At 44.5% G+C, this 144,179-nt stretch overlaps 1 protein-coding gene across 1 annotated transcript; it reads left to right on the top strand.

Moving 5' to 3' along the window:
• The first annotated feature begins 43,914 nt into the window (after positions 1 to 43,914).
• On the top strand, positions 43,915 to 95,965 carry LOC116896029 (chondroitin sulfate proteoglycan 4-like). Its single transcript, XM_032897035.1, is given in 10 exon segments — positions 43,915 to 43,969; positions 44,209 to 44,372; positions 44,783 to 48,346; positions 49,833 to 50,303; positions 54,327 to 54,500; positions 69,218 to 69,416; positions 73,006 to 73,137; positions 78,216 to 78,385; positions 91,767 to 91,947; positions 93,091 to 95,965. Coding segments are annotated over 10 exon segments (7,161 nt in total). The 3' UTR covers positions 95,142 to 95,965.
• The last annotated feature ends 48,214 nt before the right edge of the window (positions 95,966 to 144,179 follow it).

Genomic DNA, 144,179 nt, shown 5'->3' with positions numbered 1-144,179 from the left:
AAAAAAAAAATGGTAAAACCTTATCTGCCGGTCGTACACACCTTGACTTGGTTTTTAATTCGTTTCAAAAGAACAAATGAATAAAAAAAAGTTTCAATCAGGTCTTTAAAGCCCTGTGCCTAGAGCCAGGTGTCTAGATTAGCTGGAGGAGCTGCTTAGAAGCTGGCTAAGCGTCTACACGGGCTGATCTTAAAGGTGCTAACAGCTTCTCAGATTCTTTGGTACGAGAGTTGATAGCTGTTTCTCTTAGAAAAATCCCTGACTGATTAATTGACTCAACAGGTGACAAGGTACATCTCTTAAAATCATAGCTAAAAAGGTAAAAATGGTGTTTGATGTATATATTAAGATATGTGTAGCCACTTCAATTTTGTTTCTCATTGGTTTTAAATGTATAAATATGCTCTGCTTGCCTTGGTTGTGGACTATTGGCTTTCAAGTTATTGGATATGGTTAAAAAGGTATAATATTGGCAACAGAAAGTTGGCTTAAAACTGTAATTTAGATGAAGTAATTCTAGATACATGTGACATTGGGCCACCCTAGTGAAACAGGTCTGAATTGAGGTAACATTTTTATGGAATTCTTATGCTAGAAACCAGGCTTCTAAAAGAATTTAAGACATTGTCTAGGAAGGTATTGGAAACCGCGCCATTGTGCGTTCAAATGTAGAATTGATAGTCAAATTTTACAACATAATAGATAGACTTGGGGTGCCTTAGAGACTAGATTGTTGGGGGTTGAGTTTTGCTTTCCAAAGGTGTGGCTTGCCCTGTAGTTATCTGTATTCTAATGCTAATTTCCACTGCCCGGAGAACAGCTGCCTAGTCACTACTAAGAGCTCAGGTGACCTTGTGGTGGTGGTCTGCTGTTACAAGGAGAATTTAAGATTGTGATTAAGGATTGCCAGTGTTACATTGACTAACTCAAATTTATTTATAATTGAGGAAAAATCAAACAGGTAGAGATTGTATTGGATAGAGATTGTTACAAGATTTATAAAGGATTGATGAGGTTTTAGAACTTATGAGAACATTACAGCTTGTTTGCTTACTCCAACTGCCATTTCAAGATAGATTTAGAGGATTGTTTTTATGCAGTTTGTTTACATCCTGGCGATTGTGAGTTTTTATTTTGTGAGCTTGCTTATAATTTTAGAGAGCCCATAGAGTGATATCATTAAAAGTGGCTAATAGCCTTATATTATGTAATTTTGTTGCTTCTTCAATGTAAGAAGCTAGAACTTTGAATCTTTCAGTGTATATGGAAATTTTTACTACAAACATTTGCTCTCAGAATGAGCTTTAATATTCAGGGAGTAGCTGTTACACTACTCCAAAAAAGAATATTTGAAGCTAATGTTAAGCTTCTAAGGATATGTTAATTGGCTAAGTACCTCACCTTACCAGAGGACTTAGGTCTTTGTTATGAACATTGGAGATAAAACTTCAGCTGTGTTAATACAGAATTGTAGGCTAGAGTCATGGAAGTATTTTAAAAAGAAACCTGGTGAAACATACCTTAGTCCAAACAGCAATTTAATTGGTTATTACAAAATACTGATATTTGGCCTGTTACATATATGAATTTCAGGCAAAATTGATAACTTTTACTCCTTGCATGCTTTTTATTTACTGTAAATTTGTGCATGCAACCCATAGTAAATCTTGCTTCCACTGTTTTTTTATATGTTAAAAAATCAAGCTTTCACTTCATATACTGATAGTCATTGTGTGGTTTGTGGTTTACAATTGATTTCAATCACTTAATGCTTTATTGGAGACAGGTTTTCTACTTGAAATCAGTGAGTGATTTCAGTGTGAATTGTCTGACAACTCACTGTCCTTTCAGTGCTCTGGCTCAGAGAACTAAACAAAACCATAGACCCAGCTCTTTGAAAATGATAATGGAGTTGATAACACACCCTCACGAAAAGAGGAAGACTCCATTTGCTTACTTTCAACGCCCAGCCTCACCCTGCCAACTCAGATTTCTAAATAAGGCTAAATCTGGACCTTGTTTACAGGATTTGACATTTCTAATTAATGCTTATGTTTAGGTAAATAAAGTTTGTGAGGTGCTGGAGAGATGGCTTAGTGGTTAAGAGCACTAAATACTGTTCCTTTATAGGACATTTAAGAACTCAAACTGGATTGCCTAGACTCCTTGGCTGGGGAGGACAGATACCAGACAGATTAGGCCTTACATGGGAAGAATTGGTGAAAAAATCTCATTCTTTGTATATCCAAGACAATAATGCTGGAAACAATAATTTGGTATACAAGTCAAATTATGGATACAGGTGCTCAGTGTCCTCAATTTAATCCTCGAGGACTTATCTTAATAAACAATATTTTAACAATTTTAATAAATAGAAGGGGGAGCTATCCCTGAATGCTAATAATGCTCCTTTTATTTCAATTTTAAAATTTGGATGCCAAAGTTTGTGGCACCCTACAACTAGGCATACTCCTGCCTAGGTGAAATGGAGAGATCCACGTGTTGACATGATCCTGTCCAGATATTTTATATGGGGAAGAGGGAATGTTTGTGTTTTTTCTACAGGATGCTGCAGGAGTGTGCCAGCTGCCTGGGTGGTTGCTGAGACTTGCTGATCCTGGTTGCATGAAGATTCAGCTCTCGTGGTTCGGGTCCCTGGAGTCATTCCTCTGCCCTGAGGGGAGGGCGGAAGATCCCCCCTTCACCTTTTGTCATCGCGGAAGTCTTGCCGTTGCTGCAGTCAGTGTTACCGCTGCGTGTGTTCCCGTCCCACTGTGGCCTACGCTCAGACTCTGTACACTGCTGCTTGCTGATTCCAGCTGTTACCCCTGTCCCTTCATTTCCCTGGTGACTCTTGCTGCCTTGACTGGTAACTGGTGTTGCCATTTTGCAGACTGTAGCTTCACAGAAAGCCACCTGTGTAGGGCTGCAATGACTGGAGAACTCTGTCCTGGTCATACAGATCTCAGAGATTGGTTCCATTGTCTGCTGGTTGTTCCAGAGAAAAATGACTGATCCTGAACTGTCCTAGAAAAGACCTTGACACTTTCGCTGCTATTGTAGCAGCCATTACTGCTGCAGACATTGTGTCTACAGTGTCTGAGTTATCCTCCCCTATTGTTAGACAATTACAATGGGTGAACTTTTCTGAGAAGTTATTTTTAACAATTGGAAATTCTAAATTTCATTATAGGATGTATTTGACCATGGCCCTTGGTGGCAACAGCTGAGGAGGACCAAATGAGGTGCCCACTACTTATCGGGAGTGGCTCTTTGATGCAGCTATGCTGTGGATCAGTATTCATACCATGGTTGGTTTGCAAACTCAGATCTCAACAGTAATGTGACAAGGCCGTTATTCACTCAATCACTTGTGGCCATTGTACAAAGGGCCTCCACTGAAATTTGGTTATCTTGCTCAGGACTTACTCTGTATCTGAGTTCCCTGCTCCTGCACCCCAAGGACCTGTGGGTCCATTTGCACTGGGAGGAGAGGGTCTCTCTCTGTATTCTGAGTTCTCTGCTCTTGCACCCCATGGATCTGTGGGTCCATTTGCACTGGGATTGAGAGAGACTCAGCGATTTCCTTTGATCAGCCCCTGCACATCGCCGAGGTTTCCTCATTTAAATGGGGGTGATCATGACTGCTATAAAATTATATATATTAAAAGGGTGAGATGTAGAGGGTCAAAAGCAATAATATTCGCCACCACTAGATGGGCTGGCTTCCCTGCGCCCACGTGGAAGGCCAGGTCAGTCAAGATGGCGCTTAGCCTCATCACAAGCCCGGCTCCCTATGGGAGATTAACTGTGTCATGTGCAAGAGTGCCTTCATGCCAGGTCTTTGCCCATTTCCAAGGCATGATGAGGTCATGAGTAAGCAACCAATCAGGTGTGGGTGCGTACAGGGGATAAATAGGGTGCGCCTGGCGGCGCAAGCGGGGCTTCCACCATGAGAGAGGAATAGACAGGAATAAAGTCACTCATAGTAAGAATTTCTATGTCTCGCGTGCTTCTTGCCGGCGGGAAGTCGTGCGTGGGACAAGTCTTTATTTGGTAAAGGATAATACTGGGAATTAGACGTTTTCCAATTTTACTCCAAAATACTTTATAGTTTCTGAGTGGCTACCTCAGACGTCCAGTGGTAACCTTTGGCCCCTGAAATTCTTTTCATAATATTTACTTTAAAATGGTTATTTAAAACCTCCCAAGATTCAGTTTAGGGAGAAAAGCCACAAAACCGTATTTATTTTATTTTCAAGGAAAACTCAGGCAAAGAGAAGACAAAGTTGCTCTAATCACCCCACACACTTGTGACACAGAAGAGACTTGGACCGCACGTGCCTTCCAGGTACACCTTGTCCACCCTCCACTGGGCAGGAGGGCCCCAGACCACACATGGCTTCCTCTAGGACATATTCATCATCCTCAGCTGGGCTTCCTTAGTCCTTGAAGGGTATAGGATTTTTCAGAGTAGTGTGAGGTTTTCAGTATTCAAAACCCAAACCCAAACCCAAACCCAGGTTAAAAAAGGTGACATAGACTTCTAGAACATCACACTTCTATGATTTCTTTCTATCTTAATTTTTCTTCCTTTTTATGTTTCTCTGCTTGGTTTCATTTGCCTCTTTTTTTAAAAGAATTATTTATCTTATTTATACTATACATTGTCTCTGTTTTCAGACACACCAGAAGAGGGTATCAGATGTCATTACAGATGGTTATGAGCCACCATGTGGTTGCTGGGATTTGAACTCAGGACCTCTGGAAGAGCAGTCAGTGCTCTTAACCACTAAGCCATCTCCCTAGCCCTTCCTTTGCCTCTTAATGTTGGAGTGTCCATAGCTCAGTTCCTGTATGCTTTCTTGATCTACACGAACAAATGCACTCGTCTCTTCTAGTCCTGTCTGTTTAAATGTCACATCCATGTGACTCAATACCTGATGGACTCCTTTCCTAAGACATCAAACACACCCCTTTCAGACTCAAGTATCTAGCTGCTTATATGACATCAACTCTTGGAATTCTAATAGACATCTCCAAATTGCTATGCCCCAAACTGAATTTCTGATTACCCCTACTCAACCAGGCTTAGGTAAGAAAACAAAAAGGACACTCTATGTTGCAATATGAGAAGCTTCGTGGGCACCAGAAGGGATAGAGATGCAAAGGAGAAATGCAGTGTTCAGATAGAAGAGATCAGGGAGAAGAGGTGATGGCTGCCTGATAGTCAAGAGCCGTGCACGCTTTCACGATGAACCTCATCAATGTCCACTGTGGACAGTGCCATGTTTTGGGTCTGAAGCTGCTGGATTAGTGTTGAAATGACCAGAAATGGGATGCCTTTGCTGAAACCTTCTTGGAGTGAGAAAAAAGAAAATGAGGCGAGGAGAGAGGGAACATAGGTGAGAGGAAAAGTTAACTCTTAAAGACGTGTGTAAGGAATATTGCCTATGGCTTCTCACTCTTGTAACCACCTTCTCTGGTCTCCTATCCTCAAATGTGTTGGACAGTTTACTTCATCTGGTTGGTTCAGTTCTACACATAGTGGACAGGACTGAGCTCCAGGGCTTCCATATATATATAAATAGTTTTAGAGAGGCAGAGGAGACCAGAGCGAGAAGGAAGCAGCTGAGAGAACATGGCGGCAGATGTTAAGATTCCTCTCTGCACATATTACAAGTTGTTATGGCTATTCTTAAGAGATGGATGTGTACGGGACTTTGTGTTGTCTAGATGGGCAAATTAATCTTCTCTAGGTGGGCAGTTTATATCCTTATCAATTGGTTGTAAATTTATTGTGTGGATGTATTGTGGATTGAAATTTTAACATGTAAATCTGATTGTTGGGTTACAGTTTGTTGAGTCTTGATTTTACCAGGTGTCTGGAACCAGAGAGCTCTCCACTAGCAGAGAGCCGCCAGGAGAGATACTAATCTGACATGAATTAATGCTAGTTTCAGCTCCAACGGGCTAGTTCCAATGGTCTGTTGGAGCCGGAACTAGTGACAGACAGAGTACTGGCTGGACCCAGTTCTGCCGCTTTTTAATTTTTACTGCATCAGTAGAGTTTTCTGTTCTGCTCTCCCCTGAGTTCTACAGTGGCTACTACATAACTCTGGTCTCTGTGTGGTCTTAAAGGTGTTCATGTGTATGCCTCATACACCTAGGAGGGAAGAGCTGAAGCGGTTGGCCTATGGCTCATGTTCTCTCTCTATTATGAGTTTGTTCACAAGGGACAGAAGAGAAGGCAGTTGACTTGATTGACTTTCATTGTTGGCACGGTAACTGGACCTCTGCTTCCCTGATCACTTCTATCTGGACACTGCATGGAAACATGGCTGGTTAGGGAACGTTTGGTGAGATACACCACTCTTTTGGATGTAAACCAGTGACGTAACAAAGCTCCTACACTACCTGATAAGCTGATTGCCTTTGATTTTTCTAGGAAAAGTTTATCCAGGCTAAGACAAAGTACATGTCCAGTGTCAGAGAAATAGCAGGAGCCTAAAAATGTCTCAGACCTCCCTTACCTTTGCCCATGCTTTCTGAACACTTGTGTCTCTGAATCATAAATAAAACCTGAAGTTGCGTGAATCTGATTTGAATATATAATCTTTTTATTAGTCCGCTCTCTTGTTAAATCATAAGCTGACTTTATACAAGTTAGCTTTCTGACTTCCCTAGGTCTGGGATTGTCTCTTCCACATAGGACAGATGCTTAAGATGCCAAAAAATAAGACAAGGCAGATTGATAATTTTTAAAGAATTCAGAAGACAAAAAGCTGATGGAAAAATACAAGAAAGAAATACATGCAGAGAGAAATGGTGTCCATTTGAATACTTTGACTTTCAGATCCACTCCCTCTACCTTGAATATAATGCATATTGATTATGAATATGGTTTATCTGAACATTAAATTCAACATTCCTTCATATAGAATCAACAGCCCCCCTAAGATGGTCTAAAGCTGTACCATTTAAATTCAATGATAAAGTTCACAGACACACTCTGAATAAGTCAAAACTGTTTTGGTTTGTGGGAGGCCATCTTGGCTCTTCTCAGCCTTCGTCACATTCATTATTTGTAGCTCAAATTGAGTCCCACTGAGGAAAAGGGTAGTCTATATGTTCTCCTGATGAATAAAGAGACCTGTTTTGACATGGAACCTTAATTTAAGTTTGTTCCACTGTGGTTAGAAATGTAAGTTTGGCAGAACGTAGTCTCGTCTTCACAGAATGCAAAGCCTGTGGTTGCAGGTGAAAGTGGTGGGTTCTAGGGTTACCTAAGGTTGAGGTGTGCCTCAAAGTATCTCCTTGTTCCAAATCACCATTGGCACTTGTACCCTTTTACATGGAAAGGTACCCCAACATAAGCACTCGGGCATCTGTCAATATTCAAGGGTAATCTAAAGCCCATGAGCACAGTTACCCATTGGTAGATAAAATGGCCTCCCATTGAAGATGGAAGACACAAGGTCCAAGATCCACCCAATGCTGTGGGCTATTCCCCAGAGAAGACTGCTTGCATATGGGTTTAAGCCAACAGAGAGTCTTTATTAGCTGGCCGGCAACTGCACTGGTGTTTGTGATCTCAGTGTAGTCCTAAGACCTTCTCAGGGTGAGCTTTTAAGCACAAAAGCCATGATCTGGGTTGACATACTTCAATTAACAAGAACAGCCAAGAGCAGAACTACAGAAGCCACAGAGCAAGGCTGGTCCATTTAAAGACTTTCCCAGAACTATGATGACTTTGATGGATTAGGCTTTCGTTTTAGTTTTGGCAGGTGATGCTGTCTACGTGCTGAGTTTTACAGCCTGGTACTTTCATCATGGAGTCAGTTGTGCTAAGGTCTTGGGGCCTTCTAAGTCCAGGACCTTGTTATACAAGGGAAGGTGAGGCATGCACACCAGAACTATTTCTTTGAAGCTGGATACTTGTCCCCTGGCAGATACTCCTCATCAAATGGTTAAGGGTTTCACCTATGGGCATTTAATCTGTATATCCCAAAGAATACACAGAGTTCCTATGTCATCGGAGAAGACCCTGAGCAGAGGACAAGAAAATGAGATAATTGATGTGGACATAATGCAGGACTTTTCCCTGTAGTCCGAGAGAACCTGAAGAGGGGAGAAAGAATATGGGTCAGGGCATCAGCAGTGTCTTCATCCAGTGGCTCATGCCATGATCTAGAACCAGAGAGTCCAAGAACAAGAAAGAGGTCAGCGCAAGTTGATTTGGGAAGGGGATGAGGAACAGGACGTGAGCAAAGGTTGGGAGGATGCTCTGTGGATGGAGAGGTCTGGGGTGCAGACTCAGTGCTGGAAGCTGTGGATGTGAGGACCTCAGAGACAGAAGGAAAATGCAGAGAGCATGTTTCGAGAAGGGATCCCCATCCTCCCTGGCCTGGTTGGCCTTTCTGAACCTTAAAGAATTCAGTTAGGATGCTGGAAAAATGGTACTGTGCATAATCTAAGACTAGGTCACCCTCGTAATCTCATCGTGACAAAGTTGTTTCTTTTATCGGCCCCGTGATTCATCGGTCCGTATTAGCTCGGTTGGTGTCTTGCTATTTTGGTGCATCCGTGTGGGCAGAGCACAGGTTTTTCCACACAAGGAGCTGGGCCCAGGCACAACGGCAAAGTTGGGCTGTACTCCATGTCATACTTATTTTTTCCTCACCTAGTTTTTATTTTAAACCTTCAGGATGACTTGGGCCCTTTAAATGTTTTTTTTTTTCCTATCTTGAGTGTTTCTTGTTGCTGTTGTTTGTTTGTTTTTTTTTTGTCAGCACGATTGTATTTCACTTAATGCCCGTTTTAAAATTCTATCCAAGAGGTGACCCAGCGCTTAGATCACTGGCAGCTCTTTCAGAGGCCCCAGGTTCTATTCCTAGCATCCACGCGGTGACTCAGGTCTACACCTCCAGTCCCAGGAGATCTGATTCTCTCTTCTGGCCTCAGTGGGCATTACATGAATGTGGTGCACAAATAAAGACACTGGGGAAATACTCAAAATTTGTTCATCTTCTACTGAAAAAAAAAACAAAAAACAAAAAAAAAAAAAACAAGAAAAGCACAAATGCCCAAGTTTGGAAATGGAGGTTACTCTCATACACCCCCATTTCAACCTTGTAAGAGGCTTCCCAACTGTCTGGCTTTCTTATCACCCACGACCTACTAGGCAGGTTCTTTTCTCAGGCTCATGTTGAAACCTTGAAGAGTTTTATACAGAGGATTCACATTTCCACCTTCTTCTGAACCACTGAGGGTTTGAGCAACATTAGATCAAATACCCTCATGATCCGATTGACCTGAGTGGCAACCACCACTTTCAGGCAGTCCTGAGAACCTCAGGGTGTCAGTCGGGGCTGATGCAGCTATTCGGATACCAGACGGTATCTATCTGAATAGACATCATCCAAAATATCCCATCATTTGCTGATCGTGAAAAAGAATCGAGTAGAGACTTCAGTGACAAAGAAGATGGATTAGAACCATCCCAGGCAAGCAAGTCACTGGATAAAGCGAGATAGCAATAATCCCAGAGGAGGTGAGAATCTGGTTTCCAAGCGTCCTCACTCCATGCTCTTCGAAACTCCCAAATGTCAACCAAAGGCAGCCTATCCTTGTCCCCAATTGCCTAGACTTTAGCTTTATTTTGCGAAGACTTTAAATAAGCGATTATCAATATTTCCAAAAGAACTAAAAGGAATAAAGTCTAAGAAATTATAAATGTATGAGAAGAACCTCTCACTCAGGGCTGGAGAGATGGCTCAGTGGTTAAGAACACTGACTACTCTTCCAGAGGTCCTGAGTTCAATTCCCAGCAACCACATGGTGGCTCACAACCATCTGTAATGAGATCTGATGCCCTCTTCTGGTGGGTCTGAAGAGACCTACAGTGTACTCATATAAATAAATTGTTTTTTAAAAGAGTCTCTCACTAAATAGTGAATATCAACGATGAAGCAGAAATGGTGGGAGACTGAAATGTAAACTCTCAAGTCCAGAAACCCAGTGACAAACCTGAGAGGCACTAGAAAGGGCTCAGCAGATCTGTGGAGCATAACCAGTTAACTGGAAGAGCAGCTTCTGTAGATGTTGACGTCCTATAAAATTAAAAGGGAGCCCAAAAGCTATGTCTCCAGCTTATATGGGAGTAGGGAAGTTGGTTTTGAGACAGAAAATTCTGCACCCGGTAGGCATTTTGATCACCTAAAAATGATCACATCTGTCAGGAAGAGAAAGGGGACAGTTTCGTGTTTGGCTCTCGGAAGGAGAAATGTCACCATTGTGTAAACTGGAGCAGACAGATAGCTGCAAGTCCTACACGCTTTACCTTTCAGCGTTTTTATCCTAGATTTCAGTTTTCATTGCTCTCATAGCCCCAATGTTCATAAATATGAAAATATTTCTCTGAGTCCCACAGCCTGATTGGCTTCTATTGGAGTTCTGACCACACCAGGCTGCCTCAGAATGTACAAATAATTGGACAGCTTTGAATCCTGCTTTGCCCAGGCAGATTCCAGTTTACATCTGGTACAGCTCAACCAGGCTTTCTTATTATTCACAGTATTTCCTTTCACTCTCAAAGGTATCTTGTGAGATGCTTGGTCATGTCCAGTGTCCTAATGGCTCCAGTTGATAGTGTCTAAGGTCAAAGGAATGAAGGAAGGAAGACACCGGAGCCTGGATCGTGAGTGCATGACCTGTCAGAGTGAGTCATAGTTCCATAGGAGAGTCATTTGCACAATCGATATTTCAAGCATTATGAGATAGTTGTGCCATTTTGTATCTAATAAGTCCCGCGGTGGAGAAAACCTAAACCCCAGGAAATTTTAGGAGGAGGTAGATAAGCTTCAGACAAAGAGAATAAATAGCAAGGAAAATAGTACAGAATAGCAAAGAAATGAATCAGCCCTGAATCACAGGCAAAAATAAAATAAAATGTTGCCCTTGGTCCAGCTCAAGGATATGAACCAGAGGGGAAAAACGAAAGGCATGGCCCTGAAGCGCTTGGCAGTTGGGAAAGCCCAGAGGACAGTACTTGTATTTTCCCCAGGAAATGCCTTGATGTGTGAGGTGGTGTCGGATTCTTTGTAGTGTGTGAGCTCAGCCCTGCTGCTGAGATTAGAAGCAGGGGCAGAACTCTGGTCCTCGGCGTGGGATGCTGAGACGTTCCAGAGGCCCTCCTACCCGAGACCTTCCTTCCAGAACCTAGAAAAGGCTTACTGGTGGGGACCACATCTCTGAGAGGCTTTGATTAACGTCGTTTGCCTCTTAGCACCTCAATAGCTAACATAGGTTTGTACTTTGTGTTCATAAAATTTAGTTGTTTATATATAACACCAAGTCATCTTTTTTCCCAATGTTTTTAGACCTTGTTCTGTAGTTGAGGCTTGCCTTGAATAATTTCTGGTTCTCCTACCTTATTTTCCCAAGTGTTGGGGTTACAGGCACGGCCCAGCAACCGTAATATTTTAAAGTGTAGAAACCGACTCACTCAATCTTTCAAAATGGAATTAATGTACTAAGGTCATTTTTGAGCATTGTTTCTAAGGAATCAGGATGATGCATCCAGGGTTTTTGTTGAGTGTCTGTTCCCCCACTTGTCTAAAACTGGAGGCAGGAAGAACATCGGAGACAATTCAGAAAGAAATAAAACATCCACCCTCCACCTGCCACTCCCTCATTCTTGGTGGGAGACCCAACACCCTTAGATACTCATTTTGAAAAAAAAGTAAGATGATAGAGAAGTCTGAGCCTCAATTTGTAATGACCTATCGGTACCTCTTTTTTATTTTATTAAGCCACGAATTTATTTATTTATCTATTTGTTTATTTATGCTCTGTCCACATGTACATCTGCATACCAGAAGAGGGCATCAGATCCCATTATAGATGATTATGAGCCACCATGTGGTTGCTGGGATTTGAACTCAGGACCTCTGGGAGAGCAGTCAGTGCTCTTAACCACTGAGCCATCTTTCTAGTCCCCTAGATCATTGGTCTTAAAGAACTCTAAAGATGCCAGGTGACACCCCACAGCAGAAAGCTATCCAACCTTCTGTGTTGATGGAAAACACAGGTCATGGAGTCACTTGGACGCAAGTTGGTCACAGTGGGGACAATCTTGATAGAGATAAGAAAAAAACAAGGTCCCAAAGCCTTCTCTAGGGACATATTCCTAATAACTTACCCTGGAAAAGTTCACCGCCTCCTAATAACATTATTGTTTAGAGATGAATCTTTTCTATGTGGGTCTTAGGGGAGTATGCAAGATCCAAACTATAGCAAGAACTTGATAAAGAAAGTAGAAAAACGAATGACGTCTGAGGTCTTGTCTGTTGACTTAAAGGTGAGGGAAGGGGCGTGTGGACTTGCAGATGATGTCTTTCACAGGGGTCACATGTCAGACATCCTGCATATCAGATGTTTACACTGTAGTTCATAACAGTAGCAAAATCTTAGTAATGAAGCGGCAATGAACGTAATTTTGTGGTTGGGGTCACCACAACATGAGAAATTGCATTAAGGGTTCACAGCATTAGGAAGGTTGAGAACTACAGTCTTAGATCACGTGACAATGTAGACTATGTAGATATGATGTAATGGAATTTCCAAATATGGTAGCAATCACTTCCTTCCCTCTGTGTGTGCACATCAAGAGAGGTGTCTCTTTTCTTTCCTCCTTGAACCTGGGATGCCACTGTTACATGGTTTGAAAAATAGAATCAGGAAAAATGATACTTAGCCAATTCTAGGTCTAGCCCTAAGGAGGTTTTCTCCTGTGTAGATACACGGATGGATGGGTTCCCGCTGCTCTGGGTGTCCACTTTACTGCCTGACTGCAGAACTACTCAGCCGCTTTACGCACTGGAATCTCGCTGCCCCTACTTGGCTAAACCAGGAGTCGGACGGCTGTGTTGGGAGTGCCACTCTCAGAACACGTCTCTTTTTCAATGAGTAAGCTTTCCAGGCACTCAATGGTGGGCTGGTGTATTGTGAAATAATCTTGTGGGTTGGACAGAGGACAAAGGACTACATTTGATGATTCAAGACACAGTAATGGCCACCTCACTGTACAGTCAAATTTCCAGGCAGGTAACCAGAGCCTCTTCAGGGAAAGCCAGGTGGACGGAATAGTTACTACGTCATTACGCTGTGCTAGCTCTGTTCGATGTCCAGCTCTTGGCGGTGACTGAAAAAGTGCTGGAAGTATGCTGAGCTTTTAGCGCAGCCAGTGTGTAGTTTAGTAAGCAATTAACATGTTCCAACGAACAAAGCAACATCCTGGTTACAGCTCATGTTTGGAGACTAGTGTGAGTCCTCACTTTTTTTTAAAAAAACATGAAGTCTGTGTGGACTCTAGCACCTAATTGATTAAAAGAGAATGGTACCAACCACAGCTCCAACAAACGAAGCTGAGAGATAGATGATCAGCAGCTCCCACTCCGAGATTGAAAGGAAACTCGGTAATTAGTTTAAAGCCACCTAGGATCTAATTGCCCCCCCCCAATAATTAATGTAGATTTCTCCTTCTACTTAGCTGGGGCTTTGGTGAGGCTGTTTGGTGACTTACCATAGAATGGATGGGCAGCTAGCAGATGAACTTACTGTCCCCTCAGCTGTGTGGCTGACTGTGTTCAACACTGATTCATGGCTCAAGGCTTTCTTCTCCTTCCTCTCTGGTGGTTGTTGTTGTTGTTGTTGTTGTTGTTGTTGTTGTTGCTGTTGTTGTTGTTGTGTGGCTTTTGTTGTTTTGCCTTCTTGCCTTTGGCAGTTATACATTGGATTACTTAGGCTATACCAGCTCAATGACTTAACGTGTTTGGCTGATTATATACTACATGCTATGTACTATTAATACTTGTGCACATGCATGCACACGCACACACACACACACACACACACACACATACACACAGAGCAGGGGCTCTAGGAGCTTCTGGAGGCAGAAGGAAGTTTATATTTACACACCTCTTTAAACAAGATGACAGAGCTTCCGATGTTGATAAAGACGAGGAGGAAAGGATAAAAGCCAGGTACAGAAAGATGGGGTTAGTGCGGAATGAGGTTAGTGTCCCTTTAAAGAGAGGGATAGGAGGATGCCCCAAGGAGAGCTAGGCTGAGCAAAGCCCTTAAGAGAAGAGAGTGAATCGTGAGGATGAGGACAGAGCAGAGGACTGTGATGGCCAGGGCCACAGGGTTGGTGAGCTGGGTAGGTTTGCACAAAGCCCAGAGGTGGATGTTGCTAAAGCAGGGGAGAGAGCAGTGGATGCTGAGTCTTTAAATTGCAAGCAGAGTCCGAGATGAGATTGGTACCCAATGGGGTGACAGCGAGGGGTGGGAGGCTTTGCAGGTCTTTGTGAAGATTTTGGTGGCCCAAATCAGTAATGGGGCATCGGCTAGTCTCAGTGGATCTCAACCTGTGTGTTGCAACCCCGATGGGGGCTGCATATCAGAATCCTGCATATCCAATATTCACATCACGATTCATAACAGTAGCAAAAGTCTAAGCTAGCAACATGGTCACCACAACATGAGAGACTGAATTGTAGGGTGGCAACATTAGGAAGGTGGGGACCATTGTGCTAGTGGCTTGGGCCTGGGCAGAAGGATGAGGAGAGGGTCTTCCCAAGCTCCATCACCCCTGCGTCCTCCCCCACCCACGGTCCTCCCAGAAGCCCCAGTCCCTAGTCACTATTGCCTCTGGTCAACTGTGCTGAGATGTCTTCACAACACTCCAAATTCGTCCTGCCCCAAAGCACCATTCCCCAGCTTATTCCTTTCCAACAACCTCTGTTGTTATTGTTGTTGTTGTTGTTGTTGTTGTTGTTGTTGAACACCTTAGACTGTAGTGAAGGCTTCCCCTACTCTTGATGCAAACTAAGTGAGAGCCACTGGTTATACTCCCATTGCTAACTGAATCCACACTTCCTTTCAGCCTCACTCCTATGTACTCCCCACTTCTCTCTTCTGGACAATCCCACAAACACTAGTACTTTTCATGGTTAAGGGACAGACAGACACCCAAGAAGAGTCAGAGGCCACACCAGCCAGACAGGCAGTTAGCTGATTGTAAGAGGACACCCTGGGCAGATAGGCAAACCCTAAGCTATTGACAGCTTTGGACCCCAGTCCCTTGACCATACCAGGGAAGGGCGGGTGCTCTTGCCACTGTCAAATGCTGAGCTACTGAGGGGAGGGTGACATACAGCCCTGGCTGTGTACCCCAGCCCTTTCTGAGTTTCTTAGCCAGCAGTGTAAGAGACCCATGGCCGTATCCTAGAGACGCCAGCCCAGAGGGGCCACCTTCTGGATTTGACTGCTTCAGATCTTGACTCTTAGCTCTAATTTTCTTCCTGCCTGTCTTTCAAGGGAGTTGCTTAATTCTTTCCAAGCAAGTTCCCTGAAACATAAGGACAGCCAAGATAAAGCAGTTTGCACAGAGCCAGCATCAGATGGAGAGTCATTAATACTCAGTGTCATCTTCTTTCTCTTGTGATATTCCTCAGTTGCATGGCTTGATACAGATCCACTGTGATAGTGTGTGTGTATGATAGTGTGTGTGTGTGTGTGTGTGTGTGTGTGTGTGTGTGTGTGTGTTAGAAGCGATCTAAGAAGAAATGGATGTGAAACGAACCACGGAGCTCATGTGAGTACCAAAGCCTGAGTAGACTGAGGTAGACAGAAGCCAAGGGGAGGAAATTCCATTTGGGCCAATGACGCTTTCTTTCTTTTGTTTTTCCTAGCTCTCGGGTATATTCTCCATTGACAATCGCACTTGGAATTCACCAGAGATCAAGTTTTAAGTGCATCAAATACTCTGGCAAATTACAAGAACCCTGTCTGAGCCTCCCTCTGCAGAGCCCTCTGAAGTAGTTGAGGATTTCAAGTCTCCCTGCCCTCTTCGGCCACCTCTGGCCAGAAGTTGAATCTTTGTTGGACAAACAATGCTTGTGCAAGAGGCTAAGGTCACATATCAGTTTTGTTTTGTTTTTAGAAGAGCTACAAACATCTAAATAAAGCAGCAAGCTTCCTCCACAGAACCCAAACAGCTTAGGTTTCTGGTTTTAAGTCAGAAGATTCCTCTTATGCAATTTGTTCTCGTTGTCTCTTCTGTCAAAATACACAGAGCCTCTTCTAACACAACAGCCTTCTATTTCATTTGGCTGGATGAAGTCAGCTTTGTACAAGGAAATTGAGAGCTTGTCAACTGAATTTTGCCTAATCCCACTTGAACGTAAGGAGACTAAACCACCATTTTTGTTTCTTTTCTTAGAAGTGAGCTCTAAATTCAGTTTCATTTCATAGCACACACAGGGCACGGGACTCCTGCAAGGATGACACTGTCAAGTAGCAGATTTTCATCAAACCTAAGAGCGCCCCCAAGTGGCATAACTTGTTAAGATCCAGCGCCCCACGGCAGTTCCTTGAGAAACCGTTCATTCCTTTTCAGAATGGTTATTTTTTGATCGCGTGTACATGCATGTGTTTGTGTATGGGTGCCAGCCAGAGGCCAGAGGCATCGGATACCTCTGGAGCTGGAGTTAACAGATGTTTGTGATCCACTGACATGGATGCTGGGAACCGGACTCAGCTCCCTTGCAAGAACAGTTAGGGCTTTTAACTGCTGGGTCGTATTTCCACCCTTTAGAGTCTTGATTCCTAGGAACTGGAGAAATTATTTTGAAACAGGCTACCAGTTAGGTCTCTCACCACCACCACCACCACCACCACTACCACCACTACCACCACCGTCACCATCATCACCATCATCATCACCACCACCACCACCATCACCATCATCACCATCATCATCGTCGTCATCATTTTGTTTGCTGGAGATTAAACCCATGGCCTTATGAAATGCTAAGCATCTTCTCTACTATCAAGCTCCAGCTACAGCCCATATGGTATTTTTTTTTTTTTTAAGATGGCTCTGTGAATTCTTCAGCATGAGCTTTTAGCTTCTGGAATGCTTGAGACATTTCTCGCTCCTCCGTGCCACAGAGATGGAAACTTAGATTCAAGCGCTGACGTTAGGAGAGGCCTCCATGATATGATGTCCTCTAAAGGGGTGCGTTGGGACGGATGTATTCACAGCTGTTGTGGGATGCAGGCAGCCCAGAGGCTGCAGCGTGGAGAAACCTGCATGCTTATTGGATGATTTCCCATGGGGAGGGGCAGGCTGATTTAAAGCAAATGTCTCCTGCTGACTTAACACGTAAGCAAAGGGAGTAAGCTTGAGAAAATGGGGAAAGGATTTGAACGAGAATCGCCACACTCGTGCCTTGGCTCTACAACACGCGTGATCGTAAGAAGGCACACTAACCTGTGCTTGTCCAGATGTTAACCAGTCCTGAACGCCTTGATTTGCTCTGTAGTGTCAATGATGGAGTTACTGGTGAGTGAATGTGGCATGCGAGCTGTCCTTTCTCAAGGCTGACTTTTGTCCAAGGGAGAATTGTCTGAGAGCTGGAGAAAACAAAAGAGACCATCGTTGGCCCAAATAGAATTTCCTCCCCTTGGCTTCAACCTACCTCAGCCTACCCAGGCAGCTCAAGTTGATATAAAACCAACCACCAGACCTCCATTCTCCAGTGGACTGGGAGGGAAGTCAGTGGTGAGGTGGTGCCGGGTATCTCTAAGGAGAACAAGGAAGTTGCCACTGTGCTGACTAAAACTGTACAGTTAGCCACACTGATATGGTAGACAGCATGGAAGGCCTATGCTTCATGTTTTTGCAAATGTGAGTTGTGGGGGACGGGGGAGGACAGCACCGAGAAAGGGTGAGACATTCTTAATAACTCTTGCACAGGAAAACAAGCGGACATATTCAGCTGCACTATTCACACTGACCACTAGAGGGCAGGCTCGCACAGTACTCCCAGTCTGGAATCCCAGATGCAGAGTTCATTGCAGAGTATCAGGACTCCTGCAGGAAAAATGTCCTAATATCTCAGTCCAGATATCATTCTTGTGACGAAGGCCTTGTCACACACATTGCAGAGTATTTAGCAATGTATCTGACTACTAAAAGCCAGCAGTCGTGACAGCAATCTTCAATTGCTAATTATCCTCTGGGGAGGAGAAATTGCCCTTGACTGACAATCATTTGCGTATCATTTTTCAGACTTGTGTATCCGTTACTCCGTTGGTATAAGGCTCAAACATCTCTTTTCTCGAGACTCTTGTTTAGCCAAGAGTCAGTGGGCAAAACTTTAAAAAGACACAAGTCTCCAGTAATTTCCCCGATACGGAGGCTCTGATTAGGGCTGTCAAATATGATAAGGGGTCACATCCTGTCGCCTCTCACTATCTGCTCTCTGTGTCCTCCAGAGTCTTCATCCGAGAGTTCAGACACAGGAAGCAAGGCGTTTTGTAAACGGGCTTTATGCTAGGGGTCTTGGTCACTTGGACTTCTGCATTGGCCACTGTGTTGAGGGATGTACACAATTAAAATGAGGAAAGGACCGGGAAGAGGGTATTGGATAAGCATCGAGTCTGTGGTGTAAGAATTGCAGGCCACCAAGTGAATTAAACACAAGCTCCCCCCCCGCAACACACACACACACACACACACACACACACACACACACACACACACACACACACACACACAGTTTCTCAGTGTAGCCCTGCTAGTCCTAGAGTTCATTCTGTGGGGCCAGGCTCTCCTGGAACGCCAAGATCTGCCTGTGTGTGGCAGCTGGAATAGAGGCATTCACCACCACCACCACCAGGCATTGAAACGTCTTGTTTCGTGAGGGAGTTTGGTAGTTTGCAGACAAGGTTGTGGGGTCGACTTCCAAATACTCTACCTTGGGAAAAAGATGGGTGCCACTGTGGATGAATAATATCACAGTTTGTTGCTACTTTAGCAACAGTCAATGCCATGTTGTCTGTGAGTCAAAATTAATTAATTAATTAATTAATTAAAAATGTATGTAGCAGAGATTATGTCTGGCAGTATGTGTTACCACAGAAACAGAAGAAAAAAGAGAAAGTAGCTAGGTGTGTACCCTGAGTCTCCTCACTGCACGTCAAAACAAATTTGGTGAAAACATCAGTTCATGGTCCTTCAATACACCATAAAACACACCGAAACTACAGTGTGCAGAAACTTCGTGACCGTTATGTATAATATTATCTCATTCGAGTAGTGATTAATAACTCATTAAAGTCACGGAAGTATGACTGATTACATTAAATCCCTAATAGCAATCTAAATCTCAACGGCTAATTCCTCGACACTTATTTCTAATCATTATTAACAACACTTCAATCTATTCAAAGCAATTCGATTTCAAAAACATAGGTCACAGCAGTCAGGAGAGAAAACCAACATCCTGAAGAGTCAGAAACACGTGATCGGCACTGCCTGTCCTTGTGTTTAACACCGAGGCGGATTTAGAGAGATGCACAAAAGTATTAGCTTCGGAGTCTTTAAGGACTTCGCACGATGTGTATGTACGCAGTACAGTGTTTAAACGGAACCCAGAACGTCTACCCTTGCTTATTTGCATAAAACACCACTCACAAAGTTAAATACGCCTCAGTAGTTGTCTCGAGGCCCTGTATGTTGTTTTTAAACCCAAGAACTCTAGTTTTGATTGCATGGTGGATGACTGATAAAAAAAAAGTCATCTAAAAAGCAAGCATTTATTTTGAACCGGGCATAGTGTGCAAAGAGAATTCTTAGAGACTAAAAGCAGATATTCCGACTACTGAAATAAGGAGATAAGTGTCACTCCTTCGAAGACACTGGTACTTAACTGGATTTATTACGCGTCTGTTTCCAGTCAAGCATCTCCACACAGAACTTCACTCTTGTTATTTTAAAACACCAGGCCAAACGTCCATCATTAAAAAAGAAGCAACAGCCTTACTGTTATGACCAATTTCTATGTTCCGAGCTTGTTTCTGTCATGGCAGATGCCCTGGCATGAACAGCCCAGGGGAGAGAGGGTTTACTTTGGTTATTATTTGGTTTGCAATCCCAGGTTGTAGTCCGTCATCATCTGGGAAGCCAGGGCACTAACTCAAGCAAGGAATCACATCCCATTTCATGCCAGGGAGGAGGGAAATAAAGACCTAAGGGCCTACTTGCTTACCTGTTTGTTTGGCAACCCAGGCAATCCCTCCATTGAGACTCCCTTCTCAGACGATGTCAAGTCGACAGCTGAAATTAACCAGCATTGACAGCATTTCCACCTCAAGCCAAGGAGAAGAAAGGTGCTGGCCAGTCTGAGCTCCAAGGTGATGACCAGAGATGGGTCAGAGGACACGGACTCCGCAGAAGAGACTGACCGACTACAGACCCTGGAGTTGGAGGCAAGCCACTACCTCCCCAAGAAGGGGTAAGGGTTTCAAGGTGGGGTAGCTGCCCGAGTACAACAAAGGCAGGCGATAGGAATGGACATGCGCTGTTGGAGTGGCAATGGGTGATCCCGAGGAGGACAGATGCAGGGGAGGAGACATGAGGAGCCCAGGCTGGAGCAGTGGAAAAGGGTCTTGGAGATAAAGGAGGTGATGGCGACGGCCAAAGTGACATGCATACTGGGTAGAACAGCATCTGGCCATCAAACAAGAAAACCTGCTATTTGCAATCGTGCGAGTGGACCTGGAAGACATCGTGTTAAGTGAAAGAGCTCGGGCATCGGAACACAAACCGTACACGGTCTCGCCTAGGAGTGGGATCTACAGACGCCGATCTTAGAGGAGAATGACGGTTACCTGTGGCTGGGTAGACTAAAGGAAAGGGAAGAAAGGAGACTGGCCAACACGCACAACGCTCTTGTTTCTCTGTCTGTCTTTGTGTTCCTTTCCCTCCTCCCTCTCTTCCTCCCTCATTTTTTCTCAGACAAGTTCTAATTCTAATACTCACTGTCCCAACCCTAAGATCTCTTTACCCTACAAGCTAACCCCACCCTTACTTGCCAAATGCCAGCTCTTTGAAGCAGTCCCTACACCTGGTCTTCCCTCCTCTTAGCTGGGCACGACATTTCAGTCTCTGGCTGAGGTAAGGATGCTGCTTCCATCTCGGGCGGCTCAGTTCTTCAAAGGGCACTGGCAGTCTTCCTCTTTCTATTGTCCCACCTCTCGTGAAACCTCTCTGCATCGCTGAGCATTCCTAACAGACTGCTTCAGTTCACTATCTGACCATCTAGTTCTCTCTCCATCAGGACTACCTCAGGGAAGGGAATGCAGCTTGGTTGTTGCTGCTTCCTGAAGGTGGCGCCAGAGACACATGGATCACAAGCAGGCGGGCGAAGGGTTGTGGAAAACCCACCCCTGGCTCTGAAATGACTGAGTGCAAACTCTGGTAGCTGGGGCTGGGGCTGGGGCTGGGGCTGGGGCTGGGGCTGGGGCTGGGGCTGGGGCTGGGGCTGGGGCTGGGGCTGGGACCCGGACTGCGGTTGGGCAGGCAGGAGTGGGGCGGGGCATGGGGGTGCTCTCTGTCTCTACCCAATTGCAGGGAGAAGGTAGGACTTAGTCTTATCTGTGGGATGTAGAAGGGGAAAGCAAAACAGGAATAAACGTTCTTTGGAAAGTAGAACTCAACAATTTCGAATCTACTCTGCATTTCTAAGAGAGCACAAAATAGTCTCTTTTTACGTTTCTTTAACCGGAAGGCAGCTTTGCGTTAGGATGCATATTCAGCAGAAATGCTTCTTTCCCTAATGAGGCCTGGTGCCGGTTGGTATTGTGTCTGAACGCCAGGCTATTCAGCAGGGGAAGGTGCTGGAGACAATGGCTGGTTTTCCCGTTACTGAGAGGGGGAGCTTTGTGACTCAGCACAGGACTTCTGTGTGGGAGCTCCATCCAAATCCCCCCACAAGTGGGTTTGTGGGGAAGATCCCACCATTCGGACTAGCTATGTGGGTTCTGGTCACGGATGGTATATGGTTCCACATTCCAGCCAGTGGCCTGGGAGAGACTCAATTCTGAGACAATGTGGACAGGAGATAGGATGTCTAGCACTGAGAATTTACCAATACGGGATGATTACCAGAGTCCCCATCTTGGCTATGACAAGAGTCATCTTTATGTGCTCGGGGCTACTGCAAGGGCTCTGTAAAAGGTGCAAGTGACGTCATTGTGGAATGTCAGAACTGGCAGGGACCCTGGGGACCACCTCCTTTTATGGCCTTGGGAATGCCAGAGGCAGTTTGACCTCCATACTGCCATAAAACCTTAGGATAGCAACATATTTTGCATTCCTTCGGTGGGAAGCTATTCCCTGCCGGCAGGCTGCACAAGAGGAAGAGATAATCAGGTGAGGTACTAAGGCTTCTGCAGTCAAATTCCTGGAGTGTATAACATACCATCAGTTTCCTCCCTCTCTCCCTCTCTCTCTCCCTCTCTCCCCTCCCTCCCTCTCTCTCTCTCTCTCTCTCTCCCTCTCTCCCTCTCTCCTCTCCCTCTCTCCCCCCCTCTCCCTCTCTCCACTCTCCCTCTCCCTCTCCGTCTCCCTCTCCCTCTCCTCCCTCTCCCTCTCCCTCTTCCTCCCTCTCCCTCTCCCTCTCTCCCTCTCCCTCCCTCTCCCTCTCCCTCTCCCTCTCCCTCTCCCTCTCCCTCTCCAGATGATCTCTGACCTCCTTCTCCTCCTTTGTCGTTACATGCTGGTTTTCTGGGAAAACTTAAAGCTCACAACCCTGTGCCCTGGGTAAGCTGAAACTGAAGTTCACGGTGCCCCTAAATGAAATGGATGTGATCTCTGAATTCTAAGTGTCGGGAAGGGGACTAGCTGTTCTTAACTCAAGGATCGTCCTGTAGGGGTTAAAAACAGTGAAGTACACTTGCAGCCCTTGTGGAGGACCCAAGCTTGGTTCCCAACACCCTGCAGCTTCAGGAGATCTAAGAGCCTCTTCTGACCTTTGTGGCTACCTGCACGCATGTGGTATATACACATACTAAAAAAATAAAATAAATCTTTTAAAAAATAAAAAAGACTGTCCTGTTGCCAGAAAAGGCTGAAATAATAATTTGATGTATTTTAATTTTCTCTTTATGAGCAGCCCTTCAGTAGCCAATCAAGCAGGTAGTTGTCTTGTGAATCTCATTCTGACCGAGGTTTACACCTTTTAGGTTATAAAAGCTGTGGGGGTTCTGTCTATGTTCTTCCTCCTTGAATCCCTTTGAGAGCCAAGGGACAAAGCCAGAGCAGAAGCAGAGGGACCAAAACAGATTTCTTTTCAAATCAAAAGAGATCACGATGAAGTGGGGAGAATGTCTACGACAGGACAGAGAACTTTGTCATCATTAACACCTCACCACCATCACCATCACTGTCGTCATTGTCACCATCACCACCATCATTGTTACTGTCGTCGTCATAATCATCACCATCACCATCATCATTATCACGGGTGTGGTGAAACATGATTAAAGCTGACCTGGAGGAAGGTGACCAGGACATTCCTGTTAGACTAAAAGGGACCTAGCCATGGCTGAAAGACCCACCTATGGGCTGAGCTCAGGCCCATAAATGCTTGTCTCTATCAGAGAGACAGGCTCCTGCCTGTGTGCCCGGGGCAGAGCACTGTTTCTTCTGCCAGCATCTAGAGAAGACTTCCAGGAAACCATCTTTATGTGGTGGTGAGGAAAGGGTCCTGGAGCCTGGGAGAAACAATTTCCACACAAATAATATAAACTGGGGGTCAGCGCCTACATAGGACTTAGCTTTCAGTGTGGTTCTGTTTCAAGCAAGGCGAGGTAATATTTTTAAATATGTAAATTCCCAGATCTTTCCACACTTGGGCACTCCATTTTCCTCTTGGTATTTAAATGTATTTAAAGTATAGCTTTTTACTTTTTATGTATGCGTGTTCGTGTGCTCATGAGTGTGTGTGTGTGCTCGTGCATATGTGTACGGGCATGTGTGCGCACGTGTGCAAATGTATTTGCAACCCTGAGTGCCATCTTTATAAATGACATCCACTTCTTTGAGTTGGGGGTCTTTCACTGGCCTGAAGTTTACGAATTAGATGAAACTGGCTGACCAGCAAGGATCCTCCTGCCTCTGCCTCTTCCTGGGTTTCAAGCCCATACCACCATGCCTAGGAATTTTTTGTGAATTCTGGGGATTAAGTTCGGGTCCTACCTAATGCTTATGAGGTGATTGCTTTCTGACAGCTCTGATTAGCTTTAAATATCAATTCGACACAGTCTATTGACTAGTCTAGAGTCTTCTAAGAGCCTTCATTGAGGAATTGCCTAGGTTGGACTGGCTTGTGGGCATGTCTGCAAGGGAATTAATTGATGTAGATGATCCCAGCTCATTGTAGGTGGGGCTGTTCCCTGGGCTGATGGTCCTGTGTTATCCAAGAAGGCTCGCTGAGAGTGAGCCTGAGAATGAGCCACCAAGCAGTACTCCATGTTTTTGAGGGACTTCCTTGGCTGTGATGGAGATGATGTTATATGGCACAGCAAGCGAGCCTGCCTTCAGGCTCCTGCTGTGGGTTCCTGCCTGGGCTTCTTCCCTGACGTACCGTAACATGTAAGATGACACAAACCCTTGCTTCCCTTCAGTTGCTTTGGTTAGACTGTTTTGGCCACAGTTTTACGATGGCAATAGAAAGGAAACCACAGAACACTAACTGAGCTTTCTCTCCAGCCTTTGAACGCTATTATTTACACAGGCGATATCTCGATTGGCTTAAAGTGGCCAGGAAGGATTAACTGTCAAAACACTGCTTGTTGCTGGCTAGCTCTATGTCAACCTGACACAAGCTAGAGTCATCTGAGACTGGGGAGCCTCGACTGAGAAAATGCATCCCTAAGATTCATCTGTAAGGCGTTTTCTTAATTAGTAATTGATGGGGGGAGTGGTCAACCCATATGGGTGGGGCCACCACTGGGCTGGTGGTCCTGGGTTCTATAAGAAAGCAGGCTGAGCAAACCATGAGGAGCAATGCCCCTCAGTGGCCTCTGCATCAGCTCCGGCCTCAGGTTCCTGCCCTGTGTGAGTTCCTGCCCTCCCTGCTTTTGATGATGGACTGTCACAGGAAAATGTGAGCAAAATAAACCTTTTCCTCATGTAGTTGCTTCGGTCACGGTATTACCTCATAGCAATAGTTACTATCTTAACTGAGACGCCATGTGTCAAGCATAGCATTTGGATATTTCATTTAACCTTACAACATCATCATGTTTCAGGCGGCAAAGCTGATTCTTGAAGGTTGAGCAACTTGCTTTGATGAATCGTGTTGCTTGGGTTTAAATCTCTCGTCAGCTGGATAATCAGAGTTTAAAGTGCACGTGTAAGAGATCACTTCCCTCAATAATGAGAGGATTGCCTTGCTCTGCAACTGCTTCCTCCAAGGATATATGTCTGAGGAGGGGACACTTTTAGAAACTCACAAGACTCATAATGCCAAGGCCGTATAAACATCAAACAACCAATGTGTTGAGGTTTGGTCTTTTTCTAGCTATTGTAATGCTAAGTGTGGCCCCCAAGACTTGGAGTCCGAATGTATCCCTGTGACCCTGCCCCTTAGTTATTTCTGATTGGTAAATAAAGATGCCAACATTTATTGGGCAGAAGAGACATAGATGGGGGTAGGTCTCCTGGGCTTGGGGTTGGAGAGGAACCATGAGGAGAGAGAAGAAAGGATAGGAGGAGGAGGAAGAAGCTGCTGTGTGTGACCTTGTGGGCTGGCCAACTGGAGTTCAGATGAAACACGGTAAGTGATAACTTGGGGTTATCAATAGGAAAGTAGATTCTAATAGCACAGAGGATACATGGCTGTCCCCAGCTCTTGTGTTGTTTAAGTCTTTTTGCAAATATAGAGATGTATGTGTCTTTCACCCGGGAATGGTCTAAGGTCGGGTAGCAACCTTGGGTCGGGGTTAAATATTTATCAGAACCCACTGTGAGAAGGGCAGTCTTTGGTGGAGATCCAGTGGGGTAGCTCTCCTGAGCCATCATCCCTCCTGGGTGAAGGCTTTCTTTTTGTCGGTGCCACTGCTGGGCCAACCCTTCTCCTTGAGGGGACTTGATCCCTCATTGGTTTACTTACTGGCTTGGATGGAATCCTGTCTTTAGTCTCTCATGGGTTACTCTATCTGGGGTGAATAAAAATAGGCTTCCGAGGACACATATCACAGCATGGCCAGAGAGCGTCCCAGCTGTGTTGTCATTCCTTCTGGTAGCCATCATCTGGAGAGAGCTCCCAGACCCTTTGGACTTAGGAGAGAAGGGAGTTGCATAAACTTAGGCTGCTGGGCAACAGAATGACCTCTGGCTTTCCAAGCTCCCTTGTCTACCATTCAACAGGCCTCAGCTTCCACAGTAAATGCTGTGGTATCTGTTAGGATAGACTGTTCTGCAAAGGGTTTTTCTTTCCATGGGTAAGGGAGAACAGAAAATATTGATATATTCCTACTTGGAAAACATTTCTTCTTTCTGCCCAAAGCAGCTATCTTGAAATGTTCTCTGTAGAGCTGGCCGGACGGAGCTCTCATTCTAGCCTGGAGCAGTCGCCAGTTGGACCGACTACATCAGAACAACCTTAATGTGGGTTGATTGCTTGAATAGACACTAAAGCAACAGACTTAAAGTCATCAAAAACAACGGTTTCTCATAAGAACTGTGGACGTTTTTAATTTCTCCTCATTTTAGAGACACCTAAGTTGGCCGGAGACTGCATTCCCTCTGGGAAGGATATAAACGGTGGATTAGAAGTCATTTTAAAACAGAGGAACAAGGGGAAATCTACAGGGAGATAACCCTCTCTTCTCTCTTCGACACCTTAACCATTTTCTGTAAATTAAAAGCTCCAAGTTTATTAGCAATTGCTTCCTTGGCTCATGTAAAGAAATTCAAGCATTTCATGTTTCCCTGTGCCCTAATTAAAAGGGCTTTATTAAATGGTGCAGCGGTCCCAATACCAGTGACAACTAATTAGAATCATAAGATGTTGAGCCTGGAGGGAATTTATTTAATCAATGCCTTTCATCTTTTAGGAGGAGGGAACAAGCTGGTATGGTATGACTTGCCACACATCTGGGACCAGAGCTACAGCTCCCACACCCCGCTTAGTTCAAGAAAATCAGCGCTACTGTGGTTGGTCGGAGGATGCTGCAGTCTACTAATGTGGTAACAGGATAAGACTTCAGTTGTACATACACTAAGCCTATAGAAGGAAAATAAAATAGCCCTCTATCCTAATGATAAGACCAAGGATGCTTGGAGACTGGCAGGGTAATCCTACGGCCCTGGTTGGGCTCCCAGGTATAGTAGTACCTGGCGAGATCTTACTACGAATGTTCAATATTTAATCATGAGTCTACGAGACTGTAGTATCCGCCTTATAGGATCTTCGATTGAGACAAGGAGACAAATAGGACTCATAAGTGACTTATCTGAGGTCACCAATGTCAGTTGGTTAGTATCCCAGCTTGCATTTGTAAAGAGGACTTTCCAGATACCAAACCATGTTCTTAGAGATGACAATTGTGTAGAAACTCTTCTGGAAGACATTGGCGACTGATAAGGCCTCTTTGGGAGGCTGTTTGTGCTTTTGGGCTGACTCAGATTCAGCATACCCAAAGAGTCTGAGCTGACCTAACCCTCTCAGCTGTGCCAGACCTCATCACACAGTATACCTCCAGTGCTTTAGTAGGACAGAGTCAGCCTGGGCTAACATCAATTTACATTCTGAATGCAACATTTGGAAAGTGTCTTGGTTAGGGCTCTATTGCTGTGAAGAGACACCATGACCATGACAACTCTTACAAAAGAAAATGTTTAATCAAGAAGAGGGTGGGGAGAGGGCTGGTTTCCAGTTCAGAGGTTTAGTATATTATTGTCATGGCTGGATGTGTGGTTGGAGGGACTGTGAGTTCTACATGCAGATCCTCAGGCGCAAGAAGGAGGAGTGAGCCACTGGGCCTAGGATGAACTCCTGAAACCTCAAAGCCCACCCCAAGGTGACACACTTCCTCTAACAAGACCACACCTACTTCAACAAGGCCATACCTCCTAATAGAGCCACTCCCTGTGAGCCCATGGGGGCCATTTTTGTTCAAACCACTACAGAAAGCTAAAGAGATTTGGTGTGATCTTAAGAGGAAAGAAACAAAGGTCTGGATTTGTCCTTGGTTTACCCTCTGCTGCAAACCGTGGGAAACCAGAGTGGTAAAAGTAGGAGGTTTTCACGGGGCCTAGAAATTGTAATTCTTTCGGACTGGATCCTCATTTAGCTGCTTATTCTGTGGATTGCCCTTTCTGGCTTGATCAGGTAACACTGACAAAGTGCACATTTATTGGGGAGAGAGGACACAAAAGAAGTGGATGTGGATGAGTATAGGAGAGGCCGGGGTAGAATTCCACTTGCTGGGGAAAGCCTGGTTAGAAGTCTACGGCTTGTCTTCAGGCTCGCAAATATATATGTCTTGCTGGCATGGTTTGGATATGAAGTATTTCCTACTATACCCCATTCCGCCCCACAAAAGATTCATGTGTTGAAGGCTTGGTCCTCAACTGGTTACACTATTGGCATTAAATCATAAGGAGTTAATGATTGATCAGTTTATAGCTAAACGGGCTCTTAGAATGTGGGGTCCCAGCGGAAGGAAGCAGGCCAGTGGGGGTGTATTTGAAGGTATATTTTATCTTCAGACTCTTCTGTGCTCTCTGGTCCATGGCTGTCGTGAAGGGAACAGCTCTCTCTACCTTGCCCCTCCACCATCATTTCCTGTTTCACCTTAGGCCTAAAGTAGGTAGAACCAGTTGAGCACGGACTGAAACTGCCGAAGCTGTGAGCCAAATCAGCCTTCCCTCCTATTCGTTGTTTTTGTCAGATGACTTGTCACAGTGACAGAAAGGCCACCAAACAGAAAGGCCACCAATACACACACAGGCACAACCCCAAGTTCCTGATGCATACGATGCTTGGCTCAAGCTGACAAGTTGTTTTTGGATATAAGTATGACTTGGAGGTAGATTTGGTTAAAAGTGGGTGCGAATGGTTTATGCAAAAACATCCCGGAAAGGATAAATGTATAGCTGGTTTCAGGGATGAATGGTGATGAATGGGGAGCTACAACCTTTTTCTACGTCTGTCTCTTTTTGTGCAATAGCTTATTAGAAAAGTCAGAACAGTTTCTCTGCCTCTCCTCCGGAGAGCTGCAGGCCCTCTTCCTTAGATGCATTCAGTGGAAAACTTCAGATTAGAAACTGACTGCCCCTGTTCGAGTCACGTGTACCCCGCCCCTGGCCCATCACATGACAGAAGGGGATTCTTAGAAGTGGATGCCAACCCCTAATTCCCACACACGGTGAGGCGGGCAGCGAGTACAGTTTCTCTAAAGGAGACCGAGGTTCCCAGGATCATGGAAGGCTGCTGGGTAGACAAAACATATTTTTTTTTAGAAGTGGAACAGTGGCCTCACTGATTTTCAGCTGCAGAAAAGGTCAAAATGTGATTCTCTGCTTAAAAAGCACTTTATTACAGAACTAAAAAAAGGAATGAACGGGAAATGAAGTCATCATTGGTTTTGCTAAGAACAAAGCAGGACTAACATTGACTATCCTGGTAGCTGGAGAACTGGCATTTTGACAACCCCTAGCGTTGCAAAATGTAGCCTGGGGAAGCTGGTTTTGGAGAGCCCTGGAATCCTCTGGTCAAACCATCTCCTTGGACTCTACTTGTATGGGAGCTTCTCCTCTCTGTAACTTATAATCATGGCTCCTGAGATAAGAAGTGATAGCGACACATAAAATCTTAGGCCTTCTTCTACCGGTAGTTGCTCCAAAACTCAAAGGTTTAACTCAGGGGTTGAGCTTCAAAAGAAACAAAACTAAGGCTCATGTTTGCAAAGAAATGAGAGGCTACCTTCTTTTCTACCGAGTTCTGCCCATCCACAAACATTACACAGAAGGCGCACTTTAGGATAAGGCTAAGAAAAACCCACTGCCTCCTGAGATGTGCGGTGGTCAGAGGGACAGGTTGTTTAAAGGCCAGCCTAGGTCCTACCCTTTTATCCCACAGCCAGTTTCCTGGAGCTCCTCCTCCACTCAGGCACACTAAGCTTCAAATCTGCAAGCAGGGGAGGGGGCCATCGACCCTCCGTCCTATTTGTCTGCTACGTGGCCTTGGAGCCCACAATCTAGGCCCCTCTAATCCCACGCAACAGCTGCAGGTCGCATAAGGGCCCCGCCCCGTCGGGACTGGCGCGGCACCGCCCCTCTCCAAACTCCGGGGCGCGCAGGCGGGCACCGGGCCGCACAGGTAGAGCTCCGCACGGGCCCCGGAGACCGCGTGGCGGGATGGGGCGGCCCGGGGCCCGCGGCCTCCTCCTGCTCGCCGCCTGCCTGGGGCTCTGCGGGCCGCTCGGGGGGCTTGGAGGTACGCGCCCCAACTTCCCTTCCCCTCCCGGGGCGGGCCGAGCCAAGTGACGCTACGCGGAGAGGGTGGGCGGCCGGTGGGAGCGCGCGCTGGGCGAGCGGGGCGTGCGGGCTGAGCAGGGCAAGTGGGACGCGCGGCCCTTTGGCCCTCCTGCGCGCTCAGGCCCCGCGTCCAGGAGCTGGGCGGAACGGAGGATGTGGCGGGGCCCTGTGCACAGGCTTCTCTGCGGCCGACCGCTTCCAACTCCTAGCCCCATCTCCTTTCCGTGAACTCTGAGACTGGAGTTTTAAGGTCAGCCACCTGACCAGCTGAACGGCCAACTCCTGCGGGCCGCCTGGCTGCATCTTTTTACTTTGGTTCTGGAGCTATTTGGTCTGCGTTGGCGGATCTTCTGTTCACCTGGGATATTTTTTGACCCCTGGTTTCTTGTCCCTTAAGCTGCACCGTAGGAGACCTTAACTTTTCTGAGCTCAAATACCCCATCCCCATTGTCTTTTGCCTCCCTCCAGATTTCTAAGCACGTGGTTCTTTAGACTTATGACTGAGCCCCACTTCCTAGGCCTTCCCAACATCAATTTAAAAAAGACTTCTAGGTGACCTTTAAAAAAAGAAACAAAACAGGAAAAGAAATTCTAAATCATAGGTACTGTGTGTGTATGGAATTTGGATGAGATTCTCAAGATTTAAATTCATTTTTGGGGTGGCCAAACCGCATGGCTGCTTGCCATGATCATTGCATGATGATGTCATTTGGCAGTTTTGGAGTAACGCTCCAAGGGCCATCTAGGTCCTTGAAGGCCTCACCTTCCACCTGTTCAGGTGCTGAGCAGCTGCTTGGAAAACCCCTGCTCCTTCTTCATCCTCTTTCATATTTCCTAGGTCCTCATCCGCAGGCCTCCAGGCCCCTTCGTGACTGGTTGCAAGGGTGGGTGTGGCCAAGGGCCGGATGCCCATTGGCTGCTGTGACTGACTGAAGAAACAGGTGTGAGTCTGAGAGAGACTCCAAAGGGCAGTGAGTGGCTTTTGGAAAAACCCAGATGGCTTCAGACAGGGAGCCAGTAATAGCATGGGGGCAAAGAGAAGTTTACGGATTAAGAGTCAGGAAGTGGAGGGAGAGCTTCAAACCCAAGGGCTATCTTCTGTTCTCAGTTACTTCTTCTGGGCTTTGGCTTTGCCTCTGTGAATTTACCATGGTAATAACATCTTCCGAAAGGCTTAACTAAAACAACTACTTAGCAGGCCGAGGACGCTCAGTAAACACTCATTTCCTTACTCCCCTACTCATTATGCCCTGTTCTACCTCTTGTATGCAGCTAACACGGGTAGGAGGCAGTACAGGGCAGATTCCTTTAGATTAGGAGTATGGCTTCTCTGTTGAAGCACACACTTTACCATGTCTGTTCTTCAGGCTGTCAGGACAGCATGACAAATACTGTAAACCCAAATCTTGAGAAATCTACGTTGTGATGCTTGGGAGAATAGTTTGTTATTCTTTTATTTTATGTGTATGGGCTGTGGGAGAAGAGGAAGCCCTGGGCTTCCCCATGTCAAGGACCACAGAGCCCTAGATTCACACAAGAATGGCAAAGTCTTCTTCTGGTCCATGTGTAGATGTTGATAATCTGATAGAAAATGTCAACCACAACACCCCTTGGTCCGAAGACTGCTCCCCTACACATTCTATTCCTGCCGTCTTCTTTTTTTTTTTTTTTTTTTTTTTCCCGGAGCTGGGGACCGAACCCAGGGCCTTGCGCTCACTAGGCAAGCGCTCTACCGCTGAGCTAAATCCCCAACCCCTCCTGCCGTCTTCTTGATCAACCTGGATACCACAAACCCTGCCTTCTTGTTTCTCTGTATATGATAACTTGGGCTCCTTGTTCAGCTCTATGCAGTAACCGTGTCTCTCCCTTCAGCTCTGTATAACAAATGTGTTGATCTTCTGTGAGCCGTAGTTTCTGTAGTAGAGAGCTCCAATGGTCTGATCCCGGCTTTCTTTCTTTGTGTCAGTCTTTCTGTCTTTTCTTCATTCCCTTCCCGCCCCAGTCAGCTTCAAGCCTCTACATGTCATCTACAGCAATGCACAGATGTGGCTGTGGTTTTTTGCCTGCATGTGTGTCTGTTTCCCACATGTGTACCTGGCGCTGGAAGAGGGCAGAAGAGGGGATTGAAGCCCCTAGAACTGGCGTTACAGACAGTCGGAAGCCATCATGTGGATGCTGGGAATTGAGCCCAGGTCCTCTAGAAGATTAGTTTGTGCTTGTAACTGCTGACCTGTCTCTCCAGCCCTGAGAATATTTTCCTGAGTTACCACATGTGTTATTTGAGTTTAGTTTCCCCCCCTTGTCTCCCTGTATAATTCAGTGTGTTTCCTTGAACAATCGAATTCTCCAAGGTGAGCTCTGCTCTTAGGGTGACAAGTCACCCTAGCAGAAGTCACCTTTGTCTGGCAATAGATATTGTCTAGTAAAAGTACCTTTAGTGCACAAGGCTCAGCTATTTCTGTTGTAAGTCATACTGTTGTTATTGGCTGGTTTCTGAAGGTAGCAGGATATACATTGCACTGGAGACATATTACCAGTGGTTTATTTTTGTTTCGTTTTCAGTAGTTCTAATTTTGACTACCTTCTTGTTGACTATTGCTTTTGCATTCTACCAAGGCTGACACGGGGCTGGTCCAAGAAGAAAAGTTTCCGGGTGACCTGTTACTTGGCAATAGTAGCTACTTAGAATGTCTTTAAGTGTATCTTTAACCCTGCGTTGTTTGGAAGAATTTTTAAAACACTTTGTATAAATTAGTCTGCTCTAAGAAAACACCCAGGTCTGAATTTGTTTTAAAGAAAGAGGTTTATTTAGCTCAGAACTTTAGTGCTGGTTCTGGTGAGGAAATCGTGGCAGTTGGCATCATGCCAGAGCCAAGGTGAAGGGAGCTAGAGGATGTCCAGGATGGAGCTAGTCTTGCATTTTATAGCACTTTTATCCAGAGTGCTAGCAAGGGTTCCCTGAGGACTACTGTAATATCTTCTGGGAGTGAAGCCTTAAGTAACCCAATAGCCTCCCATTAGTCAAGTTGCCCTTTAAAGCTACTGGCTACCTCTTTTTGGCATAGTAGAGACCAGGCTCCCAGTGCATGAATCACTGTGGTGCAGACCACATCCAAAGCAAGGCATCCTTGGTTCTTTTTTTTGAAGAATGTGTTTACTTACAGTGAGATAGCCTGCCTGTGCTGTAAGTCCATGCCAAAAGAGGAGAGGGTCCCACAGTCGGCTTTCCACATGGTGCAGTTCCCTCATTGCTTGTGCGTCAAGAGATGAATAGCCATGTCACATGCCAATGGAGACAGACGTTCAGCCAGCTCTAAACAGAAACTGAATTCTCCTTTGTTGTTTCGTTTTAAGATGACAAGTCCCTCAGAAGTCCCCATACACTCCTTTGGCTCTGCAGTCAATATCCTGGAATTCCTTTGGGGTTGGTGCCTCAAAACTGGTGCACAGATTCAAATTTTTTTATTAAGCAGCTGGTGGTTCAGAGTGCTGGTTCCTCATAGTTGAAATACCTAAAGCCCGGCCATTCGTGCATCGAAAGATAGATAAGGGTCATAGAACTCTGGGCATTAGAAGCCAGGTGCCATTCAAGAGGAGGGAGAGCTGTCAACTTCAGATCTCGGGCACTGTCACTCTAGGGAAGAAGCCTGGTTCCAGAATGGAGATGAATGTCTCAGGAGGACGCCTCAAAGACTCTCTGGGTAGCAGATACCTTAAGCAGAGCGTGACTAACTGGGCATAGGCTCTATGGCACAGCAGAGGGAGCTGGTGACTCAACCAGGGCAGGCTGAGACCCAGACTACTTCATTCACTTATTCAGCTGGGACTTTTCACATCTGAGGCTTCAGGACCAGCTGCCCCCAGAGTGCCAAACACAGGGATTTTCACTGAGAGAAGGTGGGAGTGGAGTTGGTTTTGCCTGGATAACCTGAAGACCTAGGCCAGAGAAATTGTACAGGGGCAAATATTTGAGTGAAATGGGGAGTTGGAAACCTAGAGGGTTGCGTTCTGCAAACAGCTGAAGGGTTGATCTAGATCAACCCAGGCCCTGAGGATTTCTTTTTTAGTGTATCTGAACTTGCTGCCCCTCTGCTCTCTGTCTTCCTCTGACTGCACCAGCGACATATTTATCACAGGAGCTTGGTGCTAATGTTGCCCTTCATAGTTCACCAAACATCTGGTCAACCTCTCAACCTATAGCCGTAGAGCATATTTTGGCTCCTTGATTTCCTACTGTGACTTAAACTTAACAGAGCAGGGTTTTGTGTTACTCTGAAAGGCTGCATGGGTGCTTGGGATGTTCGTGTTAAGTTATTTCTTATTCATAAGTTTCTTTTTCTTTGGATGAACTGGTTAAAGTTAGCTGTCTCTTGAATAAATAGTCCACTTGAACTTGATGTGCACAGAACATCCACACGATTTTAAAACACTAGAGCTTGTTGAGAGAGATCCGAAGGGCAAAATCTGCCTTTCCAGCTGGTTTAATGAGCTTAAGTCACACTGTGTGAGCACAAGGTGTTTTCCAGTGCAGGACTCTTCTAAGAGCTTTGTCTTAGGAGTTTGGAAGATGCTAGAGAACTTTTGTTTTCTGATTTCAGTTTTAAAGACAAATTTCGATGCCTATAATGCCCATGGAATGCATTTTAAAGAACAACCATATGTTAAAAGATAGGATATAACATTTCCCTAGATACTAAAACTCTGGAAAAGTAATTCTGATTTTTCAATGACAGCAAATAGGTCCGAAATGCTTTTTTTTTTTTTAATACACCTTTAATTAATTTATATCCTAGTTCATAGAGCCACCAGACCCAGCTCTCTAAAATACAGCACCGGTCTGTCTCCCCGCACCTGGAAGCTACTTAATGCTGCCCATTGTTTGAGACAGGGTTCAGCCTTCTTAACAGGCCGGCTGGCTAGTGTTGAGCCTTCTGCTTGGGAAGTTCCTTGGAATGACCAGCAAGCCATTCGTTTGCTCCCCACACGTGTAGGTGCGTGAACAAGTCAAAGCACGAGGTCTTCTCATCCCAGGTCTCTGTCTCAGTAAGTTTCAACCAAACTCAAAATCTGACTGTTCCTAAGGAATGGCTTTCCACTTCTCCTTCCTCCCCCTGGTGACCATATGTTTTAGCCATCTCTTGAACTCATTCACTTCTCCTCTGTTTCTTGGCGTCCCTTCGAGCCTGTGTTTCAGTGCTGTCACCTTCTGAGTTACAGTCTGACTGTGATCCTTTTCTAAGCCTCTTTTGATAGCGTCCCGACTCCCAAGGCAGTCATTTATTAAGTAGTCGTCTAACGTGTGCTGGCCATCGCTCTGTGCCTTGAGAAGTAGGCAGTGGTCTGACTTACAAAGATTTTCATCTCCAAATTTTACATTTCACTCTGGGAGGCAGGTTACTGGGCCAGATAATAATCAGTGACACAGATTTTTACCAAGTGGAGATTTATAAGCCCATTAAAGGAGCAGCCAGCCACTCCTGTTATAAAGGCCCTTTAAATGCTCAGAGACAACCCTTCCAAGGGAGAAGGCGCCCCTCCCCCTCTGTTGACCCACTCAACCTTCAGGTTGCTGCAACACTGACTATAACCCCTTCGTCCTGCACTTAGCCGGACACGACCTTCAGTGCCTGTGCTACCCCATCTCTCTCCTTCATTTTCCCCTGTCTTTCTTCCTGTGCCATCCTTTAGGTCTTGTCCAACCCCCGTCCCCCCCCCCCCCTGTCCCCACCCCTGTCCCCCGCATGTCCTTCAACCAGGCTGAGTGATCGAGCTGTTGTCTAGTTGATAGTGATCGAGGTTGTTGATTAGTAGTTGTGGGGATGTGAATGCCCCACAACGGCCCCCCCCCCAATAGACTTGCTGAATTCGGACACTTGATCCCCATGTGGAGGTGCTGTTTGGAAAGGTTGAGAAACTTTAGGAGATGAGCCTCACTCGAGGAAGTATGCTGCTGGGCGGGCCTTGGAGCTTACTAGTCTGGCCTTACTCCCTTTTCCCTCTGTATTCTGCACATGGATGCAGTGTGACCAGCTAGCTTCCTGATCCTGCCACCACAGTGTCTGTCACGAATGTATCTATCTGGAACTGTAAGAAACGCATGCACGCACGCTCCCCGCACGCTCCCCGCACGCTCCCACGCACGCTCCCACGCACGCTCCCACGCACGCTCCCACGCACGCTCCCACGCACGCTCCCACGCACGCTCCCACGCACGCTCCCACGCACGCTCCCACGCACGCTTGCACCTTTTTTCTTTTAAGTTGCTTTCCTCAGGGTATTTTATCTCCGCATCGGAAAAGTAAGAAACAGTCTTTTGCATTTGTCTTTGGATCTGCATACCAAAGAAAACCTTTGGGCTCTGCTGTGGACTGGGAAGGACACCTTTTGCTTTGATTGTCTCCCTCATTGCCTAGCTCACCCAAACCAGCTCCTTTCCTATTAACTCCATCACTTAAAGGCACTCTTTTTTTCTGGGCACATTTTTAATTCTCATAAGCAGTGAGCTGTTCAATTAAGTCTTTACCTTCTCCTGCTCCTGACAATACTTGGCACATGCTAACCACTCTATAAATAGTAAGCCAAACCCAAACCCAAATCAAACAGAAAACCAAAATCAATTCTAAGGTAAATATGGTGACTGAAAATTGGCTCATAAGAGAATTGCAGGCTGCCATAAGTATTTGTCATCTATGAGCACTGTGTTTTAGCACCTTATTACCAAACACCAGTTAGATTAAGCATTTTAGCCCTTCCATTAGCACGCAGGACAGTTTCTGTTCAACCTGATTAGATCCTGTAGTCCTGTCCTTGCCTTCCTCAGAGGTCCTCCCCTTTCCCTTCCAGGGACCGATTCCCTTGCTTTCCTGTTTGTTCTTGCTGTTATTCCAAGGCGTGTATTAGGAGCTGAAAAGATGGGGTAATTGAGGACATCAAGTGGCCTCTGGCTGTCAGACCAGGAGTGGTACACTCAACTTCCTTGTTCTTCTCTGGAGGTGACAGAATTCTGGCCAATAGCTGGGACTGGAATCGATTAGTGCCAGAGAGGTGAAGCGTGGGAACATATAAGGATATGGTTATGAATGTCATTTAGTCATCTCAGCAGTTGATCTTATGATTGAGAAAACATTTCCTGCCGTTGAACACTGAACAATTCAGCCTCCAGGCCTGCCAGAGTGGGGAGTGTGGCAGGGAGGGCATTCAGGAGCATAAAATAAACTCAGTGGCTGGGAGGCTTATGATTGCTTGCTTCATCTTAATGATATTAACTCTGTATTCTGGCATTGCGTTACTTATTAATATGCTTGCTGGCATTGATTGAGTTTTTGAGTATATTTTTGTTCAAAACTTAATGGTTGTATGTATTATAGGTACAAACAATGTGTACTGGTCACTCTACCTCCCTTTCCTTTCCTCCCTCCCTCCCAGCTTCTAGTCCTCTCTTTCTCCATTAAGAATGACCAAACAAACACACAAACAGAACAACAAAAACCTTCCACATATGAGAGAGAACATCTCTGCTTATTTCACTAACATAATGTTTCCTGACTCTACCCATTTTTGCTGTAATTAATTTTATGGCTGAATAGTAATGAATAATGTTGTATATCTAAATATTATCTGTCAATCATCTGTAGTTGATAGCTATAATTGTTATCTATCAGTTATCCACTATTTATCTGATTTCACTTATCCATTTGTCTGCTGCTGATTTTATCCTAACTACTGTAAATAATTCTGCAAAAAACATGGACGTGTATGTAACTCTCCCTTGCTTTCCTCACATCTCTAGATACTTGCTCAGAAATAGGAAGGCTGAGTCACCTGGTAGGCCTGTTTTACTGTTTCCAGGGATATCCATATCGAGCGTCCTAATTTATGTTTTGAACAGTGTACAAGGTTTCTTTACTTCTGCATACACTTAGCAGCGCTTGTTAGTGTTTTTATAATAGTCATCCTTACTGGGGTTGAGATGCTATCCTAGTTTTGAGTAGGAATTTCCCAAGTCACTAATTCACATCAAAGATTTATGTGCATCTGTTGTCCCCTTGTTCTTTTTAAATGTGTTTTTTTTTAAATGTGTTTTTTTTCCCTTGTCTTTCTTTTGAGAAGTGTCTGTTCAGATCATTAATAGGAGTTTGTTTTTTTTGCTGTTGTGCCTTTGTGTCCTCGTGTATTTGAATACCAATCCCTTGTCAGATGAGTAGTATGCAAGTGTCTTCTCTCACCCTTCCCCCCCCCCCAGACCTTGCGCTTGCTAGGCAAGTGCTCCACCACTGAGCTAAATCCCCCAACCCCTTCTCTCACCCTTTAAGTTGTCCTGCCTTGGTTGATTATTTCCTTTGCTGTTTTTATGTGCTTTTGGAATCCTTTCTATATTCGAAGTATTTCTCTCTTTATTTTCTTCTAGTAGTTTGAGATATTTTAGGTCTTACATTTGGGACTTTGATGATTCTGAGTTGATTTTTTTACAAAGGTGAGAGACAGGGGTTAGATTCCAACATTAGGCTTTCCCTTTGCTCTCTCTCCAGTGTGTGCTTTTGATGCCTTTATTGAGAATTAGTTTATTTCTGGAGTGCCTACTATGTTCTATTGGTTGTTGTTTCTGTTTGTGTGCTAGCACCATGACATGATGTTTGGTTACTGTGGCACAGTAATATACTTTGAAGTCAGGTGTCATGATGTCTTTGGTGTTTAATATAAAATACTTTTTTGAAGAATATTGTGAAAATTCACGTAAGATCACATAGACATTTTAGTAATATGAATTATTCCAATTCATGAAGGTGGAATGCCTTTCTTCTTTGTGTCTTTTTATTTCTTTCATTGATATCTTCTAATTTTTCTTTTACTTCCTTGGTTAAATTTATTTCTAGGTATTTTATTGGTTTTGTTTGTCTTTTAAAAACCCCTTTGCTTCATTGAACTTATTTCCGTTTTTAGTCTTCTTAGATATTTCTTTCCTCTGACTAATTTGGGGTTTGATTTACTCTTACCTCTCTGGGCCCTTGAGAGGTATCATTAAGTTGCAGGTTTTAGATCTTTCATTTATTTTGAAACACACTTTGTCTGCTTTGGCTGTGTCCCAGAAGTTTTCGTAGATTATTTCCATTCACACTTCTTTCAAGAGAGATTTGAATTTCTCTTTGATTTCTTTATTGACTCACGGCATGTTCAGTAGCATCTTGTTGAGTCTCTGAATTTTCATACCTTCTGAAGGTTGTTCTCGTCAATTTCTAGTTGTGTTTCCTTGGTGATATGAAAAGATACTGCTATGATTTTGACTTGGGTTGGCTGAGATTTATTTTGAACCTAATATTTGATCTATTAGGGAAGTTCTCTGTATTGAAGGAAAAAAGGCATGTTCTATAGTTGTGGGTGAAATGTTCTGGAAACGCCTGCCTGTGGTTGGTTTGAACACTTTAATAATGAGCTCACAGTCACCAATAATGTGTCAGTGACACATTTAGGAAAGACATTGGGACACTTTCCCTTGGCGGCATTTAACTAAGAACCAGTCCAGGTTTGAATTCTCTTCTTTACTCTCCTTGTGTCTTTCTTCCTCCTTTCTGCGTGCGTGAGTCTGAACCTGAGCCTTCCTGAAAGCTGTCTGGTAAATCTGTCCCTGTCCCTGTGTCTGTCCCCCTCACCCTCTCCTCAGCCCCCCTCGCCCCCGAATGTATGTCTTTCTGTTCCTGTATGTTTGTCTGTGTCTCTGTGTGTGCAAGTGTCCCTAACGAAGGGCTTTCCTCTGTGTTTATTGACTAGCACAGAAAACATCACATAGAGAAGGAAGACGGGATACTTCATAGGACTCTTCAACAGAGCTATAAGGGATTAAGTCATTGACTCTAGTTGACCCCAACTGACCCAGATAACCAACATTATTCTTTATCAGACAATATCCATATGTTGCTTTCAGCATTTGTGGTGGATGCTCACTCCGTAAGATGCCTTCAGCCTCCGTTTCTGTTTCCAGCAAAGAATTAGCATAACACACTTGCATTACTCTGGTTCATGAACATGGCAGAGTACATAATTTAAGACTAGAGCTGTGCATTAGTGTTGCCTTTAAAAGCTGTTTACATGGAAATACAAGGTAAGTAAAGTTGCTTGTTTCATTGTCTCTTAAAGGCATGTTAAACAAACAGGCTGGCTACAGTCTTAAGCTACCAACTCAGGCTGTGAGGCCCCACAAAAGTTGCCGTTTGTTAGCATGCAAGCAATCTTTTATCATAATGCTTTGCCATGCCTACTAAAGCCATTCGATTTAGAATGGTGTAATTATGAATGTTGCTTTTCTATCTACGCAATCTATCCGTTGGCGGAAGTGTGCTACTGAGGTCTCCTACTGATGTTGTATTGGGTCTCATCTTTTCCTTTAGCTCTATTAATGATTGTTTTATGGAGTTCTGTGCTTTTTACACAGCTTCATAGATACTTTTTTACAATTGTTTATAGTCTTTAAATTTTTAAAAATTGTGTGTGTCTGTGTGTGTGTGTGTGTGTGTGTGTGTGTGTGTGTGTGTGTGTCTGTGTGTGTGTGTGTGTGTGTGTGTGTGTGTGTGTGTGTGTGGTGGGTGGTGATGGTGGTGGGGAGTACCATGGTGTGCATGTGGAAGCCATGGGACGAGACTTGAAGTTGAGTCTCTCTTTCCACTGTGAAGGTCACAACATCGATCTGAACTTGGGTCACCCGGCTGGGTGGAAAATGTGTTTAACCTTCTGAGACTTCTGGCTTGTCCTTGTCTCATGGACTCTTTGGTCACTATATTCTGAGCTTACTGGTTTCTTTTTGCAGTCTTTAAAAATATTCTGTCTCACGAAGAGTATCTATTTCTGATTACTTTTGGTTTCTGTTTTTGTGGGACATGATTTCATGCTTTCATTTCCTGCCTGCGTGGGTCTTACCAGTGAAATCAGTTTCTCATATGTGCCGTATTGTTGGGTTTTATTTTTTAATCCATTCAGTCAGGCTTTATCTTTTAATGGTGGGATTTAATTTATTAGCACTCCAGGTTTTTATATGTATGTAAGGCCGTACTCTTGATAAATGTGTTAATTGTTCTATTTGTTCTGGGTATTGTTCGCTCTGTTATTTCTCTCATTCATCTTTGTGGTTCGGTGCTATTGCTCTGTTGACAGGGGCTGCTTCTGCTCCGTCTGCTGTTTGGCAACGAGACATGGTGGTACACGCCCGCAATCTGAGCACGCAGGGGGTCGAGGCAGGGTCTTGAATTCAAGGCCAGCCTGGGATACATAGTGAGACTCTGTTAAAAAATAAGTTTTCTTTTGATCTAATGAACTTTCCCTTAAATATGGCTTGGAAGTTTCTCACTTTCGGGATTTAGAATTCTCTTTGTCTTGTGACTTTGACAATTTATGGTCAGTTTGTCTATAATAAGCTGGTGTGAGCATTGTTTCTGGACACATCGGTTTGGGTCATTTGTCTCTCCTATAACCATTATGTCATTTAACTGACTTTGTATGGCTTTCTGTGTTTCTTTTCCTCCAGGCCCTTCTGGGAGGCAACCTTTGTACATTTAATGATGTCCCAAAGTTCTTGAAGGCTTTCTTCATCGTCCCCCATCTCTTTCTCCTTCAGTCTTCTTTCTTATCTGGTAGATATCTTTCGAAAGACTTGTCTTGAGTTCAGCTCTTCTTTCTCTATGATTTAGTTTGTCGTTGAGGCTTTGACTGTAATTTTTAAATGACTTGTGGAGCTCTGCATTCCCAAGATTCCTGTTTGATTCCCTTTCAGGATCTCTGTTTCTTTGCTGAATTTCTCTTTTCTTATGATTTAGATATTTTTAAATGTTTTTATCTCTTTACTAGTATGTGTTCCTTTTTACAAAATAGCAGGTTTAGTTTGAAACTGTCATACATGCCTACTGTGTATTTTCTTACATTCTTTCTTCTGTGTTCTCTCTTTCTCATGGTATCCTTCTCCCTACTTCCTTTTCCACTTGCATGCCATATGTCTATGTCTGCATTATAAACTTTGCACATAAGAGCCGACACGCAATGTTAGATTTAATTATTTCGCTTAACAGGAAGATCTCCATTCTATCCATTTTCCTACAAATAACACAGTTTTGTTCTTTATTGCTGAACCAAACTCTATTGTGTGCATATAGCCCACATTCTCTTTTGCTCAGTTTCTTACTAACATGATGTATTATTTTCCTGGTCTTACTTATTTATCTGCATTTTCTTGATTTTATTCAGCTTCCTTATTTTAAATGAATCACTTATTGGGTATTTCATTAGTGTTGTTTTATTTAGAATCTAGTGTTAGAGAATTATACATTTTCCTGGAAGTATCACGTTGCCATATTCTTTCTCTTTCTAAATGTATTTGTTCCGACGCCGGTATGTGGTATTGAATTGTTAGCCCTGGGGTAGTGCAGTGCATTGCTTCCCTGGCTGTAATAAATGATAAACTGTAGCACACAGTATGGCAGAGTTAAAGAGACCCACTGTGAGAGAGCCTGGCATGGTCCCACCTTTAGTCCCAGCCCTTGGGAGACAGAGGCAAGTGGGTCTCTGAGCTTTAGGCTAGCCTGGTCTACTGAACTACTTCCAGAACAGCCAGGGCTGCACAGGGAAGTCCTGGAGAGAGGGGAGGAGTTGGGAGAAGCACCTAAGGTAAGCTAAGCATATGGACACTGTCCTTGCATGTGCTTCATCTATCTCATACCCAGCCAACCACCACCCCAGGCAGGCTGGGTAGTGACTTGCCCTTTGCTTTTGATCTAGCTGCTGGCAGGAGCAATGCGGCCTATCTGTATAGGTCCCATGGTGTCTTGTGAAGAAAGGCTTCTGCAGCCTCTGAGGTGCTGGCCTTAATAAAAGAATAACCTGCACCTGTGGGCTCAGAGGGCTCTGGGGGGTTGTAGGAGTCAAGATACTCGCCTGCACCAATGTGGATTTCCAGTTTCACACAGCAGGGTTCTGTTTTTTATCCAAGCTGAGCCTTTGCTTCCTCAGAGGCAGCCTGCTTAGTCGAGAACTTTTGAGGTTGGCTACTCCTTGATTTTGGTATGAATCTTAGCTTCCTCTGTCCGCCTGCTGTGAGAAATGAGAGGGACCGTGACCTCTCCCAGCATATCCTTTTGTAAACCTTCAAGCTTGTCCGTCAGTACCCAGTTTCATTGTTCTCACAGTCATATCTGCCCTCTGGGCTTTGTTGCTTTACCGTTTCACAGCCCAGCGAGCGTGCACTCCGTCACCACTCTGTCACAGCCCGGTGAGCGTGCACTCCGTCACCACTCCCCCATCCCAGCTCATAACCAGTGGGACGTTGGCATCACTGCCAGGCTTTCCTGGGCCCCAAGTGTGGACAGCGACACTTTCATCTCAGTCTAGGGTGGTTCAGCATCAAATCCCTCCCAGAGTCACCGTCTTAGGCCACTGCTGGTACCAGTTAGGTTCTGCGGGAAGCTCAACCCGAGATAGAACTTAACGTACAAAAGGTTTATTAGAGGGGGCTCTGATTCAGCCCCCGGCAGATGGCAAGGGAGCAGACTTGTGTAGATGAGGAATTTGGGCTGCTGTTCAGCGTCAGTGAGAGCCTTGGCAGCTCCTTTGGAGGGTTCTAATGAAGAAGAGACCTCACAGAGATGAGATGGCTGAGAGAACGCCCAGCCTTTGTACATCGTGCTGGGCCCGTGGGACACCCTAGGAGGCAGGAGTGGCCTTTGGGGACAGCTTTCTTCAGCAGGGTCACTCTAGGAAGAGGAAGGAAACGTAAAGCAGCGTCACCATGTGGTCCATTTCCTGACTTACGCTTTTCTTCCCCATAGCATCTTTTTATGGTGAAAGCTACGTGGGGCTCAGCACGGCAGAGGTTTCCCCTGAGCTCTCGCTTCAGTTCAGATTTCAAACCAGCAAGCCACAAGGCTTACTCTTCCTTGCAGCTGGGAAGACTGACTACTGCCTAATAGAACTTCTGTCGGGAACATTACAGGTATGCTGCTAAAAACATGTCGTTAATATATGTAAACATTCAGTTTCTAGAGAACAGAAAGCAAGAACGAACTGTCTTTCACTGGAATAGAGTGTAGATGACATCCACGTATGCAGAATGGGGTTGTCCCCGGATTTCGTGTCTTAAATATTACCTGCGTTCTAACGGCCCCCTCTTAGGTCCCAGTCCATCCCGTGAGAGAACCCACTCTCCAGAAGGACATTGCATTCACCCCTCTCAATAACTAAATCGATTCTCTGAGGCCTCCGTACCTCTCGGCACTGCTGGGTTGGGGATTTAAACCTCACCATGAGTTTTATTAGGGTCAGTCCATAGCAACCCATTCCCCAAGAACACACGGGATGAACATCTTGATGGGCTTCTTTAATTATGGCTCTTGTCTCTTTCAGGTAAAAGTAAACGTGGGCATGGGGAAACAGATCCTCCTTTCTGAGCAAAGACTTCGTGTGGACGATTTGGTCTGGCATTCGGTGGGACTGCACTGTGGCAAAGATTGTGTTTCCTTGGTCATTGACAAGCATCATGAGACAACCGGCCAGCTGGCTGGGGGGATGCATAACTTCACCTTTCACCATGGAATCTATGTAGGAGGTCGTGGGGGGCTCAGTGTCCCTTACCTGGACAGAAAGACCCCCAATTTCAGAGGATGCATGGAGGATGTGGTGTTTAACCAGAGGGAGATCCTTACGTCCCTTAGGTCTTACCCTGGCTTTAAGAAGGTTAATGAGGTGTCACTGGGGTGTAGCGATGAGTTTTTTGCTGGGAAGGATGAGGCCATTAGCTTTTTCAGCTCTAGGTCCTACGTCACCTTCCCAGAATGGAAAGTGTACCACGGGGAAGGGATCCTGAGGTTTGCTGTGCAAACTGAAACCCCACAAGCTTTGCTTTTGTTTCAGTCAGGTAGAGGAAGAGATTTTGTTGCCTTAGAAATCCATGAGGGTCAACTCAAGGCTCATGTAGGAAGAGGCGGAACAAAAACTCAACTTTCGTCGTTCAGCTTGGTTAGTGACAACAAGTGGCACATTGTTCAACTCAGAGTCTCGGGGAGGCATGTGGACCTCATGGTGGATGAACACGGGGAAAGGGCGGGGCTGCCTCTGCAAAGCCAAGAGTTCGTGTCGGAAGGACCCCTGTTCGTGGGAGGCCTGGTTGACCGGATGTGGGAAACAGCACGCAGCTTAGAACTTGTGTCTGTGCCCGGGAAATCCGTTCGAGGGTTGTCTCTGAAAGGGTGCCTGCGAGCCTTGGAAGCCAATTTGGAAAAGAGAGCATTACGGGATGCTCTTGTCTCCAGAGACGTTTCTGCTGGGTGCACAAGCGGGGGTCTCCGCGGTACAGATCCTTCTGTGGCAGGGGAAGATGTGCTTCCGCCACAGCCACCCCCTTCCACTGCTGTCCCCAGTGCCAGTTCTTCTCTGAAAAATCAAAGTGGCAGGTTTTTGGTTTTGAATAAGCTGGAAGTCCAAGAAGGTGGACGGGCCTTACTGGGACAGAGGCACATAGAAGTGGGTGTGGACTTCATGTATCTGGGTATCAATTATTCTCAGATACTGTTTAATATACAGGAAATGCCAACACATGGGTTCCTTCAAATAGATGTTTGGCCTGCACAGGAAATGGAGCGGACTTTTACTCTGTCAGATCTGAGGCGTGGGAAAGTGTGGTATGTCCACGGTGGTTCGGAAGAGCCTACAGATTCTTTTACGTTTCAGGTTTCTTCTAATAGCAAGCAGGCGGTGCTGTCCCAGCTGCAGGATCCCGTTGCACATGTCTTTAACATTGTTGTCCTTCCAGTGAACGACCCCCCGTATCTCAGGCTCCCAGAAGGCCACTTGCTTCTCTTTGAGAACACCAAGCAGCGACTAGCACCTGGCCTGATGCAGGTGTCAGATCCCGACACGGATGCTCAACACCTCAGGTTTTCAGTTCTTAACACCTTCAGTTCAGAGGCTGGGTTTTTAGAAAGTGTCAAGGACCCTGGGAAAGCCATCAGTGATTTCACAGACGCGGATTTACAAGACGGCAACATTTTCTATGTGCACAGGGGTCATCGAAACTCCCGGATCGTTCTGAGAGCAACTGATGGCGAACTGGTTAGCAATACTGTAGTGTTGCGGGTCATGGCTGTCCCCTGGGACTTTGAAGTGGCTGATAGGACTGGCGTGGTGGTACCACAAGGTGGTACCATTCTTATCACCGGGAGCAACTTGTCTGTGAAGGTGAATGGCGGACAACATGAGCTGGACACTCGCTATGACATCACACATCCACCTCAGTTTGGCCAAATTCAGCATCTGGGTTCTAATGGAGAATGGAAACCAGTTAGGACCTTTTCTCAACGTTCTGTTGACCGGGGTGAGATCCGATACCACAGTTCATTCAAAGAATTGCAGCAAGAAAATGTTACGGATCACTTTAAATTTAAAGTTAGCATAGAGGGAAGAGTAAGCAAAGAGCTCCTGTTTCCTGTGACTGTGCAGTGGCTGCAACTGACAGTTCCGAAAAATATCCCTCTGGAGATTAGCAACACAAACAGGAAAGTATTGGACTCTGGTCACCTGCAGGCTGCAACAGGGAGTGTGCAAGTAGCTGAGAGGGAACTGTTTTTCAAGCTACTGATGCCACCTAAGAAAGGAAAGCTGCTACTCGGCGATGAAGTACTTAAAACCGGTTCGATGTTCAGTCAAAAGAACGTTACAGACTCTATGGTAAGCTACAAACCTCAGGGGAGGCCCCGGGAACACTCCCAGGATTCTTTTAGTTTCTCAATAGTTGTAAAACAGGTAGAATCCAAAGGTCATACCTTCAGGATAAACCTTGAAGTAGATAAGACACATATCACTGTAACAAACACTGGATTGTATGTAAAAGAGGGAGAATGGACAATAATTACAAAATCAGAACTCTTTGTTCAAACATTGGACCATCGTGTCTTCCAATATAAAGTCACCAAGAGTCCTCAGCATGGGGAATTGAAATTGGTCAGCTCCTCTACTTCTCCGGGAAGTGACAGTAGGGCCACTGGATTCACAGATGACGACATAGTGAGTGAGAGGCTGATCTATGCTCATGATGACTCTGAGACCCGGTGGGATGAATTCGTCATTCTGGCTTCTGCCACAGGCCTGGGCCGACAGGGAGGGGTCAGAAGCCCTGACTCTGAGCACGTGTCTACAGAAATCAAAGTCAGCATTTCTGTTGAGTTGAAGAATGATGAGAAGCCAGTGCGTGTGGTAGATAAAATCTTTCATGTTGTGCGGGACAGCCAGCGCTTGCTGACACTAGCAGATCTCTGTTACCACGACCCCGACGTAGATTTTGATGATGGCCAGTTGCTCTATACTAGACATGGCATACCAAATGGAGATTTGGTGAAAGCCACTGACCCGACTCAGAAGCTCTACCAGTTCAGACAAGAGGATCTACGGGAAGGGCGTGTGCTCTTCAAGCACAGTGGTCCAGACTCTGCTCGGTTCCTGCTGTTTGTGACAGATGGCGTCCATTATACGTCATCCCTTTTGGAGGTCAGCGTGTCAGAGGCCTATATCCATATAGTTAACAACACAGGGCTGCTTGTGCACAGAGGGAGGGACGGCTTTCTAACAACAGCCAACCTGAGCGTCACCACAAACCAAGACGTCAGAACGGACCATGAGTTTGAATTCCACGTCGTGCAACCCCCGAAACATGGCAGACTCCTGGTCAACAATTCTGCCTTTCACTCATTTTCCCAGCATGACCTAAAGCAGGGATATGTGACTTACAGGTACAATGGCGATGGCAACTCCGATATCTTTAACCTGACAGTGACAGCTAAAGATACCTCCCTAGATGTGAGCGTCAGTGTCCAAGTGTCCTTGGAGGATCACCAACATTACACTCCCATTCTGCACAGGGAGAGCCTTACAGTTGAAGAAGGAAAACCAGGAAAACTGAGTAGAGGAAAGTTCCAGGTAGGTGATATCCAAAGCGTTGATCGTTCTTATGGGCTTAGAGTAGTAGGGGCTTATAATCCATTTGTTTGCTTCTGAGAGCATCTTCTTTGTCTCTCTGTCTCTGTCTGTCTGTCTGTGTCTGTCTGATTTGGGTTTGGTTCTAATGTACGCATATGTGCACACACTTATGCACCTATTCACGTGTGTCTGAGATGAAAAGTTAGGAGGTTTTCAGTTTGATTCTACAAGTTTTCCGAGAGGTGGGAATAAAATCTGCACACCATTCAGCCTTATTTTAAAGCTGTGTGTGCCCACGTGTAGTGTAGTAAGAACTAGGACTTAGGGAGGGAGGTGCATATTATGATAATTAAATTAAGAGCTCTTCAATTTTATTTGTTGCTGACAGCAGCGATAGCAACGTTTCCTTTGACACGGGTTAGTCTGTGATTGGAGGAAGTAGTGGCAGACATAGAAAGGATTCCCCAAACAGTGGAGGACAGCATTGCGCAGTTTCTTGACTTCTGGATATGGCCTTGAAGTGGATGGATCAAACGGATCTTGACCAGTGGAGTAATGCCAGGGTGAGAGCAAGAGCCACAGATTTCCCTCAGGCTCTGCCTTGAAACTTCTAGTGAGCATTGTCCTGTGTATCAGTGCGACCAGGCTGCTGATGTTTAGGGGGATTTCCTGTAGGGTACAGGAGGGCAAGCTGTACTTTTTGACAGCTGCCCACACATGCAGGCTGTTCTGATTTTGCCTTAGGAACTCGAGGCAGCCTTCCGAGTGCAGCCAGTCATATCAACGATGAATCTGAGCTACAATCAGTTTGGTGAATAGTGAGTCTTCACTAAGGGAATAGAAGGCACCCGCAGTTCGTAATCCTTTTCCAAGCTTACAGAGTTAATGCCTCTCACCACAAGGGGGCGTGTTCACCCTTGTGATGAAATGAGTTGCTAATAAGGTTTGGAGATGGTCTTTGCTGAATCAATACAATGAAAGCGCATAGGAAGTGCTGAGCTAGATAGAACTAAAAAGGAAAGAGCCCGTCACTCTACAGTTATGAGAAGTTACTGAGTCAACTGTTCTTTCTTCCGCCACCTTCGATTCTTTATAATCCTCCCAGCAAGGATGAAATTCATGGCCCTGCAAATGCTAGAAGCTAGGCAAGCCTCCAGCCCTCTCCTTGTAACATTTAATTTTTTTAACCTAAATTTTTAGACTATTTAGGGTTTTAGTGCTGCGTGCAGGTACTTAATAGCTACTTAAGAGTTGTTGACTTAATTTTTAATCTTTATTTATTTTCGTGACCAGAGCTGATATTTCAAATATTGCCATGGGCCCCAGATCAGACCTGACCTTAAATGGCGTTAACAATCCTGCTTGTAACTTAAGCCACTTGTCGATATTAAGAGAAGTCATGTGCTTCGTCAATGGCTTTGATTGACTCTTGCAGTTCGTCATAGGCCTTTTTCTTGTGTCTGTGTGTTGTGTTTGTGAACACAAGGCTGGGAACGAAGAAGATATCCCTTCCAAGGCAGCGTTCATAGTCAGAACTCTACCAGTACACGGATACCCCCAAAAATCCACAGCAGAAGGCAGCATCGTGGGTGCAGATGGGAAGCCCGCTCTGAGCTTCACCCGGCAGGATATTGACGATGGCAATGTCCTTTATGTCCAGACAACTCCCGGCCAACAAAGGGATCAGTTCATCCTAGATGTGACAAAGGACTCCCAGGTTGTAAGGAGAGTGGAGATGCTTCTGGATCTCATCCCGAAGTGGATGCCTCTAGAGGTGCAGAATCTCACAGTTCAAGCAGGGGGCTCCAGAGCACTTCTGCGGGACCACCTCTGAATTCCAAGCAAGTATTTTGAGAGTCTTGACTGTGAATTTGTTCTTCTCCAACCACCAAAGCACGGTTATGTTGAAAGTTCCATGTTTCCAAGAGTAAAGCTAGTGAAATTTTCCAGGAAAGAGGTAATAAATCTCAGTTAATATGGTTGAGTATGTTGTGCCAGATGGGGGCTGGCTATCATTTAGACTCACAGGCTTTGTTGGTAATGGGATTTTAGCGTCCAACTTCCCATAAGATGCTACTGTCTGCTGTGTCCCTGTGGAGACCGTGTTAACATTGTTTAAAAACCTTCAGTGATGGAATACTTACAACTTCTGGAGAGGAGTCTATGTAGTATAAAAGCACTTCAGAATTTCTTTTCACTGACCTGAATTGAGAAATTTCCATTAGATCCTGGCTCTCTTGAGAATGCAGTGTGAGGGATTATCCCTGGAGAAAACCATCCCTCCCGTCATAGACCCTTTAAATATTTGAAAGAGGAGTTACCAGATTCCCTTGAAGCTTGTCTTTTTTGTTACATTCTCCTAGTCTTCTAATTTGCCTGTACACCTTGAATTGACTGTGCATCCTGACTGTCCACCTCTATGTGAGTGCCTATCCTTCTCACTGATCCTAGGAACACTCGGCTGACTCATCTGTAGTGAACATTTTTTCATTCATGTAGCCATTCATCCAATCACCAGGCTTTTTACAGAGGACATACTATATGCTAAACATGGGCCATGGGTGTCCAGAGTGGCTCAGCCCTGGTAATCCTCAAGCTGGATACAACTGGTCCTCTGGCATCCAGATGAGAGCAATGAAATAACTGAAGTCAACTCAAGGGTACTGTCAGGTTCTTCGCTTTGGTCTTATTGTTAGACTTTGCTGTCTTATCATGAGGAAATGAAGGATCTCCACCATTTTCTTTTAACTTTGAAAACTGGCCTGCAGATTTCCCTGGCAATATAGACTCTTTGGGTTGGAAACCACAACCTCCCGGGCTTCGCCTCTACTGCTAAAACCACATGCATCTTGCTTCATTTTGCTTTTAAGAATTTCAAATTGGGGACTGAAGAGTTGGCTCAGCAGTTAAGAGCCCTGATTACTCTTCCAGGGGACCCAGGTTCGGTTCCCAACATCCACATGGTGACTCACAACCATCTGCAAATCTAGTTAAAGGATCTGACATGACTATCAGGCGTGCAAGTGGTGCGCAGACATAAATACTGGCAAAACACCCAGATGTAAAATTAAATAAAAATTTGAAAATCCAAGTCATGGGATTCTTAATGGATTCAAATCCAGTCTCTAAAGGCTTGCTCAGTTCGGTTACTGTGTGTCACCATGGTAACCGAAGCATTTCTTTGCTTCATGAAATGCTGTGGAGGAACCAGACACTTCATCTCTAATGAGGATGCTCTCTTCTTGTCTCTCACATTGTGTTTCACAGTAGTGTTGCAGAATTGACAAATCCAATTCTAATTGGAGAGCAGGGGAGAAAATCATAAGAAACTCTTTGCAAAGGGACAATGTTTAATCTAGACTTTGATGAGTTAGATAAAGATTGCAGAGCCAGAAAAAGGCAGTGCAAGTTAAAGGAACAGCTTAGCCAAGAATGTGGAGGCCTGAGAGATAGGGCCCATCTAGGTAGCTGAGGAATGCTCCACGGGCTGGGGAGGGGCTGAGGGTCTTTGAGGCTCCATTTGGAGGGTTCTACCTCTACATCAACTGTCAAGGAGGCTGGACAGGTATCATCTGAAAGCCATGAAGGAACAGGATGCAGAGGTAGGAAATCAGGAAGCAGCTTCTCCCCGTGGCCCAGGGAAGATGACTGTTTACCCACATTATGAATGGGTCTTTGCTTTGGTCTTATGCTTTGTTCAGTCATGGCGTCCATCTCAAAGGCTGGAAAGCACAGAGTTGGCATCTGCTTGGGTGTCCGTTGAATCAAATGCCCTTTATGCCATGTACTCTGAGTCCTGCCTCAGTCGAGCCAGTGACTGGCTGGGTTCATAAGAATCTTTTTGGTTGAGATCTGAGTTTAGATACATACGTTCCCTGGGGCATGTGTGTTATCAAGCAGCTTGCTTATAGACGTGTGGCAAGGTCACATGAGCCTGTTTGCCAGGTGATTCCTCATCCTATATAATATATAATATTCCTCATTGTATATAATGTCTGTAGTCTCTAGGTTTTGAGATATTATCATTGTCACTTATAGTGACACAAATCCCATATGTCCATAGCCTCCAGTGTCTAGTGGAAAGTCCCTGCTTCATTCATTAAGTACTTAGTTTGTGAGTATCTTTTGTGAGTATCTAGATCAAGGTGATGGAGACAAGTGGTGAACCAATCAGACCATTCCCCATCTTTGTGGAGTTTTCTCCCCAGATGGGGGAAAGTGGGAGGGAGAGAGACAAGAAATGTGAAATTCATAACATGTTGAATGAAGATTAATACTATAAGAAAAAGAAATAAACCAGAAAAGCAGATATTTCACCGACCTTTGAAACACAGGAATAGATACCTTCTTTCTCAGCTTTCAGCCAACATCATGAACTGGTATGCTATTTTGGAACAAATTCCTCATTAAAGGATGTGTGATTTGGCAGAAGGGATGCATTTCTCCGGGAAAAGTGCCCTAGAAGTGAGCACTGTCCGTGTCCCTAAAGTGCTGTCCCTTCCGAGGTCTCTCATCTGCGGTCAGTCCTTCTCCTTGCTTGTTCACAAGTAGCTTTAACACAGCATATTCCAGGAGCCTGTTATCTGGAATCTTCTACCCACAGAACTCCAAAGAAACTCTCATAGCACCTGTATATGAGTGGCTGTGATTTTTCCCTTGAGGCCCTAACTGAACTTTTCAACCCTTGTCAGAAACACCCCTGTAAGATCAAAAGACTGCTGAAAGGAAGTGCGCCACAGGAATGAGCAAAGTTGAACTGCTAAAAATTTTGGCTAAATTTTGTCAAAACAAACACAGCCCTAGAGACTTGTTCTGAATTCCAGCAACTCCTTTGGGGTGTTGGGAGTTCTCACCATTGTGTTTGAGTCACAGACTCATTGAAACTAAATTCCCATCTGGTTTAAACATTCTCTGCTCTCTGGTCTGAACTGTACTCACTAGTATTTCCAGTATAGTCAAGAGGAAAGGAATTTGATCAGAATTTTGGTTACTACAAATCAAAGAGAAATTACTAAATCATCCAGTGGCTTTTTCAGAATTGAAATTAAATATATGGAATCTTAATCAGGATAAAAGAAAATATTTACAGTTGCTTTATTACCATGAAAGAGTGCTTCCATGGCAGAATAATTTGATTGTAATGTATTCTGTCCACAAGAGATGTATAGCGTTAGAGACACATAATTTACTATGAAGGTGAGGGCTCAAGATTCAGAGACCATCCTAGTTACATTTCTGTTGCTATGATAAAGTACCCTGACAAAAGTGATTTAGAGAGAAAGGGATTTATTTCAGTTTACAATCCCAGGTTATAGTCCTTCCTAGCAGGAGAGTCAAAGTGGCAGAAATGAGTGTCACATACATAATCAGGAGCAGAAATAAATAAATACATGCATGTTGCTTGCTTACTTGCCTATGTTTAGCTCTGTTTCTCAACTCTTAAATGGTCCAGGACCCCTTGTCTAGGGAATGGCGCTACCCACAGTGGGTTGGGTCTTCTACATCAATGAACTAAATTGAGACCACTCAGAGACATGCCCAGAGTCCAACCCAATGGAGACAGCCTGCCGTCGAGACTCTCCTTCAGGGTAAATCCAGGCTGTATCAAGTTAACTATCACTTACAATCAAGCAGAACTTGAGACTTTATTGTGCTGTCCCATTAGTAGGGAGGCTGGGTCATGCACACTCAGTACATGTCACTGTTAGAAACGGCATTTAAACTCGAGAACTCTGCAACCAAGCCAGCATTCTCGTTACCACACCACATTGCATTGTTTTCCTTAGATTTACTCCTCGGGGGAAGTGGTGTCTCACTTATTTCCTGGATGAGGTGTGATGCCGACCATCACAGCTCCTCTCTGATCCTCACCCAAACGTGCTTCTGTGCTTGAGGGACTCTCAAGCCAGGACTTCTTTTTAGCAGTTCCTTCACGGTTCGGGTTTGAGTTTCAGCTCCTTGGTGCTTTCGTTGGTTTCAGGTGGCGCAGGAGTCGATTGACTATGTTCATAATGGCAGTGAGGAGTTCGACAGTCTCACCATCTTGGCGAACAGCTCTGAGCTTGGGAAACAGAGTCTGCCTCAGACTCTGTTTGTGACCGTTGAGTCTGTAAATGATGAGGCTCCGGTAGTAACAGCCAATAAAGTCCTCCAGGTAAGTGCTGCCTGCTTTTGATTTCACATGAGAACTTCAGGGCAACCAAACTGGTAGTTATTTATATCATTGCTATTGTAAAACACCAAGGCATATGTATGGCCACGTACGGATGGTAGCGTCTCCTCTATGTCAAAGAATTACTAGCTATACCTGTCAATGTCCTCTTGGATACTGTTGGGAGGTAGTACTTTCTGTGTTTCCTTTTACTTCTTTTTACCACTTGTTCATTTGAATGGTTTTGTGTGTGTGTGTGTGTGTGTGTGTGTGTGTGTGTGTGTGTGTGTGTGTGTGTGTCTATGGTGTTTACACACACATTTGTGGAGGTTTGAGAACAGCTTGTGGACGCTTTCACCAGGTAGGTTTCCGGAATCTAGCTCAAGTCATCGGGCTTGGTGGCAAGTGCCTTTACCTTCTGAGCCATCTCACTGGCCTGGTTTTCTTCATTTCTCGAGCTGGTGCCACTCACAGTGTTCTTGCTAAGACATGGTCTTTTTGTGGGAGGTTAGGGAGGTGTCTGCATGTGGACAGGTCTCCCTAGGTTGGTAGCACAATGGTTAAGAGAGTAAGGTTTGCAGAAGGCATATCTGGATAAGAGTCCTGACTTCACTGTTGGATATGTGACCCTGTGTCTTAGTTGTGTAAATTGCTGTGAGCAGACACCATGGCCATGGCAGATCTAATAAAAGAAAAATTTAATTGGGGCTGGCTTACAGTTTAGAGATTTAGCCCCTTACGGTCATGGCAGGAAGCATGGTGGCCTGCAGGCTGACTTGGCGCCAGAGGTGGAGCTGAGGGTTCTACATCCTGATCTGAAGGCCGCAGGAAGTGACTGTGACCCAGCAGACCATCAGAGGTTTTGAGATCTCAAGGCTCTCCCCGAGTAATGCATTTCCTCCAACAAAGCCACACCTACTCCAACAAGTCTGTCTCCCAATACCAGCGCTCCCTGTGAACCTTTGGGGTGCATTTTTGTTCAATCTACCATATTCTACTCCCTCTCTTCATGGGCTTGTAGCCATATCATAGCGTGGCATGCATTTTGTCCAACTTCTAAAAGTCCTCGCAGTCTACAACAATATCAAACTTGTGGAAAGTTCACTCTCTTCTGAGACTCTCGAAATCTCAACTCTAATTCCCTGTAAAATCAAAATGGAAAAAGCAGACTACACACTTCCAATATCACAGGATATATATTACCATTCCAATATGGATGAAAGAGAGCACAGTGGGGAAATACTGGACCACAGCAAAACCGAAAACCATCTGGGCAAACTCCAAACCCTGCACCACCACGTCTGAGGTCAGAATGTTCTTCATATCTTCAGCTCCGTTCAGCTTTGTTGACGGCAACACACTTCTCTCTCGGACTGGTCCCCTCTCTGCTGATAGCTTTCCTCGTCACCTGTCACACACCTCTTAGTCTCCAAGGCAACCCAGGCTTCACCTTCACAGCTTTACACAGTGGCCTCTAGGCCTCCATGCAGGGACACCCCCGACACATGCCTGGCTTAGTAGCTTTCCTTAATCTTGGGGAAAGATTCCATAACCCCCTTTAGTAACCAGACTTTTGGCTACTTTGAGGGTTCCTGATGCAGTAAATTGTTAATACGCTCTAAACTCCCAGCAGGCGTACACGCCTACGTTGTACCCACACGAATGTTTGGGATTCACGAATGAAACACACACACACACACGCACACGCACACGCACGCACACACATGCATGCACACGCACACGCACATGCACACGCACACACACACACGCTTATTTTTAAAATTGGGTGGGCCCTTCTAAACCTCCCTGTGGCTAACACACCCCTCTGATATTCCTGAGTATTTCCATAATATTTCTGTGGTTTTTTTTTTTGAAGAAATCAAAATTCTCATTATACCTTTCTTCTATCCTTGACTCTAAAGCCAGAACCATTGGGCCGAAGCTTCCAAGTTTTGCTACTTGCTTGTTCTAGAACTCAATTATGTGTTCACGATCTTTCTGTTTTCAATAGTATCCTTCACTGCCTAAACCTGGCTATCCTGGAACTCTCTCTGTAGACCAGTCTCATCTCAAAATCCTCCTGCCTCTGTTTCCCCAGTGCAGGGATTAAGGATGTGTACCACCACACCAGACCTGAAAGCTATTTTTTAATTCCTTTTCACAAGTTGGAAGCTTAACTGGGTCTTGCCCTGAGGCCACCACTTCCTTTATTCCATCTAACGTCAGGCTTTTCTTTATTCTGATTATCTCCTTGAACACAGGATTTAGTTTCATTCCACTTCCTGGTGCCCCCTTTCTCCTTGAACTGTACACTGGTTTTTTCCTTGTTTATCTCGCTCCTTTTCAGTATAGATCTTTATTAGAGCGAACACCAACAACCACACAACCAAGTCAATACGAGGCTGTTTTGAAATTTCCTCTGCCAACACAAATCATCCAATACTCTTCAAATTAACCTCAAGCAAACTTTTCAGATAAGGGCAAAAGGCAGCAATGTTTTTTTTTTTCAGCCAAAATATCACAAGAATAGTCACTAGGCCACATGCTAGTATCCTTTTCCTCAGAAACCTCTTGTGCCAGACCCACAGTTCAAATAGCCCTCAGCACCACTGTCTTCCATGTTCTTACTTAGAATGGCTCATTAATCCCACTTAAAGCATCCAGCTGCCTTTCTAATCCAAAGTCCCAAAGTCCACATTCCTCCAAACAAAAGCATGGTCGGGTTTATCACAGCAACACCGAAGTCTCTGGTACCAACTTCTGTCTTAATCGGAGTTTTATTGTTGTAAAGAGACACCATGACCACAGCAACTCTTACAAAGGAAAACGTTTCATTGAGGATGGCTTATAGTTTCAGAGGTTTAGTCCACTACCATCACGGCAGGAAACATGATGGTATGCAGGTGCACATGGTGCTAGAGATGGAGTTCTACTTCAATATCAAGATGAGCTCTGCATCTTGATAGGAGGGTAGCAGGAAGAGAGAGTGAGCCACTGGGCCTGGCTTGGGCTTCTGAAACCCTACAGCCTACCCCCGAGTGATACACTTCCTCAAACAAAGCCACCCCTACTCCAACAAGGCCACACCTCCTAATAGTGCCACTCCCTATGAACCTGTGGGGGTCATTTTCATTCAAAACACAATATACCATTCTTTTAAGGCTTAGAGATCGTTTTTTGGAAGAGGGGTCAGGAAGATTGTAAGAGTCAGGGGTGATTGATAACATGAAGGAAACAGTATTTTCCAGATATCACAGGGTAGATGCACATATGAACTCGGCAATTATGACAGCTCGCATAAGACCCATTTTAACCTCTTGTAAGGCATAATGTCTAACAAACTATAGTTAGGTTCCACCCTTTAAATACCTTTTCTTCCTATTCCTTTATTCTGCCTTTCATTCTTTCCAGTGTGAACTTAGACTGGTTTTCAGAGTCCTTCTGCACTGGTCCTCTGCCCCTCCCTTTCCAAAGCTCCCTACATTCACAACTAAAGAATTCTGAGTAAATGTCTCTGGTTGTTCATGTGGCTGAATTTAAGTGCAGGTCTTGACTCTCTCCGTGTTTTGACAACTAACACAGATTAACCCATCTATAATAAATATTCCTATAAAGAACAGGAAGAGAGGAGTTTGAAGATTGCCAACACAATGATAAATATGGTAAATGCTTAGGGAGGTGGAAAAATCAGCTATTCTGACTTGATAGTTACATTGTATCCTGCAAATGTATGTAATTTAAAAACATTCGGTTTTAAAGTAAAAAACAAGACTGTAGTCATGGATTACATATTTAGCAGTATATGTATGACTTGTGTGTGTGCATGCTTTGACATATATTACTAGGTACAATTTTAATGCAGTTTCTCATTTTAAAAAGTAGTCTTGGTGTCTTGGTTAGGAAATAAACACTCAAGGGAAACGAGGATCCTGACAAGGGGCTCACTGTGAACTGTGTTGACTTCTGCTCCAAGAATCTTCACACACTCTTTCCATGTGCTTTGTGGGGAGGAATTTTGGACATCCACTGTTTTTAATTTTAAGGGTGGTGTCCTTTAGTGGCCTTGCTCATGTTAGCCAAGTACTTTAGCTTAGTTTTTAAGCAGTAAGTTTCTAGCCCAGCATGCCATGAAATGGCACAGCATATCACCATTTATGAAAGACCACTGAAGCAAACAGGAAAGGGCTTTTGTTGACAGTGGTGGCCAGATAGGTGACAGGGAGGAACAGGAAGGAAGGAATAACCATGAAATGGGAAGCAGTAAACCATGGCCTCAGTTTATGAAGCATTCCAGGACCAATTAATCCACTGTGCAGGCAGCCCAGGGGCCCACCAGGGCTAGGCTAGGTAGCCAGTTTTGCATTGTTAACAACGGCTGGAGTTTTAACATTCGTCATTATTTGTTTGGAGGCCGTGGGATCATGGAATAGGCTTTCTAGAGCTTTACTTACCTCACAGGTTGGTGGGTTATTCACCTCTGCATTCCATGAGGAAAGTGGACCTTTGGACCTTGTTAGTTTGAGTTTTCTTTGTAGTTCTTACCCCCGTGTCCCTGGAATGCTGTGCACTGGACAAGCCTCTAGACATCCTGTGTTCAGTTACATTTCCCCCTCCCCCACGCAGGCTCGTCTGTAGCGGTTCCCACAGAGGCTGCTTTGCAGAGTCATCTGAGAGGAGACCTGTTAGCTACTGAAAAAACGTGGCTGTCAATGGTAGTTAAACACTGCTATGAAAGTTTACATTTATTGTATGTTCCCTGAGTCCTGGTCCCTTCTGTAACTTCTTGTTGTCTTCATGGCCCTCCCAAGGAACTGCCGGGAACAGGAAAGCACAGTGTCCTCATAAAGGAAGAGTGACCTCGAAGCCAAATCTCTCTCCACCATTCAGAGAGAAATTGCAGAGAGGAAAGCTCTCTCCGAGGGCAGGACTTCTACATGGAGGCATGTGTGTTAGAGGAACCAAGGCCTCTCCTAAGTGGGATTGGCCTGCTGTGGCTAAGATTTCTTTGGGGAAAACAAATGAAGCAAAATCAGCAAAGGAAAGCAGCACTCGGGTGGAGCCCAGTGGAAACTGGCTCAGCTCTCGCTCCGAGTGCTTTCCCAGTGACATCAACGGAGTCGTTGGCCCAGTGAGTTGTGACAACACATGCAGAGTGACTTCTACCATTAAGCTTGTTACTTGCCAAGGTATTTTCAGGGACTGGTCAGGTAACTTCTGCCTGGTAAGAACCCAGATCCCAGACTCCCAGGAGAAAAGCAGGAGTCCATCACAGACCACATTGCACCAATAGTTTAGACATAGTGAGCCCCAGTTTTCATTTGGGGAATATTTTGAGACTGTGTAGCAAACTGGTTAATAGTCCTGGGCCAGGCTTACTAGTGGACCTCACTAAGGAGAAGAATGTTCTGTTCGTTCCTGGGAACTCTTATGAGCAAAGACAGGGATTGTGTGCATGGATGACCCATTTGTGTGCATATTAGAGGGAAGAGCCTCCCTGGCCAAGGAGTATTCTAGAACAAATATAACCAATCTGAAGTAAGCCTGGCATGAAGAACCTGGAGTGACGGGTGGGAGGAAATGGACGGTAAATATTAGCTCTATGTTGAGAGTTGATTTCTGAGCATAAGGACCCTTCAGCACGGTGCAGTTTTGTTCTTCTGGTTTCCAGAGATACTACTGGGTAGCAGCCAGTGGTTTTGAGCCATGCCCCTCCATCCCCTCACGAGTCAGGCTCAGCTATGAAGGCATCACTTACCTGATGAAATGGTTTCTCATTTAATTCTTTCCATAATTCTCGTAATCAGGGGAAGGTTACAATACATATCTGACGCAATGAGGATTGAAGTCGCTTGACAAACGACAAAGTTACTAAAAGTGGGATTTGAGCCTGGGTAGTCTGAGCTCAGTCTACACCTGATACCCGTAGCAGGAACGATCCGGAGGCTACAGGTCCTATGGTACCGAACCAATATTTCAAAAACACATTAAATGGAATATAATATGTAATACCAAATTATCTTGTGTCTAACACACACACACACACACACACACAGAGCACACACATGCACACACAAATACACACCACATGCCACAGACACACACACACATGCACACACAAATACACACCACACGTACACACCCACATGCACTGCAAGCCATGAAACTAACGAAACTAGATGTTTTTCTGTGGATGAAAACTGCCTCTCCATTATTCTTTCTGTTTCTGGAAATACCTGGCCTGTCTGTCTGTACACATGAACATGTGCATTTGTGAAGATGTGCACATGTATGTAGAATGCAGGTCAGCACTGGGTACTCTTCATCCACATCTCCACTTCTTTTGAGGCAGAGCCTTTCACTGGCCTGAAGCTCACACTTGGTGTAGCCTGGCTTCCTGGCCAAGCTAGGGAACCTATAAGCACTAGGAATTCTTTCGTCTTCCCCCTCCACTGTTGGGATTACAGACACATGCCAGACAAATGTGGGTGCTGGAGATTGTTCAGGTCCTCAAGTATATATGGCATGCATTTCACTGACTTGCCCTGGAATGTGACCTTTTATGAGTTGAGCCAAGTTCTAGAAGTTCATCTGTTACAAGGGTTGAATCCTGAACTCCCAGAAACCGATACCATAGGGTTAGGACAAAGTTGCTACCTCCTATAATAACTGCACCCTCTGCGCCAAGTACTGTCAGAATTCTTTACCACATTGAGTCGTCTGTCTGTCTTCCAGGCAAGGAAGCCTGCTTGTCCTTAGCTTTGAAGTCTCCTGATGACTGTTCAATGTCCTAGCTCTGCCAGACAAGTTAACCCTGCCTGCTCCATGCCCTTCCACATAGATTTACCCTGTCCAGCTTAAAAGTAGGCTGGGATGGTGATCAGTAAAAAAGTAGGTCTTCCTTCAAACCTGGCCATCTCACTTTACAGACTGCTGCGGTCATCCAGAGTCATGGACACGAGGAAGAAAGATAACAAACACACACACCACACACACACACACACACACACACACACACACACACACACACACATACACCCTACACATACATACACCCTACACATACATACACCCTACACATACATACACCCTACACATACATACACCCTACACATACATACACCCTACACATACATACACCCTACACATACATACACCCTACAACATACATACACCCTACACATACATACACACATACACACACAACCCTACACATACATACATACATACACACACAACCCTACACATACACACACATCTTACACATACACACACACACCTTACACATACACACACAAATACACACACCCTACACATACACACACACACCTTACACATACACACACACACCATACACATACACACACACATACCTTACACATACACCCCCTACATGTACATACACACCCCCTACACATACACACACACACAGAGAGAGACAGACATACAACAGAGAGGGAGACCCCACACATACACATACATACACACACAACCCTACACATACACACACCTTACACACACACACACACACACACACACAAATACACACACCCTACACATACACACACACACCTTACACATACACACACACACCATACACATACACACACACATACCTTACACATACACCCCCTACATGTACATACACACCCCCTACACATACATACACACACACCCTACACATCCATCCATCCATCCATCCATCCACATACACAGACACCCAGACATACAAACATACAAACATACATACATACATACATACATACATACATACATACATACATACACACACATACACACACACAGAGAGAGAGAGAGAGAGAGAGAGAGAATAAAATTGCCTAAAGGTTTTAGAACAATGTAGTCTTGTACAATGATAATATCTTTATCAATCTCAACTTAATTTTAAATAGAAAAAGAACCAAGTAGCAGCCAGGAGTTGGCCTTCTTTTCTTAGAGAGTCTGCTCCAGGCAGTTCACAGGATCTAAGATGCGCTATTATTTTCTGCCCCCAGTTATCTTTGTTTTTGAACTGTCCCTCCCTTTCCCACTGATTGGCTGATAATGATGGTAAATTAGCAGGGAACAACTAAGCCTATTGGCCATGCTGCAGGGAGTGTGGTGAATCAATTCCCCACAATGTTAAAGGGATATCGGGTCTGTCAACATGTTTCCGGAAGTTAATGTGGACAGCATATGCACTAAATTAAAACAACAGCTACATGAGTACACTGTCCAATAGCCAATGTGTGAGTAGTTCTCCCCAAATGCGGGGGTCACTTCTGACAGCGACATTTCTTCTCCTTATTTCAGAGCACTGACCACTGTCTAGTCACACGGTAGCTAATACTGCTGAAGTCTCTATTCTGTGTCTGGTACTGAGCTCCGCACGTAACACAGGCCTGCGACAAACTCTATAGGGAATTGTTTTTATTTGAAAATGAGGAGGCTATAGCACAGACGACTCTTGGCTAAGATTTCAAGAGAGACAGACAGACAGAGCCTCAGGGATATAGCAGAGTTAAGGTATGAGCTCGAGATCGCAATGGAGAAGCACTCCTGCTTTGTCCTTTACAGTTGCAGTACAGAACCCAAGGATCTGGAGGAAGTAGGAAGAGTCTGAGCTTCCCACGGAGTTAAAGATAGAGATGAAGTGAGGGGCTGTGTGTGGCTTAGAAGGAGGTTACGTCTGTAATGTGTGCGTAGGCCTAGGCTGGAGAGACTAGTGGTGGGGTGTGGGCTGTAGGTATGACTTGCCCAAATAACAAGTTAGGCAGAGACAGATTCTGGGACAGAGGCAAAATGTGACAAGGCCTTCACATTTATGTCTTTTAAAGTCACATTGATTTATTTGGGATATAGGGTAGCGGGACACACACATACACACACATACACATAGACACACACACACACACACACACACACACACACACACACACACACCACAAGTATCGATGTCAGAGGATAACGTGCGAGGAGTTGGTTTTCCCTTGCACTATGTGGGTCCCGGGGGCTCACTCACATCCTCAGACTTGGTAGCAGGTTACTTTTCCCGCCGAACCGTCTGCCTGACCCAGATTCATGCTCTCTCCAATCCACATTTCATTACAACCTTCAGGTGATCTTACATGGCCTTCTTCCTCCTACCGCCGTCTGGCCCTATAGATAGCAAGAATGTCCAGCCCAGTCTGCTTTGGAGGAGACCGTGGGAGTAGTGGGAATAGAATCTGGATGGCGTCCTGGTCTCAGGATCCAGATTCAGAGCCAGAGTCTGAGCATTCCCTTCTCTGCTTGGGGTTTCAAGTGATGCCTTTTTCCTACAGGAACAAGACAAGTCCTTAACCTGCAGGGCTTGCAGGTCCATCTCTGAGAGCATTTGGTGCCATGAGTGGGGTCATTTATTTTGACAAACCAGACTCAGAGTTAGGCAATCCCTAGTGACTCCTTTGTATTCTGCTCTGAAATCCATTCTGAAGTGTGCTTTTGAGTTTAAGTGATTTTTTTTTACACAGGCCACATCAAATTCTGGCCACAAGGGGGCGTCATTTTCCCATTTAAAAAAAAAAGCTGTAAAACAATAAACACTATAATGCTTTGCCTTGTTTTTACTTTAAGAATAGAACCAGTTACGGCTTGGCTTGGCTTTGTATGGTGTAGGGATTGAACCCAGGACCCACTGTGTGCTAGCTAAGAATTGTCCCTTGGAGGTACACCCCCGTCCCATCTCCCACTTATTTGTTTGTTTTGGGCAAGTACTTATAATCACTAGAAGGAGTTTTGCAAATGAGGTCTAGTGCAAGAGTGAGGGCTGCAAAAGTCAGTGGCAGTCTGGGAGTGCCACACAGCAGGGCAGCTAGTCTGAGCGTGCTATACAACTCCCCTGAAGCTGAAACAAAGGCCAGAGTCTTCAAATGTTGATATCACAACTTGGATGTCATTGGGTCATAACTTGACACCGTTGGATCCCAGTAGGTTTACCCATAGGTCAGCCTCTCTTCTTCTCACAAGCAGAGGTGAATTGCGATGTTCTGCACCCCATCCCCAACCCCAGGGCAAGTGTGACTTGTCCTCAGACACTTCCTTTTCAAACCTTACATCACTTTCAAATCTACCTTCAAGTTTGAGCCCATTGCTGTTCCTCTCTCCACATATTTGAAGTTACTCTGACCCAGTGCGGGGCTCTAAACTAAGCTGCTCTTAAAGCAATGGGACAGCCAACTGAACTAAATCTGATGGGATTATAAAGGAAGACCGGAGGGTGCTTTTGGTTTTAAGTGACAGGTTTCCCATTTGTTTTGGAAGGTGGCACATTCCAGAGGCGAAAGGGAAGAGCAGTGTTTAGCCTTAGAGGAACTGCAGTAGAAAATACTCTGCCTCTGATTGGAAAAAAATTGTGTCTACAAGTTACTGGAAGGGAAATGGTAGCGCCTTCTCAAGTTAGTTTTCATTCCCAAGGAAATAAAAATCAGCCACATGGAATGATTTAAAAGTGTAAAGCCTGAAACGGGTGACCACGGTACTGTTAAACAGGCCAATTTATGTATTTCATAGAAACGGTGGCTTTTCCACACGTTAAATTAAGCCTAAGTCCTCGTAATCTGAACACGCCGTTGATTTTGTATTTCCAGTAGACACTGAAAAGTTGTTGACCTTAGACTGAGAGACGGTCAGTAATTGAAATTGTTGAGAGGTAAGTGCCCCATCTCATGATGGAGGCTGTGAAATTAAGCAATATATGCAGCGTGTGATAGGAAAGAGCCTTGGTACTGTTAACGTAACTGGGGTGAGTTTAGAGTAGGGTTAAAGAGCAACATACACGATGCCTCGAGAAGATGGCCTACTGGCCAGGACACTTTCTGCTCTCACAGGCTGCAGTTTGCCTCCCAGCATCCACACTGCAGAGTTCAAAACTACCTATAACTCTAGCTTCAGTGGATCAGATTCCCTCTGCTGGCTTCGTAGGGGGCCTGCACGCATGGGTGTATGCACAGATATAGACATGCATACATAAAACCAAAGTAAATCTAACACTTTTAAAATTTACATTTGGGCTGAGTGTGAGTCTTTGGTGATGGAGTACTTGTTTAGCCCATAAAAAAAAACCTGGTTTTGCCACACAGGACCATAGCACAACAGCCAAATACTGTCTTATCCTCGGAGCCAAATCTCATGAAGAAAATGGGCAACCAAAGCTAGTATTTACTGAAGACTCACAGTATGTCAGGTTGTGCTAAGCACAACACACATAATATCCCCACTATTCCTTGTTACTGATGAGGAAATTAAAACTCTGAGAGAAAGTAAGAGATGTGGACAAGGTTTCATTGCTAGGAAATAACAAGACAGTGACTTGAACTCTGGTTGTCATTAGACAAACACAAAATCCAGTGGTTTTGAACAAAAATAATTTGAACCCAAGAATTCGAATGTTTAGTAGTGCTGTTTTTATTGGCGTGAGTTATTCTTCAAGTTAGTAAATTGCCTTAGTTACATTTGTATTGCTGTTAAGAGACAATCATGACTAAGGAAACTAACAAAAGAAAATGTTTCCCTGGGTGCTTGCTTATACTTTTAGAGGGAGAGTCCATGGCCATTATGCCTCGGAGCATGGCAGCAGGCAGGCATGTCACTGGAGCAGTAGCTAAAAGCTGACATCTAATTAGCAAGTTGGAGGCAGAGACAGCAACTCCGTCCAATGTGGGCTCTTGAAACCTCAAAGCCTCTGCTCAGTGACACACCTCCTCCAACAAAGCCACACCTCCTAATCCTTCCCAAATAGTTCTACCAACTGGAGATCAAGCATTCTAACATGTGAGTCTATGGGGCCATTCTTATTCAAACCACCACAGTAGGCTTGTAGAGTTGAACACAGATTTGTATGTCTAAGTTCTGGGGTGTGTGTGTGTGTGTGTGTGTGTGTGTGTGTGTGTGTGTGTGTGTGTGTGTGTGCGCGCGCGCGCGTGCGCGTGGGTTTATGCATGTGTGTGCACATGTTGGGATTTTTTTACGTATAATTTTATGATCATAGCTGCCAACATTCATAAAGTTAGGGGGTTGTTTACAAAAGGTTTTTCCTTGCTATCTGTCGTGGAACTTTGGATATAACATGAATGATTATTTTATTGTCTGAATATCAGGTTTGGTATGAAAACTTGAAAAACCCTGCACACCCTCTGAACTCCCACTCAAACTCTATTTCAGCAACACAGAACATGAACTGTCACTGCAAAAGTGGCCCCTTCTTCTGAAGGAAAGCTGTTCTTTTTGAGCATGCAACATATCTATTTAATGGTTTCGGAGTGATGTTTTAGATACTCTGCTAAAAAGCGTAGACCCAGATAGAGTGTTGGTGTGCTAGTAAAGACGGCACATATACTCAGGAGTGTGCGCATAGTGTCCCTGTGTTCTGTGAGAAACAACTACAGGTAGAGATATGAAAATTGAGTTAATGATAAAGCCACTTTCTTTTGGTATTAAGTGAAATATGTGTCTTTGTCACTGTGAAGAGACACAATGACCAAGGCAGTTCTTACAAACCCAAAGCATTAAACTGGAGGTGTGCTTACAGTTTCAGAGGTTTGGTCCGATATCGTCATGGAAGGGAGCATGGCAGCCGGCATGGTGCTGGAGAAGTAGTGAAAGCTATATCCTGATCTCTCTCTCTCTCTCTCTCTCTCTCTCTCTCTCTCTCTCTCTCTCTCTCTCTCTCTCTCTCGGACACACACACACACACACACACACACACACACACACAGAGGGGTGGGGTGGGGGGAGGTACACAGAGTTAGACTGGGCTGAACATGGTGAATCTTAAAGCCCACCCCCTAGTGACGCACTTCCTCCAACAAGGCCACACCTCCTAATCCTATTAAAGAGCTCTACTCCCCGGTGATTAAGCATTCCAATATATGGGAGTGGGAGCATTCACCACGTCCTGTGATTCCCTGATTTTAGAACCTCTGATAATCTGGTTCCATCCAATGAGACTCAGTATCCTAATCATTTTAGAGTCAACAGTGAACTGCTCTCTGGCGGTCCACTCCCCAGGAAGCTGTCTACCTTTCCGTGGTGGGGAATGGTTCCTTCTCACTGGGAAGGCTCCAAGTGTGCTGTCAGTCCCCTGCCTTTCCTTCCTCTGTAACTCTCATGTCTATTCCTTCAACACCTCTACCTTTAGCAGACACCCAGACCCAGACCACTTCTGGTCCTGTCCCGATGTGGCTTCAAGCCCCCTCTGTCATCTCTGTAGGGTTCTTGTAATCGCCCACTGACTGGTCTCCCTGCTTCCCCAGACCACCACGACATAAAGGCCAGGTGGGTTGGGTATGTTGCACACCAAGTCAAGACTCTACTTGGATTCTCCCCGTCTTCCAGGACAAGGTGACATTCTGAGGGTGCAAATTTGACCATTCTTATGTTTTAAGGCATCTTCTTTTCTTCTTTATCTTTCTTCCTTTCTTTCCGCCATAATGACCTCTTCGCCACTCCTCTGTCCCAAGTTTGTTTCCTGTTCCGTGCCTTCTCTTTTACCCCATGTTGCCTTCCTCAGGCAAGCCTCCTGCTGTGATAGTCTACATCCCAGAAGCCCCTGCTGTGTTTCATTGTCGTTTCCCATTATGCCAGCTCCCTCTTCCTGTGTTCTTTTGTGCTGAAGTGCAGGTTCCACTTCCTTTGTTTCATTCGCTGCCACACTGCAAATATCCACAACATTTGCTGGCCGGTGGTGGGTGAGCAATACGTTTGGTTAAATGTTGAGTTAGGAGGTTTGAGTACAGTTAAAGTCCCATAAAACCATCACCCAACTGTAGTGATGGCGTTTGTAATCCCAGTTCTTCAGAGCTGAAGATGGGCTCTCTGGACAATTAGTCTAGCCTAATCCACGTCCCAGTGAGAGATTCTGCCTAAAAATTAAACAGAGCGAACTGCGTTGAATAAAGACACCTGAGGTTTTCCTCCGGCCTCCACAGGCATGTGCACACATGTGTGTACTTGCACACACATGAACATGGCATACACATCTGTGCGTGCACACACATACACACACACACACACACACACACACACACTACACCTGAACACACATGGAATGTGGAGGAGATGGGGAAAAGCAAGAGGAGTGAGAGAGCAGGAGACACTCAGAGAGAAATGTTCAGGCAATGTAAATAGATTTTTAACAGGAAGAGGAAAGCAGCCGTGTTTCTTAGCTCCGGTTACAGATGTGAACCGTCATCAGTACAGCAAACAGCACAAGAACGGAGGCACTGGGTCCTCGTTTCCGTGTAAGGCAGGAAGAACAGAGGGAACAGCAGTGTGCAATGTGCATTCTCCCTCCTCGACTGTTTAAAAGCTGGTGACACCGTTGGCTACGTAAAGCCGTGTGTGGAAATCCTCAAGCCAACCCAAGAAAGTAGGTGCTGCATTGTCTGACATTCCGTGTGGTGACTTAGCACATGGTCAGCACACAAGATGCTCTGTAACCAGCGGCTATATAGTTAGATAGCTACTGTTGAGTAATTACTCAGTTAATACTTTTTATCTCAGTCCTGGGCACAGGCATGTACATGTGCATAGACACACACGTAGGCAAAACACCTATGTACATAAAAAGTAACTCCGTTCTCTAAAAACTCGGGGCAGTTGGTTTAGTTTATTTTTGTCTTTTCATGTGGGGTGCACGGTCCTGACTGTGCGGGTGGACTGGAATTGGTTCTCTTCTCTTTAAGGTGTGGGTGAATTCTGTCACTGAGGTGACCAGAGGGGACCTGTGTGCAGAAGATGGGGATTCTTCCCCCCAGGACTTGGTCTACTGGGTTACTCCTCCCAGCAACGGGCATCTGGCTCTCAAGTCCATTCCTGGCAGAAGCATCCAGAACTTCACTCAGGCTCAAATTGACGAGGGTCAGCTCGTGTTTGTGCACTCTGGTAAGTCACAGAGCAAAGCAGCGTCAAGTACATGTGTTCTGAGCAGCGAGTGATGTGGCCGTCAGACCTAAGAGTTGCTGACTGAAAACCATGGAATGTAGGAACTTCCCGAGGCCTGTGTTTTCTTAAAGCAACATGTTTAGGAGAGCTAATAAAAGCATTAGAGCCTGTCCGAGCCTCCCCGGAGGCTTGCTCAGAAGGGCACATAAGGTCAGACCTTCCATGAGAGCCCATTCCTCCCACTCACTGTCATACCATCTCTCTGTGACCCTCCACCCTTGCTCTGCCTATGACAATAGTCGGGCCTGTTTGTTTTCTCCCTTCCCCATGGCAGTGCAAGCCTTCTAAGGAAGGACAGAGTCTCTGGTGTCCTCAGCCCCTCAAACACTGACTGGAATATAGTTGATGCTTAGTAAATAAAACTTTCTGAGCAAATGAAGTATTTTTTACTTCAAAACACCAACTAGTTACCGGGTAGTAACATTCTAGATGTTGATGATGGATTAGTGGAAAAGCAGTTTTTGTACAAAGATTATATCCATGAATGAATGAATGAATGAATGAATGAATGAATGAATGAATGTAACCGTGTTCATGAGAGACCCTGATGTTGGTTGGAAGGCTCTTTCTGCTTCCTGCTAGTCATCAATGGATCAATACTGACAACATTGCTAGAAATCTGCTGAAATGGTGGCCAGGAACTCTGCCAGGGTAGCCTGACTGTGTTACAAGACTGGCCTTGTCAGTGGACCAGGGTGGGCAGCAGCCAGAAGAAGGCATGGGGAAGGAGTGCAACTCAGGAACGCATGACCTAAAAGCTCATTTGATCTTTCTTCCAGTTGGCTTAAACTGTCTTACTTGAGACTCCAATAAAGAAAAGAAAGGTAGGACACCTTCTAAAGTCAGACACCCTGATTATCTATAATACACCTAGCACGAGGCTCCCCAAAGTATCTGAAAACGGTTAAACATATGGATGCTCGTGTGATGGTCACAGACTGGAGCCCAGGCCCAGGGCTTAGATTTCTTTCGGCACTCTCCCAAATCTCTTCCATTCCTCAGGAGGTGCACTACACGGATTATGTCATTTCACAAGCACTCCTCAGGCCTCAGAGCCATACACAGTCATGACCCCATTTTTGAGATGAGAAAACTTACGACATAGAAAGATGCAGCCTGGCCTGACCCTTGGTCTTTCTCGGCTGAAGGGCGTGGCAGGTGGGAGGACCTGGGTTCTTATTAGCAGTGCAGAATGGAAGCAACAGCTAGCTCTCCAGGTCAGGTCGATTGTCTCGTCAGCCACCAGGTCAATATCCGCTTTTAGCAGATAGAGAAAATAACATTTAAGCAAGAAGGGAAGAAAGGTAGAGGCCAGGGTAACATGAGGACTAATCCATTATATTTCCTAAGTGGACACTGAGACCAGCTGATAACTCTCAGAGCAACTGGAGGCCAGCTGCAGACGACTGTTGCTGAAACCAGCTACATCTGCCCATCACCCACCCCAAACAAAGGCGGAGTTTAATTAATCTCATTTAGCATCTTACATTTGCAAAGTGCTCTGCTTTAATCTAATTCGCCAGTCCGTACAACAGCCTAAGTAGTTTGAAACAGCCAGGATGTGGGCAGCCAAGGTCTCCATCACTTGCCCTCCTGACGGTACCCTTGGGAAGACTCAGAGCTCTGCTGTAGAAAACCCACAGGTCACCCCATGTGTCTGCTTCCTCCCTTGTCTAACTTTGGTCTACTCAGTCAGTCAGATCTCACTGTGTGTAACACTTTATTTGTTCTGATTCATGAGATACTCCCAGAATTCCTTGTGGGAGAGGCATTTTCTCTCTAGTTCTGTGTTGCATTGAAAAGTTAAAAAATAATACAACTTTGAAAAGCTATTTCTAGGAGAGCAATCAGATGCAAACCATTTGGTCATGGGCCCTATTAGGAGTAGACACTAGGAGTAGACACTCAGCGGCTTTTTCTCCCCCTCTGTGGTTCTTTAACCTATGAATATGTTGGCTAAAAAATACTCAGCACCTGTAAACATTCTTCTGAGGAATCCGGGCTTTCTAATGAGGAAGCTAAGCTTTGCTTATCTGAGGCTTAAACAATGTCAAGCGTCAACCTGCCTGCCTGTCAATCAATCTGTGTGATTAAGGGAGTACCCGCACATAATTGCAGTCTGACCATACAGCCTTGTTTCCTTGCCTTATTTCCCCAACGGCGACAAGATACATTTTTACCTAGTACATTCTGTCAGGGCCTGTGGGCTTTTAATTTACTGCTAGATGGGTATTTTCAAAGAGTGACAGGGATGTGGCCACCAGTTTCCCTGCATAGAGATCTCACCCCTGCCTTGTGAGTCAGACTGGTAAAGTACCCTGGGGAGTTGGATCGATGCTGGTCCATTTCCATTTCTGTGATGTCCATAAGGTAATTTTCCACTTTCCTGGTATCATTAGTCTCTGACAGAGGGTGGGGGTGGGATCTCCTTGCAGATCCTTAATGAAGGCCAGGCCTTTCCCTTCCTTCCCTTCCACTCTTGGAGTGTGGGTAGCTTGAGATAGATTTTGTTTATTAATTTCCTTTATTTTTTGCAATTATAATTACGTAATTTCTCCCTACCCTTTCCTCCTTCCCAAGCCTCCCATATACCCTATACTCCCATATACTCTCTCTCAAATTCAGTGTCTCTTTTTTTCATTGTTACGGGTGTGTGTGTGTGTGTTTGTGTGTGTGTATGGATGTGTGTGTGTGTTTGTGTATCTGTGTGTGTCTGTGTGTGTGTGTCTGTGTGTGTGTGTGTGTGTATGTGTGTGTCTGTGTGTGTGTGTGTGTGTGTTATTGGAGAGCCAATCAGTGTGCTCTTCCCTGGGACAGACTATTTCTCCAGCTCTCAGGATTCCTAAGATACTTCCGTTCTTTGTGTAGGACGGAGCTGCAGTCTGCCCACCCTCTCTTCTGCATGTTTTGTTAAAAGTAGAACTTTTTTTTTAACTAGTTGCAGGATGATAAATAGTCCCCTCCCTTAAGTTCCAGTTTTCAGTATTAAGGTTTATCAACTTTTCAGAAATTATTTATGTGGTTATAGGCATCCATTACATTATTGATATGATTTATTGATAAATAATAAAACACAGGCGATGTGTATTTTTTTTTTTAATTTTCAAAACTTTCTCCGTGGTAACACCGTGCTTTACTTTAATACATCAGGGAATCTGCGTGTTAACCTTTATGGATGTGTCTCGGTTTCGTTTCTAGTCAGTAATATAATCAAGCATCACTTAAAGTCAGGGACGTGGTCTGAGAAATTATTTTATCAGCGTGCGAACAATCATGAAGCTTCCTTCCACAAACGAAGCAGGCTGGGACATCTCTGGGTGGCACGGTCTATGGAGCACAGTCTTACAGGCTGCCTGTTATGGACCCAGATGTTACGAGGCATGCAGCTCGTTAGTTCAGCGAGCTCAGTGGGTAATTAACACGTTACGGAACTGCTCTGGCTTCAGGGGACCATGGAAGGAGATAGATGAAGGTAAGTGACTTTTTCAGGACAATCAAGGTGACCAGAGTGTATGTTCTTCTGTTGAAGGAGCAACGTCAGGTGGCTTTAGTTTCCAGGTTACTGACGGTTTGAATTCCGCACCTCGACAAATCTTTAGCGTCACCGCCCGAGCTCTGATCATTAGCTTAGAAGTCAACAGAGGATTGAGCATCTTCCCAGGTAAGAGGCTCGGCAGGTCCTGTGGGGAGGGGGTAAGTGTTTTCCTTTCTAATTAGAGAGTCCACTTGTACGGCATAAAGTGGTGTCTCTCACTGTAGACTGACTCTCGAAACATTGATTAAGCCTGCCCCCTCCCCCTACAGAACTCTCAGCAGAAATTTGGCAGCAGCAAACAGCTTCGCTCTGTAACCTATCTGCACTTGCCTTGCCTCCTCCCCAGAAAAGGAAGGCGGCAGAGCAGAGGCAGAGTCATGGAAGGGACAGTTCTTACGGTCAGTGTGCATCACTCTTCTCTCCTAAGTCTTTATGAACCCCAGGTTGCCGCTTATTCATGTATTTAAGTCTATTAGGTATGTATTAGACATATATCTCCCGTAGCTCAGGCTGGCCTTGAACCCCCTGCCTGCAGATGACCTTGAATCTTCCTGCTTCTGCTTCTCCAATGCTGGCATTTTAAGCTTGTACCACTCTGCCCAGTGCGTATGGTGCTGGGAACGGAACGAGGAGTCTGTGCATGCTAGGTCAGCACCCCACCATCTGAGCCACATCCCTGTGGCTTTTATGTCCTCAAACGGCTTGAATAGAAAAATTCTCTATTCAAAAATTCCCGGGGCTTTGTCAGTGTTTTCTGTTAGTACTGGCTCTGAGTGGCTGTTTGCCAATAATCTAAACCAGGCTGATACAGGAGGAGCTGTGAGCCCTTCTGGCTAACAACCTTAGGGAAGGGGGTGTGGAGGGGGTGGGGAGATGTGTCCAATGGCAATTTAAAAAAATAAAAGGGAGAAAAAACCAAACTGAAACTTTGAGATGCAAACATAGGAAGCAAGACCGGCTCCACACGGCCTGAACGCCGGGGAAGAGCCACAGGGGAAGAGCCAGCTTGGCCCTGCACTGGATAACCTACTTCAAAGGACAGACGTTAGCCATCAAACAGGTGGGGAAAGATGGTGATTTTACTAATCATGGTCCAACCAGCCCCCGAGCCTAAAGATAGCCATGCCTGCCTCCCAGAAGTTGAATGGAAGTCTCTGAATGGGCTCGAGGTCATTGAAAGGTTTTTTTTTTTAGATTTATTTATTATATTTTATGTGTGTAAGTGTTTTGCCTGCTTGTATGTCTGTGCCTGCAGAGGTCAGAGAGCACCAGATCCCCTGGAACTGGGGTTACAGGTGGTTGTGGGTCATCGTGTGGGTGCTGGGAGCTACTGAGCCATCTCATTTAAAAAACAAACAAACAAACAAACAAACCAACCAACCAACCTTTAGTTGGTCTTAAAGTGGAAGGAGTTTTGGATCCACCGGATTAGACAGTGTACCAGTATTGCTTGTGAGCTAGGTAATATGTTCTTGGGGAATTGGCGGGCTCTGTGACTTAAAGTGGAGATACAAACTAGCAAATTAGAGGGGTGGAGAGAGCCTCCTGCTCCCATAAAGGCCTTCAAGGAAAACAACACTTTGTTTGCAACTGTTCCACAGTAACTGCTTTGCTAATTTTGTATCCTGATGTGGGTAGTGCTGAGGGTTGGAAGTAGGGCAGCCCTCTATCCCTGAGCAGTATCTGGCCTTCAAGTGTTCATTTTGAAGTTGTCAGTTGTCCTTAGCTTTTGAGTTGTGGGAAAAAACAAAAACAAAAAAAAAAAAACTCTCAAAATGCAGCAAGGGATCCATCACCTGTGTTTCTTCCATTATAAAACTTCATTTTGTCCATGCTTTGTAAATTTTCTCTCTTAGTGTGAAGCTTCCACCATTCCCCCCCAGGCAATTAGGAGGCTATTTAGTGTTTTTAAAAAAGAAATAATCAGCTGTGTCTCACTAATCAGAAAAACATGGCGGTCTATTCTTAAAACTCCAAAACTAGAGTGATTCTGACTGCTGCAAAAGATTAAGTTCCTTTCATCTAGTGCAGCAGAGTCTGGCTTAATAATTACTGACAGGCGTGTTCCAGGGAAGACAGGAGCCCTGCAACGTAGGCATGTCTGAGTTTCTGCTGGAGAGTTCACTGAGTCAGTGAAGCTGGAAAGAATACGTTAAAGTGACCAGATTTCTTTACTTCCAGAAGATTGTGTCAGACTTACAGTTTTTACAGCTTTGTGTATATTGTTGGCCATGGCCCTGCTGATGTTTCTTTTCCTCGAAAGCCTTCTATCTGCTGCAACACAGCGCCCGTGTGCCCCTGGAACTCAGCCTCACTTTCACTAACCCTCACTGGCCAGTTAGCTCAGCTGATATTCTTAGTCACCTCCAGCTTTCCCCCTGCCTTGTGTCCTGTTCCAGCTCTTGGCCAGGAGGAAGGTCTTCAAATCCCTTTCTCTTGAGTGGCGCTGATAGTCACTGAGATCTTATGACTGTGGAATCAGAAGTCCTAGAGTGTAGGTGGACCTTACCGGTCACCTGGTCTAGGGTCCTAGAGTGTAGGTGGACCTTAGCGGTCACCTGGTCCCATTCTTCTTACTTCGTAGCTTTTCCAAGCAGCAGGGCCACCAGTCTTCTGTCAGGGTTATGTAGACATGAGCATGATTCCTGTGGCTCTTGTCACATTGTGCCCTTTCCAGGGACCCACCTGATCCTTGCTCAGCATGGCTTCTTCAGCAGTCACCCGAGGGCTCTTGGTTCTAACTGCTATGCGTGAAGCTAGAAGGTGACAATTGATGCCACATTCTGTATCTTCCTTGAGAGGGCCCATCATTGTCTTGCTGTTCGATGTCCCATGAAGCGCAAGGAGGCTACCTCAGGGTGCGATGTATGGTGTCTGTTCAGTGTCTGCTATTGCAGAACTTTTATATTTTAAAATACCAGGAAAAGGTCTATCATTTCTGTGAAAGCAGAATTTGTTTTAGCACTGATGCAGGAGTAGAAAATCTATTCCTATTACAGGCTTGGCATTCGGATACTGATACTTTATATATTTATAGCATTTTATATTTTTAATCACCACCTATGTTTTTATAAAAAGTTTAAATGAAATAGTGTATGAATACACAACTTTTGTTTATGTAGTGGTGGTGCACACCTTTAATCCAAGCACTTGGGAGAAAGAGGCAGGTGGATCACTGAGTCCCAGGCCAGCCTGGTCTACACAATGAGTTCCAGGACAGCCAGGGCTACACAGAGAGACCCTGTCTCAAAACACCCCCACACCCCAAAAACCTCACAACTTTTGAACATCCCCATTGACAGGTAAAAGGATAGGAGTCGTAAGCCCTTCAGGCAATGTAGCAATTCTGACCCCAAATCTAGAACTTGTATCAAGCAGCCCCTCTCCTTTAGGTGCAGGCCGGCATCCCAGAATGTTTTTATTACAGAATGTTTCTTCCCTCAGACAGGGACAACAGGGAAGATGTGTATTCTGTCTCCTCAGCATTACACACACACACACACACACACACACACACACACACACACACACACACACACAAGCACAGCAAGTCAATGGGTTAATAGCCACACTAGTTATTTGCAATGTTACTGTTACATCCTTAAAGCTCTTTGGTTGAGGAAGCATTGTAACCAGGCATAAGTTAGTAACAACCAAAAGGAATTAAACCATTAAGAGCTTTAATTCACACTTGGTCCATACCATACCTCTTGAGCTTCCTCCGTGGTTCATCAGCCTTTGGATGTTTCTTCTTTGACTCCTTTGTACACTCAGCCCTAGCTCGATGCTTACAAAATTTGCATGGCAAGCCAAGTAATTATTAGAATACCTAGTGTGTGAATGTTTAATCTCACTTTACAGATTCCATATTTTGCCAAATTCAGTACCAGTTTTTAACATGATTACTCTAAGGACTGTACTTCTTTTTTTTTTTTTTTTTTTTTTTTTAGGACTGTATACTTCTAAATGAAATCTTTGTGTGTGTGAACCATGCAATGGATTTTTTTTTATTAACTTGAGTATTTCTTATATACATTTGAAAAAGTGTTATTCCTTTCGGTTTCCAGGCAAACATCCCCCCCTCCCCCCCCCTTCTGTATGGGTGTTCCCCTCCCCATCCTCCACCCCTTGTCGCCCTCCCCCAACAATCTAGTTCACTGGGAGTTCAGTCTTAGCAGGACCCAGGGCTTCCCCTTCCACTGGTCATGCAATGGATTTAAAGTATATTTTTATTGTACTTTTTGATTTTTCATTTTGTCTTATTGCAAATATGTATGTAGCATGAGTGTGTGTATATGTATATATGCACACACATATACACATATGTATATACACATATATAGTAGGTATTTATATATTTCATCAACATGTGTTCTGTATTTTTCTCTGTGGTTTTATTCTCCAAGAAAAAGTTTTGTAAGAGTTTTTACATGGCACTCTAGCATAGATTTTGTTTGTTTAGCCTTGGTGATGGCATGTGGGAATATACTGTGGCCTCAGGCTGTCGTTTTTTTTGCTTACCCAATTGTACTTGGCTCTTTTTCAATGAATGTTGGTCTTGAGTATTGGAGGGCATTTCCAGGAAAGTTTTGCTGTAATGCTATGGAAGCATCTCTGTAGGTCCAGAGATGAGCAGTTCATCAACAAGGAATCACTGTCCTGAATCCTGCACTTCAGGCAGGACGGAGAGGAAATCTCATCAGTAGCCCACTGTTCCTCAGGAATGGAGAGAAAGAGAAGGGTTCGTAGGATTCATTCTTCCTGTGAGCCTGAGGAGGATCTTTCAACATCCAAACCCCCAAACCCTGGCCTTCACATGACCTGTGGTACAGCCTGGGAGGCTCCTTGGATTTGTTTAGGAGCCAAGGAGCCATCACCCACCCTCCTATGAACCACAGACTCTTGTGTTCCCAGCACCACACAATCAGATTTCTCTTTACCTACCCAGGGCTGAGCCACAGAGGCCTTATTTGGCATGAACTCATTTCTCTAGGGAATCAATCAGATGTGAGGCCATCGCTGGAGAAAAAGCACTCATTTTTCCTATGGCTCAGGAGCAAATCATGCCCATGATAAGATACCCCGCTGCCCGTAGCTCCCCCAGTCGCATCCATGCACCCTCCAGGCAGTTTTCAGAAGTCTAGAAAGACTGAGGAGCCCACCCCTCTGTGCACACTGTAGTTATATTCATATTTCAATTTTAGGTTCCACAAAGCCACTTTCGTCTCATGACCTGAGAGCCGTGACCAATGACGACAAGGCAGGAAACAGAACTATAACATTTACGGTTGTCAGGTCCCCTAGGCTTGGGAGGCTGCTGAAGATGTACCCGGACAGTCACACGGAGGACGTTTCCGTTTTTACCCAATGTCTGGTGAGTCCTGACACCCATTTTGTGCCACTGAGTGGGGCTGCGAGTCTGAGCAGAGAGGACCTCTCATTTGTCTTCATCCTGCTAAACCAACAAGACAGGGGCCATGGCAACTCCTACGTCATTTAAAATGGGATTCTTTTCAGGGCACACCACGTGTGACAGATGTCAGAAAGCACCAGGCTAATTCTGAAAGCGACAAATAAAAAAATTACTTGGAGCTGGAGAGATGGCTCAGCAGTTGAGAGCACTGACTGCTCTTGCAGAGGACCCAAGTTCAAGTCTCGCCACGCTGGGTGGCTCACAACATTCTCTAACTCCAGCTCCAAGAGCTCCCTGGCTTCCTCTTTTTTGGATTCTGCATGTACCTGCACACACACGCACTGCACACACACACACACACACTCACACACACAGAGACACACACGCACGCACACACACACACACACGCTTAAAAAGAAGTAAATCCTTCTAAGGGGGTCCTTAGAAAGGAAATCCAAAGTGTATATTTATTCTAACATGACATGTACTCATTATGTAATATATCAAAATTGCGTGTATATATAATTTATATCCAGGGTATTTGTAACTTTGGTGGTTTACATATCTTCTTATTGAAATGAATAAGCACTCAAAAATGTTTTTGCCTCCCAGCCAGGAGTTGGGTGAACCAAGGCATGTCTGTTTATGCGTTACTTCATTTTCTAAAGGTGGCGTTCCCAAACACAATTCTTTAATTGTGCATTCCTTTGGTTGGTAATATGTCTTCCTCTTTCCCTCCCAGAATATTGAGTCTGACCATTTATTTGGCTATAGCTTTGTGTAACCAAAGTCGTTTTTAAATCTCTTCAAGTTTAGAGAAGATAGGAAGAGTTCTTAGCCTTTGAGCTCTTTCTGTGTGGTGTGAGGAGAGTGGGCATGGCTTTTGCTGTTCAGTCGGTTGTGTGCACTTGAGGGAGTGGATCAGGAGGCTAGCATAAGCCTGGAGTGTAGCACTGAAAAGGAGAGGTATAATGTCTGTGGTTTGCAGTTTTCTCCAGGTCACAGAACAAAAACTTAGAATGGAAACTCCATTGTGTAGGGAATTAAGATGTGCCCAGAAGCATCAACACATACCCAGGGTCAGTTTGCCTTTTGAATGCTAACAAGAATGATGTGATTTCTGTAAGAGTATGTTGGCTCTAGCCCCAGTTCTTTAAAAAAAAAAAAAAAAAAAGACTGTGGTCATTTTGACTGTTATTTCCAACAGCTTTTAATTGCAAATATGTGGCATTTTAGAGTAAGATCGATATATCCAACGTAAGTGTCACTGAATATAGTAGCTAGAACTACGTGGCTTTTGCTGCAATAACAAGAAACCCCTGAGTCCCAGCGCTTATGATGACCAGTTGCCCTTCGCACTTGTCTGATAACTGTGGGTTAGCTTGATCTGTTTGTCACATCTTCGTTCTCTAGTTACCCACTGATGGCAGCAAAGGCAGTGTGAGGGGGACCATGGGAAACTGCAGCTTGTGTTCTAGAATGTCACTTGTATTCACATACCACACGGGGTAGCTGGCTCCCAGTGTGGTGGACAAATCGAATATTTGGAACAGCGTCCTAACTGCTGTGGTGCACTAACATGCAAACTGAAAACTGGAATGTACTGGAAGCCGGGGTACATTTTTTCTGAGAAAACAAACCACCTTTAAAACAGGACACATTTGTAAATAGGAAATTAACGCGCCAAGCCAGATATCAGGTCCCAGGCCGGCAAAGTCTTGATTAAACAAAATCCAGTTACTTCCGGATTTAATGTTTTCCTTCTGCCTTTGTGAACAGATAGGAGGGACCCAGAAAGCACGTCAGCAATGTCAGGTGTGAGGCAGAGCAGGGGAGCCTTGTGTGGGGGAGCTCAGTGCTGCACAAGGGTGCTGGTCCCCATGGAAGCAAGGGCAGGCACCAGTCTGGAAACAACCTGTCCCCGCCCACAGAGCAGGGGACACAGTGATTGGCTTTTCCCTCCCGTGGTCCTTGTCTCTGCTGAGCATGTGCCTGTCATTCCAGAGATTTGGTTGAAAACTTAGAATCAAAGGACAGAAAGAAATTATCCTCTCATCTGGAAGGTTGTGTACAAAGACTGTGTATCTGGCTTTGTACTCAAGGCACACTCCTGATATAATAATCTCTTTCTCCCTAAAATCTCATCTCAGATATATTTGCAGTTCATAGACTTTCTCCGCAACAGCCATCTGGTGCCTTTGTTGTGTGGTATGTGGAGATTTTTTATAATTGCGGTATCTGAGACCTACTGGTGACTACTGGGACCGTGCAAAAGTTTCTCGGCACAACACCAGGAGATCTAGGTTGCCTCCATGACTCAGCAAATCACAAAGGTGTTGAACCTGCTTTGTCGTATTTAAAACGGGAAGAGTCATAGTAGTGATTATTGAAACCATATTTATGTATGGCATATGTGAGGCACTGTATTTAGCCTTACGTTGTGTTTTTCCTCCCCACCTGCAGATTCAGACCTAAACCACGTGTTCACATGGTTCACAGCGTACTGATAGCAGAGCCAGGACCTGAGCCCAGGGCTCTGGATTCTAGGTCAGGCTCCTGTCAAACTAGCCAATGCTTTCCCCTAAGTGGTTAGATGTGGCTAAGACAGTAATAGATGTAAAGTGTATAGCATGTGTCCAACACTTAGTCGGGGTTCGGTGAGATGGCAAGCATTCTTCTAATGGTCAGCAGAGATACAAGCTAGAAATACTATATTACTGATACATCATAGGGGTACCTAGCACACCCAAAGGCCATGTACATACAAAGTCAGGAAGCACACAGAGAAAGGCAGACTCAAAATTCTATTGGATCCAGAGTGTTGTCCAAGCAACTTTTCCAAGGGGGCTTTTGAGTAGGTGAGATTAAAGCAGACGGGTACTTGTTGCAGGAGGCCACATGATAACTTAGAGGTAGTCATGTGACCTACCCTCACCATCCAGGTGGGTCAGAGCTTCAGTGGGGTCAGTCATATAAGCTGTCCCCTAGGGGGGTGGACGCCACAGAGCAGTTGCTTAAGGTGACTACCTGTGTGGGCCACACTGAAGAGTTTCAATGAGGAGAGCTACAAACCAGCGCCAAGATGACTGAGAAAGTCCAGCTGCTATTCAAGATGGGTGGTGAGTCGACCGGATATCCTGAGGATTACAAACACTAATAAGATGGGTTTTGAGGCTGATACTGAGCTTTTTGTTCTTGGAAATGTGAAAGGTCCCTTTCTATTCCTCATATTTACAAGGAGTTCCCCAGGGGAAGGCGATTTTCTGCTACACTGGAACTGGCTGGTGTTTGCCCTAATGTGCAACAGTCATTTAATGAATGGAAATGAGGTCATCAGAGGAGAATGACATTTGCCTCACCTATGACCCACTTATTGTTTCCTTTAGAGAGTTCCTGGTATTCTCAAATACATTTCCCTCGGGGACGATGAGAGAAGAGAGTTTTTCATCCTTGGCCAGAGCCCAAGCTGGAGGAACAAAGAGGCCTGCGGACGGGCATCTCCAAGGACTTATTCTGACAGTCAGGGCAGGGGGGATGTGTGAAGAAGGGGAGCGGCTGAGAGCTGCTGCTCAGGAGTTTCAGGATTCCCAACATCTCTCTTTGTCACCTCTGGATACCTTGTCTCTCTTTCCACCTCAGCCGTCATAAAGAAAGCCAATAACGTGTGTAAAGGAGGAGGAGTCCAGAGAAACCCAGGGAAGGATAAAAACCAAAATCTGACTCTGTTCTCTCAGGGTCATAGCTTACTTTGGTGTTTTAGTGTGGAGTGCGCACACACACATACATACACATACACACACACATACGCACACACACACGCACACACATTACATTCAAGGGCTTTCTCTGACAGAGTAACTGAGAAGAATCTGTGGAGGACAGGTTTATTTTGGTTCTTGGTTTCTGAACCTTCAGTCCATTGTCAGCTGTCACTTGCTTTGAGGTTGGAGAGGCAGGAAGAACATCCTGGAAAGGCACCCAAGGATAAGAGAAATGCTTAGTTCCTAAGGTCGGGAAGCCAAGGGGGAGAAGACAGGAGGCAAAGGTTATGATATCTCCTTCAGGGCACATCGCCAGTCACCTAACTCATCCTCACCTCATCAAGGTCCTATGCCCTCCCCAATAACTCCAAAGCCAGAGAACCCAATAATTCAAACACTTAACACATGAGGTTTCAAGGGACATGTCAGGTCTGAACTATAGTGCATGCTTTTATAAAAGCAAGGCCAGAAAACAGTAAAATGTTAAATTTATATCAAGACAGAAAGGAAACATCACCCATTAATACATTGTTATGGTTGGTATATACCTTGGCCCAGGGTGTGGGACCGCTGGGGGTGTGGTCTTGTTGGAGTAGGTGTGACCTTGAGTAGGTGTGTCACTGTGGGTGTGGGCTTTAAGACCCTCAACCTAGCTGCCTGGAAGCCAGTCTTGTCCTAGCAGCCTTCAGATGAAGATGTAGAACTCTCAGCAGCTCCTGCCCCATGCCTGCCTGGATGTTGCCCTGTTCCTGCCTTGATGATAATGGACTGAACCTCTGAGCCTGTAAGCCAGCCCCAATTGAATGTTGTCCTTATAGGAGTTGTCTCAGTCATGGTGTCTGTTCACAGCAGTAAAACCCTAACTAAGACACATAGTAAATGTGCATTAATCTGAACGTATTCCAGGGATAAGAACATGGCTCTAGGGTTAAGAGCACCTGCTGTGCAAGCATGAGGACCTGAGTTCAAATCCCTAGCAGACACATAAAGGCTAGGTGTAGCTGCTTGTTCCTGTAACCCCAGCATTCAGAGGACAGAGGCTACTGGGAGTTCATTGTCAGCAAGCCTATCCCAAATGCCAAGCTTTGCTTCAGCGAGAGGTCTGAACACAATGTGAAAAGTAAAGGAGAAAGACATGGGACAGCCTACCCTGACCTCTGAACTTAGGGCTTAAAGCATATACACACTTAAGGGCACGTCTCACACACACACACACACACACACACACACACACACACACACACACACACACACTATACCATGTCCACGCATTAAACAACACTGAAAACATCCCAATCCTGGTTAGCATATATGTTCAGAAATGGACATATTTACTTGTGGTTTGAGAACAGGAAGAACGTAGCCTTTCTTCCTGCCCCTTCTACACACTACCTTCTTTCCCACGTGCAGATGGAGAGGAGATTTTGGCATAGCCTGAAGTTTATAACTTCTATCAAATGGTACCCTGGTCAGTTCCCAGTCATCTTATAACAGCTCAGATTTACCTTCAGTCAGCTTTAGAGCATTTGGGAAGTAAAAGAAATGGTGGTTACAGGTTGAGTTGGTGGAGGAGAGGACAGGGGGTTTTTCTCTTGGACTGGGGTTTGCTCAGTCCTGCAGCAGTCCCTGCCCGAGGCTGTGTGTTCAACGGAGTGGACGCTTTCCTCTGAGATTCTCCATGAAGATCCTGATTCACACTCGTGTGCTTTTATCAGGCCTCTCAATGAGATGGGGGGGTGGGAGAGAGAGAGAGAGAGAGAGCGCTCGAGCACTCAGGAAGTAATTTCAACTATGTAAAGAAAGAGTCCAGAGCTGTCTAGCCCTGCATTACTTACCAACGGCTAATTACTGGTAGTCTTTCTAGCCAAGTGACCTGCTAAGCATTCAATAGGGACATTGTAAGCTGAGTGCTCTTTCACCCTTTAATTGAGGGAATTAATTAATTTGTCCTTGGCTCTCTACCTGTGGGGTAAGGGGGTGGGGGTGAGGGGAGGCATAGAGATTAAAAGTACTGTATCATTCGCATGTAAGACATTCACTTTTCTTGCTTGTGAAGAAATAACCACTTCTTCATAAATCGGTACTTAGAAAGAAAATAGCTCGTGAAAAACCTTGACTGCATTATGCTTAATATACTTGGCAAGATAACTCTAAGGAAATGTTTGTGATGTCACTGCCCAACATTAGCTTCTTAGCCCAGAATAAGTTCACTAGGTTTTCCATGTCATGTCAGCCCACCAAGATAAGCAAGTGGCCACTTTGTTTTTCAACGTCAAATCCTAAGAGGGTTAAGCTAACCCACAGAAATGAAGGCATTCGCAGAGAAGACAACCATCAGGCTCGCATTGCATGAGAGCTCTTGCATACACTGTTACTGTCGGTTTCCAGAACCCATGAACAATATGAGCTTTAAATTCCACATAACACAGTGACGGCCTCCAAGTCAGGCTCACAGCTAATTGAGTGATTTTCATTCCCGTGCTTGTTGCGATAATTTTGAGTCATTAAAACAGCAAAGTGTTCTGGCTTTGTGGTTTATGACAGCGCAGCCTCTTTTCTCTCCCACAAAGCCAGTAATTGCATCTCAGCTATTGTACTTTTGTGGGCCAGATGCCATCCGTCCTGGATAACAGTTTCCCAGGACCATGTTTAGAAAATCTCGAAGCCATTCTGGGCTGTTAATTTTGTCCAATAACTTCTCCCAGAATCTGGGCGTACTGTTTTCATAATGTATACAGATTTTAGAGAATTATAGACACATTTCTCAAAGGCTGAAAATTAATTTGTTACAATTTAATAGAGAGTAAAATCAGCTTAATGTCTCATTAGGCATTTGTCTTTGAATCTGCAGAGTAGGGAGGGGCCAGCCTTCCTGTTATCCATGCTCCCGCCCACCCATCGTGTGCCTCTTTGGGCTCCCTGGTTCACTGGCAACCAGGGTCACTTGTCTTTGTGGACATTTTCCACTGGTGTTTTCCCTTCAGCACTTTTGTTTTTCACCACACTCCTCTGAGTTATGTGCAGGGTGTTGTTCCATGTGTGGAGATGATTGTATTGTCACATAGTCATCAATCTGTTGCCTTAACTTGACTGGCAGATCTTGGCCTAATGGCTTTGAATAGTCAAGATGTTCTGTTGTTAGAACGGTTGGCTCTTCCTATGGAAAGGCAGACAGCACTCGTTCCCATTTAATGAGAGTGGCTTGTTTCTTCTCCTTCTATTCAGTTCCCATGGCCACTGTAATACAGTGCCATAAGCAAGATGGCATTTCTGGTTAGCTTTCGTCAACCTGACACAAACTAAAAGCAAACACCTAAGGAGAGGGGAGCTCATTTGAGAGACTGCCTCGCTAACATTGGGCTATAGGCGTGTCTGTGAGGCATTTTCTTGATTGATGGCTGATGTGGGTTGGATGACCCAACCCACTGGGGCTGATGTCACCCCTGGGCAAGTGGTCTAGGCTATATGTGAGCTGAGCAAACCTTGGAAAGCAAACCAGTAAGTCCCTGACCTGAACCCCTCCTCCGACTACCGTGATATTAGACTGTGATATGGAGGTGCGAGCCAGATCATCTCTGTGTTACAACTTAAACCAAATAAACTCTGTGTTCCCCATACAACATTTGGTCAGTGTTTTATCACAACAACAAAAAACAAACTACAACAGTGACTAAGCCTTAGAAGTGTCTTCTTCACGGCTGTGCTGTCCAGAGTCTGAACTCCATCCTGCTGGACCTAAATCCTAAATCCTCTTGGAGTATATTCCCTTTCCGCCTGAAGGACCACCATCATGGCTGTAGAGAGCAACTGGACATAAGCACAGGAAAATTCCCACACTAGAGTAGAAATCCAGGCAGCGCAGGGTGTCCATGGCTACAGAATTATAGGGGACGGGCTGTATAAATAAGGCTGATTCTCCTTTGTAAGAATAAGCAGTAAAGGCATTTCTAGATGATAACACTTGGAAATATCTAGCTAGAGATTGGCAACAGAATATCACACCCAAAGAGTTATCGCTGAGCTATGGTTCATGCCCCTGAATGACTCCGTTGGTCCCTGTAGCAACTTACTAGAAGGAAAATCTCCTCAAGGACTCCAGAAGTCTCTCTATAACTATGGCTTTTTCTCACACAGAGGATTAAATTTTCATTTATGTAGAAGAGTCTCTAGGGAATCACGTCACTCTTAAGTGTGTAGATCTCTAATACATTTACTAAATGAGACCACACAAAGGGTTATAATTTGGAAAGAACAAAAGGTAGCACTGGACATCTTGATTTAGTTTTATACAAGTGCAGGAGCCTCTGAAAATAGCCAACCCTCGTGTCTGGAATTTGTGTGATCCCTTTCATGGCAGACGTTGAAGAGGCAGTTAATACCGTAGGCTTGGGAGAGTAGCCTAGACTATCTAGATGGCCCTTAAGTGCTGTCATGTGTGCCTTTTCAAGAGGGAAGCAGAAGGGGATTTACATAGACAGATGAGGAAAGCCAGCTGACCACAGAGGACGTTGAGCATTGCAGCCACAGGTTGAGGAATGCTCGTAGCCAAGCCAGCTGAAGAAGGCAAGGAAGCCATTACATCTCCATGCAGAGGTTGACTCCCCCAAGCCTGGTACATTCAAGAGCCTTCTTCATTCCTTTCGTGTGTGTGACTCTTTGATCCATAAGCCCTAATGACCCTCAGCTCTCTGGCTCTGTGTCTATGAAGCAGCCATCAGTTGGTCTCCTTGGGGCCTCCAGTCAAGGGTTGATCAAAAGGGAAAAACCAAAACTAAAATGACTTCCTTTTTGTCCTATCTCACCCTCTGCCTCCTAGTGTCTTATGAGTTTCTACATGATTTAAAAACAAAACAAAACAAAACAAAACAAAAAACCGACATCAGTGTAGAACTGGAATTCTGGCTGTCTGCTGTTGTGCGTGTGTGTGCACATGTCGATGGTATATGCCCATGCACACACATATGGAGGCCAGAGATGGATGTCAGTTGTCGTCCTCTACTGTTCACCATCGTATCCTTTGAGACGGGGTTTCTCACTCAACCTGGGCTCTCACCGATTGCATAGCCTAACTGGACAGTATCTGGGATCTGCATGCCTCTGCCCCTCCCACACTGGGGTTACGAACACCATGTCACCATTCCCAGCTTTTCATGTGGACGCTGGGGGGTCTGAACTCAGATCCACATGATGGACACTTCTAACCCACAGAGCCATCTCCTCTGCCCCATAAGTTATGATAAATGCAGGGTGTAGGATGAGTTATTCCTCAGAGTCACTGAAAATCAATACAAGTTCTGGTTAATAACTGACGACCTTGGCCAGACCAGACAATGAAGTGACATTTGTTCACTTTAGTCACACTCTGTAGCTGACTCTCCGCATTCCTGGGCTCCTGGAGTTGCAGAACACAACACAGGATATTCTTTGTAGCCTATAATCTCAATGTTCCACACTGCCACAGTGTGGATTCAGCCTCTAGATTGTGGAAATAGCTTGAACTCAGAGCTAGATATGAAACTAAGCTATTAAAATAAAGTGCTGTGTGCAATGCCTGCTGTCTGTAGAATTCTAATGAAGGTTAGGTTTTCTCTGCTGTTGTTCAATACATAGATACATAAGAAACATCCTGAGTTGCCTTATTTATATCTCTGTAAGGCTATAAGCATATATACTTAACAATTAAATGTAACACAGTTTCAACATGGATTATTTGCTCATTAAACAAGCTTATTTAAATGCTTATTTTAGATGGTAAACAATTATTTATAAAGCAATTAGAAAAGAGCTTTTCAAACATGTTCTAGAAAATATTTACCGTACGAAGCGTGGACTAGAACTCTCTGGTTTTTTAATATCATGCTGTAATTCAGTGTAAGAACTGTGTATAACCTTTCACCCAAATCAGAACCCAATGAGTAATCAATTGGTGAGAACTAGAGTGCTCTAGAAAGACCTAGAAATGCCCAGCATCTGGCATTTTGATCACAGAAATGGTAATACACTACAGGTGAAATACAGATCCACAAGTAAGATATCATTCTACATTTCAATATACAAATAGGGCTCAGAGAAGCTAACTGACTTGCACAAACAGAGCTGAAAACTAGTACTATATATGGTTGACTTTTCAAAACCCACTGCATTTCTGTTGCACCCATTTTTATATTAATATCTGTTTTCTTTCATGGTAGGAGAGCAGAAATTCAGACCGTTGGGGGCAAAGAAACTCCAGAAAAGGACTGGGAACAAAGCTCCTATATTAACCAGGCAATCTGGACTGTTCCCAGCTCCACTGTCAAGTAGCCTTGTGTATTCACTTCTTGTTCGTTTGCTATCACAAAATGCCTGACAAAAACCAAAAAGAAGGGTTCATTTGGACTTGCAGTTCGTGGGGAAACAGTCCATCATGACAGGGAAGTCATGGGGTACACAGTCAGGAAGCAGAAAGAAGGGAGCATTGGTGTCCAGAGCCCTTCCTTTTTCCAAACCCCAGCGGGTGGAATGGTGCCACCAACATTAGGGTGGCTTTCGCACTTCAGTTAACCCAATCGAGAAAATCCCTCTTAGACAAACCAAAGAGATTTATCTCCATAGTGATTCTAAAGCCCATCAAATTGCAATTGAGATTAATTGTCACATCCTAAGTGAGGAAGGGCAGAGTTCTCCAGACGTCCATCTTTCTAACCTTCCCAGCAGCCTCTCATCTGTAAGCAGTAGCACATTGCAGAGAGCCCTGGCCTTCTGAGAACCAAATCTTTCTCCTTAGCACTTGACTGGTCTTCGAGGTCATGTAGAAATCAAGGATATGAGAAGTTTGATCACAGAAATCCAAAGAATGCTTTATCTTCCCTTCAAACAAAAGCTACTTGTGAAGAGTTTTAAGAGTTGGAACCCATGCAGGAGGAAGGAGTCATTTTCTTCAGTGATGTAGCCACTGGTAAGCTGACCGTGCTCCAGTAAGCAACAGCCTTGGTGTGTTCTCTCTCTCTCTCTCTCTCTCTCTCTCTCTCTCTCTCTCTCTCTCTCTCTCTCTCTGTCTCTCTGTCTCTCTCTCTCTCTCTCTCTCTCTCTCTCTCTCTCTCTCTCTCTCTCTCTCTCTCTCTCTCTCTGTCTCTCTTTTTTCAAAATAGGAATTCTCTGGGTAGACCTGGCTGTCCTTGAACTAACAGATCAGGTACTCAAGTCAGGGCAAGAATATGGAGGCAGGAGCTGATGCATTGGTCATGATAGATGGGATGGATAAGATTGAAATATATGTCAGAGAATGAAAAAAATTTAAGCTTTGGAAGTATATACACTTCTAATGTAATATTGGATTACAGCCTTGTTAAAAGTCCAAGGAAGGACCAAGATGGGGTGATGGGGATAGAGATGGGAATTGGGAAGGTGGGGACAGACCAGTGTGTCAGCGCAGGAGATGGCCTCTTCTTGTCTTCACTGTACTAGGCCTTTGTCGATGGGTTCCTTGCTCTCATTCTGCCTGTACTGGCCATTATAAAAGGGAATGCTGTCTCCTTCCTAGAGCTCATTGAAAAATGAGATTTCCTTAATGTATTTAACTTTGTATTTTGAAATAAGTTATAAGATAATTACAAAAAGTATAAGGAGTTCACATTTTCTATCCCTCCATATTCCCAAAGTGTGAGTGTTTATGAAGACTTATGCGATCAGTTTTTCACATGCTTGTCTTTGCAATTTCTAAAATTAAGGCAATCTCATATAATCATAGTGTAATTCGGAAATGTATAATTTTATTGCTACAGTGTCAATGTGCAATTTATATGTCATATTAAACTTTCCCAAATTGTTCCAACAAGTGTCTTTAACAGGAAAGAAGAAATTATCCACCACATAGAAAATAGCGTTTAGGTGTCCACTGTCTTTAGTATCCTTTAATTTGGAACCATTCTCTGTCAATATAGTGTCTTTGTGACCTTGTCAATAGAATAATTTATGACATTTATTATGACGTGACAAGATGTGTGTGTGTGGATGTCAAAGGACAACTTGTGGGAATTAGTTTTCTTCTTCCACCTTGGGGTTAGAACTTAGGTCATTGGTCTTGGTGGCCATTTTGCCAGCTGAACTTGGCTGTCCTTAAGAGTACAGTACAGTTCTCTGTGGCCTTCCTCACTGTGAAGTCTCTGTGGAAATTCAGGTTGTGAATTCTGGGCAAGGGTTCAGACTCTGCATCCTGGGCAGGAACAGCAAGAGGGCTGCTAGGTTCTTCTCAGCTCCCTGCCCATCCACCATGATGCTCACTTTGTCCTGGGGTTGAGGCTGGCTTTTATATTGGCCACGCCATTCATTGCTACCTGGGCTTACAGTTTCTCCACTTTCCAGGCATGATCCTCTCTTGCGATGTGTGCCCCCATGTCCTGTGAGGACATGCTTTGTAACTGTTTCCATGTCCTGTTTGCCACCACACTTTAGCCCACTAGTTTTAGCAACCATTTTAGGACTCTTACCAGAATTGCTATGGCTGTTAGTTACCAAGTGATAGTTTCTCTCATTTTAGTTTTCCTGCTTCATTTATTAGTTGAGATGCCATACCATTGGCTTTTTGATGACATTTTGATGACTTCTACAGGAGGGAAAATAGCTGGACAAATATAAATTGATAGGAAATAAAACACCATCTTCCTCCCCTCCTCAACCCTAGAGTCCAGATACTCAGCTGACTGTTTATCCCCGTGTTCTTCATACAGTGGAAACAGGCAGTTATCTGAAGTTGTTCTTGGGGCCACTTGGGTTCAGGTGACCAAATGCCTAACCTTCTGTCAGCTCTTTGCTCCCTCACAATTCATCTCCCAGAATCCTAGTTTCAGTCTCTCTGCACCTTCTCTCAACACACACACACATACACACACACGCACGCACACGCACACACACACGCACACACACACACACACACACCACATAACATATAAAAAGTAGGGACTTACAAATGAAGAGGCACCTATGAGAATGGATGGCCTTCTAGGGGTCTTGACTCAGACAAAAGCAGCCATGTGTATGTATATGAATTTTTGTTTCTTTCTTTTGTCTTGATTTTGTTTTTTTTTAAATCAGATTGATAGAGAAATTTGGACACCAGCTACATGTTTGCTAATGTCAATTGGTTATTTTTAATCTTGAGGTACAATGTTTCTGAACATGAGTACTTCCTGAAGTATGTATAGATAAGATTGTATAATGTCTAAGAGTTGATCACAAATAGACTGTTGGAGAGGAAGTGGACAGCACTATCCGAGAAAAGAGACCTGTCATATGAGCCAATAATGGCTGGCATTGGCTATCAAGTCAGGAGGGTTTAGTATGCCCTTCCTATAAGAAAAGCAAGCCAGGGTGATGGCCATCTCAGAGTCACCAGGCTTCTCTTTGATGACTAGACCAGGTTTGAAATACAATCTCCTCACTCCTCATATTTTTTCATGTTTTTCCCTTTATACAAATACATGGGATAATTTGAGCACAGATATGGTAAGTCACGCAAAGAGCATGCCTCCTCCATTTAGAATGTGCGTCGACTGTTGCATCATCCCGGAAATTTGGTCCTAACCATACTTTCTTCTGTCCAGGTCAGTGAAGGGCTGATTCTTTACCAGCACCTGGATCTTGACACAGCGTGGGCCTCAGGAGACTCCTTCACATTCACAGCATCTTCCCCTCCGGCAGAGCTGGGCCCTGAGGATTTCCGGATTACTATTTCACGTGAAACCAATGAATCGGGCCGACAGAGCAGGCTGCGTGCAAATACAGGTACTGCCAACAAACCGTGGCCAGTGCTTTGTCTGTAGAAGGGAGAACAATTGGAAATCCATCTTTCCCTTTGTGTCCATGCTACACATTCATCCTCGGCAATAAGACGGACACAGACACAGCCAGTGGTAGTTACTCTGTCTTGAGCCTTGTGGCACGGAATGGCAGTTGGCTTTAAAGAGTCTCTCTATGCCTCCAATGGGAACTTTATCATGCCTGTGACTGCAAGTTGTTGATACAAATGAAAATGATGAGTAGAAAAGAATTACGAGGAGCTGGCTCTGTGTCTAGAGCAGAGAACTTCAGCCATAGGAAGTCAGGAAAGTAGCATCTTATATGTGAATGTACAGGTTTTAAAGCTTGCTTGCCTGAAATGTTGACTTAATGGCTGTTTGCATTCATTTCCCAACCGTTCTCCTCCCACTTCCTGTGTCCTTCCTCTGCCCCAGCCATTTCCTTTTTTCCCTCAGTGTAGTTCCCACCTCTGCCTTCCTGCCACATGGGTAGTCTTATCATTTCTATCCCTGTCAGGAGGCCACTTCTGTACTGTGAGGACCTCCGAATGCACATAAACACACACACACACACACACACACACACACACACACACACACACACACCCCTCAGTTCTGCAAGTAAGAGAAAACATGTGACATATGTCCTTCTGAGTTTCAACAATTTAACCTAAGAAGATCATCTCCATTTGCACTCATTTTCCCCCAACATGTCAACAATTTCTTTTCTCTTTATGCAGCGTAAGATTCCACTGTATATATGTACCACATTTTCTTTGCCATTCATCTATGAATGAACATCTAGCTTGATCTTACTTCTGTCTTCTGTGAATAATGCAGCAGTAAATATAGATGTGCAACTGTCTCTGTGGAATGCTACGAGTCCTTTGAGTGTATAGCTGACGTCTATCGTAGTTCTATTTTCAGTTTGTTTTGTTTTGTTTCTTGAGGGACCTCTGTATTGGTTTCCATAGTGATGTGATTTTGCTTAAATTTTATTTTGTATGCTAATTCAGATACTTGAGCAACCTACGTGTTTAGAATAATCCACTGAGAGGTATGTGAGAGCTTTATGACCTTCATTAAATGTCTGATTAAATGTCTCTTTGTTCTTTAACTGTTTGAATAGGAGCCTCTGTCAAGGAGGGAGATAAAGTTCTCATTGACCAATCTAAATTAGATGCTTCCAACCTCTTACTTCAGCTGCCCCAACCTCAGCGTTCTTCCCATGAAATCTGGTACCAGGTTACAGCTCTTCCTCACCATGGAACCATTATGGTTGGAGAGAGAAATATTACCACAGAAAAGCCCTACTTCTCCCAGCAAATAGTTAATGCATTTGGAGTTACATATCTTCACGATGACTCTGAATCATTGGCTGATAATTTTACCTTTGCTGTTTGGCCAAACCCGAAGAATCAGTCCACCAGCAAGCCAGAGGCCGACTTTCTGGAAGAGGTGTTCACCATCACCATCACCCCTGTGAACGATCAGCCTCCAGCATTAAAGACCAAAGGGCTTCGGCTTACAGTTCTGCAGGGCGGTAGGTTGGTTGTGGGACCTGAAATCCTCAAGGTAGAAGATATAGACAGTCCTCCAAGTGAAATCCGATATGTGGTCATCCGTCCTCCCAACAATGGCTTTTTAGCAATGGCTCACGCTCCAGACGACACTGCTCACCACTTTACACAGGCTGACGTCAACAACGCTCAGGTGTGGTTTATACAAGATGGAAGTCCATCCTCTGGAGTGTTTTATTTCAGTGTGACTGACGGTGAGCACCGGCCTCTCTATAAGCTTTTCCACCTGGATGTCACCCCCATCTCCATCACGCTTGTGAACCTCACAGACCTGCTTCTCCCACAAGGCCAGACAACTGTCCCCATCACAAATACTCATCTTTCAGCAGTGACCAATGGTGGGAGCCCCCAGATCACCTACAGAATAGCACAGCCCCTCCAAAGCGGCCACTTGCTGATTGAAAACCAGGTGGTCAACAGCTTCAGGCAAGAGGATTTGGATTCTGGAAGACTCTCTTACCACATGACCAATCTCACAGCCTCAGAAGATCAACTGAGGTTCTCACTGTTTACAACAGAGTGCAACTTGACAGAGCAGACCCTGGGCATCAGGGTACAGCCTTTGTTGTGGGTTGGGTCAAACTTGAAAGTTACCAACAGAGTGGCTCACCAGCTCAGGAGAGAGGATCTGGATGCAACCGAGCTCGCTAACAGAACTAAGAGTGACCCCACATTTGAAGTGATACAACCCCCCATCCATGGACGACTTGTTCGAAGAGCAGTCGACAGCCCTGTGGCAGAAGAGGTCACTCAGTTCACCCAGACAGACATCAACCAAGGGCAGCTGGTGCTTGAGCCACGGGCTAATCTAACAGGCACCCATACACTGAATGACTCCTTCGCCTTCTTGCTCAGTGCAGACGACGTGCAGCCAGCAACAGGCCATCTGGCCTTTACTATAGTGCCACCAGACACCTTACCTTTACAGACATTTACACCACATGTGCCTTTAGTAGTCACTGGAGAGACCCCTGTGGCCTCTGTTTTCTCTCAGAAAAAACTTAGGGCTTCTATTATAAAACAGACAGAAAATCCAGGAAATCTGACCCAGCGCAAATGGCAAGGGACAGATTTCTGGGGTCAGCTCAGTGGCAAAGAACCAAATATAGATGCCAAGGTCTCCCCCACCAGAGTCACTTGGCCATATGCTGCCACCAAAGTGGGGGTGACTCTTTCTGGGGAAGCCATGCAGCCGGAAGTGAGCCGTCACCCTCTGATGGTCATCATACCTTTGGCTGCTGTGTTCCTCCTCCTGTTAGTGACTGTGGTGGCCCTGTGTGTTTGGATGCTGGGCCGAAAGGAGGATAGGCCCAATCCTCTTATCCAGCCAAAGACGAACCTCAAATCCCCATCCCCACGCTTTAGAGCAGAGAGGAGTGGAGCCATTCCCACGGTCACGGTGACGCCCCTTATTAGAAGCTCCAGCAGCCCGGCTACCAGTATATTCCAGCCACAACCATGTGAACAGCCAGCCCCTCTGGGGGCGGGGCATATAGAGAAATGTGCTCCTTGGGAGGCGTGGGTGAACCTGGATCCTGATATGGCCAAGCTCTGTCGTCAAACCAATCCGGCTCTGAAACATAACCAGTATTGGGTATAAATGGGGAACCCTGCCTTCCACACCACCTCCACTCGTTCTCTCTCCTTCCCTCCCCCCACCTCTCTCTCCCGCTTCACCCCTTCACTCCTCTCCACTCCCCGGCCCCATGTCTCTGTCTTTCTTTGCTGTTACTGACCACTTACTGTGTAAGTGTAAGTAAGTGTAAGTAAGATCAGCACTGAGCTATAATGATGAAAGAGTGCCGATTAGATCAAGGAAGGCCGCCCATTAGGTGTTGTTACACACAGAGCTCAATCACAGCCCGATGCTGTTGGCGAGTGATGTACCTTGAACTCCCTGGCCTTCCACCATGATCCCTTCCCAGGACCTGGCATTCTCTATGAGTATGGTTCTGTTAAGAATTAAACTACACTAAGGAACTGCTGAGCCGTGGGACCCCATCGGAAGCAGTGCCATTAACGTGGGGTTTGGAGTTAAGGGAGAAAGTTTGGGTGCTTTTCATGGAAGATTCACCCTCTCGGTGAGTCAGTCAGGAGGAGGTGCCGGTTCTCTCTCCATAGAAGGTATCTTTTATTGCATCCGCGAGCTTGTTTATGTAATGTTTATGTGTCCTCCTTTTCCTCTGTGGAGTCTCCTGGGGTTGGTTTCCTTGTGCAGGAAGTGCCTTGTTCAGATGTCAGGGCAAACTGACCTCCTCTGAGGCGTCATTCAATACATTGTATTCACCCAGAAGCAATGCTTACAGAAGGATCTGTAACATCAAGGAGTATCTGAAGCCCTGAGGTATAGAGAGGCGTGTTAAAAGCTTTTTAGTTTTTGATGCCTTGGTTTGGCATCCTTTTATAATAAATTGAAATAACAACAAATTTGTATTTGAATTGTCTAACCTGAAGCACTGACCAACATTAATTTCTGTAAGTCTAAAATGAAGCTTCCAGAACTTATACCAAGATTGCCTCGGGCTGCAGAGTTCTCACCCACAAACGTTAGACTGAGGCTTGCATAAATGATTGAGATTTTTCTGTGAAAAGCAACCCAGCAAAGATTTAGGTTTGTGGGCCACACATGGTCTCTGTCATCCATTTTTCTTTTGTTGTTCTTTCCTAAAACAAAGTCTGTTTTAAGAATCTGTAAAAAAAAAAGCCATTTTTAGCTCTTGACTTTGGCCCATACATCATGTAGTCTTTGCCAGTCTTTGCTTTAGGCAATTGAAGTGTGCTGAGTTATGTCAATTAGTGAACGTAGTAGAGATTAGCATTCCAGAGCTGCCTCTGGGACTCATAATTATCAAGGATGGTAGCTCTTTTGTCCCCTCTGCTCTGCCGTCCTCAGGTTCTTTATGGTTATGAGATGGCTGCCCAAGCACCCAGCAGAGAGAACATACTCAAGGCAGAATCACACAGCACAGTGGCTGCTTGTCTGAGAGACTCATTTATTTGTATTAGTTATTCTATCATAAAGAGATTTTCTTCCCATTTCATTCTCTTCCATACCTTATTGTCTGAAGCAAGCAGCATCCTTCTGTCCTTCTACAAACCACCAGCAGAGGAAATGGGGCCTCAGGGCTGATCCCTGCTGAGGTCACCCATCCGCCTTCTGTGCATTAGAGGAGAATGAAGACGTGACTGTAGGTAAACAGTAATGGGCCTATTAAAAACTCTTCATGTATTGCAATCCGTGGGACACAAGCTTCTGCTTTTTCACACAGGTGTCTGTCACTATCTCATATTGAATGGTTTAAATTTGAGGGATTAAGGTATTACCAATCTTAGGACAAAAGTCTCGGGTTGGAGAGGCCCAACAGACAAAGCTTAGCCAGCACACCAACTGAAGACTAACCAGAGCTGGGTATGGTGGCCCATGCCTGCAATCCCAGTGCTTGGAAGGCAGAGGCAGACGGATCACTGCAGTTTTGAGGCCAGCCTAGGCAACATGGCAAATTCCAGGCCAGCTGTGATATAGAGCAATGACAGCAACGCAAAGACAGAAACAAAAACCAAACAGTAGACAGGCCAGACAGGGAGAGAGTTACTCAGCATGGCCATACTGGGAAGAACAATAAGGGGGTGGTTGACAGCCACCCAAAGTCAGTCTTCATGATTTCAACAGAGGAGGAATTGCAGCAGAGAACAAAAAGTCTGCATAAAGAAGCAGTCCTGCCTGAAGTATGGTCTGGTTGGTTCTTATCTCAGTACTGGGTCTGCAAGTTGACACTAAGACATTCTTATTGCTTGACATGAGTATCTGGTTCCCATGAGATGATTGCTTCTGCTGGGGGCTGATGTCAGGGAATGTTCTGTCTGCAGAGACCTGCTGTTCCTGGGATGCAAGGGGAGGTGCAGGGTCAAGGCATAGCCTGGAGACTTCTAGGCATCTTTGTGTGTCTGTAAAAGTTGATGGTATGATCCCCTAGGCTCTGTGCCAGTCAGAGGAAAGACTGTGTGTGTGTGTGTGTGTGTGTGTGTGTGTGTGTGTGTGTGTGTGTGTGTGAGAGAGAGAGAGAGAGAGAGAATGTGTGTGAGAGAGTGTGTGTGTGTGTGTGTGAGTGTGTGTGAGTGTGTGTGTGTGTGTGTGTGTGTGTGTGTGTGTGTGAGAGAGTGTGTGTGTGTGTGTGAGAGTGTGTGTGTGAGAGAGAGAGAGTGCGAGAGAGTGTGTGTGTGTGTGTGTGAGAGAGAGAGAGAGACAGAGACAGAGACAGAGACAGAGTGAGAGAGTGTATGGTGTGTGTGTGTGTGTGTGTGTGTGTGTGTGTGTGTGTGTGTGTGTGTGTGTCCTAGGCTCTCTTTATGTGTCTTCAGCCTTGAATTAGAGAAAGGGAAAGCATCCCTGGCATTTGGACACTGCTTGAGGGTCAGCATGCCTATGTGCAGGATTGAGCAGGGATCTGACCCACAGTCTAAGACAGAGGGCAGATGCCGAATGAAGGAGGAGGGGGTGATGGTGCTACTCCTACTCCACATTATACTACCCGAGTCCAAGGGAGAGGCCAGCACTCTTTAGCAAAAGTGGTTTCTGAGTTCCCATTTTGGGATGATGGGGCTGTGAACAGATCTGTGTGAGGGGAAAGATGCTTCCTGGGACATTTGAAAATGGTTGGAGAAAAGTGTACTTTTTGCATTTAATCAGCAGAAGCCAAATAGTCAACAAAACCCCAGACAAAGAGTCGTCTGGATCCTTTCCCAGATGTCAGTGGCTGAGACAGAAATGACCAGGTGAGCCACCATGAAGCAGCTTCTTATCTACCGGATGGAGGATCAATAGACTCATTACTAAATCTAGGCAAAAAGTATGTTCTAAAAACAGAATGGTGGGGAGGAGGGTGTGCGTGCCATATTATGTTTGAAGCACTGGCTAGTGGCATGTGTGGACACTCTTACTTAAAGGATAAATTAAAAACCAAACAAAACCTGACAGCCAAATAATTTCTGTTCATTCTTTAAGGAAATATTATACCTTCTATTAAAAGGTAGAACACACAGGAGGTGAGGGTCACAAGGTCAATGTGAGGTCAAGTGTTGGGCTGGTAAGTGTCAGTCAAGGCTCAGAGCCTGTCGCATCTGGTCCAACGTGCTTTTGGCCTCATCTCCCCCTGCTCTTTGAAGGGTCACTTCCTTCCAGGCCCAATTTTAACTGCTCCCTCTGAAATAGTGTCTCAGCCTTCAGACCAAATGGCGACAAGGTACATTAGGCTGAAAGGACAACCACTGTGTCTTACTTGGATTCTTGCCTCTTATTGCTCGTCATGGAAACTAATGTTACTAGGGCTGCTAGGGTCAGAGCCTGTCCTAACAAGTGGGGCTGTGCCACTACCCACAGTAGGTTATTTAAAGACACAAGATAATAGAAAAAAAGCAGAAAAAGGGTGTATTTAATGTGGCCACATTGGGAAAGGCAACAAGGAAATCCAGCAACACTTACCGGTTCATCTCCTACGTCCTGCCATGAGATAGAGGCTTAAACAGAAGCCAAGAGCTACTGCCTAGCATTGATGCTTCCCCCACCCCCAGAGTGTATGGGACCTGTTGTCTCTCCTGCAATTGGTCTGACGGATTGTCAGAACTATAAGGAACCTCTGATAGGGATGTTTCCTTCTGACTGGCACCAGATTCAGCCAGCGTGAGCATTGTTTAAAAGGAGGGACACAAATGTCTCCTCACAATATCTGCTTCTGCCAGGGCTGTTACACTAATGCTAAAATCACTTCTCTATTCTCCTTCTACAAGCGCTTCCCTCCAGTGTTTCCATCTCTCGCTCACAAATTGCCCCTTCCTGGCATTTCTGTTTTAGGAAGGAGGAAGAAGATTAGAGTCTTAATCCAGGGTCGGTTTGAGCTCAACATAACTCAGAATTGTTCTTAGCCCCGATCTAACCCAAGCACCCTTCAGAACAGTGGCACAAAGCAGAGGCTGAGAGCATCTGCATCCGTTAGGTGGGTTTCTCTCTCCCCTGACTGGTGAATGCCTGCTCTTTGTGGGAGAGCCAGATGTCCTTGGCTCACCGAGTCTATTGGCTGCTGCTTTGCTACAGCCATAAGCTCTTTGGAACTAGGATTGCCAGCCTGGCCAAACACAGAATCTGGTCATCAACTCGTTTTCCTGTTAGGCTCCGTACACAGACAATTCGTGTCCATATTGGAAGGAGATGCGGAGACACTTAAAGCAGTAACTCACGTTCTTGTAGGCAAGTATGCCTGCTAGAGCCCGGACAGCGTGAGATCCAGATGTCAAAGCGCATTGATTAATCAAGTAATTAATACAGAGTTTGGAAAGTTTTTTTTTTCCCTCCTTCCAGAGGCTCTGGAACAGTCTGGTTTGCAGATGGAGTCAATTAAGAGGAAACAATGTCTACCATTTGGTGCTGGCTCAAAGAAAGCATAAAATAAAATAAAAAATTGGCCAAGTCTTGTTCAGCATTGAAAATTGAAGTTCTGGGAATGGAAAATCAGTTGAAATGACCCCCCCAGGAGGGCTGTAACTGAATAATTACAACTCTGTCACGATGAGTCCAATACTTCTAAACAGGTAACTGGGAAGATGGTCTACACTGAGGGAAATAGCCGAAGGATGGCTGATTTCTGCTTAAGAACAGGATACTCTGGGATGTGCAGGGAGTGGGAGATTTTCTCCTTTTCTTCTTTGTTTCTTCCCATCTATCCCACCCCCAGCCCAGCTCAGCCTCCCACAAACACCTTTTCCTAATAAGATTCTGCAACAGATTCTGACCTTTAGGGGTCCCTCTTCAAACACCCAGATGAATGTCTTCACAGCATGGCATTAATTAGAATGGGGGTGGAAGGTGCCCTTACCCTCCGGTTCTATGAGGAGAACATGCATCCGCACAGAAATTAAAGATGAAAGGTGCCCACTGTTTCAGAAGAACCATAAGAGTTCTTAGCCTGAAGTATTTACAAAAGGAGATCACGGATTCTAAGCCCGTGTCAGCAACACCAATCAGACAGCAGTTTTTCTGTTCCCCATCTATCAATTCTATTTACCAGCCATGAAGGAGCTGAAGTTGGGATGGTCTGGGAAGGGGTGTGAGCAAGGAGAGATTTCCCTGTCTTGACTTCAGACCCAAACTGTATTGGGGTGGCACATTGGGGATCCTTCAGCTTAAAAGAAAATTTGAAAATTCAACTGGTATCCAAGCCTGGGCATTTTAAGGCTAACTTTACATTGTTAATTAAGAAACCCCGAAACTGTATTTCACACGGTATCAGCTGAGCCTGACAGAAAACAGCTTGCAGAGCTGATTGCAAGAGACAAGAAGCGAGTCTTCTGTTTCTATACCGCAGCCTGCTTTTTCCAACACAATGTTTGCATGGAGCAATTATTTCTGTTTGTCAGAGACCCGCCTATGCTTCAGGGGTGAAGACCAGCTGCTGTTGCTATATTTTAAATTCTAATTTAGTTTTGCCAAACCAATCCACCTTCAATCTCTTTCCTCTGAGATGCCCACTGTGGCTGTTCCAGTAGATGCTGCCTCATTCACCACTAGGGACTTCTACCCTTGATTCTGACACAGCGCCCGAAAGCCCCTTGCTCTGTTTGGGAATCCCTTCCTTTCTAGGCACAGCTGCCACTCAGGGATGAAAGCAAGTGCCAGCACATGGATTCCTCTGCTCCACAAGTTCTAGGCCCCTCCTCATGTTCTAGTGTCGAGACATTGCTTTCTCAAACCCACCTGTATGCAGGCAAAGTGGAGCTGCCCCACCCATAAGTTAGTCACAGACTTACGTCCTTGTTTTCCATCCTCCCTGTTGCCCTGGAGGCTGTCAAGATCTGCCTCAGACTATGGCTTGAGGGAGATGGATTTCCAAGTTGGAAGTGTCCAAGTTAGCTTCCTCCTCAAGGTTACATTGAGGGGCTCTGAGAAATTCAGATTCTCTGACCCAGACCTTCGTAAGCACGAATGTGGGTGGCATCGGGAAACAAGAAAAGTCCAAATGGGATAGTTGAGGCACACCAAATAAGAGAGTTGGTAGAGATGGGAGCAGTGTTGCAAACTGTCTTGTCAGAGAGAACAAAGGAAGACCTGCTCTCCTGAGGTAAGAAATGGTCAGCTGCTGGGGGCCTTCCTAGCTAGAAGCATCCAAGCTCAGAGAGCAGGAGTGGGAGGGAATTGGGGAACCGATACTCTCTCTCATCTTGCCCTCCTGTCTGGTCCCCTCCAATCCCCCTGCCACATACTTTCACGGACTGACTCAGTTCAGAAGTCAGGGGGTGGCTTGCTTCTGATCCAGTCCACTGCAAGCAGTCGCCCGGGGAAGGTGCCAGGTGGAGAGTGGGCAGTGTGGCTAGAGGGGCATTCAGCAGGTGTCAAGCACAAGTCAGTCAGCAGCGCTGTGGCCGAAGGGCCTCGCCCCCTTCTGACTCCAACAACTGCCTTCCTTTTACTTCTGCACACTGTGGCCTTCTCATGCCCTCCGAGTGGTACAGGCGGGAGGGACAGCTTCTGACATATAAACCTCAAGGCCTGCCTTTCACACTGTTTAGGAGAGAAAGATTTCAGCCTTTTCTCCTTCCTTCCTTGGGTTTTCTCCCAGGTCCAGAAGCCCGGCGTCCATCTCACAGTCCCTCCATCCCATTCCTGGTGGTATTGCTTTTCCATAGTAGGCTTTGGGGAGCGGCTCCTGGTGGGCACAGGAAAACCTCCCACAGGTTTTGACTCCATATGCAATGCAGGGGGGAAAAATCTCACTTTGCTTTCTGAATGAGATTCATTTTTCAGAAAAGTGATTTCTTCTCTGAGGCCACCGTTACCACGGTCAATTGAAAACGAGGTAGCTGTTCTCAGAAATCTCTTCTGAGCTTTGGCATAGAATTGGAAACCGCAGTTCGCCTTCAACCAAACCATTCGGGGAACTGGCACAGCTAATCAGGAGGGGCAGGAGAGGACTGGTTTGGGCAAGGGGTGGTAAGTCAGGAGCTGGGCTGGGGGCGGGGGATGGACAACAAAGTTCATAGTTTAGAAGAAAGGGAATCCTCTGAGGTTTCTACGTAAATAAAATGCATTTCCACCTAAGCTGCTCTGGTGGTGAAATAAACAGGGTTAGAAGAGCTGGGAGACAAGTGGGAGCATGGTGTGAAGTCTGCGCAGTGATAGGCTAGCTAGTTTAGAGCAAGACTGGACTCTCCTGCCTCAGAGCAAGTCACTGGAAACAGCCACCGCCCTCTCTGTTTTAAGGTGATGAGGTGGGAAGTCGCTCAGAGCTATGTATTCATAGGCTTTCAGAGGGAGTATTCTATTAACCATTCGGTCACCACTGCAGTTCAGCTATGAGGACTAGAATATTCCACCTCTCCCAGGGCTGGGGAAATAGCTCAATTGGTAAAGTACTTGCTGTGCAAGCTAAGTTTAATCCCCTGATCCCACATAAAACAAAAGCTACCTATGGTGACTAACTTGTAAATTCCAGCACTGGGGAGATGGGTGGATTTCTGGGGCTTTCTGGCCAGTCAGCCTAGCTTAGTGACTTCTAAGCCAGGGAAAGACATTGTTTCAAAAACAGGATGGATAGCACTGAGGAATAATACCCAAGGCTCTGGCAGGTCAACATGTATACAGCCCCGCTCCCATACATGTGTACCTAAACACATGTAAACACACACACACACACACACACACACACACACACACACACACACACACACTTCATATCAATGTAGCCTTTCCCCTATTCCTGTGAATCCCATATTCTCTACCCTAAGTTTTCTTTGTGAACCCTAATTTTACTCCTAATGAGCAGTCCATCCCAAGTGCAATGCCCGGGGCTCCTTGGCCACTGCCCTTCCCTGAGCAGCATGCCTCGGGTCCTGCAGGGCTATATGTACAGATACATTTCCCAGAGAACATAGAGAATTTAAGAACAAATTTCAGAGGGCAATTCTTCATATGAGATAAAATATTTCCCCCGTTATGTCAGTGTGATATAATTATATTAAAAAGGACACCTTGGATAGATGTGTAGCAGAAAGCACCTCACAGAGCCTTTTCTGGTTTGATATTTAAAAGAAATATGGAGTGATAGAGAACCCTTTGGGTTAGACATTTTAGCTGGAAATCTGGGCCTCTGGGGAACCAAGCATGGTCCGGGCCTCCTTTCTGGTCTACTGTAAAGTTTCCACACCATTGCTGATCTCAGGAAACTCCTGGTAGTCACATAAAAACTACCACTTTGAGCAATGCCAGGCATTCAGTAAGCACTTAATAAATGTTTTACAGGGTTTTTTTTACATTATTTTCTTATCACTGTAGCAGGACACCCCATGGAAAGAATACATTGTAAGGAAGGATTTCTTGGTGTATGGTTTCTGAAAACACTGTCTATCGTGGTAGGAAGGCATAGTGCAGCTGCTTGGTCTAGGGTGGTAGGCAGATGCTTGGAACATGGCTTATTCATGGTTTGCAGATCATCAGAGACAGCCAGGGCTGAAACCAGAAATGGACATTACCTACACAGTCCCTCTTCCAGGGACTCACTTCTGCTAGCTAAGGTTAGAGTCCCAAAGGTTCCACAACTCCCCAAACAGTCCCACCATTTGAGAACCAAGTATTCGTACAGGAGCTGATGGGGCCACTCCATATTTAACCTAACACACGTGTTCCCTTAATGATCACAAACACTCCATAGAGAGCTTGCTACTGTTTTCTGCTTGTAAGGAGGAGGTTAAGTAACTTTTCAAGGTCATATAAATAGAAAGCTTATAGAAAATTTTTCATGAGTTGCACGGATCATCTTTCTAAAAGGAAGGACACATGGACCCAGATCCAATAGGCATGACTAGAAGACAGACCATAAGTACAAGACTCTTTGGTTGAGGAGGGCCATGCTTATTCCAGAACATCTCACACCTAACGATTGATTGACACAGGGACAAAGGCTCAGCCCCCTTGCTCTATTAGAATAAAACCCTGAAGGTCCAGCTCAGCTTCCCAGTCCTTGAACAGTTGACTTTGCTGAGACTGACAGCAACCTCGCTTTTCACTCGACCTCACCCTGTGATTTTTCCTTTCATTTCCATAGTAGCAGATTCCAGGGGTCCTCTTTAGTAAATCTTCTGCCCTCTGAACTTTGGCATGGCATCTGCTATCCAGGAGACACTGCTAGAGCTATGACGTCACATCAGGCCATTTGGTTCTTTGATTCCTTAACCCCCCTGTGTTCTGTTAAAAAGTCAAGAAAGATTTAATTAGCAACATTGGAAGAGACAATTGTCGCTATTGAATGTCCCTCCCACTCTTCTTCAAAAGTGACATCCTCAGGGAATTAAGAGAAGCCTAAGGCAGGCAGCACTCATATGCTTTAGCTTGGCTCTCTTCCCAAAAATGAGCAGGTCATGGTCACGTGGCTTTCTCAGCCCAAGCACAGCTGCATCCCCTCTCACAAGTGCACTAGGAACTGATAAGAGGAACTGACTCAATGCTACTTCTCTATGAAACCTTTGCTCAAAGACCCCACCTCATGTCCCCACCTACAGTGGGCCCGTCAGGACCTGGCTCTGAACTGACAACCCACACCACTTCCCCCTGGTGGGTTTGACTGTGACTCCAGACGAGACTCTGACATTAAACAGAAGGAACACAGGGCATCTTCTGGTGGGCTTTTGTGTATATTCTGTGGTGGGGGAGTTATCACTGAGTGATTTTTGGCTCTGTAGGCTTTAAGTACTGTGTGGACTGCTAACTCTATGTTGAATTCTTGCTAACAGGGTCTGCTGTCATTGGACTTCCTGGCATTAAGCCTGGTGTACCCATAGCAACGCGGTCCACTGACAGAGGTTAGGTGGCTCAGTCTTTCACCTGCTAGTGGTGACTGATTTCAGACAGACTACACAGTGGATAGCCACTGACACATCCCGTGTCACATGTATACCTCACAGAGCTTCAGACAGCCTATCTGTTTAAGGTTGTCACTAGTGGTTTCAGTGCATGTGGACGCTTCAGAAGACAGGATGTGAGGCAGTTAGACAGTGGTTCTGTGGCTTTTGATGATCTAGACAACATGAGATATTCCCATAAGTTAGTGACCTCTTCTGTTTTAACAAGTAGTTAGACAGTTGGCCCTGGGTTTCTGTCTATATCACAATGCATGCCAAGGTAAAGATTCATCCTACATACAAAACAAAGGAGCTCTTCTAGCAAAGACTTTGTTTTCCTTATACTTCACTTCAAAATATATTCCTGGTATATTTATTTACTAAATTAAAGGAACAAAACGGAAAGGTACAGTTTTTAAATCTATAAATCTTTCTAACGTAACAGCTTGACATAGAGTCTTTCAGCCTTTAATTTTATTTTAAGGTATTAGAGCATTTTTTCTTTTGTAGCTATAGCCATAATTATTTATTATTATTTTTCTGAGACAGGGGCGTGCTCTGTGATTTTAGATATATATTAGGCTAACTTCAGTGGTTTCCTGTCTCTGCTTTCTGAAGGCTGGGTTAACAGGTATGTGTCACCACACCCAGCATGGTTAGCAAGGCATCTGTGTCAATAGTATCTATTTTAGCTTTTAAGATGTATACACAGTACTGAGGTTTGAAAATGACTGTTGTCTTGAAGATCACCTGTGCCTTCTATATCAATTCTCCACTAATTCATTTGATGTCTTAATGTTCTATTGCTATGAAGAGACCTCATTGTAAGCTTAAAATTAAAAACAACTACTTTAATAAGGGTTTTTAAATGCTTTAACCTCCCTTCTAGCCCACCACCCACAAGAGGTAGTGGAAAAGAAAGTTTACTAGGCAGAGGCGGATGTGGACCTGTTAAGAAATCATTCTTTGGGGTGATTCCAATCTTCCTTGTCAGAATATCAGCATTTAGTTCACATGAATCAGCAGCTGTAGCTCGATCCACTCACAAACAGCATTCATGAATCAGCAACAGCAGTTCAATCCAGTAGAAACTGCAAGGCTCTGCCAATCGGCCCTAATCCACAGAAGCAGCAAGAAGCCTCCAGATTATCATGAGAAGTTCTTTGGTGTGTCTCTCTCTACAAAGTCATGACAAATGATGATCATCAAAAGAAGGCAAGGTGAACCAGTGCCACAGTGTCTTCCACTGTCTGTTGTGTTATCCTTACACCCTTTCCAAACGTTGCATGTTCCCTCAAGCATTCTCTCTAGCAAAACATTACATGCCCCTTTTCCAGGCAGCTTCCAGAAAAATACCATGTGTTGGTTCTCAGCAAAACATTCTTTTATGTGTCTGTTTCAACAAAACATCTTCCCACATGTCAGCTTCAGCAAAACATCCTCTCAAAAGACAGTTTCTATAAAAAAAACATTGCATGGCACAACTGAGTCTCCAAAGAAACCAGAAATGTCTGCTTCATATCATGACCATAGCAACTCTTAATTGATGTTTGCCTAATGAGAGCATGGAAGCACACAAACATGATGTGAGAGAAGTAGCTGAGAGTTCTACATCCAAAAAAACAAAGGCAGCAGGAAGAGAGCAACACTAGGCTTGGTGTGGGCTTTTGAGACCTAAAAGCCCACCTACAGTGACATAGTTCCTTCCACAAGGCCACATGGACTCCCATGAGGCCACACCTACTCCAACATGGCCACACCTACTTCAACATGACCACACCTCCTAATCCTTCTCAAGTAGTGCCATTCCCTGTTAATTAAGCATCCAAATATAGGAGCCTATAGGGGTCATTCTTTTTTTTTTTTCAGGCACATGTATTTATTCCTTGGATGATACAAACAAGACCCCTGACAATAAGGCAAAATGTATAAATGTTAAATCCATGTTCAATTTTCTCAAAACTATTTTGGAATATTCTGTAGGCACTAGGGAACTTTAATGTTTTCAATCAGTAAGTAATAAAACCTTGTTGCTTTCCACAAACAACACCCACCATACCACCCACAGACCACAATTGTAAAACAAATTTGCAAATTTCTCATTGATATTCTTGTTAAATATAAATAGAATTAAATTCTCAGTCTAACATACACAAAACAGAGTCTGACTGTTCTTTAAACATCTGGTCATCTTCTACCTTTCCCCATCTCCTCAATTCACTCCATTTCGTCTTCACCTATCACATACATGCATTTTATCCCATCAACATCATTCTGCAGGATATAGGGGTCATTCTTATTCAAACTACATTAGGTTATTCACATTTATTTTTAATTATGATCAGTATATTAAGAATACCTTTGTGCAGCACAATTTTGGTGTACTGTACTACAATTCCTTTAGAATAAATAGAAGCAGTAGATTAAAACATATATACACTAAAGTTTCCCAACGGTGAATAGACTATCTCATGGAGAAAGTGGAAGAATTTATATTTCTAACATGAATGACTGCCTTGTTGTCTGTCAGCACTATTCCTATTACTTTGACAGGCTACAATAAACCATGCTTTTCTGAATTTGTGTTGCTTTGTGAAGGATGTTGAATGACATTTCTTCATGTAATAACAGCCATTTATTTTCAGTTTACTTACCAATTGGTTATTTGTCTTTCTTCCATTTTCTTTTTGTTTATGCTTTGCAACTGAGAAGTACAGATATATACATATTCATGAGTTTAAATTTATGATATAAATTGACAATATTCATTTCTGTAATACTGTTTGTCAGCCTCCTCATATTGGAAGATTTGGCTTTAGCTATTAAATGTTTCTGCGGAGGCAAAAATGTCGAGATGGTTTAGAAGCATGCTTGCAAGCCTTCTCTCCCTCAGTTGTATAGCACTAAAAATGAAAACGATGACCCTCAGGATGACAAGCATCTCTCATAAAAATAAGTCCCACCCAAGAGGATTAAACTTACTTTTATAATTTAATAACCAGTTAAATGTTATAGCCTGAAAAATTCAATATTGTTACAAGTAGAAATATCCCAGTATATTAATGTTCTATCTTTATGTTTTATATTAAAATACATGCATATATACATATGTACATGTGCCTATGCATACACATATACATAGATAATTGAATCTAGCTCCTATATTCTGCTTCATCAGTGTCTTTTCCTCTACTTATGTAAAATCTAAAGTGTTTTAATTATTGAGAAAGCAGGGTTCCATTCACTACTAATGTTTTTATGTATTTCTTTTTGTAAGTCATAAGTTTCATTATGAATTTTAATTTTTTATTGAAAATAATGCTATTTTCATACAGTGTATTCTGACCATGGTTTCACCTCCCTCATCTCCTCCTAGATTCTCCCTCTCTCCCCACCCTTCCAACTAAGCCTTCATTTTCTCTCTCTTAAGAAAACAAACTGGCAATAAAAAAGACAAACAAGCAAGGTTTAAAAAAAAAAAGGAAAGCATGAGAAATATTTACCCATATAGAAACACATACAAATGAACCCCATGAAAAGAAAACATTGGAAAACAAAATGTATAAGCAAAAACATACCAGTAAGTTTTTTTTAAAAAAATCCCAAACAAAGAAATATGAGACAAAAATCCCTAAAAAACACCTTTGAGTTCCTTTCATGTTGGTCATCACTGCTGTGCATAGGGCCTGCCCTTAAGTGTGGTTTGTTTGCCCAGTGAGACTCCCTTGCAGAAACTTTTTCCTTTGATAGTGTTTATTAATCAGAGATAACATTTTGGATGGGGATAGGAGTTTGTTTCTACTTCTGAACCTCAGAGCTGGAACCCCATCTGGTTAGGATGCGTACAGGCCTTATTCATGCTGCCAAGTCTCTGAGTTCACCTATGTGTACTGTCTTGTCAGAAAGACACTGCTTTTTGCTATCATTCATTCCCTTTGGCTCTTATAATCCTTCTACCTTTTCTGCATAGTTCTCTGTGCCCTGAGGGGAGGGCATTTTCCAAGTTAGAAGAAATGGAATTCTCTACCACCAAAAAACAAAACAAAACAAAAAACACAAAAAACAAAAACTAAAAACAACCAATGAGGAAGCAAGCATGCTAAATAGCTATTAGAGCTTGCTAGGATTCTGCAGAGCAACAGAACTAATAGAAAACACACATGGAAACCAATAGGGCCTATCTCATCTTTTAAAGCACCTATATAGCATTCAACAATAAGGACAGCTCAGGATTTATTCCCTAGTTCTCTACTGATATACACATCAGGAGGGTAAAGGAGTATATTATGGAAATCGGCTGCTTGATTTTGGTTTACGAAATGAAGGATCCCATAATCTACCATCTCAATCTGGAGAACACAGAAAGCCAGTCACATGATCTAGTGCAAGTTCACAAAGTTAAGAACCAGAAATACCAAAGTCCAAGGACAGAAGAAGAGAGACGTCTCAATGAGAGCTAAGTAAGTGAATTCACTTTTCCTTCCTCTTTCTGTCCTACTTGGGGCCCTCAAAGGATAGGAAGATGCCCACACAGCTTGGTGAGACAATCTTTCCTCAAGTCAACTGGAAAGCTCTTCTGCAAGCACCCTTATAGATGCATGCAGCGCGCCGGGCACTTTCCATCTCTGTGACAATATACTTGACTAAATCAATTTAAAGGAAGATCTATTGGCTTGAGGCTCAGAGGTGTCAGTATGTAACTATTGTTACTTCTGTCGCCATAGCATGTGAGACAGCCTTATGGGGAAAAAATCAGGCCAGAGAAAAGCTGCTCTATGTTTTGCAGCCGGAAAGCAGAGACACAGAAAGGGTCCGGGGAAAAGCTCTACCTTCCAAAAGTAAATAACTCAAGAGTCCTACTGCAGTGGTTTGAATAGAGATGGCCTTCATAAACTCATGTGTTTGAATGCTTGGTCACAGAGAATGGCACTACTAGAAGGTATGACCTTGTTGGGATAGATGTAGCCTTACTGGAGGAAGTGTGCTACTGTGGCTGTAGGCTTTGAGGTTTCAAATGCTCAAGCCAGGCACAGTGTCACGTTGTCTTCCTGTTGCTTGTTGATTGGATGTAGAACTCTGAGCTGCCTCTCTAGCACCTTGTCTGCCTGTGTGCTGTCATGCTTCCCGCCATAACGATAATGGACTCAACCTCTGAGCCATGAGCCAGTCCAGTTAAACATTTTCCTTTATAAGAGTTGCTGTGGTCATGGTGTCCCTTCATAGGAATAAAACCCTAACTACCTTCTTCAGCCAGGCCCCAACTCCTCTTTGGCCATTTGGCTATGAAGTTATCAAAGGATTAATCCATTGATGAAACTAGATTCTTCGTGATGCGATCACTTCCCAAAGCCCATCAGCTGATAAGCATGCCCCTGCTACGCACGCTATTTCATAGACTGCCCACAACACTGAGATACTTAGCCATCTAAGCAACCCTTAGCTTTACTAAACTGACAACATAAATTCATACAGGAATTTTATTTGAATTGTGTTAAAGTTATTAAAGTAATCTAGGGTCTAGGAATTCTGAAGCCATGTTTTTCATTTTTTTGTTTTTAATTAGGTTTATAGCACCAGTCATGTATTTGCTCCTATGGAGAAGATCTTAAATCCAATCTGAGAGTCATTGGTTACACCTTAACAGTCATGGCATTGTTTCACTAGAGGAGACATCTTGCTATGAAGGCTTGCCTTGTAGTTTGTAGGGTTCTCAGCTGTGTAGCACCCTTGATGCTTTATCTCCCCAAGCAGTCTACATAGCGCCTATGGCATTATGAAAGCTAGGCACTGGTGAAAATGCTCCTAACTCAGTTTCCACTCGCTTTCACTATATTCCACAAGCAAGCAAAGTGTGTAGTATCTTCATTAATAGGGTCTTATTACAAGAAAACCAAGAGAAATGGCAATAGCTGCTTTGTCTGGGGTGAGGAGCATCCCTGAGGCTTTCCTGACAATAGCACATAAGGAAGTACCCATAGCTAGCACTTAGAGTTCTGCTTGATAACATTAGTAGAGCATCAGCCAGCCACACAGAATTTCTCCCTTCTAAACACATGCACGCACGCACTCATGCACACACACACACACACACACACACACACACACACACTATACGTTTGTTGTTGTTGTTTTAGTTAGGGTATTACTGCTATGAACAGACACCATGACCAAGGCAACTCTTATAAGGACAACATTTAATTGGGGCTGGCTTACAGGTTAGAGGTTCAGTCCATTATCATCAAGGCAGGAATATGGCAGTATCCAGGCAGGCATGGTGCAGGAGGAGCTGAGAGTTCCACCTGTTGTTCTGCAGGCAGCTAGAAGGGTGGTTTCCAGGCAGCCATGGCAAGGGTCTTAAAGCCCATGCCCACAGTGACATAACTAATTCAACAAGGCTACACCTCCTAGTAGTGCCACTCCCTGGACCAAGCATATTCAAAGCACTGCAGTTGTTATTGTCATTTTGTTTTGTTTTTTGATACAAGGTCTCTCTACATAGCACTGGCTGTCCTGGAAACCACTATATTAGGCCAGTCTGGCTTTGAACTCACAGAGAGCCACCTGCCTCTACCTCCTGGGTGCACCACCACTCCCAACTTTAATGCATCTTTTTAAATTGTCTTATAAATGGCTTTTTATGTGTTTTTTGCTTCTGTCCTTCCTTACTCCCTCGTCTCTCTGACCTCCTACTTGCTTACCTGCTTGAATTCCTCCATCTCTAGGATCTCCTCTGTACTTTAAGATCACTTAAACTTTACCAGTCTCTCTCCCTAAAGACATCCTTCCCTCCAACAACCTCTTTCCAATTTTCTGGCTTCTGTGGGTGCTGCCAGTTAACAAGATTTGAGACAGCATCCACATTCATGTCTCTCCAGGCCTGAGTTACCTTACTCAATATATATTTCCAGCTCCATCTGTTTCCCCAAAATTTTCTCTTATTTCACAGAAGAATAAAATATGCCACCTTCTCGCTACTGATCCTATTGTGGTGGGATGGATGGAGTAGTTGACTATGGGTGAACAAGTGTCTCTGTAATAGGAGGTAGAATCATTGTGGTGGGACAAAACAATGTGAAGCATGCATGGTCACATGGTGGCTCTATTCCTAGCATTTTGAGGAACATCTCTCAGGGGAACTTGTTGCTGTTGTTTAGACAAATTGACTTGGTACCACACTGCAATCTAAATATTGTTTATACCCATAGGCAAATGCTGTTCCCATCCTTAATCAGAAAACTATCTCTAGGCAATGAACACATAGACTCATCTTTGTTCAAGATGCTCACATAAATGATAGTTGTCAGCCCTAGACATGTCATTTATGCAGCCCCCTCTAAGGGAACACCATGGAGAAGTGAGCTTAAGAATGTAGGAGCCTGAAGATGGGTTGACTAATATTCTCATAACAATTGTAGACACGACCACAGCAGCTGACGTTGCCTGCATTAGACTGGCACACCACTGGGTCTGTCAACAGCCAATCACAAACTGCAGAAGGGCTGTCAACAGCCAATTACAAATTTCAGAAGGGCTCATGGAACCCTGCTTCCTGAACGACTGGCATTGAACTGATGGATTCTGGGAGAGAGACTGCCATTGCCTTCAGTTTTGAGCCAAATAATGAGACCTCCAGGATGGGTCCAAATGTGTGGCCATTTAGACAGTTTTGTTTAAAATCTATGGATCACCAATGAAAGGAAAAAGCACAAGTGTGGGAAGGGTCTGTCAGTGCCTGCGCTGCCAGTGTGTGAATATCGGGCATAGGTCTGTGGGATTGAAAGAAAACATGTACACGGGTCACCCGTTTTCAGAGAGTGCCACCGAGGCTTTACTGAGATCTCCTTATATACCCGAGGCAAAAGCCTCGGAAAACAACAAGGCAGGTAAAAATCCCCAATCAGGAAAACAGGAAAAGTCTGTGTGGTGGAAAGTCCCGGGCCTAATCAGGGGCATAAACAACAACAAGCTGGAAGGCTAGGTGGGGAGGAAGGGTGCCATGGAAAATCCTGGCCCCAAATCAGGGGCTAAGAGCAGCTGCCAAGGGTGTAAACAACTTCTTGCTATAGCAGGCTGAAAGGCTCAGTGAGGGAGAAGGAAAACACCAAGGTAGGGCCCAACAATTCCCCCTCTTTTATTTTATTTTTTAAGTAGTGCCTGTCTTAGGATCAATCTGGGGTTTCAAAACTCTTTCCCATCTCTGAAAATCCTGCCAGCCTCAGGATTTTTGTCTTAGGCAAATATGGTCCCAGAAGGTTGTCCGTCTTTGGCTAACTGTCATACAAACTGAGCCTAATTTGGGCCGATGGATTATTCCTGGCCAATGAAAACCAAACCTGTTTGGTTTTAGCCTGAGACTGGATCTGTTGATACTTCAAAACAGCCCAAGGGCAGCTGCTAAGAGCGGGCAATCAAGATAAGCATTCATCCCCAACTGCCTTGCTGCTATTAAGGACCTTAACAGGGGTTACACACATAGAATGATAAAAGTTAGAACAAGATAGAACATGGGTTTCCTAGAGAAGTCCAATAGAGAGCAGTTTGTTGGTTGAGATCAAGAATGACCAACTGAATCTGAATATTAACGTTATTCTGCAGAGTCGATGCCATCGCGACTTCTCCAGACAACATATCCACAGTCCCAATGACAGCTGCCAATTGAGATATGGCCACACCAGCCACTGTAGCAGCAGTGGCTGAAATGGTGATGGCAGCAATGACTGTCGCAGTAATGCCAAAGTCTCTTTTATGCCTGTAAAGTACCACTGGGCATCAACCTTCATCCAGAGGTATGGGGATCACACCAGGAACTCGAACAATCCATGTAGAATCTTCCTGTTCCCAGCAACTGGTCGGTAGGTTAGGACCTGGAAGAACAATTGAGAATCTCCTCCCTTGACCTTAGTCCCATTCCAAATCAAAAGGGAAACGGGGTGCCAACACGCATGGCACAGATTTTAGAAAATTTTTTTCTCTTCTTATTGACCAATGTCTCAAATATTGAAAAGAAATATTGGATCTTTTCTGGAGCAGCAGCTACTCCCAAAAATTTAAAGCATGTTGAAAGAGTAAAAGCTTATAGTAAAATTTAAATGTCTATATAATGAATAATATACACTGAAAGATTCAAAGTCTTAGCGTCTTGTATTGAAGCAGTGACAAAAAATTTTCTTTACATAATGTAGGGCCAAAAGTGATTCCTCCAGGCAAAACTTTCTAATGGTATCACTTCATGGACTCTCCAAAATTATAAGCAAGTTCACTAAATGAAAATCCTTCACAATTGCCAGGATGTAAAGAAAGAGCATAAAAACAATCTTTTAAACCTATAATAATTGTATATGTATTTCTTGAAATAGCAGTTGGAGTGAGCAAACAGGCTGTGATGCTCTTATAAGTTCCATAGCCTCATCAACCTTTCGTAAATCCTGTAACAATCTCCACCTGTTTGATTTTTTTTCTTAATTACAAATATGTGCAAGTTAGAATCTTGAGCCTGTCTGTGATCAAACTGTAAACTGTAGCCAATGTAACACTGGCAATCTTTGACCACAATCTTTAAGTTTCCCTTGTAACAGAGCACAACCATAACTTTAGAAAGCAAAACTCAACCTCCAACAAACCATCTATTCTCCAAAATCCAGTCTCTCCAAAACACCAAGTCCATTCCTCATGCTTTAAAGTTTGACTGCAAATTCTTGGATATGAACGAACAATGGTGCAGGCTCTAATTCATCAACAAAGAGACATTGCCCTAAATTCTTTTATAAGTCTGGTTTCTAGGATAAGAATTAAATTAAAATATTATGCCAATTTAGACTTGTTTCCCTGGGTTGGTTCATGCCACGAGTTGTCTAGAATGACTCCAGTTTTAAGCCAACTTTCTGTTACCAATGTTACAAATTTTTAACCATATCCAATAACTTAAAAGTCAGTAAACTATAACCAAGACATGTAGGGCGTATTATACATTTAAAACTAATCAGAAACAAAAGTAAAGTGACTACACATATCTTTAATATTTAGATCAAACACCATTTTACTTTTTCTAACTGATTTTAAGAGAAGCACCTTGGCACCTGTTGAATCCAATAATCACAGTCAAAGATTTTTCTAAGGGAAACAGCCATCAGCTCCATTACCATAGAAGCTGTGAAGCTCCTGGTGCCTTTAGGATTGGCTAGTGTAAACATTTAGCCAGCTCCCTGGGGAGCTTGCCCAGAGGACTTAGGCTTCTAGCTACAGATGCAAGGTGCCAAAAGCCAATTGAAACTGCTTTTTATTTATTTGTTCCTTTCTTAAAAGGAGTTAAAACTACATCAAGGGGTGAATCAACCAGCATTTAAAGTTTTAACCATTTTTTTCTTTTAAACACGAAACACAAAACATTCAAGCAACGAGAAGCAAAACTCAGACATAAATTGACATACATGGACAGCTTGGTGCACCAAGGACAGACAATAGACATACAGGGAAAAAACTAGATGGTGTCCCACACCAAAGGGACCCAAATATCCTATCTAAAGGACCCAGAACCAGAAATAAGCACTTCTCCAATACCAGCAGGGAGGCAAGACGTCTCCCACCTCCTTCTGTCCCCAGGAGAGCTCCAAAAAAGCTTTCTCAACCCCATTCTCTCTCTTGTCTAGGGTGTAAACTGTCTCTAATCAGGGTCCAAAGATTAAAAGCATCTATGAGAATTAACTTTGCTTCTCTAGATTTTTAGCATAACTCTAAAAGAACACATACACAAAACATTTTAGTTCCCATTGGCTAAGACAAAACCTTTGTAGCGCTACTTACTTCTAGTTTTGCCCTGTGGTCGCCGCTTGTCCCCAATACATTCTGCTTCCTTGCTGGCCAGCCTTTTGGAACGATCCCGTCAGGTTGTCCTCTCTTTCCCGATCTTGGTGGAACCTCCAGATGTTGGCACCTGCGCCGTCAGTGTCTGAATATCGGGTGTAGGTCTGCGGGATTGAAAGAAAACACGTACACGGGTCACCCGTTTTCAAAGCGTGCCACCAAGGCTTTACTGAGATTTCCTTATATACCCGAGGCAAAAGCCATGGAAAACAACAAGGCAGGTGAAAATCCCCAACCAGGAAACATGAAAAGTCTGTGTGGTAGAAAGTCAGGGGCATAAACAACTTCTTAACAACAACAACAAGCTAGAAGGCTAGGTGGGAAAGAAGGGAGCCATGAAAAATCCTGGCCCCAAATCAGGGCTAAGAGCAGCTGCCAAGGGTGTAAACAACTTCTTGCTATAGCAGGCTAAAAGGCTCAGCGAGCTAGAAGGAAAACACCAAGGTAGGGCCCAACAAGGGTCCTGTAGGGAAGGGAGCTCTGTGAGGAGGGAGGGAAGGAAGGAGGGAGACTAAAGACAGGAGAATGGAGAGAGTAAACAGAAGGCACAAAATGTATGTGTGAGTGAAGCTGTCCAATAACACGTGTTACCAATAAAAAAGAGGAAAATTTAAAACTGACTGAAGTAGAATTGGAATTCATAAAATTTAATCATCTCGACAATAAAACATCCATTTATCTATGTTTTAAAGAAAATGAGACGCTTAGAAAAATATAATTCATGCTATTAGTAATAGTGTAAAACTAATGTTGAAACTTTGTGAAATACCTACAAATCTCTGAACTACTGCAACTCTAAACTAACTATCTATCTGTCTGTCTGTCTGTCTGTCTGTCTATCTATCTATCTATCTATCTATCCACACACACATACACTGGGTTCAATCTCCAGCATGCCTGAACTCTCAGCGCTCAGCAAATAGAGGAAGGATCAGAAATGCAAAGTCATCCTTGGCCTCACAGTGAGCTTAAAGCCAGACTGAGGTCCATGAATCCCCATCTCTAAAAATGGGCGGTGGTTTGAATGACAATGGCTCCCATTGGCTCATACAGTCATGATTGTATTGCTAATAATGTCATCTGTCTCTTCCTTTACTGCATATATGCAGTCATATTGAGTTTGCTAGGACTTCAGAAAATGTCAAAAATAACATACACATGGTGATAGAATGTTTAAATAACAATGTCTAATTATATTTACCCTTTTTTGGGAAAATATACAAATCCCTTAAGCAAGCTTATCTAAGCATGTGTTGTTTGTTTGGCAAAATTACTTTCACAAGATAAGCAGATTTATATGTATATATCTTTAAATTTTTAGGAGTATGTCAGAAATGGATGTTAGGGTTTTTACTATCTTTTGATATCTACCTAGATAATCATAGAGAGGTATTTGTTTGATTGTTTTAGTAATGTTGAAACACTTTCCATTAACTGAATAAATACTTTTTAATAACTAAGTGGGGAAACTATGTTTTTTTTCTAGTGTTCCTTGGAAAAAGCTAATTATAACTTCTATACATAGCACATATACCATTTCCCTATGGATTTTTAACTGGAATTTTTCTGTAGAAAAGTGCTATTTTTGTCAGATTTTAGGATGAAGATTATACTGGTTTTTAGATAATCCCCCAAACTCCCCCACCCATCCTGTCTTAGTTACTTTTCTATTGCTGTGACCAAGGAAACTTACAAAAGAAAGCTTTCAATTTGAGGCTCACAGCTCCAAAGGATTAGAATCCATGACACTCGAAGCAGGGAGTGTGGCAGCAGACAGATAATATGGCACTGGAGCAGAACCTGAGAGCTTGCATCTGGTCCACAAGAAGCAAGAGGCAGAGAGGTCTAATTGAGAAAGGCTTGGGCTTTTGAAACCACAAAGTCCACCTGCGGTGACACACCTCCTCCAATAAGGCCATGCCTCCTCATCCTTCCCAAACAGTTTCAGCAGCTGGGGACCTAGCATTTGACTGTATGAGCTAATGGGAGCCATTGTCATTCAAACCACCGCCCATTTTTAGAGATGGGGATTCATGGACCTCAGTCTGGCTTTAAGCTCACTGTGTGGCCAAGGATGACTTTGCATTTCTGATCCTTCCTCTATTTGCTGTGCGCTGAGATTTCAGGCATGCTGGAGATTGGACCCAGGAGTTATGCACACTAGGAAATCACTCTCTCAACTGAGCTATAGCCCAGCCCTTATTTTTCCTTTTTACAAAAACATTTAAGTATCACTTCTGATCATATCTCTAGCATACGGAGTCCTTCCTATCAGGCAATGGAGCCCTCCGTATTAGTTTTTGATGAGTGACAAACCATCCCCAATATGAGTAGCTTAACACAACAAACATTTATTAGCTCGGCCTCTATGAACCATAGAGTTGCCACTCACCAGAGATCTAACCTTTCCACCCCAACCTCAGTAGCAAGATGCGTGACTCATGAGCTCTTTCGAGATTGCTGCTAAGATGCTGACCTGGGATGTAGTCATGCAGAGACTGGAGTAAGCTAATTATTTTCCACGGTCACTCACATGGCTGAGAGGTAGAGGCCGTATTAGAGGGCTCTCCTGGTGCTGCTGGGCTGTGCTCGTAAGTCAGCTTCTCCCACTGTAATTAATTCGAGAAAAGGTAAAACTAGTGTCTGTTATGGTGTACTGTGGGAAGTCCTCCTACCACCCTAATGCTTAATCAAGGGTAAACGGACACAGTGAGGAGGTGATTGCCAAGGACATCATTACCAGGAGGGAAACCATTGGTGGGCCAGCTTGGCGGCTGACTACTATACCACCATCCCTCTCCTCTGCATCTTTGGTTCTGTCTTCTGAAGCGCTACTCTGGTACTCAGGAAAAACGAATATTGGCAGGCTATTCTAGATGGCAAGCTCATCCTACATGTAGCCTCAGCAGTGTGTTTTTCTACACCTCTGCCATCCCGGAAGGCAACTGATGTTTGTGGCTCTCTATTTGGTTTCAGTGTGAACACTCTGAAAAGATCCTCAGCTTCTGTTCAGGATTTGCTTGGAAATACTGTTTGGAAAGGGTGGACCTCTGGTGAGTAAGAACTCACTTCCTTAGAAGAATCTTTCTTGCTACAAGCCTTCCTTTTTCCATTCAACCAAGAGCTCCTCCTTACTTGTGTGCCTGAGCGTATTGTGCAATGATGTGTGTGTGTGTGTGTGTGTGTGTTCACACCTGTGCCCTTGCCATGACATGAATCTAAAGGTCAGAGGACAGTTTTGGAGGGTGGGTTCTTGTCTTCCACCGTGCACACCCTGGAGGTGGGGCTCCGTGCATCAGGCTTGGCAGCAGAGTGCTTTTACACACGAAGCTATTTTGTGAGTCCTGTATGAAGTCTTATAAGTAAGAGAGTCCTTTTCGTGACAACAAATATGGAGTCCAAATATCAGCGTTTCCAAGCTCTCTGACTCTTGTTTGCTGCAACCCTGGGGATAAGAGAGGGACGTCCTTTTCTCAGTGCCAACAGAATGTCAGTTAAAAACCACTCCATGGACTCTCTTTGTGCTCCAAACTTCTGTGCAGTCATAATTACACTTTCTCTCCTTACATCTTTCCAAATCATAGCTAGCTAACGGTTGCTCTCTCTGACCTTCAGATTTCTATTTGAAAGCCCAACCCTCCAGTGTGATGGGACTGTTGGGAGACAATTAGGGTTAGGTAAACCTGAGCAGGGGACGCTGGCTCTGGGATTCGTGTCCATAGCAGAGTGCTCTCCCTGAGGCTCTCTCCTTTTGGTGAGTGAGGACACAGTATGAAAGTGGGTGTCCCCGAACCCAAGAAAGGCACCAACCATCCTTAGCACTCAACTACACTGGCACGGTTTGCTGAACTTCAGAACTGAGGAAAAGAACTTTCTCTTCCTTAAGACTCCTCAGGTATTTTGTTATGGCGGCATGAGAAACCAGAGCCTCTAGAAAAGTCTGCAATTTCCAAGTGACAGAACAAATTCCAGTGTGACTAGAGCCTAGGACTGGTGATGGGAAGTAGTAAGAGAACTGGGTCCAGATTGTGAAAGGTGGCAGTGATGGGGTGTAGTCAACCAGGCTGGAGCGCGGCAGATAGCCCGCACCCCCAAATCAGCCATAATCTATAGACAGCTTTACCTGTGTCTTCCATTCCCAGACCCCCAGTTCTAGAATCGAGATCTAATGCACCGAAGAGGGTGAACTGAAGTGAGGAGGACCAGAAGGCGGTGTTGCATTCCTCAGTCTGGAGCTCCATATGATACAAGTTATTAAAACAATGTATCTGTCCAGACCCTTAGTATCTTTCCTTGGCCCCCTTTAACCGATCTCTGTGGGGTTGTGTTTCTCCACAGGACAATAATGTTTGAAATCACATGTACTAAGCCGGACCTTAGCAGGTTTAAAGTGTTCCCATCTCTTGGGATTCATTCCCTGGCTGTCCCCACCCATCTATCCCTGAATATTTAAAAACATTTGCCTGGCATGATTAACTTTCGTATCGACATTATTCATGACTTGCTGATGGAATGGAGGTATCCCTTTCATTTTATAAGAGAGGAAACAGAGTGTCTAACAGACTAAATCGTTTTCTAATATTAGACACAATAACTAAGATCAGAGCCAGAACCATAACCGAAAAGCAATGAACGGGAGCTAAGAGCCCAGATGACAAATGTATACTCACCCGACTAATACGGTTCTGTGGCAACAGTCCTTTCCCATTACTGCGCACGCTGGCCAGTTAGAACCACGTTGTCCCAGTGAACTCATATCCACTTGCTATGAAAATCTACACCCAATATGTTTTGGGTCTAATCTTTTCATCTCAAGTGGTGGGCTTTTTTGGAAACTGGACGTTTTGGGTGGCCTACAAGTTGGCACGATGAGAACAAAGAGGTTTTTCAAAGTTTGTTGGAAGCAACCAAGCACGTTACACATCTAAAATATATTTCTGCTTAAAAAAGAGAAACTCCCTAAATCAGCTCAAAGCAAAGATGGAAACAAAAGTCGGATGCCAAAACCCAAGCCACCGCAAAGTCTGTTCAAGCGCCTCCACGCCAGCCAAGCAGCGACGTATACGTCTGTCATCCCCGCCCAAAACGCTAGACTCTATCTTTCCAGAGGGATGGTTTCTCTTTCATAGGCGGAAGGCTGGCACTTTTCAGAAGGCTCTGGAAAACCAGGGTGGGGTGGTAAGGGGATCTGTGTGTCCTGGGAGAGGGTGTGGCATCTCTCTTCAAACTTGGAAGAGGTGCTGACGTCAGGCCTCGCCTGCCTCGCCTGCCTCTCCTGGAGCCCGAGCCTACACAGAAACTCCCTTTTGCAGCTGTGCAAACCGTAGATGCAGGACTGCCACTGGCCCACTGCCCCCTAGAGTTTCCGTAAATCTTCAGCTTCGGTGTCATATTCATAGGGAAATACGAAACTGTTTCCCAGTTGGCTCTTTATCAGTCTCACAAGATTGAGAAGTGGCCGGAAGTTCAAACAACTCTCTTGGTCTTCCTGCCCAGGAGTTCCTCACATTCCTCTGCCTCAGCCCGAGTGCTCGGAACTGGCCACGGAGAGCCGCTCTCCCTCTCTCTCACAGGATCAACCGTGGGCAATTGGCTCTCCCTGGCTGTTTCTGCCACACACAGAGGCATCCACTTCTGGCTTCAGGCCCGCCTCTTCACCCTCCTCAGTGGGGTGTGGCACATTTGAAATTTAATCTGTAAGTTTCCCTGTGCAGAAAGAGGAAAGGAGTCTGTCAATTGTATTTGTTCCAGAGTGTCCCCACTGCACGGGTCAGACAACCGTCTCCAGGAGAGCCTGACACATACTGTGGGGGACGGGGAGGCTATTCTCCATGCCGGGTTGGGCAATGTGGCCATACTTCCTATTGCAGGTACCTGTGGGAAGAGGACAAAAAATGTCTTCCAAACGGTTCAAAACTGCATACTAAGAGTTTTTCACCAAGAATAGAACAGACATCTGCATGGCAGTGGGACCCTCCGGTTATTTCTAATCCCAAGTACTCCAAAAATCCCAATGGTGGGTTGGGAGTTTAGCTTAGTGGTAGAGCGCTTGCCCAGCAAGCGCTTAAGGCCCTGGGTTCGGTCCCCAGCTCCAAAAAAAAAAAAAAAAAAAAAAAAAAAAGAAAAAAATGGAGAAAAAGAAAAAAAAATCCCAATAGTCCCTGGAGACATATTGAAATTATCTATGGACTTGTCTAGAAATAAATACATGTACTCTATGCCCTAGCCAAGTACTCTAACTCCGTAGGACAAAGCTACCAGGGGCCTACAAGTAAGCCAATTTCAACATTTTGCAGCATTTCTCATAGAGATGCTTCACATCGGCTAGCTTTCTCAGCAGAGAGAAGCTTCAGAAGCACCCTTCATGATGTGACGATGTGAAAAAAAAAGTTACAAGTGTAACTCTACCTCACAACGGTAATGCATATAAAAAAATAGAAAGATATAAAACCAAGCAGAGCTGCAATGTGTATAGAAAAATCGAGTAGGACTATCGTTTCCAGGAAGATTAGCCTCAACCATAACAAATAAAGTTAGTCCGTGCTCACAGCAGAGAGGATCCTGCTAAGGTGGGAGGGTCAAGATTCACCATAGACACAGGGTAGGTAGGTGAGAGATATTCAACCTGAATGACAAGGCTACTTGTGACCTTGTGAACAGACCCGCCCAAGGGAGGCCCAGGGCAGGGGCACACCCAGGATCTTGTTCTCACTCTGTGAGCTTTAAGCCCGTTTGGTAACACTGTGGTTGCGAAGACCGTAAGTGGTGCTTCCCTCCACTTTAGCGCTCACCCTTTGCCAGGGCGGGGGGCGGGGGTCAGCGACTGTGCCATCCTAGGAGTCTCTGACTTAGCTTGCTTTGCTGCCACTTTCAAAGCCCCCAGCTAGTGGTTCTCAACCTTCTTAATGCTGTGACCCTAAGGGGGTCTGTACAGCTGTAAGGAACAGTTCCTCACGTTGTGGTTACCCCCAACCTTAAAACATTCTTGTTACGTTTTCATATCTGTAATTTTGCTACTGTTAGGAGTTGTAATGTAAGTATCTGATGTGCAGATGGGATGAAAGGGTCATTCATCCCCGATAGGGTCGTGACCCACAGATTGAGAACCATTGCCCCAAGGCAGCATGAGCTCTCTTCTGCTGGCTCCATCTATCCATCTATCCTACAGGAAATTTGAGTCAGCCTCACTTGTGTCCTGAGTCTAGCTCTGTCTTCCAAAGGCTCCATGCTGACATCCTCACTCCACCCCACGCGTCCCTTCTACAGTGTTACTGACTCGCCTCCCGCCAAGAGAGACACTCTTTCCCTTGAGTCTGGGGTTGTGTGACCTCAACTAACAGAAACTATGAACCCGAGGCATGTAAATTTTGAGGCTGGGACTTTAAAAGGAGGTTGTAACCATGACGTATGTACTCTCCTTTTGTGATAGTGGTCTTCACACCCCAGCCTCTGCATCGTGGGGAAACTCAGACCACATAAAAGGTTAATATACAGATGACCCGAGGCCAGTAGATGTGGGAGCGGATGCAGCTTAACATGATTTTAGGCCCCAGCCTTCAACACTTGCAGGGGTAGCTCCAGGCCTTGTGACAAAGACGGGCTATCCATCATGTCCCGCCCCCTCTGAATCACCCATGAGCAGCCGTAATAAGTAATGTATGCTTTGAAAGTCCAAAGTTCCTTACAACTGGATATGCAGTAGTAGATAAATACTGACCTCACAGGGCAGGCTCCTTTGAAGAGAGAGCAGCGGGCAGGATAACTGACCATCCAGCCTACTGGAACTATCCTAGGATACGTTTATTTGCCTTGAGTGCCTTCAAGAGAAGAGGAGAAATTATAGGTGCATGCACATGCATGAAATGTTAATTCGAATATATTTTCAAATTTTATGCATACGTTTCCATGTGTGTAACTGAAGCCAGAATCATTATTAAGCAGAAAATGGAAAAATGTTTTAAACTTAGTATTTAGTTTCACTTCCACTTGTTACATCACAATTCATTATTGTTGAGATAATACATATTAATTTCTTCGGTTTATTTATATATGTATGCACTTATGTGTTGTTTGTGGGTTATCTTGTTTTGCTTTAGTTTTCCTCCCTCCCTCTCTCCCTCCCTCCCTCCCTCTCTCCCTCTCTCCCTCCCTCTCCCCCTCTCTTCTCCTCCTTCTCCTTCTCCTTCTTTTCCTTTATTTTTTGAAACAGCCTCACTCTGTTGCCCTGGCTGACTTGGAATCATTATGTAAACCAAACTGCTGGAGGTCTGGTCCTCCTGTCTCAGTCCTGAGATTAAAGGTGATGCCAACACACTCAGCCAGATTTGTTTTTAGGAACTGATCACAATCTAGCAAGGATTAGAAAGTGAGATCTTGGACGTGTTAAAAAGAAAGTTTTCTGCAGGGGCTGATTTCAGATCCGTGCATAGCTGTGGGCTTCAGAACCCTTTCTGAATAAGAGAGGGTACTCTGCAAGAAAAGCTTGGCGGTGGAGATTGGGTGAAAGAGTATTTCTAAGCCTTGTTTCCTGGTACAATTATCCTTGATCCCATTCCAACTGATACAGGTAGATAATTACTCACAGGGCCAGCAAGTTGCCTTAGTAGGTAAGGGTGTTTGCTGCCAAGCCTGACTTTCAATCAAAAAAGTAAAGCTATGTGCATCAAAATCTACCGATAAGAGAAGAATCTAGAACATGAATCCTGGAATGTTGTATCTGAGAATCACTGGATTCAGAGGAAGAGGAAAAGGTAAAGTTTTTTCCTCTTCACGCTAGCTCTGGGTGCATGGAGGCAACAGAACTAGAATGTTATGGATCCTGGTTAGTTATTGCTTGTATTATTTTAATTGGGTTCCCAAGGTTACATGGGAATCTGCGTGTCTGAATGTAGGACACTGAGGGTCCCTGCCTCCAGTTGGCTTTGATTGGTAAATAAAATTGCCAGTGGCTAATGGCTGGGGAGCAGGGAGAAGAGGTGGGACTTTTAAGGTTCCCATGCAAGAAACGCAGGAGAGAGAGAAAGGCAGAATCTCCATGTCATGAAAGGATCTTATCGAATAAGATCCTGGCTTGAGAGAGGCAGGAACAGAGGCAAACTAATCATGTAAGAGCCAAGGAAGAGTGGTCCCAACCTCCCTCCCCTAACTGAGTCTAGGGTAGCAAAGATGGACTATAGATTTTAGTAAGTAATACCTTGGGAGGATTGGAGGGGAGCGTTAGCAAAGTAGAAGCTTGGAAGTGCCCAACCATCGAGCTGTTACAGGTATATTAAACGTAAGGCACTCTCTCTCTCTCTCTCTCTCTCTCTCTCTCTCTCTCTCTCTCTGTGTGTGTGTGTGTGTGTGTGTGTGTGTGTGTGTGTGTGTGTGTTTCATTCAAGAATCTAGAACACTGGGGTGGGTAGTAAGAGCTCACTGCTGCTGCAGTGATGAGGTCAGATTAATCAACTTCAGCAACACTAGAACATTCTCTGTCTCTGATTCCTTTTAAACCGAGCAGTTGCCCAGGAAGGCAAACACATTATGTCTTTACCTATTTGAGTGAAATTGCACATCTAAGCCCATTTGAAAGCAGAAAAGGCACAGCCCATCCCACAACTCAAAGGGATGGTTACACACAAGCCCATCCCACAATTCACTGGGATGGCAGCCTGCTTTACATTTCCATGACACTAACTACATTAGCGCTGCTGCGTCCTCGGCACCAGCTCCAGAACTCAAGTCTGGAAAACTGAAGCCTTCTATGTATTAATAACTCTCTGCCCCCTCTTCCTGCTCCCTGGCAACCACCACCTACTTGTTATTTCTATGAATTCCACTCTTCGAGACACCCCATATGTGTGAAGTTCATATAGTACTGGGATGACTTATTACAGTTAGCACATAACAGAGTTGTCAGATTAACACTCAGGGTTGCAACAGGGGACAGTGTGCGTCAGAAGTGCTAAGTATTCATCTTTTGGGCCCATAGCCACTCAAGGGAAGGGTTCTTGCCACAGAGAGACTGGGGGGGGGTCTCCTTTTTTTAAAGGACAGATTCAGTGCTCTACCAAGTAAACCTGCTCTGACTGGGCAAGTACTCGTTCTCTACTACACTGCCATTTGACCATATTTTTGAGTCATTTTGTTTGCTTTTGGCTAACAGAATCTTAACAGATGTTTTGAGCCAATATTGGCTAGAGAAGATATGTTCTAAACGATTTACATCCATTGCCCCTTAGCTTCCCCATGACCAACACATGAAAGCATATAAACTGGTTACTTAAGTCTTCCATAAAGACATGAAGACAAGGACCTTTCTCCCTCTCCCCATCTCCTCTTACCTGGTGTCTTATTCAACAGGCTCTTGCTGACTGGGAAATGGTCATGTCTGGAGTTGAAGAAAAGTACCAGCCACTGGGCAGCTCCCAGATACTTGATACTCCAGTTTCAAGAGATTCAACACACACACACACACACACACACACACACACACACACACACACACACACACACCACACCACACACACACACACACCACACACACACACACACACATTCACACACACACACACACACCACACACACACACACACACACACACACACACCACACACACACACACACACACACACACACACACACACCACACACACACACCCACACATACACACACACACACACACACACACACACACACACACACACACACACACACACACACACACACACACACACCACACACACACACCACACACACACACACACACACAGCACACACACACACACACACACACACACACAAACATACACCCCAAACACAAACACCACACCACACACATACACACCCACACACACAACACACACCACACACCACATACACAAACATACACACCACACACATACTCATACACACCACACACACACACACACACCACACACACACACACACACACACACCACAGACACACTCACACACACATCACACACATACACATACAACACACACACAACACACACACACACACACACAACACACACACACACAATTGAAGCCAAAACGTCCATATAGGTAAAAATGTTTTAAATGTATATAAAAATGTAAAAGAACTTCAGGTATTTACAAATATATAAATGTTGACTTTAAACTTACTGTAAGTAGAGAAACTTGAGGAAAGAATGAAGCACATTCTTTATTTGGTATATACATTTAATAAAATCAGTTATTAACCCTTGATTGTCTCTCACTGAATGTTTATTCTGCAGGAGAAACTGTTCTGTTTGTTACTATTCATGTTCTATCAATAGCCATGTTATCATTCCCATCAATATGTATTCAAATTTATCAAGTAATAGCTTTTGCTTATAATTCAGTTCATTACAACACAAGTATTTTTATAGATTTTTATTAGATATTAATTTGATATTTCACATTTTAAAGAATGGCACTAAATCATGATGTTGTTTTTTCAAATCATAGGTGGGCATTGTGACAGTCTTTGATCCCAGCACTCTAGAGACAGAGGCATGTGGATCTCTGTGAGTTCCGGGCCAGTTTGGTTTACACAGCAAATTCCATGCTAGGCAGAACTTTAATCTCAGCACTCAGGATACAAAGGCAAGTGGATCTCTGTGAATTCTAGACCAGACAGAAGTACACGGTAAGACTTTGTCCAAAAAAAAAAAAAATCTAGACAATGGCTTTTGACTCATGCATTCAAGAGAGCATGGGGGATAACTAGACACAGTGCCCATCCCTTGGGATTTTGTAGTTCTGGAAAAGGACTGTATTGCTCCTTTTCCTAGAGGTACTTGGAGCTTAGAACTAACTGACATCTATTGCCTAGAAATTCCAACCTAAATGTAAAGGGAACTTTTCTCTAGACAGCTGCATGGGAGGGTGTGGAAATGAGCCAAGAATCCGGATCTGAGATCGCCCACCTCTCAGCTTTCTGTGCCCATGCCCTTCAAACTCAGAGCCTCCTGTATCCATCCATAAAGTGATAGAGAAATGCCTTTCAAGGTTCTGTGAGGTATGAGTGAGGAAACTGTGTGAAGCATGCAGTGTAAGGCTGGAATCTGCATTTGCTTCATTTTCATTAACTCACACATGTAAAAATACCACACATGTAGTTTAAGGAAACCAAACAGTTGCCCAATCCTAGAACTCTTAGAAATCCTAGAACTACCATGAGAGTGACCTTTCTTAACCCATGGAGGGGGGTGGGGAGCCAAAACTATCAAAAGGCTATTACAAGTCTCATTAGTTAATACTCAGAAGAAGTGAATCCCAGACCAAATTCCCTTCCTGTAAGGTAAGCCAGTCCCCTCTTGTACCTCTGATCCCTCACCAATAAAACAGGGATAATAAGTGCATTCATCCCAATGGTTTTTGCAAGAGTAATGATAGGCAACCCCTTAGAAGAGTTTTCAGTAGACAATAAGCCTCCTGTGACATCTGATTGCTTTCAACTTAAACTAAAATTTCTTTGACCAAATCATAAAGCCGTAAACAACCTTTTTGGTGCAGGACGACTCAGAGTCAAAATATTATGTCATCTCTTCCTACTTCTTGGCCAAGTAGTTTGCTCTTTGGAACTCACTTCCTGAGGAACTGGGACCAATCAGGTCAAACAGTTCTGAAGGAAAGGCCCCAGGGCCAGCTAGTGAAGCTAGATCCCGTGTGTCCTTAGATGATCATGCTGGTCTTTGTTTCTCATGTCTGCAAATGGATCTTCCCCATGACGGCTTCCAGAAAACATAGGGGACTGGCTTTGAAAAGGTTCTTCTCTGTGACATGATTGGTGCTCTAGAGGAACCCTTGGCTCCTCCCAGTCTGTGTGTGTGACTCACGAGCCTCTGCCCCAGTGTAAGTAAATGATGAGACTCTTTGAGATGTTCTTGTGTTCAACTATAGGTGATAAGTTCCCAAAGGCGGTGCTCCACTTGCTTAATCTTTATACACCACATATTTTAAAAAATACTGAAAAATGACTAAGCATCTAATACAGAACCAACCACTAGACGCCGACATCTAATGATGCAAATGGTTTTGGGAATTGTCCCTGTTATCAGCTAAACTGTTTTATCCCTAATCATGGTTAAGTCTTAATCCTCAGTACTTCAAATATGACTATGTTTTGGAGATCGAACCTTTGCAGAATAAGTGAGCTAAAATACACTTGCTAGGTGGGTTTTAGTCCAGGATGGATGGGTCCGAACAAAAACAGGAGCTTTGAGCAAAGGTATGCGGAAGGGACTCAGTGAGGCGACGTGAAGGGAAAATGATGCTGAAGTGGTTGGTGTGCTTTGGGAAGTGATATGGTCTTGAGGGCTTATGCTCTGAAGAATGGAGAATTAAAGAAGCGATGAATCAGTGGATTGTGATAAATTGGCTTTGTTTTAAAAGTGACATTTCTGGCTTGCTTATGCCACCACACTACGTGATAGCACTTTGTGCTACCTTGGGACTCTGAAGAAAGCTCTCATTTGTGTAAAGACTCTCTGACTTTGAATCACCAGGGTCCCAGAACAATAAACTGAATAAAACAGTTATTGCCTATAATTTCAACAGTCTGTGGTGTCCAGTTACAGCCACTGAAAATGCACTAGACAGCAAACACCTGAAAATGTGGGATGGTTTAGAACTGGGTAATGATCACAGGATGGTGAAATCTAAAGGAACAGACTAGATAAAGCCTGCATTGCTGTGAGTGGAGCGTGAAAGGATCAGAAGACAGGAGAAGAGGGATGTCTGAAACTCCACAGGACCTCTCTCTCTCTCTCTCTCTCTCTCTCTCTCTCTCTCTCTCTCTCTCTCTCTCTCTCTCCTTCATTTCTATTTCTATTTCTATTTTTTCTTATTTATTTATTCTTTCCTATATTACATCCAGACCACAGTTTCCCCTCCCTCCTCTCCTCCCAGTGTCTCCTCCCATGCATCCCTTCTCCCTCAGATCCACTCCTTTCCTTAGTCAAATCTTGTCTGATTTTGGAAATTAAGCAAGGTTGGGGCTGGCTAGAACTTGGATGGGGGACTGCAGATATTTCTTATGTGATAGAAAGATCTTGAGTCTGGGGTTTAAGGGTAACATTGACAAGAACTGACCCTGTGGGTAAGAAGTTTATCAGAAGTGTTAATGCCATGAAGATCTATAAATAACAGATAACATGGTGGAGGCTCTTCAGGCCAAATGCCCTAGATCAAGAGCACAGCAGGGGAATCTGATAATTATTCAGGCCAACAGGGCAGAGCGCAGGTCCCTTAGTTATCTTAGAGAAAGGGGTGAGAGGTTTCATGAGTCATATTGGCCCTGATTCTTGAGTGGTAGGGAGAAGAGAGGGAATTCTCAGGTAGGAATGTGCTGCTTGAAGGATCTGTTACACTGGTAGCCTTCTGCTGTCTGAGGAGTCAGGCAACCTGAGAGCTAGGAACTTTCTTAGTGAGAATATTGCCTACTATTCTCCTGGGATTAGCAATTCCCCAGATTATGCCATTTTCTTTATGGAAGAGACTACTACAGATAGACATGTTCTAAACAGAAGTATGGTCTGAGTTCTGACAATTGTCTCCGGAATGGCAATAGAAATATGGACAGTCTAGGTCATTCTGAGAAGGCCTAAGACAGAAATGAGGATCAAGGACTTAGAACCAGGTCATTGTTATGAATCTGCTTGAAGGCACAGTTTCCACGGTGTAGGACTTTCTGGAATGTAGAACTGACATCGCACAGAAGGAATTTATAAGCAAAGCATTCAGGCTGTTGCATGACTACCTCTGATTGCTTTGAGAAAAAAAAAATGACTAAAAGGGCTGAGTTTATGGTTAAAAGATGGACAGAGTGGAAATATTTAGAAAACAGTCTCAGTCTGGCCACATGACAGGGAAAAGCATACTTTTAGGAAAGACAAGAGGGGTGCTGTTTGCTAAGGCTAGACCAATAGATGGGGTCTCAAAATCTTCTCTGAGACTGCTTTTCCCATCATAGGCCTGAGGCTTCAGAGGACAGAGTGGTTTTTGGGAGCGGGGGATGGGGCAGACCCTGGGCACCCTCCAAGGGCTTGCTGCTAAAATTCCCAAAGGATTTCTATTTCCTCATTTCAGTCCTGGGCTCTACAATGGTCCTAGATGTGATTCCAGGGGACTCAAGTGTGATCAAGCCACCAAGCTGGAGGACATCAGCTCTACACTTTGATGAGATCCATGTGGTTTTGATTCTGTAGGCCCATCGGTGGAAGGGCCGTGGAGAATTCAAAGAATGTCTTGGACAAGTCCCAAGAAGAAACCTGTCTTGGGCCAGAGCTCTCACCAGGGCAATGCCTAGGAAGACTGATGTTCAACCTCCTGGCCTGTATCTATCACTGTGCAATACCAGGCAGGGAGAGCTGGAGAAAGAAAAACACTCAAGCCTGCCAAAGCTGAAATATGTACGGAGCCCAGGAAAGCCATATGGCTGATGCTGCCCAGGTATTGGGGACTCAACCGCTATACAAGGAATCAAGGGAGAGTCTTGCGAAGTGCTGATTCTGTGGACTTTTCCTGTTGGGTTCTGGACTTGCCTGAGGCTTCTCTTTCTTTTTTACCATTTCTCTTCCGAAACGGGAATGCCTGCCCTCCGTGTTTTGGAAGTTAATAGCCAGATTTCAGAGGCTGTGGTAGGTTTGTCTCAAATCTGCTCAGAGTCTTATTCACATCTGAACCTGTTGAGAATGTAGATCCCTGAGTTGGTGCTGGAATGAGTTAAAACTTGGGTGTTATTGGGGAAAATGAATATATTTTAAATTCTAAAAAGACATCATTTGGGGAAGGGCAGAGGCATAATGCTGTGGTTTCAATGTGTCCTTCGAGTGTCATGTATTGGGAGCTTAATCCCTGGTCATGTTATGGAACTTGAGAGCAGAGCCTTTGTGTGTGTGTGTGTGTGTATATGTGTGTGTGTCTGTATGTGTGTGTGATAGAGTATGTGTGTGTTTGTGTGTGTGTGTGTGTGTGTGTGTGTGTGTGTGTGTGTGTGTGTGTGTGTGTGTGTTTCTGTGTGTGTGTGTGTGTGTGTGTGTGTGTGTGTGTGTCTGTATGTGTGTATGTGTGTGTGTGTGTGTGTGTGTGGCCTGTGTCTGTGTGTGTGTGTATATGTAATGGGGACACATGGGCCAGGCCCTTATTAATGAATTAACTTATCCATGGATTAATGGATTAGTGTATTCACAGGTCAGAGCCAAGTGGCTCCCATATTGAAGCAGCCTCTCTCTGGCTTGTTCTGTGTCTTCATGTATAACTCTTGTTGTAATATATCAAGAAGCCCTCATAACTGCAATCATTGAACCTTGACCCTTCCAATGGTCAAAGCCATGAGCTATATGAACTTCATTTTTCATAAATTATCTGGTCCATGGTATTCAACTGTACTAAGAGAAGATGGGCTAACACAAAAGATTTGCATGGCAATCACTGTCCCACCTTATCTTGGGAGCTCCTATTTTCCTGTTATGGTCTCCCTGGGGTTGGCTACTCTAATAGTGTGAGTCTGGAGCAGAAGGCAGATCAGGCTGATGCCAGAGCCTGCTTGGTCCACAGAGAACTGGGACAAGGTCAGTGTCATCAGGAACTGATGTGCACAGGGGCGAAAATAGTTCTGATCCCTTGTCCCCCACCAACACCATTTAACATGAGAACCTTGTTTCCAGGGCCTCCCAAGAACTAGCCCTGGCAACTTCCTTTGGCCCTTTACTCCTTCCCAATCTCTGTGCCTTTTAATATAGGGCTTAATGCACTGGCGAGCACTTTTATATTATTGTCTATATTATAGGTTGTTGTAAGGCGCTGTCCTGCCCACTGTATGATGCTATCAGACTTTACCCACTAAATGACAGTGTTACCTCCCCTGCCTGCCTAGTCATGGCATGCAAAGATGTCTCCAGACAGGAACCATGCTCTATCGCACAGGAATCAGTTTGTCACATATTTTCAAATGTGTAGTGACTGCAAATGTTATTACTATTATGTTGTTATTAGTAGGTGGTACAGTGAGCCCATCATATTCCACCATACTCTGCCTTGAATATTCTGTGGGTGAAACAGATTATTGTGTTTCTGGGGTCCATTGAACGTCTCAGAATCCCAGGTAACCTGAGCATTTGCTTGTATCTCAGTGTCTTACCAAATGAAGTTGTTAGCAAAGCACGGTGGCGCATGTCTATTATAGCACTTGAAAGGCAAGAGGTATGACCCTTGTCTTCATAGTGAGTTCTGGTCAGCTGGGTTACATAATGAGACCCTATCTAGAAAACAGAACAAAACTAATTTGTTCCCATGCTTTAGGTGGAAGATAATGTTTTTTTTTAATTACGTCTGTTTTCTTTTTAATGTAGATTAAACCAGCTGTCCTGAAAGCAATACAAATCTAATAAATGTCCACTGACTAATAAATATGCAATTCAAAAAATTAAGTCGCTTGAATATTGCAAGTAAATCCACAGTATTAGAGCTTGCTAAAGTAGGGTGACAAGGTAAACTTTCTGATCCCCAGGTCACCCCTTCACTTATATTTGTACTTTCTAAACATGCATGACCACAATTAAATGCCGGTCCCTGTCCCTCTGCTGAAGAATCCTATTCGGTATGTCTGCTCGAGGGAGCTTCGGCTAAGTCTTCAGTAATGCTCTTTAGCGGGAGAGCTTGCACGTTGCAGGCTAACACCAGTTCTCAGACTGAAAGATAGAAATGACTCACTGAGTATCTAGTGTATCCAGTGCCATGTGTGGAAAGGACATCAGGAGAAGATATGAAATGTAAATATGTATGTATGAATTCTAAGCTCTTGAATCTTCCGTTCTGATATTTTAGAGATTTAATTTAGTGTGTGTGTGTGTGTGTGTATGTGTGTATGTGTGTGTACATGTGTGTTCACATGTGTGCAATTGCTCAAAGAGGCTGGAAGAAGTTGTCCAATACCCTGGAGCTGGAGTTACAGGCAATTGTAAACTGTCTGACATGGTGCTCAGAACTGAGCTCCAGTCTTTTGAAAAGAGCACCAGCAAGCTTGCCCTCTCTGGTGACCCATCCCAAGTGCCCAAATGCTTTAATAAGTGTCCCAAGCTTTTTGGATAAATGTGATCTCACCCAAGTATTACAGAACTCACTCGAGCCCATACACCCATTACCTCAATTACTCTGTAAAAAGAAACCAGGAAACGGAAACTGGTAAAGAAAATGAATTTATCTACAATTTAACCAATCAAGAGAGAATTCAACTCCTTCCTACCCTGAATATAGATGACTTATAAGTTATAGAGAAGCATGAGGGAAATTCTAAAAATAAAGACGTAGATTCGGTGTCGAGACATTTTACCCCGTCCTTTCCTGACGTAGGGAGACCTGATCCCATTTCTCTCCATTCTCTTTGTTTCTCTGCTTCCAGAGACATTTTTGTAAATTTCAGTCCAAACCTGAGATAAATGAAGTAAATGTTCCCAGTTTTTAGAAAGAAGTCTCAGGTGCTTCGTGGGATGAGGAGAAAGGTTTCTTCTGTCTTGGGCCTGGCAGAGTTCTCTGACCCTCGGCCTCTTTCTCTGAGAGGTGGAAGGCAGAGGGCTTTGTCTCTCTTCTTTGGAAATCAGCTTCAAGTTTGGACTCCTGTCAAACATACTAATTCTGCAGCTGAGAGGAAAAAGACCCAGACATGCAGTGGGAGCTACGGCCTGAAAGCTGAGTAGCTATTATGCCTTAGGCGAAAGAGATTTTTTTTTCTTTTTCATTAAAAATTGTTTGTTGTTGGGAAAAATTGTTTGTTCCCTGTGCTGGGAAGGCAGAGGCAGGTGGATTTCTGTGAGTTCAAGGCTAGCCTGTTCTAGAGAGTAAGGTCCAGGACAGCCAGGACTAAACAAAGAAACCCTGTCTCTAAACAAACAAACAAACAAGCAAACGGTGCTTTGTTACATCCACTTATCTTTCCTGTGTATTCGGGAGTTAAAGCATGTGCCGCGTCACACATGAGGAAATGAGGAGTCAGTTCTCTGCTCACCTGCAGTCCAGGGATTGAACCCAGGGCACCAGGTTTAGCAGCTGTCATCCTGACCTTGTGAGCCATCTCACAGCTCTGATCGGGAATTTTTTTTAATGTAGATTAAATCAACTGTAGTAAAAAATACAAATCTAATAAATGACCGTTGTGTTCATTGGCTGCACTCAAAACAGTGACTTATGTTGCCTGGATATCACAAAGGTAGACCCTTGAGTTTAGAGCTTGCTAAGCAGACCTGCAGGCCATGGAGGACATAAGTGTCTCGCTTTCGAATCTAGAATTTCTCCTCTGTCCCATTGGGCTCTGGCCCGTTCTCTCAGCATGTTAGCATTGTATCTGAATGTTAAATGCTCCCACCTCCATTGACATCAGGAGTCCCAGTGAGCTCTACAGTCTTGTTATGACTTAGCAATAATTCCTGTAACGTTGGCTTGCTCATCTCAAGTACAAACTTAGGACCCCTCTCTGCCTTCCACACTGTTGAATTCTTTGAGTTTAAACCTATGCATTGCGCGGAACGAGTGTCCAGTGAATGCCAACTGAATGAATGACATTAGGTGATGATCTAATCAGGATATTGACCCTTTCCCCAAAGATGTCCATATCCTGGCTCCCAGGAATTCGAAGATACTCAATTTGCCTGTTCTGTATTGCATGGTAAGAGAGAATTGAGGGTGCAGATGGGGTTAGGGTTGTCAATTAGCTACCCTTTAAATTTTCCTTTTTGAGGGTTCTCTAAACATGTGTTTATGGAAACCTGTAGCAATTGAAGGGATAAAATTATTAGAAACATAAAAAACACGTCGCCGTCACTCTGCCTTTCCCAGCCATGTTGGGTTAGTCTTGGTGTGATAAACTTGCCGTATTATCCTTAGATTGTGCCCAACCGATTCTGGAACATTCACTTCTCCAGTGTTCAAAAGAGAAAGAGTTATCAGCTTTTACTCAGTTTATACTTTTCTCCTTCTAGGTGCCTCCCTGGGCTCAGTGGGATTGTGGGAATCTCAAGTTTATGAACTCAGAGCCCCTCTCAACCCACATTGTCTTTTCAGCAACCCTCAGAAGAAGCATTGCTTTTCCAGGCTAGTAAACTGAGGTCTGACAAGATGCTCAGTCCATCCTTGCCTGTGATAGAGAAAATCCAATGAGTGAGGAGAGAGACAGGTTACCCGAGAGCTTGCTGCTGTTAAGTGAGGATATTCTCTGGGGCACATGCTGTGGGAAGGCATGTGGTCACCAGTCACCAGATTCTTGCCTAGCCCTGCATATAGCACTTGCTGTCCGTGTTGGCTCTGGTGACACTGTTGTGTTCTCAAAGGACTTTTGCCCTTTGAGTCTTGTCATGAAGAAGTTGGTGCTGGGCCTCTGTTCTGTCCTTACCATTGAGGCTCTCCTGGAACACCCTATCTCCTCCATAGTCTGTGTCTCCTGGCCTCTACAGGGGTCTCCTCTTCTTGCTTCCGGGACATGGTGGGACTCAGTCCATATAGTATGGGCAGCCCCAAAAAGTCCACTTGTGTGGGGAGAGGAAACAGGGATGTCTATGCTGCTGTTTTGGCTTCCTGTCCTAGTCATTCTGTCAAAATGGCCTCTGGCTACAATTTGCCAACACAACTTTACGTGTGTTGAACCTAAAGCAATTTCAAAAACAGAGGCTCATGTTATAGATCATTTGTGTTTCCTTTGTTTTTAGTAATCCGCTCTTATTATAATTTCATAAGAGCACTGGCCCATGGTGAACTGGAGAAAAAGGACAATCAAACTGTCTCCTGAGCACAGACATGTTGAAAACCCCTCACAGATATCAAAAACAAGAGTTTGGAGTTGTGATAGGCCTTGCCTCTGGCTGTATGAGTCACCCCATGCAGGAGTGGGGAGAGTCTGCCCTGTAGCTGCTCAGGGCTTTTCCGGGATGCTAGGAGGGCGGTCCAGAAACATTTCCACTCAAGGGCAAAGCGTTCTTACTTCCCATTCTGCTTCCCCACCTACACACAAAGCTGAACCATCCTCGCTGCTTCTCAGTGAAAGCATTTAAAGAGTTCCTTTCTTCCTTTCAGTCAGTATTTTGCACGAGAGTGCACGCTCCTCACATATTTCACGTGGCCCGCATTTTTATGAATCCAAGAACAAATGTATTTTTGGCTAAGACCGACACATATTTTTGGAGTCAGAGGGCTGTACATTTCTCTCCTGGAAAACATAATTTGAAGCAGCTGGAACTGCGCGCGGCACACTTCCATTCTGCAGCCAGTCTCGGATGTCCTACTGGAAAACCGCATCTTTTAGGAAATATGTTAACGCTTTCATGGTTCCCGCTGTCTCATCCTGGAGGGCTAAATCACCCTCCTAACAAAGAGCTACTCATGCTGTGACTCTTCAAACTGCCTTAGGTCAGTTATTGTGACCCTTGCTTTACTTGGGAGGGAAGCTTTTGAAGTGCAGTTGTCCAGTGAGCAAATGAAGGAGAGGACAGAGAGTGTTCCAAGCAGGGGGCAAAGTCCCAAGCCTCAAAGGACTTCTTGGATCAGATAAGAAGATTCCCCCAACAATTACTCTTATTCCCCTATCACTTGCAGTTCTATAGTAGAGCAAGGCCCCCAGGGAACCCCACATTACACAGAAACCCACCAGCTCAACCCACCCAATGGGCTACTCATCAATAATTAGATTCTGTAGTGACTTCTGCCATTGGATAGTTCAGTCTACTTATCCTACGTCTTGACACAAGTTGGATCTAATCTTACTTTGGGCCGTTTTGTTTCATTTTGTTTTGTTTTTTATTTTCCACACAGGGTCCTGCTATATACCCTAAGCTGACTTTCCAATCCTCCTGCCTTAGCCTCCTGAATGCTGATGCTGTAGACCTATGCCACCTTGCCTGATACTTTGGGCCATTGTTGCCTGATTAGGTATAAAAATTACTTTCTTGAACAAGTGAAAACTAACTGAAATCGAGATCCAGAAAAAATAAGTCTTTTGTTAGAAATGAGAGTTCAAACAGTAGTGAGGAAGTTTCTGAGAAGCTCGAAAGGCTTGGTTTCAGTGATCACTGAGCTCCTAGAACTACCCTACTGTCTGTCAGTCTAGACTTGGATTGACTTGCCCTTCATGTTATCTTGTTTTTCTCCAGGAAGCAAAAGCTCCTGGTGGAGGGCTGGACAGTGTTAAAATGCTCCAAGGCAGAGGTCTGTTTCCACTCTGTTGTGATTGGAGCTAGTCGGGCAGATTACAATCTCGCGATAAAGTAAGAGTAAAGAAAAGCCTGGTTTAAACATCATACAACAGGCTAAGATTTCAAAAGTTTAACAGTTTTGAGAGAAGATAAGAGGCAGAATGTGGATGGGGTCGGGGGTCAAGTGGAGTAGGCTTGAGGGTCCCTATATCTGTATCTGGGGAGGGAGGAGCTTCTGTGAAGCTCATGGCTTTGCTATTACTTCCGGATGTCCCTATGTCTGGGACAGTAATTCATTTATCATATGCACCTTAAGTTCCCCCATTGGTGGACCATCTACTTTCTGCTGCGATTTAAATGATAAAGAGGCTGTCTTTTCTCTCATAAATCTTCCATGGGATATTCTCAAACTAGAATAACTCCTTGGTAAGACCTAGTTGTCCTCTGCGATGCCCCATGCCCTGTGCATTACGATTTCCTACTAAACTTACAGTAGTTCCTTCATCTGTTGGCATCTCCAGCATCCAGACCATTGCCCTTTGTACAAATGGGTGTCTTTATCACATGGAGAACCCATCCATCAGTATACCTTCCAGTTCTTGAACCTTGTCTAATACAGTGCCCTATCCCCTGACTTACCCTTAGCATCTCTCAGAAACGTTCCACCTCTGACATCTTAACTTTCTAACTCCCTTTCAAGATGAACCCCTTACACTTCCAGACTTATCTCCACTCCCCTTCGATTGATCATTAGCCTCATTCACATCATCTCATTGTTTGATTTCCTTCATTTCCCTCTAGTCTAATGGTTCTCAACCCTCCTAATACTTCGACCCTTTAATACAGTTCCTCATGTTGTGGTGACCCCCATCCATAAAGTTATTTTGTTGCTTCTTCAGCTAGTTAAAGATCATCACGTAAATACCTGATGTGCAGGTTATCTGAAATACTACACCTAAGGGGTTGCAATCCACAGGTCAATAACCACTGATCTAGTCTACTTGTGTCCTTCTGGCCTCACTGTCCAATCAATTACTAGCTTAGACCCAGCCAGCACACTCTGATTCATACCCATAAGTCCTTGAGCCTTCGTTCTACTAGTGTCTCTGGCTAGAAAAGTCTGGGTGAAGTTTCAGTCTTTCTCACGTAAGGTGGGCCTGAAAAGGATGTAAGGAATAAGATAGTAAAAAATGCTACTATTAGAAGCAAGAAGAATTAACACATTAAGGCACTTATACCTCTGAAATTGACTCCACTGGGTGGCTGAGAAATGCAGTGGATACAAGAGGAGTATATTAGTTTGGGCTCTCTAAAAGAACAGAAATTAAAAAAAAAAAAGAACAGAAATGATGGAATGAAATATACAACTGGAACATACGCACACACCCAGAGACACAGACAGACAGACAGACAGACAGACAGACACACACACACGCACACACCCAGAGACACAGACAGACAGACAGACAGACAGACAGACACACACACACACACACACACACACACACACACACACTTATTTGGTCCATCAGGTGATGTTAGATACTATTAATGTGTATGTGTGTAATAGGCAGATCCTGGGAACTTTCTCATTAGCCAGCCAATCTAGCCTTCCCCCTCACCTATACATACACTTGCACCCAAGTGTAGATTTTTCAGCTCTGCCACACCCCACCCAAGCTGCATCACCATTGGCAGGCCATATGACCTATTGATGCTATCTATAAACTGACAGTAATAACACTGATTTTCTTACTATGATAACCGTATTCCATTGTGAGGACCGAGAAAAGAAGCCATGGTTAAGAAAGACAATACTTACTTGTCATTCACCGTTGTGCCAAGGTCTGCCCAACAAGTATTTAATAAATATTAACATTACTTCTAGATTCTGGTCTCATCTGTAGTAGCTACAGGATGACATTACCACCTCCCAAGCTGGCTGGCACCACCCAGCCAAGTCCACACAGCTTAGCCCCAGGCCTCTTCTTCCTGGGACACAGGTCTATGTCACAGGCAATTAGTTTTGTGGGTCACCCTGAGTGACAGTTCTGTGCTCAAAATATTTCTTCCCCTACTCTGACCCTGACATAGCTCTTTATACCAAAGAACATTGGCCTTTCTGAAGTTGTCCTCGTCCTCATACAAAGGGGACAGGGAAGAAAGCACGAAGATGGTCTTGGGAAGCCTGCCTGCTCTATCTCACTGGGGCTGCAGAGAAGCTCTGAGATTAGAGCAGATCATAAAGCTGCAAAGGGCAAATCAGAAAAGAGAGGAAGCCCTTCCCTTTTCCTCGAAAGGAATTCAATAAAGACATTAAAGGACAGCATCAAAAGGCTAGAAGCTGCTATCTGCACAATGTGGTCCATTTAATCTTGTAGGCTGGGTTCCTTCTATGACTAAGAAGCTGACACAACTCAGTTGGTCTGTGTGTAATCTCTGCAGGAGGGGTGAGGATCCAGAGGAGTCAGTGACTCATATGTGACCTGCCTCGGCACTGAACAGAGCCAGTTCTGCTAGATGGTTGGAGTAAAGGTTTTGTTCTACGAGGAGGTGCCTCTGCCTGCGACCCTTAGCAGTAAGACTGGCTCGGGGCCTGCAAAAGCTGGAGGGGAAGAGAGCAACGCCCCACTGCCTGCACTTTCGTAATGGTCCGCTGCAAAGGGAAGCTGGTGGAATTTGTTGTGCAAACCTGCCTGGGTCTAGGCCTCTTCTAACACCAGAGGACATCATCCAGAGTGAGGTGATCTGAGGGTGGCCTGGGACCCAGCATCACTCAGAATGGGCAGGATGGAGAAGAACTAATGAGAGGCTTAACAATTGTGTGGGGGAAGTAAATGAAGCGTCCATGAAAGGATGTTCTTTGATATTAATTTCATTTATTATCCTATTAACTCAAATACTCATGTATATACTCTGTAATGGATTGTGTGTATATATGTAAGAATACATATGTATGTTTGTATTTGTGTATATATGTACATATGACTTCTTCCTCCCCATATCCAGGAAGTATAGTAATATCATTTATTAACACCTTTTATTAAACTAACATCATAAGACCCATGGATTCTTTCACACAATCTCTATTTCAATCAGTTTGGGTCAAAACATGTTTTCTGATCTGTTCAAAGGTTCTTTAGACCCAGTGGTTAACATCATGTTTCCTTATGCAAGTTGTTTCATTATTGGCTTCTCTATAATTCTCATCAGGACCTTCACTCACCCTATAGAATCACTGGGGAGACATATTTAACCCCTTAGGAAAAGCAGCTATCCTGGTCTCTCCTGCCCTCAGCTCTTGATGCTGTAATATTGAAGGTCCTTAGAGAACCATGTTTCTTCAGCCTGCGGTGCTGCCAGGTGGAACCTTTACTAGGCAGGACCTAAGAGAAGGAAGTAGGGTCACTGCGTGTGGGTCCTGGACAGAGATGCTAGAACCCCATTTCTGTCCCTAGCATGTACAAGCTTAGTCCCTGGCTTGAAAAGCTGTTTTGGGGAGGTCATGCAGCTACTAGGAGGTAGCAGCCAGCTGACACATAGTTCCCTAGAGGTAGATTTTTTGAGGGAATAGCCCAGGCCTTGTTTCCATCTAGCTCTCTCTGCCTCTGATCAGCTAGCATGCCAACAAGATGCTACCCCATGCTCCCGCTACCAAAGATGAGCCTGCCCACCCCATGACAGACTGTTGTAGGCTTAGATTTCCCCAAACCTACTTTAGTAAAGGTTCCTAAAGCCTTCAACCTCCCTTCTAGCCCACCATCCACCAGAGGTAGTGGAAAGGAAAGATTAATAGGAAACGGTGGAAGTGGACCTGTTTAGAAATAGTTCTTTGGGGCTACCCAGTCTTTATTGTCAGGGGTAGAGTTCTCTAGTAAAACACCAACACGAATCAGCAGCTTCAGTCCAGTCCACTTGGCAGTTTGTGGCTGGTAATCAAGAATCCGCAATGGCAGTTTAATCCAGAAGAAACCACGAGGCTCCACCAATCGGCCTGAGTCCTCCGAAGTGGCAAGAAGCTACCAGAATATCATGAGATGCTTTTTGGCGAGTTACTCTCTACGAAGTCATGACAAGAGAAACCAGCAACACAATGCAAGGCAAGCCAATGCCAGAGCCTCCTCCCACTGTCTGTAGTGTCGCATTTGTATTCTTTCTAAACATCACATGTCCTCTCACATGTCTACTTGAGCAAAACATCCATCATATGACATAACCGAGTTTCCAAAGAAAGCAGACATTTCCACTTCAGACTGTACTGTGAAACTGTGGGCCAAAATTAATCTTTCCTCCCTGAAATTGTTTCAGTCAGGTTTGGGACACAGTGATGCACAAGTAACGAATGTAGACCACAATGGCATCTTCACCATCACAGCATGCCCTTCCCCCTCCCTTATGAAGAAAAGGTGACTAACTCTCCTCCCCTTGGACCTAGAAAGGCAGTGGTGTATTGGGATAACAAAGTAGGACACTGGGGGCCTTCTCATACAATTCTAAAGGTGGGTGTAATCGTGCCTTGTCACAGGAGCAAGTGTGTGCTTGAAGACCTGAGCCGCCATGTCTAAGAAACAGGAAATGCCTCTTCAAAACCATCAGCCATGAAGAATGACGTCATTCTGGACGCCCACACTCCTGCCAGTAACCTGTCTTCCACACTCTGTAAGTTGTTGTTTCCTTAGTGGAAACAGGTGGAACTGAACTTTGTTTTAATACTGAGCCCTGAGAAGATGGTAGATGCTGCTTAGTCTCCTCTCAACCTAAGGAGAAAACCCACACAGCGTTTCCATACAAACACTTTCCCCCCTATTTCAGTAATTGCTCCTTACTGAAATCTGTCATTGGCACTTTAATCAAACAGTGGCTGGCTTTGTTTAACTTTGGCAGTGGTCCAGCCTTTAACTAGGTGAGAAACGGCCAACACTACTCGCTGACTAATTTTAGCACTGCGTAGTTACTTGTTGTGAAATCTGGTTCTCTTCCACAAGAAGGCCCAGCATTGTTAGGCCATTCACAAAGCCCCCTGGACTTCCTGGGCCTTGACACAATTTACTGCACTTCTGTGCTGAACACGATCTGCTGACTCACCGAAAACGGCGCTCATTTATAAACAGGAAGCTGAGCATGTGGCCGCAGATATTCAGCAACAGATGGTAATTGCTGAATGTGGAGGAGAAAAAAAATAAAGTTTGAATTAAAAAAAGAAAAGAAAACTGGGCCCCTAAATAAGAACTCTAACTCAGGGAAATACAATCCTCCTCTTGATAGTTTATTAAGTATTGACATAAGAGGAATTTTTAATTGGTCAAGCCAAGTTGGTGACTGGACAGGTCGTACATATTTACTGTGTCCCCTAGATTATGTGGTTCTTGCTTTTATCTTTACCTTCCTCTCCGGCCAGCACAGGAAGGCTCTTTGGTGAGACTTTCAAGGCCTTCACAGAAGAGATGTGGTTTTTTCCTTTAAGCTCTGATACACTGCCTGCCCAGGCTGGAGTTCTAGATTTGTCTCCACCAGGGAGATGCGGGACAGTGGCAGGCAGCCATACTGACCTGGTAAGCATCGATCAGAGGGAGACTAGCTTGAGTCAAGCGTGTGAGAACGCAACAGAACAAGTCCCCTTGGTGTTTCTCTGCTGGGATGGGTCTCTAGCAAACTGACTCAAGAAAATTGAGTCAATAGCCAAGGAAAGTCCCAGGTGATTATCTTATGAAAGATTATATTTGAGGAC

The sequence above is a fragment of the Rattus rattus genome, chromosome 3 (genome assembly GCF_011064425.1).
Source record: "Rattus rattus isolate New Zealand chromosome 3, Rrattus_CSIRO_v1, whole genome shotgun sequence".
Taxonomy (NCBI): Eukaryota; Metazoa; Chordata; class Mammalia; order Rodentia; family Muridae; genus Rattus; species Rattus rattus.
Note: the sequence above shows the minus strand (reverse complement) of the source record. Positions and strands in the feature narration are given on the sequence as shown.